Here is a 140,679-nt window from a genome sequence, read left to right as displayed (position 1 = left end):
CTTCACGGACATCCGCAATGCTGCTATTTTCCAGCAGATGCTGTAATTATGATATCACCAAGTGATTCAATGCCATGCCCTTTAGATGCAACACAGCACAATGATAAAACGAGCTTCACATGAGCATGTTTAGAGACTTTCCATTTTGATATTGGCATGCATGAGACATATCTCATATAATGGAAAAGATGTTCTTTTGGATACCCGCCTCCATCCCCCCTTCTCATCTGTTTTCACACTGAGTGCACTGGATAGTTTTTAATTTGAAATGCTAATCATTTAGAAGTATAGGAATTGAATGTTAAATCTTAAGGGAACAGTACATAAATGAGATCATAGCATGAAAAAGTAATCTGCATTATGGTCTATTGACTAAGGTACTTTTGTATCCTGGTATATTTAATGCATGACATCAGTATACAGCTTGTTGCAATTCAGGCACTTTGCAGTGCCCTATTGTCAGGGAAACTAAGGAACTCAAATTCTGGATGTTTCTGAAATGTGACAAAATATATCCAAACCCACCTCGGGGATGCAGAGTTTCTAATTTAAAAAGTAGTCAAAGAAGCTGAAGAAATATTATCAAAAATGCATATAATCATAATAAGCACCAATTACAGTATTACGTCAATAGCGCAGTGCATGGACCTTCTTTGAACAAGAAAAGTTAACATATTATTAGTCATGCTTCCATTTCAACTCAAAATTTTAGTACGTGTTGGTTCTGAAACCACCGAAAAGAATCTATACCAAAATTCTCTTCATATTGCAAAGAATTGTTTTGACATTAGTTGCTAGTGCCTTTACCCCTCTCACCAACAGGACCAGTGAAAGTGCCTCTGTGTACAATGGATTTCATGGAGTTGAGCAGAGCTGGTATAGTTCCTGTTTTCTTACTGTTATGCTGTCGATGATGATGTTAATGATGATGATGGCGAGCCTGATGATCAAGGTTGAAACAGCGAGAGAATGTGATAGAAAAAGCGGTGATCCATGGCTGTCACGCATAACCCAACTTTCATGCTGTCACGCACTTACTTATGCCCTTAAGCAACGACGTATTGTACTTTGCATTTCCACCAGTCCAAATCAGAAGGGAATATGCATTGTTTTAAGTCTATTTCGCTTCTGTTTAGTTTTGTTTTGTTGTGCACCATGCATCCTTTCAGGGTCTCTACCTCAGTGAGGTCATTGCAAACTTGCTGCAGAGCTGCAAGCTTCAATGCAGGGCTTCCTTTACCATAATGCAAAATGGAACCTTAGGTGTAAACTGCAGTCGTGCAATACTGAACATGAGAGTAGTCCCATAGCATAGCCTTTACACGAGCACTTAGGACAAATAGTGTACCGCAACCCCACTCCTAAGCCTTTCCCCCTCGAAGCTACGCACAATCAAAACATGCATTTGTAGAGCATAGTTTATAGAGATTGCCTGACTCTCCTAACAGGATGGGATTGACTGTTTCGTGTGTTAGTTTCTTTGAAGCAATGGCCTCTAAAAGTTACCGCTGTGTCATAGAAACAGGCCTGAATGTGTTGTTAATATACATCTTTCTAGAAAAGACGGTGGAAAAGTTTGATATAGTTTATAAATCTGTCATATTGCAATCCTTGGGCATTATGATGCACACCAAGTGCAGTCACTCTTTTTGCACAGTTATTTTGTTCAGTTACTTAAACCATTTTGCTAGTTAGATATTTTGTTTATCACTATGCTTGCTTATACATTCTGAGTAGTGGATGGTTACTCAGCATGTTGGTCCAGATAGACCAACTGCAGATAGGAGAGAAAGCATAATGACACTACTTGAAAATCTCCAGCTACTGTACATCACTTTACACTCAGTACTGAGATGAATTCATCCAAATGATAGTAAGATGTTAGAAAAGTACTGTACGCTCTTTTTTTCTTATTTAGAGCTCTGCTTACAAAGCCCTGTAAAAAAGCTCCAATGCAGCGCTACTTGAATGTCATATTTGTTTCTGTTGGTGCAGTGGCTATACCCTTTGTGGTGCTAGTACAGGACCACCATTGTTGTCCTGTTACCATCACACATTATCTAGTGAAGCAAGCCTGCGTAAATAGTTTGGACAAGACCTTTTTGATTCTATGAATCTAGTTCCTAATTGTTTTGTTATTGCTAGCTGGTTGGTTGGTGTAGGGTACCATGTGTCCTTTTTATTTGGTACTGATCTTTGTACTGTATTGCTGAAGACTTAGAGTGTCTGCCTCAGGCTAGGTGAATATTCAAGAGCCTTCCTAGATGTCAGTGACTTATTATGAGTGCAAAAAAGATACACTTCTGTGTCAGGGATCCTCAACTTCTATAGGGTTTCTCATAAAGAGGGGCATCAAATCTACAGACACCAAGAACACCCCAATACCACATATTATAATAGTATATGTATAAAGATCAAAGGAAAGTATAGCAAACGGTCGCATACATGCAGCTAACTATCAGGTAATTGATATGTTTGCAATCACAAGTTTCTCTTTTGACTGATGCTTATAAGACGAGTGGTGATGTGTGTCCTGCACGAAACAGTTCAAAGTGAGGCTTAGGGAATACATACGATACCCCTCACATTACCAGTGCTGTCGCTACTCTTGCTGTGAGGGCATCTATGTACGGTGCTATGCATTCAAATACCCAACAGAACATGCATTCTTACAGCAATAGAATAACAGATACCTGTTTCTTAGATGCTTTTTGTAAAATAGGAAAAACAAATCTATTTTGAATGACACAGAAACTGCGATCACTTGACAGATATTCACAACAGAGGGCTGTTTATGTACCAACCTCTTACCTTCTATTCTGTGATTTTGTAAGGTCAGTGGGGTCAAAGGTAGAGAGGTCAACATCTACCCTCACAGTGTGCTGAGAGAAACCCATGAAAAAGCCAAATATAGGCACAGTAATAGTGGCAGCCCCCATTAACTTCCCTGGTCTAACTAGAGTTGTTTTCCAGTCAGGAACAAAGGTTGATGAAGGGGCTAGGCGAACCTATAGCACAGTCCCAAAGGAATAGCCCATAATGCACTTAGAGGATGCTATCATCAACCCACTGGACTGAACGGTTGTGTGCTGCTAGAATAGCGAGGGAGAGTCAGAGAAGGTGCCTATATTGTTTTTACATATTTTTGCATTTGTTTAGCCTAATGTTTCAGACGTTGCGCTTCTCTAAACGAAAACATGAGTGAGAAGGTCTAAAAAATGAAGACATTAACCTAATTAAACTATAAGAAAAACTATTCTATAAATGTATTAAGAACACAATGCCATTTTAGCTACAGTAAAATAGAAAAAAAGCAACTACTATATATTGCAATTATGAAAACCAATGAATCAATTTTAATGTGCTCCTTGTGTGTCCTATTTTTTTTTCTGTGGCACTGTAATATGACTGATTGTTTTAGGAAGAACATGCCATATACTGAAGTATCAAAGACTCAATGTGTTCCTTTGGCAAGCCATGATAATGAAACTATTATGATCAATTACTATACACTAAATGATATGGACAACAAGTGTATTATCATAAAGATGTATGGTTTGTCTTTTTTGTTTCAAGAAAAAAGATGATTCATTCAAACACCATGTTAACATTTTCCAAAACTCCACTGCTGAACCTAACGCTAATGTATAGATACATATCTCTACAGCAACCTACTGATCGCAAAAACTGCATGGTCAATGGAAGACTGCATGAGCTTTGCCTTTCAAACTGTGGATCAACTATAATATGGTTGCATCATTTAAAAACCCTTGCTTTCATCTGCACCAAGGCTTTTACAAGGCCCTGTTCAGAACTTGTTGTAAAATGTGTCCTCTGCTGGATTCCCAAAAGCACCGTAGCGCCGATCTCAGCGCTAAGATGGCGTTGGGAATCCGAGCCATATTCAACGTCTGTATGTGATGTACAGGTTCTGCTCGCTAGGCTCTGAATGTGAACAAGGACATTAAGGGCTAGTTTCTCATAAGTTATCCCTATCCTAGGACTGAAATGCTCTTTCGGAGGAGATTGTCCATTCGTAGGAGTCTCTTGTCTCAGTCTAGACTGTGGTGATACTGTATTGTGGGAAACATGCTTATGATGTCTAAACAGGGCCTGTGCCACACACCCTCCTCTATACTATATTGGTTTTAAGGCATTCTTGTTTGCTAAAGGTCTTGACAAGAGTTTGCAATTCAGACGGACTGATTTCTGCCTGTTGTGGCGGCACTGAACAGAATCAGATATTGGGATATTGTGTACCTCACTCACCACAAGCCTCCCTACAGTCAGCCTAATGATGAAAGGCGACCATTGATGAGAAGATCTTGTTTGAGCTAGTAATATAATGACAAAAGTGTGATTGATATGAGTTTGTCTTTCTGTCAAGAATGCACATTTGACCAAGTGCACTAGTAGGGAAGCTGGCCCATTTCGGAGCAGCTCAGAAACACAAAAGGACTGTTGAACTCCTGCTCTTCTTTTCATCCACAAGCATACCAAACTCTCTGATGTGTTATCCAGTCATCATCCTCATGTTGTGTTTACCAAGGATTATGCTACAATGTGTTCAGTTTGTCAGATGATGACAAAGGCATGGTCTGTGATCTATGCAAGGGTATTTATTTTTTCTTATATCACTTATGATTTCATCTTACATTAACTTCAATAAATTTTTAAGGATCTGCTGGTGTATGTTCATTTGGGTTTGGGTTGGGGGTGTCAGAACATGGTGTCTGCATGCCCGACGGCATTATGGGGTTCAAGTTTCAGACTGGGCTTCCATCCAACCGTGACCTTTCAATGTCGCAGTCATTTGGTAATCTGAAGACCCCTGTTCCAGACTTGTCGGTGTTATCGCTTTAGTTTCTCAAGCTGTTGCAAACATTTTGTTACACCCCCTAACAATTTGCACATCTCTAACACCTTGCACTGTTCTGCTCCTATATGTCGACATAACATGCAGCATTGCAGAATTCCCTCTTAAAAGCCATTTATGAACGAAAAGTGGATGCACATAAAAAACTGAAAGCTACATAAATCAAAGCATTTTGCACAGTAACAGGTCAGGTAAAGTCAAACAGTCTGCTTATCAGGTGGCTCTGTCGCAGAATGCTGTACTGTACTAACAGTAGTAATGTGCTGCAATGCATGGCGTTACAGAACTCAAGGTCTCAATCTAAATGTGTCTTATACTCTCTCTGAAGCCATTAGCAGTGATTCACAGAGCTAAGGTAATGGTTCCACACTAATCCCCTGTCCCAGGAGAGTCGCTCTTATCTCTGTCATTCCCTGGGAGTTGTTACACACCTCTGAGGCCTGAATTCATCACTCTCCGCTTCTTCCAGCAGTCACACGTGCAAACGCATAAAACCGGACTATCTCTCATTCTGCGGTGTAATGCGATCGCCGAGCTTCGAATTATAAAAGTTATGTCTGCGTTCGGAGTAGTTTTGAGATACCGAGCAAGTTTTCACATTCCAAATAACAAAACTATCATGTCCTTTTTATATTTTACCCACTTAAAATGACATGTTCAAAAACCAATCCATTTATCTTGCTTGTGCAGCTTTGTAATTTAATTAACTCATTTTGACCGACGTGTCAGAGGGAACCTCGCTATCCCAAGGTCATGTAATGCTAACTCCAGTTCTCGCCTCCCCTAACATGAGGACAGTAACCCTTGAAACGCCCCGGTCATCAACAAAGACACCTAATCTTAGAAATGTCCAAGGGAAATCCGGTGATGATGGAATCCAAATAAGTGGCGGGCAAGTTTTTTTTGGGGGGGGATCAGAAAACGTCTCGTTCCCGCTCCCGTCCTCTGATGCTGTGGAGCTGTAATAGCCGAGGGCTGTGGAGGACATTGGGCAGCAGAGGCTTCACGGTGAATGCTGCAGCTGATCTGTCTCTCTCTCTCTCTCTCTGCCTGTCTGTCTGCCTGTCTCTCTCTCTCCATCTCTCTCTCTCTCTCTCTCTCTCTCTCTCTGTCCGCCCTGGGCTCTCTGGGTCTGTATCCCTGCCCTGTGTTTGGGATATGGCGACCTTAACAGAAGTGAGCCTCCTCTTCCTTGTCCTCTGCATTGCCCTCAGGAAATGCAGCACTCCTCACTCTGCAGGCAGCGGCAAGGGTGGGGTGAGCTGGCGCTGGTCCCACTGCTCTTGCTCTCTCTCTCCTCTCTCTCTCTCTCTCTCTTTGTCTCTCTCTCCTCTCGCCTTCCCTCTTTCCTACCCACCTCTTTTTCTCCCTCTTTCTCTCTCCCTGTCTCCTTCCTGGACTCTCACTTTCTCCCTTTCTCTCTCTCTCTCTCTCTCTCTCTCTCTCTCTATCTCTCTCTCTCTATCTCTCTCTCTCTCGCCTCCTCTCTCCATCTCTCTCGCCTCTCTCCCTCTCTCTCTGACTGACTACAAAGCTCCACTGTACTGTAATAGCACACAGCACCATACAGAATAGCACCTCGCTCATATCACTGCCTTAGTAGAGGCTGTCACGCCTGCTTTCGTCAGCTCTCTCTCTCTCTCTTTGTCATCTCTCTGTCTCTCTCTCTCACTCATCTAAGTGCAGACCCACCCACACACACACATAGAGTAGATCAACAATGACTTGAGGAAGATCTGTCTCTCTCGGATACTTGCTTGTGTTTGCTTTTTCCACCTACTCCAACACCATTTGTGAAGGTTAAGCTAGGGGGCAGTCTAAATACTGGCCTTTGGATTTTTACATCTTGTTACACTCAGTGGTTGATGTGTACTGGAAGGCCCCTGTCAACACATGCCAACACCCAGCTGTCTGCCTTCCCATGCACAAGGGGGAACATTTAATTGAAACTGTGGTTGAAGCCACTGCCTTGGTAATCCCCGATCCGTCTGTTGGACTAATTGAGGGACTGTCGGTCAGTGGTGCAGCGGGCCTCCGGCGAGTTCATCACCTCTCCTTCCTCTTCCCTCTCTCCTCTCTATCCCTCCACTGCCTGAACACGTCTCCTTGGATGAGGAGGCGTCCGACAGCTGTTAGGCAAATGTGTTTTTTATCAAGGAGTGACTGCTGACAGCCATGCTCGACTGCAAGCGTGCTGTGGCTGCATGTGCTCGCTCCCTCTCTCTTTCTCTCCGTCTTTCTCTCTCTTTCTCATACACAAACACATACGCTCTTTCTCATACACACACACGCGCCCGCACACGCACAGACACACACACACACACACACACACAGGATGGCTGTTTTGCCTGAGTCAGGCCTCTGGCTCACTTGATATTCCCGATCGATTTCTTTGAAGACAGACACTCACCCCATATCCCTTTTGTACAAAAATGCCATGCCATTCCTGTTGACGTCATCCAAAAACTTTCTCAAGGGCCTTTTCATTGTGGCCCAATCAGCTGCGCATGCACAGTATCATATAATTACTCTATATCAAATCACAAGTGTCCTCTGGAGTATGCTCTTCTCAAAACAGCAACTGGGTGGTTCTTTACAGCTTTATTGCTGTGCACCAAATCATTGAGACCCCTGCATGTCTGTGCACAGTCCACCTCTAACAACATCAGGGTCTGAATGTTAACAATGTACAAAATAGCTTTGACAGCAATATTGGATCTCCCATGCTTGAGCCATAGCCCTTGGGTGTAACGCCACCCCGCCCCCAGGCCCAGGCCCAGGCCCAGGCCCACCAACCTCCCTTATCCCCCCATCCCAGAGGCCCTCTCTCTGGCCCACTTCCTCTTTGCATTACCTCCATCAGGCCAGGCTGCTGACACACTTGTTTAATAATTAAGGGCACGTCCATAATTTCCTCATCCTTGTGGAAGTCCACAAATGGTCTTTGTGAAACTCAGGCCAGTTAAATGTACCTCTTTACCTCAGGCCACTGACAGCCCTACATCACTGTAGTGATACAGCAAAGAAAATATGAGCCAAGGATGGAAAGCGGGGGGTGAGGGGGTCTGGAGGAGTAAGATGTGGGCAGGATCGCAAAGGAACGGAGTTCATTATGAACGACCGATTCATCTTTCTGTGTCAGTTTGTCCGCTGTCCATCGGAATTGACACATGCTGTTGCAGTGCACACGTCAGTTATGTAACACAGTGTCAGTCATCACTCTGTATTTGTGGAGTAATGCATTAATGAGATGGCAGAGTACATTGACAGAACAGGCATCCATGTGTCTGTTTATCCACCATCCATCCATCTGCCCATAGATCGATCCATTCATCCATCCACCCATAAATCGAGTGATCCATTCATCCACCCATCCACCCAATGCCAACAAACTTGTTTCAAGAATTTCTTTGAATCGAGTGTCATTTTCTTGATGCTAGTGGAGGGATCTGCCTGACACTGGTTTCTAGAAAAGTGAAGTGAAATTGCACTTGTGGTATTATATCACCCCACTGGCATTTTCACTTATTTTAAGATTTTAAGACTGAATATGAGACTAAATGACTTCTTAGTATAGACATTTTTCCCACCCATCCCTCCCTCCATCCCTCCCTCCAGGTTGTGAGATCTGCATCGGTGTTCCAGTCTGGATGCGTCCTTGTGGCATCAAGCAATGTGAATCTCAGCTTACACACTCCTCCTGTCCAGCATGCAGTGTCAGCGTGCTTGTCTGGGGAGAAAATTCAAAACTTTACATCAACGAACCCAGCGATGTGACCTTCCCGCTTCAATTACATCACCGCGCAGTACTCAAGGAGTCTGGCTAAATACAAAACCACAAAGGATAACGTCACGTGCATGGGGGGGGGGGTTTGCTGAGATATACATCCTTTGTACTTGCTGGCCGATACAGTGAGGAGTCTAAACCACCAGCAAAGGTCACTATAATGCTGTAAAGGGTGTGTGAGGACTGTAAAGGGTGTGTAGCACTTGGTATCAGGGCTTTAAATAACAGATAACTCACTGGTGGGAAAGGCAATAATCCTTTAAATGTTATAGATCCAGTCAGTGGACCAAGCATCCTCCGCTACCATCTCCACCCTCATAGCTCAGTCTCATCAGCTCAGCTCGCTGTCTCACCCACAGCGTGAAAGTCATTCATCTAAGGTCTCTCCTCCACCCCGCCACTCTATTGATTTGGTATCGGCTCTCATACTTCTGTTGGAAAACCTCTGCATTGGGCCGCTTTCGGAGAGAGATATTGGTCTAAACCTTGCTAAGAATACCTCTTGTTGCGGCACGGAGGATGTAGCTGTACGCATCAATCTCACTTCCATTTTGATGTTCAGGTTAAATATTGATGACTCAGAAGGATAGTATGACTCATGAACAGCAGTCGTCATGAGTATCAGGGAAACAGCTGAAAGAGTAAAACAAAACAATATTCAGCTCAAGCTGTCTCTCTCCCAGAGGTTACAGGAGAGGACAGAGGCCATAAACAAGCGTCCATGCTGCGCTACATACAGACCCTATAGAGCCATTACATATTGTATGTTGATGGAGCAGCATGCCAGTTTTCCTGGCCAGGGCACATTAACTGGACTGCTGGTGGGATTTACAGTAAAGGCTTGTGTGGGTCAGTTGAGAGTTGTGCACACTGCAAAAAATATCCATCTTAACAAGTCATTTAATCTAGTATGTAGCCTCATCTAAATATGTTTTTTGTAAAACAAAAGAGAAAAATGTGCCAGTGAGATAAAATGATTTCACATGTATCCGATGACAATTAAATTTTCTTGAATCAAGTGTCTTTTTTTTATACTACTGGAGGGATCTGCTATTTGCATCAAGGAGGACAAAACTGAAATGAAACTGCACTGGAGACAAGTTGTATTATCCCGCCCCTCTGGCAGAAATTTTAACTTATTTTAAGATTTTAAGGCTGAATATGAGACTACATGATTTGTTAATATGGGCATTTTTTGCAGTGCAGGCAGCTAGGCAGACAGGACCAATGTCTCCACTGGTGATAGAGGCTGTCAAAGGCTGACAAATGGAGAGAGTGCTTTTTGCTGAGAGCAATCCCAACAGGTTTCCCATGCAGGCAGCCAGACCAGGACCAGGTAATTATATATATGTCATGGACCATCATATGGTAAAAAATGTTTACGTAAAAAGTAAAATGTTATTGTTTTTGGAATGAAGAAAAGAATGCCTATTTTCTCACTGACATCCATGTAGGTTTGAAATCATACACTGGGAATTTTAACAGATTTCAAGACCCCAGGAGCCGCGAAACGTACTCCACACACAAATAACCAGGTAAACATTCAGTTCAAGTGAGATAAAGCAAAACACCAAAATAGATTATGGAGCTCCCCACAGTGAAGGACAGCCGGCTCAGGCAGCCACTGCAGCTTGTGTGCCCTCTCCACATGCCTCTCTGTAGCTGCAGTCCTTGAGGAAAGCAAGATTTCAGCAGTTTAAGAGCCTGCTCCTCAACTCCCCGAGAAGACAGCTGTGTGATGCAGCAAAAAATCTGAGCTTTTCTGCTTGTCCTGATGTTACATCAGACCTGGGTCAAATAGTTTTTATGTTTTGTTTTAGCTTGCCTAAATACCAAATAGTTGGGTTTTCAAAGCATTTAAAAGCCAATTTGGTTTGCTCTTCTGTGATTGGAAACTTACTTGACACTATCTAAATTCTGATGCAGTAAACCTTGTAGTCCAATTAAGTTATAAAAGAATCATTTATAATTACAGTTTGACCCAGGTCTGTGTAACATACCGCACCTACTACCACTAAAGGTGATTAATCACTATAAACATTACCCTCTCTTGCGCCATCATTCATTCTCATTCCCCTGTCTTACCTCCCTTTTCACACAGCATGAGCCCATATGGTAATGAGCATGAATATGCAGTTTCAGCAAAGCAAGCAAATCAATAAACTAATCGTTCGTTTTAGGCAACACTGTCTGTCACAGAGCACTTAACAATTAAGTCCAGCATGCTTTTAGGCAAATTCTTTGCCAGTGTTTTCCATAAAATCATCCACTAAAGCAAAAAAAAATAAAAATAAAAATAAAAACTAAGCATCTCCAGCTCAAACATTGGAGCTGTTTATATTTCTCATTACAGGGGCTATATGCTTGTTTCTATACAGCTGTGTAAAAACAGCTTATCCTTAAATATGTCAGGCATATACTGTCAGAAAGAGCTCTCCAGCATCTGTTTAAGTGTTACACTGCACAGTGTGTGTGCGTGCATATGTATGCAGTGTGGGAGTGTGTGTTGGTCCGGGAACACTCTCAGCAGAGCTTTCCCCCCTCTATGTTGCTGCTGACTCATTGTCACTGCCCCAGAATCTGCTGCCTGTCTGCATTATTCACACACTCACCTTCCTCTGCTACTGCCTCCTCAGCACCTGAGCATGGCACTGGGAGCTGGAAGCAGAGAGCAGCTCCAGCCCAACTCCAGTCACCCGGGCTGGGTTCCTCCCTAATGGCACCCTGGGGGGTAGGGGGTCGGTGGGGGTGTTACTCCCAGACGACCAGTGACAGTAGGCGTAACACTGGATTGCTTTCCAATCATGGTTTATGTATTGTATGTACAAAAAATGACATTCTAAATTCTATATGTATCAGTGCAAAGTTGTCAGTCCTGCACAAACCAAACCGATGTGGAAAAATATGGAAAAGATGATTCCCGACTCAGATGTGACCAGTTTATTTCGAGCCCTAAAGTAGTGATGCCACTGTATGAGCATCGACTCTGCTCCTCCCTGTGTCTGTCAGAAGTCCAACAGGACAAAAAGCGTCTCTCCCGCTGCAGGTACCGACTGCTGCATTGGCCTGGAACAGAGTGCAGCGCTGCAAGCTGGAGGGTTACGTTATGCACGCATGCTGCACTCACATAATCCAGTACCAGCAAACACTCTACTGATACTGATAAGACTAATCTACTATAGACATGTGGCATAAAAAATTTGATATTTCAATCTTATCTGAATCAGCATTTGATATTTGAGCCTACCTGACAAATACTTACAACTAAGGCAATTGCTGTTGAAGGGCAAAAACAAGCAAGATACTGTATAGCTGAAACACTGTAGCAGCAGGGTATCATTCTCTGTAACCTTGTGTGTACTATACAGGAGTTTGACTGCAGAGCTTCATCACTGACAGGGAGGTTATCTGACCCCTAGTGGAAGAAATTCAAATGACAACCTGAGCATTAGAGAACTTGGAGTGACCTACTGAAATAGTGTGATTTGTACAATAAGCTTACTTTGGTGTTATTTATGGTGCAAGTAGCCTATATAAAAGTACAAATATTTATAATGGCACAAGTTATAATAAGGGTGATGGAAACACAAGAGGAGACAAAAGAGCCTAACACAAGCACTGAGTTTTCAGTTTTATTTAAGGTTCATTTTTCCAGACCTGCAGAGGACAGTTCATTTCCTTTAAGCGCCTCAATTTGTTTTTCTCAACATCACGTTAAAACCCATTTGTATGACTTTGTGTTGGTTTCTCCTGGATGAGTTCGTTCATCTTGTGAATACTGTTTAATAGGGGACAGCGGGGGGTAAGAGAGAGAAAGAGAGACAGAGAGAACACGGATCAGAATTAAGACTTCAAAAAGAAAAGGCTGTGGTCGGAGAGGTCGTTTCTCAAATCCCAAAGGCTGAGAGCTCCTTGAATCACTACTACAGTACTTTGTATTGTCTTGCAGCACCTTCCTTTGTGACACACACTCACATACAGTTGCCGAAGTCACATACATCATTTGTTTTTCTCAATAGGTGCATATTTTTCAGCAATCATGACGCTAGATCCCCCTTCCAATCACTCAAGCTCCTTTCTCTCATCTGTTCATTTTAAGGCCTCGTTTAAGCCCTCGTGGGTTGAGCAAAGGGAAACTTATTAACCCTGTTGCTACCCTCATTAGTACTGTCTCCAGTATATTTGTCACATCCTCATCCGTCATCAGTCATTTTTCTATCTACTGGTGGCTGTCCATGTTAGGGCTAGCTACTGTAGGTACCACACAGTGGCACTGTGAGTATGAGTCTAACCCTAGTGCTCAGGATGTGTGCCACAATCTCCCAAAGCCCTGGCTCCCCTCAGTTAGGCAGTGCTCTATCCTCTGATACAGAGGTTCAGCAAAATTTCCCCTCCAGCAGGACGGGCCACTGGGAGCCCTCCACTTAAGGGAACGTGGGCCAAGTGGCCTCTCAGGCAGGCCATTTGTGTCCCTGCCTAACAGGGAGCCCATGCATAGCCTGTGCCCTCAACTCCCCTATGTCATCTGCATTCACTCTCTAACCAATTCTCAGCTTTTTTTTTTCTTTTTTAAAACCCGAAAAGCTAAGTGCCAACTCTTTCTCTCTCTCACCTCGCCTGCTTCACAACTGCGAGGGTTAACCGTTTCACAGTCTCCTGTTAAAGTGGGGAGGATGAGGGTCTTTGGGGCAAAGCTTCAAGAGCGGATTCACAGCTTGCTTCATTCCTCAAAAGTAATCGTGACTTCAACTTTCAAACATACATTTTGTTCATGCTTAATCATTAGTTATTTAAAAAGACCTCACTTCAGCTAATTTGTTTCTTCGCAGTTTGTGGAGTTAACTCTTGTGTCACCACTGGGCACTCCTGCCGCTATACTGTTTTTGTGCTCTTCATAACAGTAAGCTATACGATCCCAAACATTTCAACCTTACGCCCAGAACTAGGTCTAAGGAGTGGTGATGGTAGCAGACAAAGGGTACCGATAACTCATGTGCCACAAACAAAAACAAAAACAAATAGGCCTTTCAGAGTAGACAAAAAGGAAGGAGGAAGAGAAAAAAGAAGAAAGCATGTTTGTTATTTTGTTAATAATTCTCATATTCTGCAGATTGGTGTGTATTGCGTCGGGGAGGGGTGGGTGGGTATAGGATGAGTGGGTATAAGATGGTAGTGGGAATGGATGGGTGTCTGCTGTAGTCTGTGTTCAGTGGCGGTCCACAGCGGCACTCTGTAGCAGCTCTGTGGCGGGCTGGCCCGGGGGTCTGAAGGCTGTCTGGAAGCCTGGGGGAGGGGAGTGGAACTGGCTGGCGGGGTTGGCTGTGGGGGGGGGCAGGTAGGGAGCCCAGCCGCCGGCGGCTCTGTGGTGGAGGGGGAGGTGGCCGTCGAGGAGGCCACTGTGGAGGGGCTGGGGAGTGGGCACCACGGAGCTGGCTGGACCGTCCATCTCTGTGAGCGCCTGCAGGGACTTGAGCCAGTGTGGCGGGTTATCATCCTGGAGACAGTCTAAACTGCTGCCCGCCGAGGCAGGGATGCCTGAGGGGGGGGGGGGGGGGTGAGGAGAGATCAAGAATGGGTGAGTGGTCAACAAAATACTGCATCATCTACAACACTTTATACAGTTTTTACCAGTCATAAGCTTGGACACATAAGTTTCCACATTTTAGAATAATAATAGTGACATCAAAACTATGAAATAACACAAATGGGATTACGCAGTGACCAAAAAGTGTTAATCAAATCAAAACTATCTTATATTTTAGCTTTTTTGCCTTGATGGAAAGGCAAAGGCTTTTGAAAGAAATTCATACGTAGGCATCTACTTCACTATTTATATTTGTCTAAGAAACAAATTTCAAGCATTTAAGCATAAGCCTTGAGATCAAAATGGCTTTAAGATAATGAAAAAGATAATACATTCAATCGGGTGTGTCCAAACTTTTGATTGTATAATTCCCATGTTCTTGTCACCATTTTCCCGGCACCTACTGCATGCTCAGTTGTCACGGTGGGGGATGCCTCTGTGACTCACCCCTTCCATTTTTTTCTCCTAACAAGGTTTTTTTCATGGGAGTTTTCCCTTGTATGCACTGAGGGTCTAAGGCTGGTGGTACCGGCTGTTATGTCTTGCTAAAATCTGTTTTTGTGTGTCTTGTGCTTTTCCTGATGTATGTCCTATATCATTCTTTTCTATGGTTGATTGTTGATCAGTTATATCTAGTTAGGCTCATTCTGGGTAAAGTCCTTTGGGACATGCTTGTGATAAAGAGCTATATAAACAAACTTGAACCTGAACTTGAAACTTGTACTTTCCCTATGTCCTATGATGAAAGCATCACCTCAATTGTTCATGACCAAGCCGTTTTGTAGGGTATAGATAAGCTCCATGGCGGCGGTCTACCTGTGATGATAGCAGGGTCCATCCAACTGGCCGTGCCGTCCCAGCTGAGGCTGTGTGAGATGCCCGCTGGCCCTGCCGGCCCGCCGATGTGGTTAACACTGTTGGAGGATGAGGAGGATGAAGAGGAAGAGGAGTTTGGGAGGCCCCCGAAGTTGATATTAATATTGGGCAGGAGAGCTCTCAGGCCATCCTGCCACTCTTTCACATTTAAGCCGTCTATAGAGCCACTGTTTTCTGCAGGGAAAGAAAGGACAACAGAGATATGTCAGTTTCTCAGGGGTTTTGTTCGCCCACTTGTGGCCAGGCGCAGAATTGCATCTCCTAGTCATTTGTTGTTCCCTGCAAGGTCAATAAAAGCTAATCAAAACAAGTATCACTATGCTAACTGGCAAGGCACATGTATGTTTTGACATTCAACACTTTGTCATGTCATTACAAAATACATCTGATCTCTGCTTTAACATGTATTGCTGCCACAGGACACAGGATGTTGACAGAGTGACCCAGGACGCTGGTACCTGAGATGGGGATCCCTCCCAGTCCTGTGTTGTGCTGAGGGGGCAGATTCAGGTCCAGAAAATTACTGTGTGAGGCAGCACTGGCTGAGTGGTTCAAGTGTGTGAGGTTATTGCGTGTGGGGACGCCCATCCAGGGGTGTCTGGCGGCTGGCTGCTGCTGACTGGCCTGGCTGTTGTGACTGCCGGGGAAGCTGAAGGAGCTGTAGATGGCTCTGTGGTGGAGCTGGGAGAGGCGAGGAGGGCCGCTGGGGAAATGGTGAGAGGCGCCGGGGTTTGGGTTGGGGGGCAGCAGGCTGGGGCCGTGGTGGGACCCATGGGAGAGGGGCCCTGGGGACAAGGGGCTCTGATCCTGCACCGACAGCTCCTTCTCTATCAGGTCGGCCAAGGCCTTACGGGTGACGTCGAACGGGTCAAAGCCCAGGTCGTCGTCCTGCTGTTTGGTGGATGAGCCGAAACCAAAGGCTGCCTGCCAGTCTGTGGACGAAGACACTGGTATTGTGTCTGGGAGGAGAGAGGAGGAAAGACAAGTTACATTTATGTTTTAAGCATTTTGCTGCGATTGCCTTATCAAGAGTAATTTACAATGACTGCAACAGTAGAATAAGCTTAAATCCACAGATCATCACCATTACAAAACAATCAATAGTGTAATAGAGTGCAAGGATAATGGCCACAGTACCCAGAAAATATATGTAACAAATATCCCTGTGTAGCCAGAATAAAGGAGCTACAATCTAGCCTGTTGTTTGAGAACTAGAGAAAGAAAGCCTCTGTTGCAGTGCTGTGATTTGTTGACTGCACAGTTTCCCAAGCACAAACAATTGGGCAATTAGGACATAAAACAGGCTTAAAAACAAATCCCCAGTGTGAATGGGCACTGGCATGGACGCACCTGATGTGAAGAGGCTCTGTGGTTCAGGGGTCATGGGCCAGTCAGAGCCGCCGCGGGGGGAGCTGGGGAAGGGGGGCAGGCCAGCGGGGAGAGGGTTAGGATGTCGGAAGTTACTGTTGTCTGAAAAGAGGGACTGGGACTCTGCTGCCGCGCCCTCAAAGGGCGAACGGGCTGTGAGGTCTGACACACTGATGGGCACCACCAGGCTGGGCTTGGTTAAGCCCGGGGGAGGGGAGGGGGAGTCACTGTTGGGTATCTAGGGTGAGAGAGGAGAGGAAGAGACAGTTTTTAGAATGTCCGGCTCAGAACCAATCCATGCATGCTTTAATTTAGATTTGATCAAAAGAACAAGTGAGTTAAGGTTTTTTTTACCTGTTGTAAAGTCTCTCCATTTACCATACTGATCGATTCTGGAGGCTTGTCACTGGGACTACAGAGAGACAAAACAGAATTTAGAAATGTAGCTCTTACCCTTCAAGAGAGAAGACAGGAAAGGCTAATATGGCTTGAATGTTTCTAACATAAAAAATGCTCATTGCAGAAGAAAGGACAAGAAAAACAAATACTGTCAGATATTACATCTTCAAAAATATTTCTTTGATGATACTTTGGCACTATTGCCGAGGTGCGGTCCACATTACCTGTTACTGTCACAGTTAGAGGAGAAGGGGGACAGGGCAGTACCCTGGCCAGGACCCAGCTCTGTATCTAGCCCATCTGAAGTAATAACTTCTTGGTCTAGATAGCAGTCTAGCAGCGGAGGGGACTTGCGGTCCTCTGAGAGCCCATTGGCCAGTTTGCTATGCCCCGACAGCGTCGGCCACCCGTCTTTACCATTGCCGTTGTTGGTTCTGTTACATAACAGGGAAAAAAATCAAACATCATCTAATAGCACTGTAATTAAATTGCATTGTGGAAGTAATGCGGAACAACATAAGAAAAAGCCTACCTCTGTGTCGAGTTGGATTTACTCTTTGACTTTTCTGTTCCACATGCTGGAGGTTGTAGAAAGCTAGGGTTCATTTTATAGAGGTCTTGGAGAAGTTTCTGCTCATACTCTTGGTGTTTCCCCGCCTAAATACAAATGGCACGACATGAGACAACATCAAGTCATTTGAATACTGACTAATACACACACCATAGAGCAAATATTCATTCAGATTTTAAGAAGAGGACCCGAATATAATATTACCTGCATCTCCTCTTTAGTAAAGCTAGCCGCTTCGTCCCCCAACTCATGTAGATACATACAATCTGGTTTGGGACACTGCATACTTTTGAGGAAGTAACTGCAGTATTTTGTTGTGCCTAAAGAAGCCTGCATTGCAAAGAAAGAGATAAAAGCTAAGTGAAAAAGCTCTAATAGCATTTGCAAATACACTTCAAGGTTAATTTCCAAGGATTTGTTGTTCTCCAGTTAAGTCCGACTCTTTTACATTGCAGTTTGTTCAATTAAGGATGTGATATTGTTTATCTTACAAACCGCAGGAAACAGAAAAGGGGATGTGATAGAGAAGCGTGTTATCAGTTGGTTTTTACACAGATAAAAAGTAAAATCATAGCAATAACAGGCACTGATAGCAAAATATAAATGGGAATTATGAAGCTGTGTCACTGTGGGTTAATGCTCACCTTGAGTGTTCTACCATCAACAACCACATTGTTCACACACTGTATTGCTCTTAGAGCATCTTCAGAGCGGATGTAAGTGACATATGCGCTGGCACTTGGCCCCTGTAGAACCAGAGAACCACAGTAAATATATAAGTCACTTGGAACCAGCAGCTAAATGTTAAAAAAAGATCTAATGTAGCTCTTTAATTTTTGTCACAGTGTCTTCCTACAGATTCGAGACAAGAGAGCATACCGTCATCTCCTCTCACCTGTGAACCTGCATAAGATGTGCTGTTGTTGATGACCACTTTATGGATTTTCCCAAACTTCCCAAAGTACTCTGGCCTTTTTAGGACCTGTGGGCACAGTGCAGAAAAAAAACTTAGATATGGATTCTGATCACAAAGTTTGGATATAAAGTGTGCCCTTTCACATACAATATACTCAACACAAGCTTTACACTAGAGGCTCCAGTGGCACTGCGAGACTTTTACATATGCATTCAAATAATTTCCTATCAAAGGATCCTTACTGTATCGGTGGATGTCAGTCAAGTCCAACATAAATCTAACAGCTAGCACATTTAGCTTGCCACAGACAACAAAATGACAGATGTAATAAGCATCCCATTTCAAAACAGCAACGGGTTCTCGCAGCCTAATGTCAAAGGAGCATAAATGATTGTTAGTGATGACAGCATGCTCACCTCGGGGTCGGCGAGCCGTTGTGACAGCCCCACCACAAACACCAGGTTTCTCTGGACCACTCTGACACTAGCCAGATGCTTTCGGTTTTCCGTCACCTTCTGCTTCTTCTCGTTCTGCTTCTGCTTCTTCTCATTTTTTATCCTTTGGATCTCCTCCTGTGACAGGGGCTTGTACACAGCAGGGTCCTCCGGGTACGGCTGCACACAGAACAAACACAAGAAGAACTTAGTTTCAAAATGAGATATCCACCATTTGACAAAAAAGACACACCTACTCGTATAAAATGACTGACAATGTATTATCAATAAGGATAGTGTGTAACTTAGGTCTTTTGTTGACAAAATACTAACACTATTACAGACAGAATCCTCTATATTTAAGAGATATTGAAAGACGAATTTCAGGTAGTAATTTTCCCCCAAAATTGACAGTATTTTGAAGTATAACTCTTCATTTGTGAGTATCATGTTAAGAAATTCAACAGGCATCAATAGTCAAACCCGCAGAAGCTGTCAAGTTGGCCTATTCTATAGGGCAGTTTACCAGATTAGTAACCGTTGCATGTGTGAATCAACCAGCCACTGTGGAACGGGGAGGAAACGGTTAATTTCTCAACATGATCATCGTTGCTTTCCTTACCATGTCCCTTCTGCTGTCATGACAGAATCTCCCTCCAGAACCTACAGTTCTGACGGGCTTCTCTGGTGTCATGTTCAACTATCCCATCCTCACCTTTCTGCAGGCGGGGCAGAGGCCGTTCTCGTCTGTGCGGATGCGGTGCCAGCAGAAGCGGCATATCTGGTAGCCGCAGGTGCAGGGGAAGAAGTTGACGTCATCAATCTCCAGCGGCTCCATGCACAGGGGGCACTCCATGGGGTCGTCCTTCATCTCAGGGCTGTGGGACATCCTATGGCACGGCAAGGGTGGGTGTTGTAGCTGGTCACAGAGCACAGAGCTGAGTAGACATAACAGTTACATATGTTCAGCGTGAGAGCTCCATCATAATTACAATTACAAATGATTCAGCTTGTTAAAAATATTTTCTTCAGGCAGGATGGTACAGCCTCTGAAACTGAATTTAGACCATCAAGGTCACCATACAAAACCATATGACACTGACCAACCATTGAAACCAATATAAACAAATGTCTTTAATGTAGAGTTTTACCTATTCAGTGGTAAGGGAAACACTTCAGCCAAAAAAACAAATCACTGGTGCAATCATCAGTCAGGTATGATGGCTAACCAGTAATGAGGATGTTGTGGTTAATCACTCAAAGGTTATGCTACATTACTTGAAGTAAAGCTATCATTGAGGTTAAAGGATGAGCTGGCAAACGGCAGACAACAAACAAGCCGTGTTGACTCACAGGGGAAACATTTGCTGTTGGCAGCTAGGTGCCAGCCTGATTTCTATAAGATAACCATCCAGTCTGTGATCATCCAGAAAGCAAACTACACGACAGTTCGAGTTTGTCACAAGCTAACACTATAACGTTGATATAAACAAAAACGACGAGCTGTCAATATTTCAAATACCTGCCATCATTTGCTAATAAATTAACGCGAACAGGACGAGAGCTTCGCACCTCCACCAATGCTTTCCTGCCAAATGTCAGCTGACTGGTAAAGTCGTGTACGAAGCCAAATACCTAGTTAGCCAGGCTGGTAACTTTAGCTGCTCTGTCTTTTGGATCGTACATTATGACAGATGTTAGTTGACTAAGCTAAGTTAACATTAGCTGCGAGCTGATGAAAGAAGCCGGCCAAGTATCCAGGACCAACTGTACATCCATCACAAAAATAATATATTGAGCGGAACATTCATGTTAGATAGCCAATACCACTGCAAGTTCGTATGTCAGACGCTTTCTCCTAAATACTAAGTGACAGCTTGCCTGTGCTAAGCGCTAGCATTAGCACAGCTAACAAGCTACATTATTATCAAAATGTACGAGGTTTTTGGAGCCAAGCTTACGATGCGGCCTGCACAAGCTAACGCTAACCTGAAAGCAAGTTGTTAGCATGCTAGCTATTGGACATCACAGTAAAGCACTGACATTGGTCTCACGACATAAGGTTAACTGGACAGTAATGTAAAAAGCTTGATGATACTATTGTGTCAGTCTGTAACATCGTCATAGACAGCGCTCTGTTTTATTTACTGCGATAGATTAAAAGCTAGCTAGCCCAGCTAGCAATCTGGCTAACGTTACTTACCCTGTCCGTATTTAGCTAAGGATTCCACTCCAAGGGAGTCACACCAAATTGGGCGGGGACTGCGAGCCAATGTATCTGAAATGTCAAAATTTCTATAAATAGATACTTAAGGTAACCGTAGGTGTATTGTTCTGCTATAATTAAAAAGGCTATAGTGATGTTTTGCCCCTTTCTTGTCTTGGTATTGTGGAGACAGTTTACGCTCAAACCACCATCTTAGCTAGCATTAAAATAGGGAGGAGGGAATGGGGCAAGTATTCACTACATCTGAGCCTGCGCAAATGCACCGATGATTTGTGGGAGTTGAAGTTTTCAGTGATTCTATGACGAGGGAAATACAGTATATACATATATATATATGTGTGTTTATGTGTAGCCTAATATAACATTCAAAAATGAAAATATCGAAAACACTGTAAAATAGATACATATCCTTCCTGTAACATGAAAACACCAGAACAGCTTACTATACTGTTTCACAATTTATTTACAGGGATTTACAATAATGAGTTCAAATGATGTTTTGGAAAAAGTGATTAATTCACTTCTAGCCTTATTTGGCATAGTCATTATTTTACTTCATGGAGGAGTTGGTTTGTCTGATATCTTTGTCACATATATGTGAACAATGCCAAATCTTATTGTATTAATACTATGGAAAATGTGTTGTCATCCTACATAATTCACTCACTGTATTACACACTGGTTTCGCAAGAAACAAATTACAGACATGAGGGTTGATATTCAAAACATTTGAAATGCTGAAAATATATTCCAAGGACCAACGCATAATAAACCAAATCTCCACATATTTCTTGAAGAATGTTTCATAATGGAAAGTATTTTTAATCCATCCACATGAATCTAGGCTTAGGCCAGGATTGAGCCTGGACCTTATTGGGGTCCACAGAGTCCGAGGTAAGAACAGGGGCAATGGGGTGCGGTGATGCCAGGGACAATCGTGCAGCCAGGAGCCCCATCTGGACACAGCTGTCCGTATCTCGACCCTGGGCTATCCCGGCCATCATCCCACCTGCAAGACTGAGGACAGAGTGTAGGGATGAGTGCCTTGTGTTTGACTGTTTAGGTATATGCTTGTGTGTGAGAGAGAGGGAGAGAGAAAGAAAGAGACAGAGAGAGAGAGAGAAAGAAAGAGACAGAGAGAGAGAGAGAGAGAATGGAGGGCACAGGCAATGAAAAGGAGGAGACTGAAGTAGAGTAAATTTAGAAAAGCAAGTTCAAATAATAGGAATAGGAAGGAAAGGGCGGGGCAATTAGGAAAATTTTAGCACCTATCCCCTGCTCCTGAGACATTCACTGTCTCTTCTGAGGTCACAGCAAGCGCTGGGTAGTGGAGAGCACACAGCTGACCTCTCTGCAAATACAGGTGCAGTAAACATCATCATCATCATCATCATCATCATCATCATCACTGTCATCGTCATCAAAGTCATCGTGAGCAGAGGACAATCCTTCCTTACCCTCTTTTGTTTCCTCGGCTGCAGGTTGACCGAGCCGGCGTCATGCTCCCCGCACACCAGCACTCCCTCAGCACCCAGGGTCACCACCAGGCAGTGAAGGTGCTCCAGCAGGGGGCGCGAGAGAGCCAGAGCGCAGCGCAGCACCTCGTCCACAGAGCCCGGCGGCACTGACACCCCACAGCGCAAAACCACATCCTCGTTAATGCAGACATGCTCAACTGCAATCGCACTAATCTAGGCTACGTTTCTCACAGGAATCATACGTCTGCATCGGTCTGACTGTGAGGGAGTCCGAGTGTGTGAGGGAGCAAGTGAGTGAGGGAACAGAGTCTACCTTAGAACAGTGGTTCTCAACCTGGGGGCCGGGACCCCCTAGGGGGTCACAGGGTAATTTTGGGGGGTCGTGAGTTTATTCATGAAAAAGGAAAAAACATGACATTCTACTATGAATATGTATTACCATGTCTATTTTTAAATACCCCATGAAATTACATCTTTACTTCCTGGATTTGATGCATTTCCTGTTGAAACAGGATGTTGGGGTGGGACTTAACGCAGTGAGGAATCATGCAAATGTCTAAACCAATGGGATATGAGTCAAGGAAAGAAAGGCGATTTTATTTGATGGGAGGGGTGTGGAGGGGCGGGATTGTTAAAAAAAATCTGATGGTTTTATTGGTTAGAAATTTATATTTATGCCTACTAGTGCAGCATGAGGTCACCATTAAAGAGTGAAAGTAAGTGAAGGTAAAGGGAGTTCATTTAATTTTTCTTGTTAAATACTGAATAGTTTTCAGCCTCTAGGCCTCTGATAATTAATCAAATGAAACAGCCTGATAAGGGAAAATCATTCTTTGGTTGAACTGTTCAACACTGCATATGGACACCTGTAACGGGGGGTTGGGACTAGGCATCGCTTTGTTTTCAGGCATCACAAGCCAAAAAAGTTGAGAACCACTGCCTCAGAAAGCTGAACCATAAACACTCTGTCTGATACTGAACTACTGTTTACCTTCAGGTGTTGGGATACCCAGGGTTTTGTTCATGGTGCGCAGCTCTGCCAGGTTCGGGGATGAATAGGACAGGGACTTCCAGGCCTCCGACAAGAAAGGCTTGCAAGCCTTGTCAGAATCAGTCGGCTCGTACCAAACTGTGACACACATTGATGACACTGCATCAGGGGAATCAGTGGAAGCTGCTGTTCAATGGTCATTCAGTGACCAGCTCTCTATGCTTACCATTGATTGCGTGCTTCTTGGCAATGGAACAAACATAGTCGATGGTGGAGACTGGGATGTTTCCATCAAGACACACAAGAGAGGCGGACGAAAGCTGCTGCTCAAACTGGGACACCTGCAGGAAGATATGTGAAGATATAGAATAGAGAAGTAGTGAATATAGTGAGAACTATTGAAACAAAACCAAGTTCAAGCTTGTTTATTTAGCCCTTTATCACATGCGTGTCTCAAGGACATTACAGAGGATGAGTCTAACTAGACCTAACTGATCAACAATCAACCATAGAACCGAATGATATAGGACAAACATAAAGAAGCAGGACTAGCCTGGCTTAAAAGTGGATGCCTTGGCAGTAATATTACGTACATAGTGCTCTGTGATTTGCTGATGGATGTCCATGTCGCCCAATCCCAGACTCAGTTCCCCACTCTCAGTGATAACAGCACAGTAAGTAGCTGTCCTTTGCTCCTCAAGCCTGGCCACACCTCTAGTGTTCTTACAGAAATAAGAAAAACAGGCAACAGTTTAACATCTAAATATGTAAGTAAAAGGGATTTTAATTATGCTTAGTGATAGTGAACATTTGTTGCTGCTCACATACCATGTGTTTACAGTAGTGCAACACTGCATCACTGTGAGAGTCAGTTCCAATGGCAGAGATGAACAGAGGTCTGTGGCCTAATCGACTCAGAGAGTCTTGGAGGAAAACATAACCGAGGGCATTGACGTAAAAATAATCAGATTCAGATCACTGACAGGAAACTTTTCACATGTATAATCAGATGAAAACCAACCAGCAATGTTCCGTCCTACGCCCCCAAATGACTGGCAGACACTTCCTGGGTTAGTCTGTCCAAACTGAAAAAAGATGAAAAGCGTTCTCAGAATTCGTCATAACTTGGCTTACACAACCTACAGGACTGTGGGTAAATGCTTGCTGCAGATGAAAACTTACTAGAAGCTTGTCCGTTTTTCCTTTAGCAATAAAATCCACATTTATTCCTCCGATGACGACCTGTGACAGAACAGCATTATAGGTACTGTGTTGTGCCATATGTGCAGTAAACATTCAACATAAATGTCTTCGCTCTTGGAAACAAGTCCATCATACTGTAAGTCTTATTAATACTCACAATATTTGACTGTGAGTCTGAAGGGTGCTTTCCAAGATGGTGAGTGGTGCATCTCAACTTTCTCCCATTCATTTGTTTTGACAGTGCGCAGGCTATCTGACTGCCCACCTTAGCGTTGTTATGAATCAGTGCGATGTCTTTGAACATAGCAGGTTAAGGATAATCAGTTTAGCTGTAACACAGGTCAAAGGTCATCAATAGTGGGTCTAATGGGCCATCCGGTTTCAACATTCTTCTCATAATATGTTGACTTTTTTCTGATTCTGAGAAGTTGATATGATCACTTTCTCTGGCACGGCTTCTCATTAATTCCGACTTTAGAAGGATACTAGCCTGAAGGGACTTTCCCTCAGTCAGCTCATTGACTTTTTGAAGAATGAAGGGTGTCACATCTCTGCCTTTGATACCTTTAGCACTGAGTCAATCAGAAAGAGAAGAGGAAGTGATATTTTTTTCTCTGGGAGACGTAAACACAGAAGGTCTGATAGGAATCGTCTGAGCTGTGCTATCAAAGACAGCAAATGGCTGTTGAGAAGAAAACATGACAGCAGATTACAGGGCCTCAAAGCCAGTGCCACATGTTGTGTCTAATTTACCTGGCCTCTGCCACAGCAGTCTGTATTGCTTCCTCTATCTGCTGGCCTGCTGCTGCATGCTGCTCTGGGACGGGCACAGCTAACAGGACGCCACTCTGGAGACCCAGCGACAGAACGCCCGCTGAAAGACACAAAACACAGACATAAACATACTGTGTGCCGACTGCATTACTTGTAAAGATCTGAGCTCTGCAAAATTAAGTTGTATTAGGTGCTGCATCTTGACATGGGTGTGTTAAGTCTGAAGGAAACTAACAGTGTCTGAAGGTGTTGATATACCAATGAGTTCTGCTGCCTCCTCAGGGTTGCAGACGTGGTACGGGGAAGTGAATCCACTTTGTGTAGAGAAGAATGCTGGGAAATTCTTTGACGTCCCATAGGTGGCTACACACACACCCTGTGTCTCCTGAGAAAGAATAAAAGGCAGAAAAAAATACTGTTGCTACTGGAATTGTAATGAAAGTCACACATAAAAATTGATTACAAATATTTGGCTGGCTAAAGTACACAGTCAAACCAAATAAAGGAGAAATCTCTGCCATTGTAGCTACACTATTCTCAAAAATAATCTCATTATTCTTACAAGGAACTCCAGGGTGCGGCCGATGTCCAGAATAGACTTGACCCCAGCGGAGACGACAGCAATGGGAGTCCTGCCCAGCTCTGTCAGATCTGCACTGACATCCAGACCTGGAGGAATAATCATTTACTTGATAGGAATGACATGGCCTCATATAATCATTATGGTACTCAAAGTAAGATGTTAAAGTGCCGGTCAACTTACTGTTCTCCCCATCCCTGTGCACTCCTCCAACACCACCTGTGACAAAGACGGGGATGCCGGCTCTGTGCGCCGCTATCATGGTACCGGACACAGTGGTTCCCCCAGAGAGACCCTGAGAAAACAAAATTGATGCCAAATTGATGCTAAATGGGTAACAGACTCAATCGAAGAGGACGAGACTACTCTTAGTACCAAGCCAGTTTTCATGTATTTTAGGTAGAGATTAATTTGAGATTTGGATTTTAGATTGAAGTATTGACGTCTCACTTTGCTAATGGCATAGGGCAGATCACGGCGGGACACTTTGAGAGATGTCTTGCTGCGGGCGAGGTGGTCCAGCTCCTCTGATGACATACCAACATGGACTTTGCCCTGAATCACTCCGACCGTGGCTGGAGTGGCTCCCTCTGCCCGAACTATAGCCTCCACCTCCTTTGCTGTGCTGGATGAAGCAGTGGTAGGTAAACATCTCATTATAAATGATTGAAACAAACATCAGCTCAGCTGTTGTTATCAGAGATTGCAGACACTTGAAGGCCGGTTACAGTGAAGTAAGGTGACTCAGGCTACCTCAGGTTGTGTGGATAGGGCATGCCATGTGTGATGATAGTGCTCTCCAGAGCGACCACTGGTCTGTTTTCTGCCAGTGCCTCTGATACTGATGGATGAACTCTGAAGAGTCTGTCTAAGAAAAGACGCCATGGTGAATTTTGAGAGCCATTGGTATATATTCACAAAGCATGAACAATATGTTTATGACATTATGATTGTATGTATGATGTATACTTCATATAAGTTAGCTTGAATGGATGCATTTACCATTTTTGCACAATCTGCTTTCAAATGTTGAAATCCCATGTCTCAAAAGATGTGCAGAGACTCTTTTCAGCATTCTCAGTTCAGATTTTCCCAGGGAAACCCTGAAAACAACATAAACACATTTCAAAATGTACCCTGAAAAACAGGGTCAGCTGCTCCTTATTTTCCAATCAACTTTGCAAATCAATTGTGTTTCACTGAAGCAGCCTGACACTGCTATGCCAGATAAAGGCCTACCACAGCCTACGGTTTCCTCTCCAGTAGCCTCCTCATCAGGCGCCATAGCTTCCTCTCTTCGCTTCTATCTCTAACCGTTTCCACCTATATTTCTAACTTAAACTCTGTGTAGACCAAGCTGGATGTGCATGTCAAAATTAAAACAAGGTAAGAATGTTACCTCAATTTCATGTTGTAAAAATCAAATTAGTCAGCCTTGGCTCCCCGGTTGCATCAAACCCTGCAGTGTGTTTTCCGTCACTGCAAGGCAGCAATCCAATTCAGCCATTGTGAGGATTTTCTCTGCTCCAGTTAGTTGGGACAAATCCCCACCACCCCCCTTTTGGGGCCACTCTCAGAATCTGACACCCACATTCCAGAGCTGTTAGCACCATGATGAAACACTGCTAAGAGAGGTGAGGGGGTCTACGCTCTTATCTTTTCCCTACTTCACTGTATTTATGCACCAAATACACCAATGCATTACGAGGTCAGTGACTTATTTGCAGAGACAAACAGAGAAAAGCCAAATAATTCACTTAAAATAACTTATTCAGTGCCAAAAATGCAACTTTAACACAGTCTTCAATCTTAAGTCACATCACAGAGGAACAGAAACTCATAACCAAACTTTTCATAAATAAAAGCACCCATAAAATTTCACATAAAATCCTATCTGAAAATCTATATCAATCTAAAGACAAATATAAATAGTATTAAAAGTTTGTTATAATATATAAACACTAACACATTTCTAAAAAACAAAAAAAAACAAAAAAAAAACACACACATGCTATCCAATAGGGAGATCATTCAACTGTTGACAGATAACTTCCATTACACCAAAATGCCCAAAGTGCACAAAGTGAATGTCACACTGAATTTGATCTGCTCATTTAAAAAGAAAAGTGTATTTCCACAAACACAGTTTAGTGCTTACCTTCTGCTGTGCAACACAAATGCTAGAAACTTTGCCCAGAAGGCTGAACTTTGACCTGAACATTGTGTTTACACAGCTTTCAAGCATCAACCACAGATCTCCATGGTCTCTAAACCTATTGGGGTACTCTCTTCTGAGTGAAAGAAAGTGATATTCAACATTATGGCAATTTACAAAAATACTGCAAAGCAGCTATGAGGAAAAGCAAACGTATGGCACAACACAAACAAACAGAACCATTAAAGAATCACATCATAAACAATTACATCACATGGGTACAAAATGTCCACATATATATTCCTTTTTAAGCTGTACATTGAAGTCTGTATTCCATGGTTACCATTCAATATCTTTCTGTATCCAGTGGGAAGCTGAATACATAAATTACCAGCTGTGTCTTTGATAGGTAAATCTGTGGTTTCACATGGATTTCTCTCAGCAGATTTCTGTTGTTCTGATGACATTGTGCCACTCATCAAACTGCATGAGTCAAGGACAGCACTTAACATTTTCCTCAAGCAATGGAGAGCTTCCACTTCTCAAGACACTAAGGCCATTGTACCAAACTGGATGATGGACTTTTTCTTGAGTCTCCTCAACATTAAGGGGGTTGAACTCATTTCACATACGCATTCAGAGTTATTTGTCCATCTGAAGGGTTGTGTTGTTCACACTGTAATCACTCTGCTGTGTTTTCACATGATTGATGACTTGGGTGTGGTCGGGCACACGATGAGTAATGAGGTTCTTGGTTGCTTTTGCATTGTCATTGTGGATCTCGGCTGAGGTCTCACCGATCTCCGACTCGGAGTGCTTCACTAGTTCATCTTCAAACCAGCTCGGATGCTCCAGCTGGTAGTCATGGAAAGCCTTGATGGCATCCCGCAAGGCTCTACCTGAGGGACACCGATAATACTCATCATCTGCTAGCCCTTCGATGTAATTCACTCTGCCTGGTTCATGCTTTTCAATGTCGAGGATTCGAAAAAAGAGCTCCTCGAACTGTTTCATCAGCTTGTATCGCACTGTGATGTTGAATGGCATAGGGACATCCTCCTCTGAACAAACATCGTCAAAGTAAGCCACTATGTACTTCCGAAAGGATGCAGATCGGACAAAATGGGGGACCATGAGGCTGAGGGCTGGGGTGAGCATGTCGCCCACTGGTGACTGGTCATCCTCTCTCAAAAAAACTGGTTGGTCGCCGCACATGGCTCTCCATTTGGCTTGTACTCCCTTTGAGCACAGGATTAATATCTTGTCTGAAGAGCTTTCTATTTGCTCTCTGTGCCAGTCTAGCCACTGGACACTGCCCAACACTCCCAGCCTGGCAGAGTCCAGCAGATCCAGGACCACCTCAGTGCCACATTTAGTCGCTAGGAAGGCACAAAGCTTGAGAACAATGTTTTTGTACAAAGCATGGTCGAGGGAGTAGATGATGAGGACTCTTTTTCTCCCTTGCACTTGGATTCCCTCGGGTTTGTCTTTGGCAGCAGCTGAGGATGTGTTGGCAGGATCTAAGAGAAAGATGCTTTGCTTAATTTTCTATTCAAGCTGTGTTTTTAGTTCAATATGGTGCATTTATAAGAAGGCAAACCTTTATGAGATGCTCTCCACAGCAAATAAGCAAGACAACTGCCAATTACGACCAGTCCCAAAGTTGCCTTTATGAGCAAAGTGCGTGGTGGTGGCTTGGAATAATCTAAAATAAAACATGACATAAAATCAGCTGAATACCTGTGTGTGTGAAGTGAATATTAATATTAAATGAAAGATTATTTACATTTGTGCACAATATGTTCATTAAATGTGACAAATATCTTACTTACAGGGGCAGTAATTAAACATTTTCTTGGGACGGAAACAGTCATTCTTGCACCGTATAAAAAATGGCTGAATCTTTGGGGTAAGCGAAATATTACCATGGTAAGTTTCATGGTACAGGTTTCTATTTGGACTTTTGATAACATGCATCAGCTCTTAAGATCGACATTATAAAGTGTAATGATGGAACATTAAATCAAAATGAAACTCACCACAAACAGCATTTCACATTGCAAGAGCTGCAATACGGCCAACTCAAAGGTCACATTCAGTGACGTCCTGTTCTCCTAGTTGTAGAATCGTATAAAAAAGGTAAGAAAATAAATTCTGACAGCCTACCTGCACTCTGTCTACAGTGAGCTATACAGGCAGCAAACCATATGGTGGCAGTGTACACCACCTCTCACAACATGATTACTTTTGTGATCAACAAGTAGCCAACTGACAGATGGAGGACAATACCTTTGAGACATTCTTTGAGTAGAGGAAGCCATGGCTCTGAATGGAGACTTGATATCTCTCCGAATACTTTGCTGCATCAAAAACCACAGTGATGGACATAATTTTATGTCTCTTATCGACTGACACAGCTCCAGTCATGTGAGGCTCCCAGAGGCTGCCTGAAATAACAAAACATACAGAGCACAATGCCCAGATGGTTCTGGATCCCTTACAGCGCCCCATTAAAATACATGTCAGATGCGAGTCAAACTTTACCGTTCTCCAAACACATCTGGGCCTCTCGGATCCTCCAGTCATCACATCCTGGCCGTGATAGTAGATACAACATGCGGATTAGAATGATTCAGGTGGATTTTACAAGAAGCATCAAGCATCAACATAAATCGCTGATAAACTATGCCATATGGTTTTCCAATCAGTGAAACTGTAGATCAAAGTAGTGCAAGCATCAATGCATTATGGTGACGATACCTCATCAATTACATTTCTAATATACTGTAAGCACAAAATATATTATTACCTGAACACAATAAGAAGATAGAATCAATAAAATTAGCGTCTTGCATCATCTGGCACACATCTCTCTGTTGTTTCCAGTACCATGCTCCATCCAGGGCTCCAGAAAAATAGTTTGATGACACCAGAAAAACAGTTAAACACCAGTTTCTATCTCACCTGGGATTGTAATTGGTTTGCTAATCCTGTAATGTCCATTGTCAGGTTCTGGCAAATTAAAGAGTGACACCAAATATGTATTCCCAGGGTCCACCACAAGTCCATCCAATGAGAATGTCCACTAAAAAAGAAAAAGTCTCAGGTGTCTAACATAGATACTATGTAAATATACTGTGTACTGATATTTCTGTAACAAAGTTTTTTTGCAGTCTTACCCTGGTATTGGCAAGATTCAGCTGGCGGTTCATCTTGAAATGATATTGCACACACATACTTTGGTTTGTAGTTTCATCCAGAATATTTATCTGTGATCCAATTAGCTTGAATATCCCTCCTGTGGATAGAAGAGAGTTTGCATTTTCTGCGAATTCAAAATGCAATGTCTGTCTTCTATCTACCCACCTTTCATTTGATTCATTTTAAAGTGTAAACTACAATAAACAATAATAACAAAGTATTATGTTTTAACACGGTGGATAACAAAATGAACTGTACACCATTTGGTCACAGAATTGCAGATTATAGTACTTGTTACCATTTGACAGTATTTTCCATGTCACATTCAAAACAGGAAGAGGCCCGTGTTCGTCCGTCCCGACTCCCACATGCTCTGCACCCCACTCTGGGCCAGTAGGAGCGCGGTGTCTGGGCACAGCCATGCCTTTGTCTGAGCAGTTATCTGGCATTTGGTGAAATATTAGGTTGTGAATACTTTTGACTGATGTGTAAGTCTGTGTGTGGCCAGATTAATCACATAAACTTAAAATTAGAATTACATTTTCACATGAAAAGAAAAATAATAAGTACATATGTGCACAAGGGTTAGACCAATATATCGATTTGCTGAAATATCGGTCAGTCATGTTGTCCACCACTGGTACGATGGAGGTTCCTCCCTGACAACAGCTACATAAAAACAGCCTGTAAAACCTACAATGAAATATTATTTTTGGACATTTTATTTATTAATTTAATTGCCCTTCATTTAATTGTCATGTTTTTTGTAAATTAGTTCTTCATTTATGGAGACTTTTAGTGTCACATGATGGTCTAAATGTTGTTTCAGAGACTTTTCCGCCTTGTAAAGAATAAAGTTCTGGGGGAAACATTGAATCTTTGTAATGTTTTGGCATGGAAGTAATCAAATTTTAAGATTTGGCACAAAATGTTGGCAGACAAATATTATCTGTATGTGAATATGTGGATTTTATGTGCCTGCTCTTTCAGTGTAAAGAGAAATAATCAGCAGATAGTGTAATAAAAAACATAAATAGTACTTACTAATTTGAGCACTGCATTGAATACCCTGGAAAAAATGTCACAGTTAAGCTTTTGGGGCACAGAGACATAGTGACATAGTGAAGCCAAGACTATAAACTTTCTTCAATTTACTTTAATAACTAATGTAGCCTTATAGTTTATATAGTTATATAGTTTTGTATTGACATACAAAAGCATCTAATCACCACCTGTTGATTGCAGTCCAGACGCGTGTCCAGAATCCTGAGAGGAGATGACACAGTCAGTCCAGCAGTCAAACAAAAATAGAAAAAAGGAACACAGATCATTCTGTAGGTGGAAAATATTTACAGTGCTGTAACTACACAGAGATCAAGATAAAATGATATAATTCAACTCCACTTGAAAATGTTGTGCATCGAGAGAGAGGGAGAGAGAGAGAGAGAAGCCTCAGTGAAACCTAATTTCAAGCCAATGTGAATTCATTAGAGTTTATCAAGCATTGGTATCTGAATTCACAGGAAGGAAGCTCTTACCAACTGTGAGTTTCAGTTTCCATTCTCCATGAGAAGCATCGCCTAAAACTAATACATTGCTCTGTAAGCTGCAGCTATTTTGCAGATAATTCTTTGATAATTATGTAGCATTTATTTTTCCCTCTTGTAGCATTTTGTTGAAAATCAAATTGGTGCCAATTGCAAACCAATGTGTCATAACATCTAACAATCACTGGAGGGCAGCAGTGACCAAATTTACTGGTAGCAAATTTCCTGTTCATGTAAATTGCACTTCTGTGTTTGGACATGAGCTTATATTGAGATGCTGCCCAAGACAAAATGTTATTTTATAAGTACCTAACCCTTTATGATGTTTATACAAAGTTCTATGTTTGGTCAAACTCAGACATTTTAGAATTGTGCATGAAGCCTTATTCAAAATGCTTAATTATCATTTTGCACAACTTGCTTGAAGTACATATTAACCTGCAGCCTAACCTCAGTTAGAGTCCCAGATAATATTTACAAAGACAGATAACAGAAGCACTGCCTCAATATCCCCAAAGAATAAGAGAGCGGTTAAGACTTTGCTGAGAGGATCAACGCATAAAGGCAACAGAGAGACCAGGAGCATCAAACCTTCAGCTATTCACTGTTTGATTATCACGGCTTAGTTTGTAAGGAGAAAACTGCAGCCGTGGCTACGCGTTAATTCCTGTCGCGTTGCTCCGGTGTTACTGTCTCCTATGGCCGTGTCAGTTTACATAACACCGAGACAGACTGACATCTGCCACTGAAATCTGACCAGAACAGAGGAGGCTGTGTTTGATCCCTCCTCTGTGTGAGCATTGTGTCACAGCACATTCCAGTCCAGGAGTCTATGCTCTACCTTGATCCAAATCGTTAAGGTAAAAATACACTTCCATTTAGTTACAGTTACTGTTGTAAAGTGACGTGCAGTGCTCAGGTTTTTGCCAAGAGGATTATCTGTGCTGAAGGGCACTGACGCACTAGATGTACACTGGTCAATTTGTATATTCTTGTACCAATTTGCCCTGTGGAGAACACAGAATTTACCAAAAACACTATAAGCCTTTTGTCTCAGCAACTTATTAAATTTACATTAACATACAAACTTGAAACAGGTGGTCTCTAATGTTAGCTTTTGCCATATAGTGCTCCATAACATCCATTCATCCAACACCCCAAGACACAAAGTAAAAAAAAAATTACTGACAAACATGTTCTGAGTCATGGATATCTGCAGAGTTATTTGAAGAACTCAGCTGTCATGGAGTATAATGGTACACAATGTGATTTGTAAAGCCCGTCTCAGGTGGTTTGGCTATGTATTGCATGTGTGTGTGTTGGCGATGTGTGAGGTGAGCCCTCGTGCATCACAGCCACATGAAATAGATGTGTCACGGGATGGGGACAAATCAAAAAGTGTTGCAATGTGGTGTAGCAAATGTCAGGAGGAGAGGCGTAGCAGGCAGTCTATTTTAGTGAGCCATTCACATGAGGCTTTAATACATAAATCTTTCACTAAAAATTATAAAGTGCTTTTTCCTTTCCTCCCTTACCACTGCCGTTACCCTCTCTGGTTGCCCTCTCCTTTAAGGTAAGTTTGATACAATAATCAAGCTATGCCAGTCAGCGCACGGCTATACTGAGAAGTTATTTATCACAAGAAAATAAAAGTCAATCAGATTTATAATAGACATTAACCTGGGAAACTTTAGGGTGTGATTTTACAAGACTAAGAGACTAACAGATCCCTCTCCTGGTGGAAGACATCAGTCCAGTTACCTAAGTGTGTCTCAGCTATATGTTAGTCTGCGGCAGGTGGAGCCTGGCTTTAATGCAGGGATTAGTGAAGATTGCATATCAGCGTGGCCCTGACACAGATTGTGGCTGGTATTTCTGTGAGGGAATCCCTGCTATGCAACTGCTTTTGTCGTGGTCTTAAAGCAACTCCTCGAGCACGGCTCTGTGGCTTCGACTCGTACGCCACCTCTGGCCCCCTGCTGATCTCTTGATCCCTAAGTGAGGAAATGTAACTTGAGGCTTACACCCCTCCTGGTAACAACACACTTGACCCACCAGGGTGGCCAAAAAGCCAGGGTGATAGGTGATGATGGCTTGCTCATATGAACTGGCAACCTTCTAGATGAGGAGCAAGGCTGTAAGCTTCCTAAAATCATCTGCTGCTTTGCTAGTTTACCTTGACTTTCGCACCTTGTCACACTGGCTTAGTTTAACTTGGATATATTACTGTGCTGTGTCAGCAGCATGGGCCTGCTTTTTCTAACAGCTCCATCTGTTATGTCGTTATATTGTCCAGGTTTAAATGTATAAGATACATTAACTAATGTAATGTGTGAGAGAGAGACAGAGAGGAGAATGCAAGACAGCGCAATGAAGGTGGAGTGATAGAGAAAGAAAGAGAGACAATGAAGTAGGGATAGGACGATATATCGAAATTCAATATTGCAATACAAAAATGTGACAATAGGTATCATAGCACAGAAAAACAAATCGTGATGCATTATATTCTGCCTTAGTAATCACAATTGAGATAGCTTTTCCATCAAAATTTCACAAGCTCTCCACCCAAATTATATTATTTGCACATTGTAATGGCATTTTAAATTGTTGTTTACATTCTAGCGAGCCAATGCCATTGCTAGAAAGATTTGTGGCTCAGAAATAAACATAATAGTCATACTTTGTTGTCACTGAACTTTTATTTATTACATCGTATCGTGGTTGTATCGAATTGTGAACTCCATATCGCGTATCAAATCTTATCGTGAGATAATGTCCCATCCCTACAGGGAAGGAGAGATAAACAAACAGATACTCTACATCGGTGCTTCCCAATCCTGGTCCGCGGACCCACAGTCCTGCTGGTTTTCATTCTAGCCATCTAATCAGGGACTGACTTACGCCTGGCATTCAAGGTGAAAGTAATTTAATTCCTGGTAAGATAGTACAGCAGTGCTGTGGGACTGAGATCCGCTGCTTTAGATCATTCTCACAGTCTGCACTGGTTCTTTGTTGTTCCTCTCATGGCTGCCAAACTACTAGGCTTTCTCTGGCATCATCAAGGCCACAGCTGCTGGGACATAGGAAAGCATGGGGGCAATGTGGACAAATATAGCTGCACAACAATCTCCACTTAGGCCTTTGATAACAATAGGGAGCATTATCCAGTGCTGGAGGCATACTGAAATGAGCCCTAACCCTTGGGAATAATTAAACCTAAATAAATCTATTAAAGTTGTTGATTACATTGATTACCCAACAGCATAAACTGCCAAGAGAGATTATTGAGTTTGATAAGTACTCATAATTATTTAAGCTGGTTAAAACTCAGTGGGATTTGTGTTAAAAATCACTGTAATGTGTTGTAACAATTTCTCAAAATTAAGAATGATTCAAAAAGTTGTGATGTTTCCGCTCCGCAGGCACTGTAAGCTGCAGGCATGTCTGAGGGGTGAGTATTGATTGACTTAAGCCGAGCCAAAGTTCAGTCATTATGTATGGGATTTTTATATTAAATCAACTAATGTTTTATCCTTTTTGTCTCCTTGTTCTGTCATGTGTTGTTGATAAAGACCGGTGAGTGAAAATAATTATTCTTTCAAAGCATAAGAAACTCTCATAATACATTTCATTATTAATTAAAACATTTAATAATTTTTTGTAATTTCATGGTTAAAAAGATGTTAAAAGCTAAGTGTGAATAGCCCAGTGAATGATGTATAAGGTGTTATTATCTTTTTATCACAGAAAAAGTCAAAATATTCAGCCACACGGCGACTGCATTTGAAGGTAGGCCTTATACCTACTGGCCTTATCAAGATTTAACATATTCCACACGATCCAAGACTTGGGTTTGTCCACCAAGGGCTTCAATGAGGCTTTTCTACCTTTCAGACCAAACTGCTGAAGAAGGCGGCGTCTATGCTGGTGGCTGAAAATGAGCGGAAGAAACATGAGAAAGAAAACGCTCTGTCTGAGGGTTTCCCTCCGCTCAAGCTGTCCGGTCTGTCTGTCCAGGAGCTGCAGGTGCCGACTCAACAAGTCGTAACGATTTGATTATTATTATTTTACATTATTTTTTATTCCTATTTGGTTTTGCTTTGCAGGAACTTTGCAGAGACCTACATCAGAAGATTGATGTTGTAGATGAAGCACGTTATGATCTGGAAGCTAAGATAGACAAAAATGACAAAGAGGTACAGCAAACTGAAACAAGGAAGGAGATTATGAATTAAAGTTCATACGTTTATTGTCCTTTGTGGGTATTGCAAAATTCTCTTTTTTTTTATTGGTTGCTCTGGATCTGTGATGTCTGATGCACAGATCCAGTCGCTGACGCAGAAGGTCAATGAGTTGAAGGGTGCAAAGAGGCCCAACTTGAGGCGAGTGAAGAAGTCTGCAGACTCCGTGCTCGACGCGCTCACCGACAACTCCAAACTCATGAAGTCTGACTTCAAGGCCAACCTGAAGACAGTGAAGAAGGAGGAGGAGAAGGTGAAGCTGTGGGCTGAGACAAAAGTGCACAATGTATCAGAAACTAGATCAAAACATAGACCTTTCCTTTAAATAATCATCCTTGGCCCCTTGTTGTCAGTATGGAGTCAATCAATCAAATCAATCAAAACTTTATTTACAGAGCACTTTTCGTACAAATGAATGCAATTCAAAGTGCTTTCCAGCGCAGTAGGACATGGACAGTTTACAGTAAAAGAGACCAATGCACAGGACAGTTAGAGGTAAAACTAAACTAAACTAAAATAAGACACAATATAAAATAATCCAGATAAGAAAATTAAGATGAGCTAAAACACTACAAACACCTAGTAAAAAGCCAGAGTAAAAATTCCAACTCCAACAAATATTAACTTTGAGGACCTTCTCGTTGGACCATTTGAGTGACTGTTCTTCTTTACTAACAACCAAGACATAACAGATTCAATCTATGACGATGCTTAGAGATCATAAACACTGACACAATCTATCTCTCCTCTCCACAGAAGGAGGAGGTGACTGACTGGCGTAAGAACGTGGAGGCCATGTCTGGTATGGAGGGCAGGAAGAAGCTGTTCAACGCTAATCAATAGGAAGGTACTGATGTTAAACAAGGCTGCGTATAAATCAGCAAAATAATATCCTCACGCTGTCTCCCAGCAGGCCTTATGTTTGCCATGTTTAAATTCAGGCTGGGTCTGTTTCAGTTATTGACTTTAGTTTTAAGTCTGCACCTGAGATTAAGTTGTATTTGGGATGTCCTTTAACTGTTTTCTGTGTCTCCATATCTATTGGTGCCCTATAGTGTTTTAATGTTGTTTTGTTAATCACATCCTCTTGTTTGTCTTTATTTCAGATTCATGGTCCAAATTCAAGGAGAGAAGATCGAATAAAACTGGTTTTGTAAAGAATCATGTCAATTATATGTACTTGTCTGTGTTTATCGAAGGATAAATAAATGTAATGTTCGGACTACAGTGTACCAAAATTATTTCAATCTCTATGTACTTGTATGTAAGAACTACATTGTAGGCCAGAGATGTAATAACAAACTGTACAGTATATTTGCATGTTGAAGTTGATTTTGCAAAAAAATATGCATGCTCTAAAGAAAATGTTGATTTGTTTTATGAACTTTAGTTTTAAGTGTGGTGTCTTTCAAAGTGCATTATCTGTATTATACAGACGATGGCGCTCCGCTATCAACTGCAATACATGTGATGCTGCTTCTAGTCCATCTTTAGTAGTACACTAGTACTACATTAGCCATCCAAAACAGGTTTTCTGCAGACTCATTATTATGAAAATGAAATGGGTTCTACCGTGATTTTACCATGTATTTGATATTTAAAACCAGATTAAACAACCACAAACCTTTTTCTTCTTGGTTTTCTTTTGTTTTTGTCCAGTTTTAATGATTGTTTAAAGATGGTCTCATTTCAACAATGTGTTTTCTAGATTCTACAATAATATTGTTATGTACAATGATGCTATTGTGTACTATAATCGCATTGCTGGACTCCTCTGTGGAGCAGCTGATGGTCAGGGCTTAATTCAGTGGAAAAAAGGCTTCACCAGGCTTTTGGCTCACCTGCTCTAACATCCTATACCCCCATCTAGGGCTGAGCAATGGGAGTATAGTGGTAAAGCTGGTGTTGGAGGACACCATGTTTTGATGCTATATACTGGCTGTCAGGACGGAGGGATCTATTTTAGTGAGCCACTCACAGAAGGCCATAGGAGCCATAAAATTTGACGTGAGTTTCCCTGTTCTCCAGTGAAGCCGGGCGCTGCTCACCTCACCAGCTTTCTGCAGAGAAAACACAGGTATGTTTGTTTTTTTGGTCATAGGTTCATGGCTTGGGATACTCAAGAAGTTTTATGCTGTTGCATTTAGGTGGAATAACTGTTCATTACTATCAGATGCTCCTTTATGCCAGAGCCAGCAGCAGAAAACAAAAGCTCCAGTTTATAGTTGGCAAAATGTAAGATTTCATTACACTTTGACCTATGAGACACTACATATGGACATTACATGGACAAAATAAGACAATTATGTCTACTTACTTTGTAATGAAGTCTATGCTTTTATATTAAGAACAAATTCATGTTTTCCATAATATGCCTAACTAAAATGCAGAGTAAGAGTCAAATTACCTTTAACAATGTCCATGTTTAGTCATTTTCCTTAGTAAACATCCTCATTTTCAATTATTTCATTAAATGGTGTTGGAAATATGACAAAAAATATGTTTGTATTAAGACAATCAACTTCAAAAACAAATTCTTCTACATTTATTGTACTTGGCAATTAAAGTGATTCTGATTTTGATTCTGAATCGGGTGAGCTGGAAGTGGATTGACTCCCATCCTGATTAAACTTTTATTTCATTCAAACTATCTGTAGCACTCAAGCACGCGCTGTTGCTAATTTAAAGGCTTAATGCTGGCATGCTTCCATGCCAAGGTTTGGATAACTTGAATCCTTTACTTGGCTCAGTCAACAAGAGGCATTCAGATGTATGTACCTGCAGGAAAATGTCAATGCAATATTAGTTTATTTATCAAACTTATGATGAATTGTACATTGATTTTAAACAAGAAAAATATTGAGTGACATGTATGTATCTGGAAGATGTATTTTTTTCTGACTGAAGTGTTTCATTTTTTCAGACAAAGGACTGTCAAACATGTCTGAGGCGTAAGTTATGGGTTTCAGAAATGACTGTAAATCAACATCTGTAAAATTCAGAAACTTTAATTCTTCAGCTGTATCATGTCACTACTAACTCTTTCCTTACTGCTTCTACTTTTCCATTTTTGAACTTCCACCACAGACCGGTAAGTTATTTGTGGTTAGTCCAACTTATCGAGGGAAAAAAGTGTTATTTTGTGAAACTGTTGCTTCATAAAATCTTTGTCTGCTAATTATTTGTGTAGAAAAAGTCGAAGATCTCTGCATCTCGCAGACTGGCTCTGAAGGTATTGTCTTTTTCGTCTTTGCTGCAATGCCCTAATCACAGCTGACAGTTTATCACCAAATCAGTTTCATTACACTATCTTAACTGTACAAAACAGCAGAGGACAGTGCTAGAAAGTCAACCATTCTGCTTTTACCTCTTACTTTTAGACCAAACTGTTGAAAAGGGCAGCGGTGCTCTTGGAGACGGAGAAGGAGGAGAAGAAGCTGGAGAGAGAGGCCACTTTGAGTGAGAGAGTCCCTCCGCTCCAGCTGTCTGGTTTGTCTATGCAGGACCTCCAGGTATGTGCAGGTCACCCGGACTAATGAGCCACCCATCATGCTGCACAGACATATAAGTGTCCCTACTGTGTGTGGATGGCATGGTATCTATCAAGAGAATCTGTGCTGGGCTCCTGGTCTTCTACATTTTATATTTTAGGGATTTTTCTGACACTATTATTTAGAACAGCTTACAAGTGAGCAATTCATGTATTACAAACATTACAATCAACCAATAATAGTGAGTGTAAGAGTCAAAACAACAGCACCTAAACAGTAGTACAAATAAAAAACTTTGCAGTGCCCCTAGAATATTAATGTATGTAATATTCATGTATAATAAGTAAGAAGTGCTGCAATAGATATGTAAATAAGAGCCAAACGTTCATCTTTGCTTGATGTATTTCAATCCACCATGCAGGAAATTCTCACCTTTGAAATGAGTTACCTTCGAACTAAAGGAAAAAGTCAAAGGCCGGGGGTTTGAAGGCTTCTCGTTAGAAAGCCTTGCAGCTCTACTCTACTCTAGCCTCTACTGAAAAGTCTACTCCGCTGTGTGAATATGATGCGGCTCTCTCTCTGTCCTCCCATCTCACCCTGTCCCAGGCTCTGTGCAGAGATCTGCACCACAAGATCGATGTGGTGGATGAGGAGCGCTACGACATCGAGGTCAAGGTGGTCAAGAACGACAAGGAGGTACATGTTCATTCATCTGATCATCAGTATATCATGTCTGCACAGCGACTGTGTTGAATAGGTTCATGGTAAAAACCTATGTGTGGATTTTCTATTTTTATTTTCTTTAGTTTCTATTGTTATGTTAATTGAACCTTGTTTAAATACTCAAAAAATCAATCTTCATGCATTTATTGCAAAAAGCAGCAGAAGGGAACATTCGATCTGTCTTCTTTTAAATCCCTAAAAAACTTTTTTTTAATTATTTTATTTCACTCACTTTTTGTGGTTTTTACTGCCCTTTTTCTGCTGTTATTCAGCTTTGTTCTAATTATTTTTGGCTTTTATTTTTAGTCTGTTTATTCTGAAAGAAAAAAAAATCAGGCAAAAATTATTTTTGCCTTATTTTATTACCTCTGTTTTACTTCCTTCCCAAACCTTTTGTACCTTTGTTTTTAAAAGTGCTATGTTATTATTATTATTATTATTATTATTAATAATAATAAATATTACACAATTGAATAACACAAACATTTAGGACTAAAGCCTTCCTCAGTGTGTTTCTTCAGTGTCATTACTTTTACAATTAATATTTGATTACAATCCCCTTATTTTTTCATTGCTGGATTCAAAACCAAGTTAAACTGGTTGTGCTCCAGGGCTTTGACGCTTTTTAAAAAAAAAATCACACCTTGTTTCCTGCAGATTGAGAATCTGTCTCAGAAGATCTTTGAGCTGAAGGGCAAGATGAAGCGACCCGCTCTCAAGAGGGTGAAGATCTCAGCTGACGCCATGCTGGGCGCTCTGCTGGGAGCCAAGGTCAAGGAGTCTGTGGACTTCAAGGCAAACCTCAAGACTGTGAAGAAGGAGGAGGAGAAGGTAAGAGTTGTAGACCTTCAACTTAAATTTACCACAACAGATTGATTTCATTTACATTTTTCTACGGTGGCTTTTACAGTTCAGTTTTTCTGTGGTGGCATTTAAAGTTAGAGGCTTGGTTGATATCTTTGTATTCAGCTCAAGTTACGTCGAATCATGGCTTTTTGTGAAACCAGAATATTACTAAGAATTACTTTCTTCTCATGAACAGAAAGAGGAGGTGACTGACTGGCGTAAGAACGTGGAGGCCATGTCTGGTATGGAGGGCAGGAAGAAGCTGTTTGATGCCGGACAGTAGATTTGTATTCATGGACATGTTGGAATATGAATATTGTTGTTATGGATAGTTCCCTTCTTAGTGAGCAGAGCCTTAATCATGATAGTGGAGGAGAGAGGAGAAGGAGCGAGTGTTATTGCACAAAGCTAACAAGCCCACATAGTGTGTAGTGCAGGCTATACTTTTGCTCTATACAGTATCTCATATTTAGAGGGTTGGTATTGCATATATTTTGCATATAGATGAGTTGTGTTGTGCTTTTGTGGTAGATTGATGTTTGGCACTTGGAATACTTTATAAATGTACTGTATAACTTATAAAGGAATCCTTGTCTACATTTTCACCACAAAGAAGTGTATGTGTAATATTGAGAGATTTGCTTTGTTCTTTTGTTCTTGAAATGCCTGGAAAAGAAGACTTTAAGTCCTGAAAATAAATACCTCTGATCAACATAGAAACTGATGCTGTGCTTTATTTTAAATCTCTGCTTTATCACTGAAGTTATTTTTTTTTAATTAGACTGGGCTGCATCATCAGCCAGGTGATAATTGTTGTTCCATGACTTGTCAGTTGTCAACAGTAGCAGCTGAGAACAAACTTGTTAAACGATGATTGTAAATCAAGGAAGACATAACATTTACATTAAGAACTGTGAACTTTCCAAAAATAATGCACGTTGCAGGGTCAGGGCTGCAGCAGCCTGGGAGCAGCCAGAACACACAGCCTGCCATACCATCACTGGCATTACTGAGGGGATCGGAGGAGTAAATAATCTACTTAAGTTTCACATAATAATCGTCTAATGGCAGCAATCCCAGATCTGCATCACCACCAAGATCTGATCAGATTGTTTCTAACCAATCTCCCCTTCGTTTTCTATTACCTATCCTTATGAAGGCACGAGTCTCTCAGTCTTGTGAGTGTCTGACCTCACAACAGCGACCCAGAATGAACTCCGACTGGCTCGGTTTACAAAGCGTCAGGGTTGACGAGCACCTGTCCTTGTTCTTGTTCCCTAAATAAAGCCTGACCAACATTTATGTGGCTTTGTTCTCACCTCCAAAGTGGAGCTGTGATGTGTTATCGGATTAGGACATTTTGTCGTCACACTCAAACGTAGTGGAATGGGATTTTTCTGTAGTGGTTCATATAAGGTGGCAGTCCTGGGACCTGTGATGGATCATACAATGCCACTTTTAACATTTTATGATGATCCAGACAGTATGAAAATGGCTCCATTCAAATGAGGCAAGTAGACAATAAAGCAAATCTCATTAAAAGCCCCAATCCTGAATCCTGAAGAAGACCTCCACAGGTATTGTCACAGTCAGTTATTTTGTTGTATGGAAGACATGTTTACACTCTCAAAACAAGTCACATGGTTTCAAATTCAAACACTGGAGGAAAGATGGACCTGCAATTCACAATGACAAACACAATATTTTCCATTACAAGACCCACTAGAAACCCAGACTGGGATCGAGTCTTTAAACCCCCCCAGATTGTTTCATTGGTGCTAATTTTAGATGCCTTATATGGATCTCTTGTGATAGACCATATTCAGACATGGACTGTGTTGTTTATTCTATAAATAAAGGAACACAGAGTGAATACAGAAATACAAGTACTGCAGTTTTCTCCAAGAATTTGCAATCTCTTGAATGAGTGTCAGCAGTTTTTGTTTTTGGCCACCCAAGTCTAGTTTATTCATATAAACTCAAAGACACAAAGATTGAATACAGAAATGCAGGCAGTTCAACAGTTTTCTCTTGAGTGAGCGTCAGTAGTTGTAGCTTTTTGTTTTTGGCCACCCTCCATCTGACTCCTTAAGAACTTAAACTAAACTTGTTTTCCTAAAGGAGCCTTCAAGCCCTGGCCCAATGTGAATGTGTGCCACTGACCTACAGGCTAAGTGTGGTCAACTCTTTAAACGCTCTCTGTCACTTCCACTAACAGGTGTTGCCAAAACCACGCAAGATGCCCAAATGTCTGACTCCATAAATGTAGTTTTATTGCCTCCTTTCCTGCCTGAATATTGCGGCGATGCTATGTGCAACAGCAAATGTCACTGTTGGTGGATGGAGAGTGGCACAGACAGGAGTCTATTTTAGTTAGCCATTCACATGAGGCACAGAAACTATAAATCTGATTGATTTTTCCCTATCCTCTCTCAGCAAGTCGATGCTCCTTCACACACACACACTTTTCTTCACTTTTAAGGTACGTCTCATTCAGCTGTTTGGCTTCATTAAGGTACAGAGTTGCTGATATTCTTACACTCTTGTGGGTTAGAGTAAATTTGGTATGGTGGGAATGTAGGTGTGTTGATCCTGTAAATAAGGTGTAACTTCTCACTAGGTTATGATTTCAAAATTACTAACAACTGCCGGCTTACTGTAAAAACTGCATTTCAAAGAGTAGTGTTTTGTCTTTGCTTAATTGTGTTTTATTGCAATACTGTTCTGCCTATGATTAACAGCAAGTTGAACCTCGTCAACTTACATGCCTGTGGATTATTCGGCCGTTCACCTTTTCCGTCACCTATGCAGAGACTCAGTCAGTTATGTTGAGAAATTTATTGACTCAGCACTGGGAAACTTTATATATAACACGATACAAGTCTATTACATTTGCTTTAACTACTTAGTATTTCAGAAAGATTTATCCTGTGTAAATGCTTGTTTATAATTTGTGTAAAATGGCAAAGCACAGACTATAGTACTTGACCTATTTTTTAATTTTGTTATAACAAAAAATGCTTTTGAATTTGCAATTCAGTTTTATCTATTTTATCTTATTTACATGAATTGTCATTGTCATTTGAAATCCTAGATGATTACAAAGACAGATACAAAAGAATAAAAAATAAAATCACATATCTTGAGATGATGATGATATATAATTGATAAGGATAATCACAACAAAGTTTAAATTTGTATTTGAAGTTAAAGCTATTCATTTGGCCCATATCACATGCTTCTTAGAGGAAATAACTTTATTCTTCATTTATGAGCAGCGGCTTCTTTTGAATCTGCTGGACGAGGGGAACAGCAGGAGGGAACAATAAATCACTTTGTGTAGCGAGCTTTAATGGGCCAATGAATGTTCTGAGTGGGTGAAATACTTTGGCCAGTGAGGCTAAAACGAGTCATCAATCTTCAGCACACAGCTCAATTGAACAGGTGTTAAGGGTGAAGGAAACGCACCGTATCTGCAGTGAGGTGCATGATGGTTACGTTTACTAATGATTCTACTGCACAGACGTTTGGTTTCTGCCTGAAAAATGGCTGACAGTTTAGCTTCATGTTTTTTTTTCCCACATTTCAGAGCGTGAATTGCAAAGACAATCATGGCAGATGCGTGAGTAGCATAATCACTTTTGGTTTAACTTCATGTGTTCATTGAAAAATATGTATTGCAGAACTATGATAAACATTAAATGTTAAATATTTTCTAATCTACTTTCTTCCTCTTGTTAATGCTCCAACAGACCGGTGAGTATCTACTATGTGATTTATTTGATAAGCCTTCTGTTTAGGTTTCCAGTTGTCATTTAAGACTATAAAAATCATGTATTCATTTTTTTCCTATATTTTAAATTCCAGAAAAAATCAAAGATCTCCTCCTCTCGAAAGCTGGGGTTAAAGGTAGGTACAGCCACTTAAATATTGTCAATGTAGTTCTGGACTTAACTTCATGTGACATGTTAGAGTGCATGTTGTATATTGTTCAAAACACAAAAGACAAAGATGAGTAGACAAAGAGCATGAACAGGTGTTTACTTATTAGTTTAGCATCTTGTTATGTTATGTGAGAAATGGATGATATGTGTGTGTTGTTTTATGTATTACACCGTATTATACATAATGTAAATATAGAATTTTATGTACATTTTTTTTTTAGAATAATGTGTCATGCTGATGGTCTAATTTGAACTGAATTAGACTAATATGATCTGACATTACTGTGGACTTTTGGCAGAATTGCCCTGGTCTAACTGGTGTAAAGGGGATTCCAATAAAAGTCATGCACTTTTCAACAACATTACATCCCTATAATGTTAGTCTGACCGTTTCCTCAGATCAGACTCCTGACAGTCGCTGCTCAGATGCTGCAGGAGGAGACGGAGGATAAGGAGAAGGAGAGAGAAGCCACTCTGGCTGAGAGAGTTCCTCCTCTCAGTCTGTCTGGTCTGTCTGTGCAGGAGCTGCAGGTGCTTCATTCACATCCCTAAACACCTTCTCTCACACACAGTGTGTTTAATTTGAGTTTAGACCATATTCTCTCACCACTAGAGTGCGTCTTTTACTCTTTCTACAGGATCTGTGCAAAGACTTACACCACAAGATTGATGTTGTAGATGAGGAGCGGTATGATATCGGCGTCAAGGTGTCCAAAAATGAAAAGGAGGTAAGCTGCTCCAGAATTAATCAAGACAACATGAGTATACACGTTTCCAAAAATATTGTACTCATTAATGATGAATAATTATACAGTCAAGACAGGATCACAGTGCAAACCCCAGAGCTAAAAGTGAACAAACACTGCCTCCAAGTGGCTGCAGGGGCAAAACACAGAATCACTCATATCTACAGTACAGTATACACAGATCTGGAAAAAATTAAGAGACAACCCCATATTTTTGGAATATCTGTATTTTTCTATGGCAGTGGTTCTCAAACCTCTCTTTGAGGCACAACTGCCATTCCATGTATTTGTTAAATCTACCACCAGCACACCTGATTCAACTCAATGAGGTAATGATTAGGTATTGATTGAGCAAAGACATTGTTATTTATTGTTGTTTATTTATGGCTAAAAACTTGTTTAGTTTGCATTATTCAGTGTAGAAATGAGATTGGGTATTTTTGGTATTTTGACCAGTTGTCCTTTTCTGGAAATAAATGTTCTGAATGAGAAAAAAATTACAGTCAGATGTGGTCAATAGTTCATAAAAGAATATCAAAAGTTAGATTTTATACAGACACATACCCATAAACCGTGACACTGGAATTTTGATGTGGTCTCTTAATGTTTTCCAGAGCTGTCGATGCAGCCTGTTCGTTTTCCATAAATTCAGCCTGAAGCCACTTTTTATCACTTCCTCCATGTTCTCACAGCCATTCTGCTGCAGCCCGTTCCTGCCAAACCCACATGGCATTTTGGATATGAGAGTTAAGAGCCAGTATTCAGCTCCATCTATCAGAAATAACACCAGAGTCAGTCCCAGATCATCTGGTTTGGTCCAACATGGCAGTGTGGCAGTGAATTATGGGCTGCTACTTGATTATATTAACCACTGAATTATTAAAGAGACACAATGAAAAGTAAAACCCCAGACAGAATCAAATTTACATATTAGGGTTAGACCAATATATCACTTTGTAGAAATATCGAGCCAATATTGACTTTTTATTAAATACTGGATATCAGCCAGTCCTGTGGTTCCTTCCTGATCACAGCTACAAACAGATTGTAAAACAATGCAATGAATTTTTATTTTCTTTGTTCATTTTATTTATCCAATTAATTGTTCAATAATGTTTTTCTTTATTTAAGGGTAGTAATCTATCCCAAAATTTCCCTGCCCTTAAACAGGTAAGGTGGGTCACTTTGCCTTAAAGAGCTGCCAAGGCCAACCCTAAAAGAAATTATATTATTCTGGGTTTCAGTGGAGAGTTTTAGTGTCACATGATGGTCTAAATGCTGTTTCACAGGCTTTTCCACCCTGACAAGAATACAAATCTGGATACTTGTAATTTCCTGGCGTGAAAATGAAAACAAAATTTAGACATAAATCAGCACAAAATATCGGCTATTGGAAGCTTCAAAACAAAAATATTGGTATCAGTATCGGCCTTTAGAAACCCGGTTGAACCCTACCTCATATTATAGCTGAATTTTAAAAATGACAACCATTTTAACTCACCAATTCCCAGTTTTACCAGCAGTGGATTTGCAATAATGTCTGTTATATCTGGCTGCTACTGCAACACTCCCCTTCTGCCTCAAAACCTGCCTTCAAAGACATGCTTCCTTTTCGAGCTCCTTGAAAACAGTGGGATGCACCATGTACTGAGTTGCAGTACTCTGTGCTTTCTCCTGAATCACTGTATCTTTCCTGTTCAAGTATTCATTTGCCCCACTGCATGGACCTAAACATTTTAGAATAGATATGCAGTTTACAGTTGTCCACTATGGAAATCTAAACAATTTAGGATAGGATTGGTGTAAGAACACATAAAAAATCCCATGGTTTATAAATCCATAGAAGTGGACAAGTGGACACTTTAGGAAAAAAAGAAATTGAAATATTGTGAATGCTCAATTCCTTTATGTAATAATGTAATACTCTGATTCTTATTGCATCCATTTTTAACCATGTTTCTCACAGTTGCAACACTTCTATTCATGTAATTTCCTGCAAAAAAAATAATGGCAATAGCGCGGTCCTTTCCATCAAATCCCCTGTCCAGATTAACGACATGATGCTGAAGATCACGGAGCTGCAGAGTAAGTTCAAGAAGCCGACCCTGAAGAGAGTGAAGATCTCTGCCGAAGCGATGCTGAGCGTGCTGCTGGGCTCCAGGCACAAGGAGTCCATCGACTTCAAGGCCAACCTGAAGACGGTGAAGAAGGAGGAAGAGAAGGTAAGCCTGGCTGTGCTTCTGCTTACCTTGTCGAAATGGCTCCTTAGGGAATCTGAAACCTTAGAGAAAACGCTGAATCCTGAATTTTATTTTTTGTCTTGGCTGCATGTGAGTGATATTTTCTGCTGTTTCCAATAGAAAGAGGAGGTGACCGACTGGCGTAAGAATGTGGAGGCCATGTCTGGTATGGAGGGCAGGAAGAAGCTGTTTGACGCCTCTGGCAACTGAAACAGTAACAGTCATTTTAGTTTAAGCTGCATCTATACTGTGTCTATAATATTTAACATCACTACAGTCAGTAGCCTATTTTATGTGAAGAGGGACTGAAGGCATCAAGTGTTTTTTTTATTTTATTTATATAAAATAAAATAATTTATATAAAATAAAGATTTTTAATAATTTACAGCTTTTGCACAGTATGTTGATAGAACATTGACTTGAACATTTGTTTTTTTTAGAAACTGCTCCATTTTGCTGTGTATTAGTGAAGTATTGTCAGGAACAAAGCAATGATTAAAGGCTTGACTTTAAAGACATTGTCCCAGTGTTTCCAGTGAAGCCTCTTGTCTCACTCACACTTCTCTTTACTAGCCTTGTGATGGCAGCATAAGCTTTCAAACAAAGTCTACTCAGACAGTCTTGGACCTACAAGTTGATTGTGTAGAAACTGTGTTTGTCCATCATAAACAACTACTAACTACTACGTGTTATTTGATGTAAGAAACTGTCTCATAATTTGTCAGGTAAATATATTGGATATTCAAAAGATATTCAATAAGCTAAAATCTAAAGACAATGATATAACATATTGCAGTGTTTGTTGAAGTTGCAATGGGACGGTGCTATCTATATTCATAATTACTTTGTGTAATATTCAACGTTGAAACACAGTAAATTGTGATATCTCAATAAAACGAAAATTCTGGCATTGTTTTTCTCCACTGTGTAAAATTGACTACATTGACTGTGTGTGATCAACTCTTTAATTTCACACACACACACACACACACACACACACACACACACACACACACACACACACACACACACACACACACACACACACACACACACAGACACACTATATTGGACACTTACAGACTTAGCCCTGTCCTCCTTGGTGAGGAGGCCGAGGCGTTAAGAAAGCATCACAGGTGGACAGTCACACGGCAAGAACTTTCACACATCAGACAGAGCAAGAATGGTGCGGACAGAGGATCTATTTTAGTGAGCCACTCACATGAGCGCTGGAATCTATATATCCACCCTGTTTCTGCCCTTCTGCTCTCAGAAAGACTGCCTGTGACTATTTGTCACCTATAAGGTAAGGATTTTTATTTTGAAATAATGCAGGGGGGATGCAGAAGAGGATGAAACAACAAATTAAGGGTTTCACTCCAAACTTCTTGATATCCATTTTGGAAAAATGTTGGAAAGATGATTCTGTCCTCAAAAGCAAAGCTATTGTGTAAGCATTAGCAGAAAGTAGATAAGAAGATTACTCATAACTCTAAGAGTAACCCATAATGCGCTTTACTTTTGTAAAAGCAGTGATTTCATAAGCTTAATGTCTTTTTCTTTTTTTTGGTCCAAATGGTGGATATCTCATTTTGGATTGAACCTTCAAATGTGATTCAGGGAGGGGATTTATTTTTTTTTCTGTTTCAAGAGCAGCTGGCTGCCTCTGATCTTGTACAGAAGTCCAAGTTGAAGTTATAAATAACATGGCACATTGTGTGTTTGATTTATGTGTTTTACTTTGCAAACTATCCTCATAGGAATCAATTGGATGGAATTTTCATTGCTTATCATTTCTCAGTGCCATATACTATATGTAATGATCTGGCATAATGTTAAAGCATTCCCTGCTGGTTACTTTTGAAATCCATAAAAAGGCATTATAAACTATATGAATCCTGTTCTCTTTGCTCTATAGTTCTTAATTACTTGTTAAATAAGTTCTTAAGTAATTGTTACTATTTGTGCCTTTGTTTTAGAGGTTTTATTTTTCAGTCCTATGTTTGACCTTAAGATAATGTCATCCATATTGTCCCCTGCTATGGATCTACAGGCAATGTTGTGTGGGGTTTCTAAATCCCAAAAGAAATGATCAAAAACAAACTGACGAGTAATTTTATGAGTGCTTATATAGTTAAACATTTTCTTCTTCATAGTAAACGGACAGGGAAAAGTATTCTCCAATCAAATAATCAGTATTTTTTACATTGATAGACTTGACAGGAGACACACAGAACTGCAACCATGTCTGAAGCGTAAGTATCCATGTCTCATTCCTTTCATCACAGCATAACTCTTGTATTGCCACATGCTAACCTACCAAAATGTCAAATTCATGTGTAGAACAAAAACATAACAAAATGCACTTTTTCTCTCTTTATGACTTGTGGATGCGTCTTTCCTGACTGGACAGGGCTTCGGTAAGTTGATTCTCCTATCAAAGCTAGAATAAATCCCTTAAATCTAAAATTGATTTAATAATTTATGACATCTGTTGTGAGACTTAAAACTCTAATTATGTTGAATTATGAGGATTATATATATATTCTATACTCTAGGTCCAAAGAACATGAAGTGTCTTGGCTCTGTGGAATTGATTGACATTATAATTAATATAGACCAAAGAATAGAATAATATATGTCATGTCTACATCTCTTACTGGTTGAATTGGAAGTGAACTTTGGTGGTTGAGTTGGTTGGAGTTGAATCAGTGTGAGAGATGACCTGGCTTGGCACAAATTAAATAAATTCAATATCTTATTAGTATGGACAATGACAACAGAAACAACTGTTGTCACTTAATTAAACTGTGAGGGTGTAAAAATCAACACTATGCCAGTGTGCATGCTCACATCCATCAGAGTTAATTTAACTCCGCCCCAGAGCCAAATCAGAGTGGACACACAACTTTCCACTCAACACTTGTCAACTCCACACTGAAAAGTCAATACTTGTTAACTCGGGAAAATTTGCTGTGTATTGTTCTATGTTTGAAATTCCTCACCAGAAAAATGAGTGCATATACTGTATATGCCATCTTCTTTTCCAGAAACCAAAGCCAAAAATCTCTGCATCTCGCAGACTGTACTTGAAGGTATTTTGTGTGTATCTGTGTGTGTGTGTGTGTGTGTTGGGGAGGGGATGCAAAGAAAGTACAGGGAACTAAATACTATTGCTGTACATTTTTGTATAAGAATGATTACTAAATCAGTCATCTGGAGTTAATTTTACACTTTCTAAGCACTGTAAACCATACAATGTCCAGCCGGCTGTCCAAGTCTGACTTTGCATAATGTGCCGTGTGCCAGACCAAACTGCTGAAGAAGGCCATGACTATGCTGGAGAATGACAAGGAGGAGAAAAAAGCAGAACGAGAGAGAACCCTTTCTGAGAGAGTCCCACCACTCCAGCTGTCCGGCCTGTCTGTGCAGGATCTACAGGTACAGTTTTCACATCGACGACCCCCAAATACACCAAGCATCTAACCCCATCTGAAGATTTTTGTTGTTGTCAACTCATTGTATCTAGACAGTAATGCAATTCTACACTAAATCACAACTGTTGAGATACTGCAGGTGTTATAACAACAGCAGGGACAGTAAAACCTAAATAGTCAACCTTATACATCCTGTAATAGTGCAAACCTCTAGTGAGTGAAATAATAGTGAAATTAATGCATTTCTTATTCTCTTCGGGACCACCGGGAAGCCCCTGAAGGACCCTTGGTGGTCCCCGGACCCCAGTTTGGGAACCATTGCTCTAAATCAGCTGATAACCTCCATATATTATACAGTATCTATACAGTAGGCCTATCTGAATCCAAACCTGGGCCCTTCAAGAAATTACATTTTTAAATGTAAAACATATGTTTTACCCCTATACCTTGACCACACAACAGTTAGGCCTTTATCTAGACTATCTTACTTATTCTGGGTTAAAGAGAGAAGAGTAAACTGATCCTAGTTTGGCGTGTCATGATGTAGACTGTAAATCTAACCCCAGGTCAAGTTTACAGTAAATTAACGTTAAGACTAGAGTTTTACTGAGCAGGTCCCAGGTGTGAATATGTGCAAATGTATGAATGTGAACCAGGGTGTTAATGAAAAATGCTGGATCCCTGGATAAATGAAGGTTTAAAAAAGTAGTTGACAGAAAACATGGAAACACAAATAAATGCCACATTCACTGAACATTCAGCACCTAGGTAGGTTTAAGCTACAGAAATTCACCACCACAGAGCAAAAACTGTTATTCTAGTTATTCAGACAATGTTGCATGTATTTACATAGAGTGATATTTATGGAATATTCTACAAAGAACATCTGTCCATATGTCTTGCACTGTCTCTTTGCACTGTATCTAAAGTGCTGTTGTCCTTGCCTCATGTGTGTCAGTCTGTCCTGTGAAACACTGTAAGTTACCGATATGTTTCTAGACCAGTAAAACAAATACCTGCACTTGGAAATTAAAGTTTTCTTTTCCCACAGAATCTTTGCAAAGAGCTACACCAGAAAATTGATGTCGTTGATGAAGTGCGGTATGACATTGCTTCAAAAGTATCCAAATGCGACAGGGAGGTAACTAATATCCGTTAATCATTTAAGATATGTCACTTTTTACATAAAACTGAGCATCTTAAACATCCGGGATGCCTATATTGTGTCGCAAAATAGATTCAGGACCTGTCCCAGAAGATCTTTGAGCTGAAGGGCAAGATGAAGCGACCAAACCTGAGGAGGGTGAGGGTGTCTGCTGACGCCATGCTGGGCGCTCTGCTGGGATGCAAGGTCAAGGAGTCTGTGGACTTCAAGGCAAACCTCAAGACTGTGAAGAAGGAGGAGGAGAAGGTAAGGGCCGTAGACTTCAACCTACATTTATCACTGTATATCCACTGTAACTTCATTTCAGCTTTGGTAAGGTGGTTTTGAAAGTGTTTAATACATCTGAATTGCTACATCTTTGTTGCAGTGTACTAAATGATTACAAGTAGACGTTTTCTTAGCAGAATGAGCTGATTTGCATTTTTGCCCTACAGAAAGAGGAGGTGACCGACTGGCGTAAAAACGTGGACGCCATGTCCGGTATGGAGGGCAGGAAGAAGCTGTTTGACGCCGGACAGTAGATTCGTGGTGAATATACAGTATCTGTGAAGATGTTTGCTGCTCGATACTGGGTGTAACCACTGGATCATGAGACTTAATTACACTTACATAATTACAGTCTAAACCAAGACCAGTTTAACAAGACGCTTGAATTGTTTCATGTTACATAATAACTCGAAACTTGACATATCATCTTAATTAAACTTCTCTGGGAATACATATAGGTTTTTACATAATGTGTTATGAAAAGCTTATGTATTTGATGTATTAGAGAGAGCAATGTAGTTTTTAGCACCCACATGGGTTCATGAACGCAGCAGCATTATTGGCTGTGCAGCTCACCTGTAGTGTTGTTACTCACTTGCTTTCATTTTACTTTGCTTAAATAGCATGAAAAATAGATGACATTTGAATGAAATGCAAATGGACAACTTTGACAACAGTGAATTTGAATTTGTTCCATTTGTGATAAAGAAAATTCTGCCTTTCCTCATCGCATTCAAATTCTGCCTCTACATCATGGCCTTTGAGAACAAGATAACATTCTGTGTGTTTTCAATAAGTAATTTTGCCTGTTTGCTGTTACTGATAAAGAGAGTGAATACACATTCCAGTTGCAGCTATTGTTGGAGTTTGACTGTTCATGGAGTCATGTCAAGGTGAGCATGCTGGAAAATGAATGTTGTACAAAAGGGAAACATCACACCGAGAAGACGCAATGTTGAATAAGAAATGTTATCTGTTGTATCTGATAATAAAATCTAATTGACAATGATCAGATGAAATGGTTTGACGTGGCTTGCACTGAAATGTTATGTCACCTGGACCTGAGGGTAGGTGTGGGTGTGCATGTGTGCGTGCGTGCATGCGTGCGTGTGTGTGTGTGTGTGTGTGTGTTTGTGTGATCCAACAATCAAATGAATCAGGATTTAATGCAGCCCTCTGGTCCACTTTGCAAACCCCACCTGCCTGTGACATCATTATCACATTATTTGTACGTACAGTACCAATATTTAAACATGGATAATTTTGAATATTTTTGACTGGAGTGGCCCTAGGCTACCCCCAGCCCTAAGGCTACATCATATGATTATTTAATTGACTGGAAGCATTTTAATTACAGATTTCCATTTTGCTTTCCACCCACACCTGCATTTTAGGCGTGTATGCAAATTAAACAAAATCTTACAAAAACTATCTTCTCAGCTCACGTCCCTGGGGCAAAGTCGGCTCAAACTGGAATCCGTGGCTTAATGCTCTCTTTCTGAAAAAAAAAATGGTAATCCAAATAAACTAAAAGCTACACTTAAACCTGATAAAAACAAAACATCACCAGATACTTCTCTGCGCTATGCCACGCCCCCTTCATCTTCCACAGTGAGATTACGAGGCGGTCACCGCTCCTAATAAGGGCATAACATTTGACAAGGGTACCGCCCTTGTGTGATTATCGCCGTTTTGATTGGACGAGCAGAACGTCAATCGTCAACGGTTATGGGAGCACTGTCGATGGCAATCCAAGAAACTGTCAACAGTCACGATTGAACTAGCTACATTTAGGCCGGGACTTAAAACGGTAAGAGAATATTTTCACATTATTCTGATTTTTTTGGTTGCAAGTATGCCTGTAGTTCTGTGCCTTATATGTTGGTGTCAGTGTTTGTCTCGCATCGACCATAACTGCCAATACTGTCAATACGACGACTTGTAACGTTGATTTACATTGCAATACATCCATTCATCCTTTCAGTCAGTTCGCTGGCTAGCTAACAAGCTATTCATCAGTATCCATGAATTGTTTATACACCATAACGTTAGGTATCATTATTTAGTGTTAAGCCTTATTCATCAGGATAGTGAAAGGCCGAGTGCTGTGGTTATCTGCTTCTAGCCTGTCATTTAAACTGCTTAACATTTACAGACAACCCCTAACCTTTTGCTCCTGAACTTAGATCAGATAGACAGACTTGCTACTGAGGCTAACACATAGACGACTGATAATTATATCCCATATGATGTTAAGATTAGTGATTTTGTTTCATTTTGTTTCAATTTGTGTTAAATATATGTTACTGATATATCACTAGCACTCAGTGTTTATCAAGCTGATTTCTGTCACTGAATGTGTGCAGGCTTCTGCCGCTGGTGCTTCGGATGTCCAAATACAAACTCTTTCTGCTGAGGCATGGGGAGGGAGCCTGGAACAAGGAGAACCGCTTCTGCAGCTGGGTGGACCAGAAGCTGAGTGAGGCTGGGGTGAAGGAGGCCCAGGAGTGCGGCAGGCTCCTGAAGGAACAGGGCTACAAGTTCGACATGGTGTTCACCTCCATCCTCAGCCGCTCCATCCAGACAGCATGGCTGGTCCTGGAGGCTATGGGCCAGGAGTGGGTCCCAGTGATCAAGTCCTGGAGACTGAACGAGCGCCACTACGGCGCCCTCATCGGCCTCAACCGGGCAGAGATGGCTCTCAACCACGGAGAGGAGCAGGTGAAAATCTGGAGACGGAGCTATGACGTCACCCCACCGCCAATTGACGAATCCCACCCTTACTTCCTGGAGATCTACAACGACCGCAGATACACCACCTGTGACGTGCCAAAGGAAAACCTTCCCCGAGCGGAGAGCCTGAAGGAGGTGTTGGACAGACTGCTGCCATATTGGGACAGCACTGTGGTGCCAGAGATAACGAGTGGTAGGACTGTGCTCATTTCTGCCCACGGAAACAGCTGCAGAGCCCTGCTGAAGCACCTGGAAGGTATGCTCCTGAACTGCCCCAGACCTTTTATCAACACTCTCTATGGGATTGTTCTCTCAGCTTTTGTCTGTGGGTGTCATACTGTATGGCTTGCATGCATTCAGTTTCATAAGCGTTTGAATTAGCAACAGTTTCTGGACCCTGTTCACGGATTTAGAGGCTGCTGTTTCTAGTCATCGGTTTCATTTAGTGTGGAAGGACATATTTCAGCTCCAGAAATGGAACATTGAACCTGTGCAAAAAGGCCAATGAGTTTATGTTACATTTGGCTGTGGCCACATTGACCTTTCAGCACACTCAGAGGCTTTGGGGACTCCATGCGTCACTCAATGACTTTATATATATATAGGCTGTTACATAATATTATGCAGCACAGGATATACACAGGCTGGGAATGTATTGGGCATTGTCATACATTTATTAATAGGCTTATAGGCTATCATTACATCTTTCATGCATGTGAAAGCAGTACTACACCTTGTAGTACTGCAAAGCAAAATTTTTACTTCTTTCTTCTGCAAACTGTCATCAAGAATGGTTGCTGTGAGTTTGTCTAGTGTAGTTTTAATACTATTATGATTATTTCAACAGGTATATCGGATGCGGACATAGCCGGTGTGACTTTGCCCACGGGGATTCCTGTTTTGCTTGAGCTGGATGAAAACCTTCGGCCTGTGAAACCTCGGCAGCTGTTGGGAGACCAGGTGAAGATTCAGGCAGCCATTAAAAAGGTGGAGGACCAGGGAAAGGCCCTGCCATCGACCTGAATGCAGTCAGGTGGCTGTAAGACTTACATAGCTCTTTTCTGGTTGCCTGCGCACAGTTTTTATTAGGTACAGCGAAACCAGACTCTTCAAGAGACTTACAAAAACATTAATTGATAACAACGACGGGTTGTTTTAGTGAGATTCAAAGGAAAGGTCCGAGTCCTACAGTGAAGTTACTGTATGTGTTATAAATAGTGGAGTGACCTGGATTCAGGATGTGGGTGACACAGGCCCGACTGGTGAAACAGGTGAAAGAAGAAGACAAGAGTCTCGTACTGTAATTGTCTCAGCACTGTGTGGAATTGTGTTATATGTAAGCACTGAGGGAGTGTTTGGTTTTAATCAGATATTGAAGCTAATCTTCCTAAATTATGCCTGTACGATAACCTACAGAAGTTACCTATGTAGATGACTCATCTATGTAGATAACATGTAGATAAAATGGTAACATGATGAAGCTGATGAATATGCTGTGTTTCCTTACGGAAGGAAAAATTAAAAATATTTAAAAATATTTAAAGTTTAGCTCACTGTTACATTGATGCACTTTGGGAATATTCATGCATTAAAACATGTGCCTTCAGTATTAATTGGGTTAGTGCTCAAATTCAGCTTCTCAGTTTTTAAAAGCTTCTTACAAGTGGAGTACCAAACAGGTTTTATGGCTATTTTATTTGAGAGTAAAAAGCACTTCGCTAACAGATCTTACCTCATGGAAATTGGTTGCCAGGTCATTCATTCCAGGAACAGGAGCTAATTGTAAGCCACAGAAATGCTGTAAATATACTCTACCACTGAAATCCTGTCCTTTGTGAGTTCCCCATACTCCTAAATGTCCTATTTGGTGAGAGAATGTTTCATTATGAGATAAACAACAATCTATAAGACAACTTAAGTTGTGCTACAAAATCGGCTTAGTTTAAACAGACTTCGTTTACAACCATGACTACAAACATTGATATGATAATTGGCTCAGGCTTTGCACTTCTTGGGGATGCAATGTGGATTTTTGTGGCATTTTTAATCATCCCCTTGCTAATTAAATGCAACTATGAATGGTAAATGAAAACTATTTTGGATAAACAAAATTAGAGTTTTAAAGTTGAAAAGCCAAGAACTATGTTGATTTTCATCTTCAATTATAGACCATAACCATCCATGTGTAGTTATTATGTGATGTTGCTTTACTGTTGCTTATGCACTGTTAATAACATGAGTGAAAATGTTACTAAACACTCCTCACTTTATGTCTTACTTGTAATTTTGTGTTACCATTTGTCGCAGGCTACTTTACTGTATGTTGTATTGTGTCTCTTGTTTGTAGCCAAGCACTGTGCACTATTTGTGTTTACCTATTTGTTGATTGTCTCTGGTCTGTTTTTTTGTACACTGGTCTTTTAGGTCAAAATGGGAATAAAAATAAGTTAAGAACATTAATTTATAGAGAAAGGGTAGAGAACACTTATATTGTGTAAGATGATTGAGTGTCATTTCACTGTCTTCGCCTCACCATAAGATAGTTTGCATGATGAAATAAAAGGGAATTCAAATCTCAAATTCTTTCCTTTGTCTTGTGGTCATTGCTGAACTTAGATCAGATGGCTCATCATTACTCACCGGTATGTTATGCTAGATTGATAGAGAGTTGGCTGTAAAATCCTTGACCGAGCAATAGCAACAAAAAGGAAAGTAAACATAAGATGCTGTTTGGGAGGGTCAGACATGACTCTAATTTGGAAACTGGTTGACTTGAGCCCACTGGAAGCAATACACAATTGAGTGCTTGGTTACCACAGATGGATCCAGGGGAGTGGCTCCTTCATTTCTCAGCTATTTCTGTAATTTGCCCAAACCAATGGGACTCCAGGCTGCCAGAAACAAACCCTCCGGCTGGATGGAAAGGCTCTTAAATAAAGGAACATGGTGATCAACATGATTCTTATTTGCTCAAAGAGAGGACTGACTGTGACTCTTGTTGCAAAGAACCATTCATAGCTGCAAGCATATAGGCCTACTGGCTTTATGTCAGCACATCTGATATATAATAATCAGTTAATGACCACATCAGACCTCCACACGGGTATCAAAACCAAGCATCACAGTATGATACAATACGGCCAACTAAAGCAGGGCACAGTATACTCTGCAGAGTGATGTACTATAGGCCTATTCTATAGTTTATCGGCACAAATAAGACACGGATAGGTCAAATAGCAAAACAGCCTATAAACATACAAACGTATGAGCATTAAATCAAAAACAGAGCACGCCAGGCTGCCTACAAGGGATCGAGTCCTCATCTTTTTGACATGTCTGTAGTATGCTGACTACAAAACAGAGAAATGAATAATGGCGATTTGGCGAGCAGACAGCTCCTGCTGGATTTCTTTATCAGTTATTCATGAATCTGACTCATGAATCTTGAATATAGATATAGTTCAATTTATAATCCAATGTTACTGAAGATGAAATTGAGGACTTTAGTTGTTGGCTGTGTGGGTTTGTTTGTGAGATTTTGGGATGTTAGTTAGCAACCTGCCAATTGCATTGATATGGAATAATGTCTCTTGTCTTGATTTGACACTAGTATTACAGCATTATGCTGTTAGTCATGTGCAGAGCCAGAAGAGAGTGGCATGTGGAAAAGAGCAGAGCAAAGTCCAGAGCAATATTCTTTCAGGGGGCCCAGAGTTCCTAGCTACGTCCCTGCAGGTGCTTTAACTATGGTATTGCATCTAAAAAGAGATGGATATGTATAGAAGAGATCTTTAGTGATTATTGTAAACATCTTACTTTTCAAAAATGTCAACTCTCCTGTTAATGTAGTAAAAACTCAATAATGTCATAATTATTACATTCACAGAAAAAAGGTTATTACATTAATGGTATGTAACCATTATTACATTAAATAAACTGCAACTTGATATTACTTTAATTAATGAATTGATTACGTTAACAGGACTATCATACTAGTAAGTGCAAATTGTGATGTTAACAACTAAAACTTCCCCAGATAATTGAATAAATTCCCTGACTTCCCTTGTCTGGAATACTCCTCTCTAAATTCCAAGATATTCCAGGACTTTCAGCAGCTTTTCACTGTTTGTTCCCTCTTTCCAGTGCATCATGTGACTGTGGGAACTCAGGGCTTGAAGTTACATTTGTGTGAACTCATATTTCTCTGAGAAGGCTCGATACTCCTCAGTTGAATGCCATTAGCAGATAACTCTGTCTTATGCATACCATGTCTGGATAATCAGTTTTGTGAATTTGATCACCTGCTTTGTTCTTATGTCTGATAAGATGGTGAACTCTGTAGTTTGAATGCTGGTCCAATACCAGTAGATAGTCTTTTCCATTCAGGTGGAATATATTTTCTCCCTTCTGGCTTGCTGTGTGGTCAGTGGGCCTCTCCTCTGTTGTATCTATGAAGCCGATGTGTTTCTCATCTCTATCTCTCAGACTGCCTTAGTTTCTTTCAGCAAGACCAGTTTACCACACCTGGTTCCTCCTGTGGTTCACTCACCCTCACCTGTCTTGGCATCTGGATCTTTTCCATCGCATCTCATAGTATCTCATCCTTCTCAGTCTCAGTTTCAATCAGTCTCTGACTTTAATGTTGGTTTAATGAACTTTATACAGGCTGAAAATATGCTATCACTTGGTTGGCAGGGTGGCGCCTCCTGGACCTGAACCTTGATTTTTTTGATGTTAATAATAATGGAATAATGGGAAACAGTGGCTACGATTGGTTGGAAATTTAGAAAACATTGGAAATGGCTCGACATGATGGGCTTCTCAAAGTGCCACATGGGAGGAAAACTTTGCATTACAAGCATAGGTAAAAGTCAGTTTCTGCTTTAAAGTGTTTCCCAATGTTGTCATCCCTTCACCTAAGTGAGAGTTTGATCAAATCTGTTTGATCAGAAGAATAGTATTTTTTAACACCACTTCTATTTTGTAATAGATGTATCCTAAATGTGGGTGTGCTTGTTAGTATTTGTTGCAGTGAATCTGAAGCAAAGATACAAGATCTACATATACAAGAATGAAAACAGCACAAAAAAACAGCACAATTAAACCATTTGTTAGGGGCAAAGACTTATTTTTTTATGATTATTATTTTGCCCTCATGAAGGCTGCTACATTCACACTGCAGGTCTTAGTGCTGAGTTCTGATTTTTTGCTCACATGTGATGGTTTGGTGGGGAAAATCTGGAACTTTCACCAGCAGTGTAAATGGAGCCTGTTACTCCTCAGCATGGGGAAAGAAACGATGGAGGGCCTTCCTCAGTCTGGAGAGGAATCTCTGCATCTTTTTAACTGGTCTGAACTCTGCAAGTTAAGCAAAATTTGAAGTTTAGTAAAATGATCACCCTTCTCTCAACAGTAGGAAATATAATATGAATCAGAAATAGAACACCTGTACAGATCAAATTTAGACTTCCTTTGTATCTTACTTTTTTTCTTGACCTCAGTGGGGATAGTGATCGAAGCCTCAGCAGCCGGGTCAGAGGGAGTGGAAGCCCCGCCAGCCGGGTCAAAGAGAGTGGAAACCCCGTCAGCCAGGACAGTGGCGGTCATCATAGTAGTCATAGTAGTAGTCGGGACAGAGGTAGTAGATGCCTTGTCAACCGGATCAGTGTTCGTGGAAGTCATATCAACCGGGACAGAGGAGGTAGACGCCTTGTCAACCGGGTCAGTGTTTGTGGAAGTCATATCAACCGGGACAGAGGAGGCAGACCCCTTGTCAACCGGGCCAATAGTGACTGATTCAGTAGTGGCTGATGTGCTGCCATGGGGGAAAGCCTTCATGGCCAGGAAGGAGGCTTGGACACTGCAAGAAGTATGACAATCAATCAATGAATCCATCAATCAAAACATCAATCGATCAATCCTATCATCCTTCCCTCTATCCATCAATCAAACACCTGTTGAAACATTTTCTTTGTCTGTTAACATCGTTAACACCTACACACACAGACACACACACTTACTGAGAGCTGGTGGCGTAGGAGTCCTCCAGGTTGCTCATGGCGAGGAAGGGATGCTGCAGAGCGTCGCCGGGCATGGCTCTCTGCTCAGCATCAACCTCCATCATCCATTCCATGAGGCCTATGAACGCGCACACATCCTGACTCTCAACTGCCCCGTTTGGATAGAGCTGGATTTAGAAACAGAGTCAATGACAGTTCAGTCAAATTCACTTCACAGCTCATCGAAACAGAGCAAATAAACACTATTAATTAGTGCTATTATCTATCTATCTATTGATCTATCTCATTGGTAATCATAGCAAATGTTACAAGACTTGTCAAGTGCCAAATGAAAGGAAGGAAGGAAGGAAATCTTTTTTATACAAGAAAACAGGGACCACCTACGCGTAGCAATTCATTCATGTGAGACCTGCTCTCTATGGACTCAATTCCCGTCTCACAGGTGAACTCCTCTGGTGTCTAAAGAAACACAGAATATACATGGGATACTTCTTCACACATTTTTTAACAATTTTAAAAGGATTGTTGGATCTTCTGGAAAAAACAAACACCCTGTCCAGACAGAGCCAAAGCAGGAGGGTGTTACAATACCTTCAGCCTCCAGACGTCTGGGTCACGTGTGAAGAACCAGTTGGTGCAGAGACCAGCATCCAACAGGTGGTTTTCTGGGAGTCCCTGTGCCTCTACAATGAATCTGATCTGGAAAGACAATACAGCATCACATTAGCCTACATTCTACATCAAATCTCCACATGGGTGTGGAGACTTGTCTGTGGTGGAAACCACCTTAGAGTAACTGTAGACTAGTAAATCAAATATAGGTATATTATGTTACTTACTGCATCATATTCATTGGCAGAAATATACAGATGTTGACCCAGGAACACGTAGGCCATGATGCACCCTAGGGCCCACATTAATAGCCTCGGTGGCTGGCAGGCCCAAGAGAACCTCTGGAGCTCTGAGGGTGGAAGACAAGAGCCAAACATAAGAAATGTTACTGAGATTTGAAGACCAAGAATACAACATCTGACTTGCTACCAATCCAGACACAGGACTACACTATATCAGCACTAAACGTTGACACCAACTGTGAATTACAGTCAAATTCAACATTTTTCCTAGAAGCTACAGAGGAATGACAGAACCTCAACTATTCATTTACAGTAGTGCGACAAAACTCTCAATAGAACATACCTGTACCACAGAGCGTGGAAGATGTCTCCAGGCCTCACTGTGGAGGCAGGAGTGGCCAGACCAAAGTCAATGAGTTTTACTCTGAAGGGCTGATCCACACAGTTCACCAGCATGATGTTGTCTGGCTTGAGGTCTGCGTGGATCAGCCCTATTGACTTTAAGCCTGCAAAAGCCTGGGCCAGCTGCTTCAGGACCGGTCTTATTTCTATGAGAGACAGGGGCTGGTTTCTCTCCTCCATGAAGTCCTGGAGGCTCTTGTCCAGCATCTTGAACACTAGACAGGGATGTCCTCGGTGCAGGAAACACTCGTGCCATTGCACCAAGTGACACTTGTCTGTGTCCAAGATGCAGATTGTTTCCAGCATGGCCCGCTGGGGGGAGAAGATGAGAGGTTAGCCAGGTTCATTGGCTAGGTATAAACACTTCATGATACACATTTTAATAGACCAAGCAAATTTCGTTTACATGTTACCCAAAACTTTCATGAGCATTATCATCAAAAAGAATAAAATGATCTACCTCTCTGTTGAAGTCCTGCAGGGCATCGGCCCCCTTCCTGAGGACCTTCACAGCCACTGTTGTGGCCGTGTCCATCTTCAGGCACTGGGCCACTTTGCCGAGACACCCCTCTCCCCTGAACACCTGAACCAGGTAGTCACATGAAATGCTAGACAGCACTTCACCCTGGACTACCTGGAATTCTGCAGGTGCCGGGAGGAGAGGGGGGGTCTGGAAGTTCCCAGGAGCCAGAGAGGAAGGTGGAGTCAGGAGTGTGTCCCGTGGGAGAACTGGTGAACCCGGGGGGAATATTTGTAAAAAGCAATCGTTACATTCAGTCATGCAGTCAATACAACACATACAAACACACAACTAAACCATTAATTATGGCCTTGAATTTAAATACTTGCTTATCAGTCTAAGAATATATGAAGTAGATACATGTATCAAATGCAGAAGATATTCTGAGCATTTTAATGAGTAGCATTCCCAAAGAATAATACAAGAGGCAATGGAAGCTGAACAAGAAAATACAGTCTTGGTACTTCTGTACACCATCAAACAATTGTAATGTATATATATAGGCCGTGGTGTGTGTGTGTGTGTGTGTGTGTGTGTGTGTCTCTATGTGTTTATGAACATGTCTATGTGTATGTTAAGTCTCACTCACCTGTCCTGCTCCGGTCTTCCGAGTCCTGCTGGATTCCACGTGGATTCCACATGGTCCATGTGTTGTTGTCAACAATGTTTGTACCTACATCTATACGTGAAGCTTCCATGTTTGTTGGTCTTCATGTGTTGGTGGAATAACGGGTTTCCAACTCAGTATCCACTTGTCCAGGAGTCTGTTGCTGTGACTTCATAGTGAGATATATAACCTTACCAGCTCCATCCTCAAAGGGCCTACCTACTGAATGATTCTTGTCCTCAGTGATGTCATCATCTTTGGTGTGAGCCTTGCCCTTCAATATCTAAAGTTAATAATTTCTCAATGGGGAAAATGAATGGGGTTTTCATATAATCGTCCTTGTCACAGTCTGATTTTTAAACTTGGACGTTTTCACCAACATACATTTATGTCTCTAATGGCACTGGATCCATTGAATTGTGTAACTGTTTTTAAGTGTGTGTGTGTGTGCGTTTGTGTCTGTGTGTGAAGGAATAAACAAATAAATAAAAACATAGATTTCTTGTATAGTCAAAATATTGTAGTTGTTTGTTGCAGTAGTTTAGGCTACTACAGAGTCTTAGAGTCCTACCTCAGTCTCAAGTGAGATTTTGAACAGTTGAAGACTAAAACATTTTATTAAGGAACAATCAGTAATATTTCACTGGCTTATTGTACAAATTGAACATAATACATCAGCAGGGGTTCACAAGTGTTGTTGATCAGTGCCGGTCACTCCACTGTTACCTCAATGGCTGCTGAGATTTCAAGCTTTCTAAACAAGCAGTTAGGTCCGTTCTCTCTGTTTCGGTGGAAATTCTCCACACACACCCTTGAGTTCAGAACTTCTTTCAGGTTCATGCACAACCATGGAAGAACAAACCGCAGTGAAGCCTAGAAAGGCCAACAAAGTCCACAATGACAAAGCCCGCTCCAGAACCAGAGTGAACATTGCTGCAGCATTTCAAAGGTGGAGGAGCTGAGGACTCTGAAAACTTCAAGAGCGATGCAGAGTCGGCCTGAGAGCCAGCGCCATCACTTGTGGGGTGAAAGGTGACGATTCAAGGGGCCACAGCTGGAGAGGGCCACAGCAACTCCGGCAGGATGCATGAATTAATGTATTCTATAGATCCTGCAAAGGCACTTGATACTTCAGAGAAAAAATAATAAACCCACAAATTATGCAATATGCGATTAAAGTAGTTTTAATTTTCCAATCTCTCTCTCTCCTCTGTGTGTGACAGAGTTGCAAATGTATTGCCTATGATAGTATTGGAATTTTCGTTTCCATAACTATTTTGTTTTGTGTATCTTGTAATTTTGCAAAATAAAATGGATCCACTGTAGAATGTGAAAAAGTCAAATACTCTGAAGCCTTTTCTGTAGTGTTTGCAGTATTTCTATTGTGTAGAACCCGTTCTTCCACAATAGTACATAGTAAAACAAGAGGTCCCATGCTGTTTTACAAGCAGAAGTAAAATATGCATATTATCTACAGTATACATATTATATACTATCAACCACAGATCCATATAACACAAAGGCTCACTACAGTATTGAACGTTGCTGTCAGTGTTTTCTTTGCTCAGTGTGACAGTATCTACTGTTCTGGTCGACTTATTCAGTTTTGGGACGTGTCTTCATTGTGTTGAGAGCTTGATTGCTCTCAAAGCTGTGGCCTTTTCCAACTATCTGCCAGCTGTGGCATTGATAAGGCAATCTGGGCTACCTTGACACTTGCTGTTATGTCAGTAACAATAGCCAGTTGTAGATCAATTACTCTTTAAAACATGCATTTGAGTTTTGAGCCCACATGCAAAAGCAAGATACAAGTGAGGGGGGGGGGGGGGGGACGCTTGCGCCTATATAATAATCAGTTAATGACCACATCAAACCTCCACACGGGTACCAAAACCAAACATCACAGTATGATACAATACGGCCAACTAAAGCAGGGCACAGTATACTCTGCAGAGTGATGTACTATAGGCCTATTCTATAGTTTATCGGCACAAATAAGACACGGATAGGTCAAATAGCAAAAGAGCCTATAAACACACAAATGTTTGAGCATTAAATCAAAAACAGAACACGCCAGGCTGCCTACAAGGGATCGAGTCCTCATCTTTTTGACATGTCTGTAGTATGCTGACTACAAAACAGAGAAATGAATAATGACGATTTGGCGTGCAGACTGAGTGGGACTAAGAACATTTTTTTTTTTCTGATCTTTGGGTTAAAGTGAGTGAAGTTTGATATTGCACCGCCACGCTTCAATGGTGATGGCAAGAATAGCATGCATGCCGGTATCTTTATTAAAGTGAATTAGTGATGAATCACCCTCATGCATGAATCATACATCAATAATAGCCTAATTTTATGCATGATCCATGATGATTAAGATACAGAAAAATCCCCCCCTGGCTCCCCTGTAGTTCACATCCTGATTTTTTTTAATACATTTTATATGTATACAGTGTGCCAGCATTTGTTTGGATAAGAGTCATAATGTAAAATGCCACACTTCTATTGTGAGAGCATGATCATGGATAGTTTACTGTGTCAAAGGTCAAAACACACTATGGAGCATAATTTCCACTTGAGCTAGTCAATTTTTACTCAGAAAAAAGCTCTTGTTTTGCATAATCCAGGCATGTGCTTTCACCAAGCCACATTTGTGAACATCACTTCTGAGCATAATTTTTTAGTGCAACTGACATTTTACATCTGTCATGAAACCTGCATTAGTACCAGCAAGAGGATGACTGCCAAGGGACTTCAGCTTGCTCTTGAGTGTTTGCTGAGAAAAGGACCAAAACAGTCTTTTTGTCACTGTTTTGATTCAATAGCCAGAAACCGCTCGTGCAATATATACAGTGATGTAGTGGTGAGTAAACTATGACCTCAGGCTGGTGATCATCATGAGACAAAAAAAGAAAAGCAAAACAAAACACCAGTATAAACAACAATGAATCATAGCCTACTTTCAGAAAAGCATTAATTTATGCTTTTTGTCCCCTTAAAAGACCCAGCCTTATATAACCTGCACCAGTTTGGTACTTCTTGCTTAATGAATGTCAGAGAGGACAATCAGCATCAGTCCAATGTAAACACCAGTGAGTTGCAGGCTGGCCGGTGGACAGGAGGGGCTCCGCATGCTGCTTATAAACCTCCAGCCTCCCTCTCTCTGCTGACTTCCAGCAAGAAGCCAGTCACCTTGGTCTGCCGGACTGGTAAGTTTTTATGGTCCTTGATGCTTTAATGCTATAGACCTTAGCCAGTTAATGCAAATTAAACGTGGGCTAAGATGTTTGTTTTTTTCAATGCCTTTGTTTTACTGTGTGGAAAGCCTTGTAGTTTGAATCGGTAGATTAAGACTGGCATTAATGAGTGCTGAGCATGTGTTGGTGCCATGCATCATTTTAGATCCCGCCATGCCACGATGGCATGACGAGGTAGGTGTGTTAATGAGATTAACAATTTAAATTCCTAATCCGCTTTGTGAAAGCATGCCAAAATGAATGAGCGAAATAAAGAGCTTTCATACTGAATTGTTCCTCACTATTCCTATCAGTAACACTGTATGCAGCTCTGCAAAAGACTATTAGTTTAATTAGACCTTACAGGGTGAAACTAGGTGTGTTAGGAACCAATTTACAACTGATTGAATCTTGTGACCTGTGTCAAATTTGACATAGCCTTTAAGACTTCATTTGAGATAGAAATCAGCATTTGACTGCAGCCACAAACTCACAGGCACCTGAGCTTCCATAATGTTTGTTTTATTGGCTTATGAAGATAAGGGCCAACAAAGTAATTCTGCACAGTGGTGTTAACATGACTCTGTACAGCATGTTGAGAAGTGTCACACTGGTTAGAGGGGGTGAAGGGGAAGTGTAGGGCTGATGTGAAGGCAGAACAGCTGGGCAAACTGACAGCTGGTTCTCCTTGAGATGTGAAGGGAATCTTTGGTTTTCACACTGAACAAGAGCAATGAATTAATTAATGCTAGACTTTTTGTTCACTGTGGATAGACTCCACCCATCCATTCAAATACTGTCCCTGTGAAACTGCGAAATTTGGTCAGTAAGGGACATTTAGTTGTACTTTGAATACAAATTTTGTCTACTTTTGATTTAATGCAGTAAAATCTAACACTTTATAAGGTTCTTGCTATCATGTTGAGTTACTTAGTGAACTCCTTCAGAGATAACTGGAAAGGTGAATATGAAAAACTCGTCTGGGTTCAGATATAGATGAAGTATAAGGTCGTCTGTGTTTCAGCATGTTTCTGTTCATAGAGACTTAATTGGAAGCTGCTGCATCCAACACCACACCAAGCTGCATAAATATTACATGAAGGACATCAGAAAGACAGGACCTGCTCAGCTCTAACAGGGGAATGACAGAAAAATGGCAAATTTCTCCCTCCCTAATCATGAAGCAATTGTAAACTGAAATGCATGGATTTTGTTGATGTAGGCTTTTGCAAATAAGTGGCTTCAAACTCCAGAATTCCTCTTTTTCCTTTCCTTGAGGCTTAATGCTCACATCTGTTCTGCCCAAGGCAGGAGTGAATACTATAATTTGACTTTAGTTTCTGTTACTCATACATTAAGCAGGCGTCTGGCTGTGGAGAGCTGTGTGCCGTGGAGGACATGCCAAGTCAGACTCCTATTCCTTAGATGGTATTGAAGATACAGGCTCCAACCACATTGGGTTGGAGTGTGAGAGCTGATGAACAATATGGGTTCGTCTCCCGGGGGACGGGAAATGTGTTTGGGTCTGCTGTTGGGGCTCCAGAGCATCTTCTCCACTTCTTCATTACTGAAATCAGAATAATTTAGCATCATGAGACTGAAAACAGCTGTGTCTTTCCCAAATGGGCAGCAAGACTATGAAATAGCTTGTGCACACTTTGCAGGGAGGTGTGAAAGTGATTTATAATAGATTTGACTCCAGACCATCAACAAACTTCCAGCATGTATCCTCTGACGCTGTGTGAACACTCTGCCTCACTGCTATAGTATAAAGCTTACAAATCCGCGTTTAATGATGTGTTTTAGCTCTGAATGAGTTCTGTCTCCCATATTAAAGCTGCATCAAATTAGTTAGATCCAAACAGTGCTGTCTGCATGGTGCCGACGACTGTTTTATGACAAGAGTGTTTGGGATACAGGCCGTCTGGTGAAGAGCGGCATGCGCACAGAAGACTTTTAAACAGTTTGGGACTCTTGGTGAGTCAAATTTGCCAAATGAGAAACTGATATGTGCGTGATTCAGCTGCTAATGTTTTAGTCTAAGTACAAATAAGCCTCTGTAGCTGTAAAGCGGTGCGATTTCAGAGAGGAGACTGTCTGCACTGTGGTTGTACAGGTGTGACACTCTAAATGGGAGAGGAAATGGTTTTCCACATGAGCAAATTGCAGGAGGGGTAGAGGTGAGTGTTAGTGGCTCTGGCATTAATGGAGTCATTCATCAGCAATCAGTCTGCCATCAGTCCACTTAGATTTATGGAGAAATAACATGCCTTATATCACTAATAGAATGAAGGGGAGGGGATTTTGATCGTTTTGTTTCAGTGATGCACATCTCCTGACATTAGTTCTAATGTACCAGCTATTCCTATTCCACTGACTAGAGACTCATTTTTCTATGTCAAAACTATGTTTGACATAGTTTGTTATAAAATCAGCTTCTGACAACTATAATCAGTATTTCAGTTATGGCAAAATCACATGATGATCATCCTATTTTCCGCCTTCCAGCAGCATTATGGAAAATCGATTCATAGCAATCACAATGGAAATAAGTTATTCTTGGATTGCCACTTTGGACAGCAGCAGGTATTTCCTAGAGTAAACCATGCTTTCTGCGCATGGCCTTGCACCTTGCCAAGCTGGGACACTACAACTAACATTGCCTGTGTACTTCCTTAAAAGGAGGTCGAGTACACCAACTCAGCTGATGGGATGCGGAACAGGGAGTGCACATAGCTGCATCTATTTCCATTAAGTCCCCACTTGAAGAGGAAATTGTAACTCAGCTTCTGAATTTGAATCTGTGTAATTTTAGCATCAGTGTCACAAGAAATTCATGGCAATTTACAGATTTACAGATCACCCAGACTCTCCAGTAAGCAAAACAACTATTCCACACTGAGCCTCAGTTAGTGTCTTGTAGTTAGATATCATTTTGCTGTGAGGTCAGCTGGTGACCACAGCTTGTATCTTTTTGCTCACCAAAACAAACCTTAGCTGTGAAGCGCCGAGTGCAGAGCTGAAGAGACTCCTGATGAGCTTGTTACTCCCACAAGATTTGGACCGAGATGACCAGAGCTCCCTGTGAGCACATTTTCCTCACAAAGGCACCCAAACCTTTTACTGTATCAGTAGATAGTTGTCAGCCACAAAACAACACACACTCCTTTTCAGCCAAACTGTACACAAACATCTCAATGAGCGGCAGAAAAGGTCACTGCTACACTGCGGCTTGTAAACCTTGTGGAATTTGTGTCCTGGTCAAGGAGTTTTTCCATATGTGACCATGTTTGGTCATGTGGAGCAGGCAGCTGCGGCTTCTTGATTGATTGCAAACGCCTCTTTGACATCTGTTTATCTATAAGTGTGTTGAGGCACTGTCTTTATCTTTTGATGACAACCGTGTCTGATTTTAGGATATAGAATCATGCTTGTCTGAACTATCTGAGGACTTTTATTTACGGTTACAGTTTTGGCATTTAGCTGATGCCGTTATTCAGAGCAAATTACAGTGAGTGCAACAGCAGAATAACCGTAAATTCCTCGATTACCAACTTTACAAGCAACCGATATCATAAACTGCAAGGTTGTTAGATTAAACAAACATTCAAGTGTCCCTAAATGATGATATTAGATAGAGAAGTGCTAGGTAAAGAAATAGGACACAAGGAGGAAAGGAAATGTTTGTGTTTCCCTTCCATTTTCTTGTATCCGTCCATGCATTGTACTGGAAAGATGGATGGGACTGAACATCTACTAACATCCAGCTGCCTACATGGACATTTCCTGATGTAATTTGTGAGGTCGTACTTGCCAAGGCGAATGCAAATCATGCATCAGAAACAGACTTTAAAAGAACATAACGCTTTGCTCTGCCTCCCTTTGATGTCTGATTAATAAACTGGCAGCCACTCTGTAAAGACGCCATCATCGAGCCAGTCATTACAGAGCCAGACTGTATACAAATAGCACATGGTGTGTACACTGTGCTGGAATGAATAGAGACACAAGGGAGGACTATGCATTGATGTAATTATGGGGCTTTTAGCGGAAGGCTTTAAACTTGCATTGCATACTGTCGGCTAATGTCTAGTAAGACTTATTATAACATTCAGTGGACCATTCTCAGGCTAAATCCTAGTTGGCGTAAGAAACAAAGGGCTCAAGTTAATGTGACTCGACTCCTTTTGATGGGCAATACTGGCATCAGAGACTTCCAAAAGCAAACCAGTTTTTCAGAACTGTGTCCATTAATCACACTTAGGTCACTCAGGTAATCAGCAGTTTATTAAGAGTATGATTCATAAAGAAAGATTCCCGAAAGATTAGCAATTGCCTGAGAATGAACTCTATTTCTTCTATTAAATTATAGAGATCTTGTCATGAAAACTCTATTAACACATAATATATTTAATAACCTTTACCTAAATATGTCAGAAACCTGCATGCTCTCAGTAGACTCCTTGCATGAACTTGCTCAAGGTTCAGGAAACTTTTTTTTGCGGCTGTGGCCAGCTGTATTATTGCTGCTGAATGTTTTCCAAATGTAATTTTCATGTGAGATGACTGAAGAGTTTGTAAATAAATTACACAGGGCCCAGGTAAGATGTCAGGTTCAGAATAGATGTTTTCATAATTGGTTCGGCTCCAGTTGATTTTGGCTGAGGTCATTTCCTGATGTGAGATAATGTGCGTCCTTGCTGGCTCTGAATCTTCTCCTCATGTTGACATTATACTGTAGTTATTAGGTATCATGTCTGGTATTGTCTAGAAATGTTCTGCTTCTGTTTGTATTTGAACTATTAAGATTACAGGGTGGCCTAGAAGTGGCTTGAGAGGCCGTCCTGTAACAGAAAAGTCATCCGTTCAATCCCAGCAAACAGCAAATCATTGTCCATCAAAAGCCATTTGTCCTGTCAAAGTGTCCTTGAGCAAGACATTGAACCCTCGACGTTTTGCTTATTGTAAGTCTCTCCAGACAGGAGGACCAGCTAAATGCCTAAAATATAAATGTAGTATTTAGACAGTATTTGACAGAATGCATGCTAGACTATATTCTTTTGCGTTTACAAGCCAGCCCATTGCACACTACCAACAAACCAACACCATTGTTTCAATCTGCAATATTTACTTCAGACCAGCAACAAACCAAACTGTTTCCTTGTCACTTTTGTTTTCCACTTCTGACAGTTATAGTTTATTTTACCTGTTTATATGAATATTCATGAGCAGTGTCTGGTGAGTGTTAGGGGCTGCAAGTGATGAATTGCCAGTGGCATGAGAGCAGACTGACCAGGGAGAGGGAGAGAGGGGGAGGGAGGGCATACTGGAGGTCCCGCACCAGCTTTCTATCCCATGAGTCTGAGCAGGCCACAGAAGGGAGAGCGGAGGCGCGGCGAGGCCAGGGCGACATGCCCGGAGAGTCAAATCAGTTGCAGATGTATGAATTTGAATCTGTCCTGGGCGCCCGTCATGTGGGAATGATTTGTGGACTTGATTCTACCTTATGACAGGAAGACTGGTTAGAGCAGGGGAAGTCTATAACACGCTGTCCACGTATAAATGGGGAGATTACAAGAATGTCTTACAGTTAATGTAGAGGGAGCTTAGATGGGCTGTTTCCCTGTCAAGGGTAGGGAGAAGCAGACACTGGTATTTGGGCAGATTTAGAAAGTAAATTGCACCCTTTGTATAAGTTATAAAAGTAAAAAAGAACAATATGATCAATGGGCTGTGATTTATTCCATTTCTCTGCCTAACTCCATAGAGACTGTGTTTTTGCCATACGATTGTGTCAATGGATAGAAGTGTGAGAGCAGCAACCGCCAACACACCTCTACTCCAAACAAATCACCTGTCTGATGACTGATGGGACAGCTGTTATGGGGGATTCTGAAGTGTGTATATCTATCCTCTGTGTGAGTGTGTGTGTGTGTGTGTGTGCGCATCCACATTTGTGCATGTTAGTGCGAGGGGCGACAGCACAAGGTGGGGGGTGGGAAGGCAGTCGCCTCTGGCTGCCAAATTGGGAGTTTTTCAACTTTACACATGTGGAGCTTCGGCGGCCTGGCTGGATGCGGGCCAACCCAAACAGGACTGCAGCACGACTCTGACATGTCTGTGAGCTGTTAGCCTGCAGGTCAGCCTTTGTCTGCTGCTCCATACCATCCAAACTGCCCCACCTCCAGTCTCCGAAACACAGACCAGCCTTTGTCATGCCCCGACCCTAATTGGTCCCATATAAGAACAGCTGTAAGGGAATGATGGATAGCAGTTTGTCACACGTGTGAGAGGAATTGTGTCAGGAAAGCTGTCCTCTATAGATTATAAATGGAACACTGAATTTCCATCGTGGGACATAATGCTTTGAAATTACATAAGAAATGTAAGTGGTTATGAAAAGAAAATCTTATGGTGATGATGGCGACAAAAGTGATGATAATGATGACAATGACAACATTAACAGTGGCGGTTATTATGATATGGTAACCATGTGTGTATTGGCAGGACACAAGGTGCCCTTGACAGGATATTGACTGATGTTGTCACTGTTCCAAAATGCAGGAGGTCAGAGAGCACATAGCTGAAATACTTTCTATATCACCGCTGAGAAGGACACTTTGTGTGATGATGAGGGATGCAAGGATTGGGCTGGGGGGGGGGGGGGGGGGTAAGTCAGTAAGTCAGGACACCTGCACCTGGTGGTAACCCAGCAAAAACATTTTGAAGCTGAATAGATGTTGATCCCACAGTCTGCACCAACGTTGGAAACCAACATTGAAATACAGCGCCAAAATGAAAGTTGAGACATCTGTAGTCGTCCATAGCTGCTACCTGCATTGTTTTGTGAAATTGGGACCTAAATGCACTCTATGCATTACCTCATAGCACTGCCTTGTAGCACTCCCTCGTAGCACCTATGTCCTGTTGGACCAGAACTTAGCTTGTTGCACTGTCTCGTAGCACCTTTGTCCTGTTGGACCAGAACTTAGCTCTATAGCACTTACTCTCGTTGTTCTCTCCTATCTAGAAACTTGCTTGTGTTGTATGCAAATCTCATGTGTAAGTCGCTTTGGATAAAAGCGTCTGCCAAATGTGAAATTGTAAATTGTAAATTGTAAATATCTTTCTGATATCTGTTCAAAACAGTTTCCAAAGCTGTTTGAATATGACTTTTTACTGTGCCATAATATCATTCTGTCCAAAAAAAACAAAAATAACACTATGACTATAACATTTCTCAAGATTGAATTAGGTGCGTATCACCAAATGTAACACTAAACAGAAAAAAGGCTTTGTACACTAGAAGATATGTAATTACACTGTAATTACAACTTTTTTCAATGTATAATATCATTGGTTACTGCACATCTTTGTCCATCAATGGCTTGCTGGGAAGTCCCTGAACCTCTCACCTTGTCAATCTGTAGTCTGACACCTGTAAAGCCAAACAAGCATATTGGCCATTCTGAGCCTTCTTTTCCTTGCAAAGGAAACGGTTTCTTATGCAAACATATTTCATTTTTATTGTGACAGGAATACCCTGTACAGATAGATGATGAAAGCTGCCAAGGCTTGATTTCAATATGTCTTAATCTATTTTAAGTGCTTTTTTGAATTATGCCAAAAAAACATTATCACTATGATGTTAAATGATTCTTTATTCATCCCTTTTCTGAGAATGTTCACCTACCAGAGTTGAAAAATAACAAGACCCCTCACAGGTTCTGGCAGTTTTTCAAACTTCTCATCCCTACACTCTACACATCATCATGGTTTAGACGTTAGCAACAACCACCTCTCCAAACCTCTCAAAGTTTTGTCCAAAACTAAGAGCTACAGCTTGCAATAAATCTCCAACATTTTCCTATTTTCCAGGGAAGCGATGTACACAAGAGTGTCACCCTTTTTCCCGGAAAGTACTCAGTACTGTGTATACTGTCTCGTTATGCATGTAGTTGATGTTTAAAAGTAGAAAAAAAAGGCCTCTTCTGGCCCATTCTGTTTCTGAGCCTTTGTGACTGTATATGGTCTTGGCCATTGTGAAAATTAAACTGTTATACGCTTGTGTCCCATTATGATCCATTGTTCGCTGTTGGTGGGCTCCCCTTCAGATCTGATCTCACAGATAACAAACTAAGGCATGACACTGAATTGGCCCATTTATAACTCTGCATACAGTCACGTACAACCTGCATAGCCTCATATGGACGAGTATGGTCGTAACACTAGCCGTACTGCGCTGCCTTTGGACTGGTTGAGACATTAAGGTTTGTCGCTCCTCGTTTTTTTCTCGCGTTTGAGGTCAGGGACTTTCCTCTGTTGTCACAAAAAAGTTATCTCTGGAATTTGCAGTCGTGCCTCATCAACGTGAGGAGAGAAAACACACAATGTGGCACGGCACAAACAAGATGAAGTACGATGGCAGCTTGACCCAGTGAGCTCACGTCTCACATCTCCATCCCCAGTGTAATGGAGTATGCTGTTACAGAAGAAGATAGATGCATGGTTTGGTCATGAAGCAGGCCAGAAATTTTCCCCATATCATCTTCGCTCTGCATGTCCTCGAATGCCAGCAGTCTCATACGGCTGTTTGCGTGCGTTAGTGTGTGTGTGTGTGTGTGTGTGTGTGTGTGTGGACTGTCAGGGCATCCCAGAGAATGTGGCTTTCAGCAAAATTCCCAATCCTGGACCGAGTTGGACTGGAGGTCTTTTCCTTCACCGCTTTCTTTAGCCTCATCTTCAGAATAAGAACAGGACCACCAACAGAAAACATTGCAGTCTGACCAAAAGCTCGTATTTGCTGTATCAACATGATCCTACCATTAGTTAACTTTTACTGTGCTGCCTTTGCTGTAGAATCACCCTTTAACTCGCTGTGTTGCAGCACACACACTAGTACAAGTACAAGTATTAAAGAGATGCCATCGTCGGGCATCAGCCATATTAGTGTAAATCTAGGCGTAGAAAATCAATTTGGGTGTTTCTTCAAGTAGAAAAGGCTGATGAAGTGCTGCAGAAATTAAATGCTACGTATTTTTCATAAACCATCAAAAATGATCATCTTCTTCCAAACGATAATCATCTTGGATGTTCAAACATGCACAGGAAATTCGGGCTGTAAACAAAAGTACACACAAGCACTTTTGATTTATTTTCACTAGATTTGCTAAGCCAAAATGTCTGGAAGTGGACTGTTTTTGTTGGGGTTTCATTTTCCTTCCTCCTCGGAGTGGGACAGAATTTCAAGCCTTTCTGAAAATCACACTTTAGAGTTGCTCTGTCTTCTCACACTGTGGCGCACTGTATCTGTTGGCTGAGGTTACTGGCAGAGTCGTGGTCTTGCAGACTCAGACAAGATGGGCAAAAGATGGTTGATGGCAGCTGCTTAATGTACAACTGGCAAGCATGCCACGCACAAAAATGGATCATTTGATAAAGGGTTTCTCATTGGCAGCTGTTTGGACTTGGCGCACAAAACTGAAGGTTTTTACATATCAGTGCTACTCAAAACTTTTTTAAGGGGTAGTGATGAATTCTCTTGTTTATTCTTATCCTTATGTTTATTCTTCAGAAGTCTAAGAAATTGCTGTCTGATATTGCATCTGGCTCTGTACACTGACAACATATTTGCTGATTATATCCATGAACACTCAGTTCATCCATCTCAGTCCAGAGTGTCCTCCATCAGCCAGAAAGAGGTTTGCAGCTAGTGACTTGGCACAGGATGTTATGGGCTTACTGTATTACATAACTGACTAGGCTTTGGTAAATTACCCCCTGCCAGTGCAAACCCAAATACAGATTTATTATTACTGTATTAGAGACTTTGGGCTGTAGATTGATTGCTGTAGATGTATACTGGATTGTAGATTATATACTTTGGCAGCATTATACTAGAATTATCCTTTTATCTATAAGGCAGAATCTGTAACGAATTTTGCATGCGCACTTCTTCATCTCTGATGCCAGAGAGACACTATAGAGATTTTAAATGGACCTGAACTAAACAAGAGTAGAGGGATCATTGATTATTGTGATGAATGAGTAGTGTTTTGTTAGTGGCATATTTCATCTCTTTGTTTCCAGTCCAGGCTTATCTGTGCCTGTCCACCCAGTGGATCTATGGGCCTCCATCTCCACTCAGGGAGTAACTGAGGTGACTACATTTGGTGGCAGATTACACCCATTGCCCAGTTAAACTAACAAGCGCCAGCTCTGTAAACAAAGCAGCCTAAAAGAGAACAGGTAGAGGAGGAGGGAGAGAAAGTTGGAGGAGGACAGGAGGGTGCTAGGTAGAGTCTGAAGGAGAGGGAAACTTGAATTTTGAAGAGAGGAAAAACAGAAAAAAAAAACAGGCATGTTTGACAAGAGTAGATGGAAAGAGCGAATGAAGAGCATGTGAAAAAGGGATAAGACAAAGCAAGCGAGTTTGAGAGTGTCTGAAGCAAGATATCAGGGAGGGAAAAGTATGAGAGAGGGAGAGAGAAGGAGTTGGGCTGAGGAGGAGGAGGGAGACTGAGTGAGAGAGAGAGAGAGAGAGAGAGAGAGAGAGAGAGAGCAGAGGCAGGCTTTGCCTTTTCTGGTAGTTAAAGCTGCTGAAAGAGCAAGCAGGAATTCTTTGTGCTGCAGAAGGGCTGAGATATAAACCAGACTGTAGAAGTTGATATAGGGAGAGAGGAGGGATTGCTGTCCATGGACTAAACTCCAGCTACTGCAAAGGTATTGTAAACCAACAGGCAGTCTTTTTTTTATGCTTTTTTTTACCCATCATGTCATGAAGCTGTCTTGGGTGGTCCCCTACCTTGATGTGTTTCTACTGAGTTACAGCTTCACTTATGACTTGATTGTTTATTGACTTTTGTACAGTTTCCCACTCACATAAGTTTGTCATTCTGCAATTAAACAGAGTCTCAGAGCTGTGAAATTTACATGATGATGAAATGAGATTTATCCCATGGTAGTGAGATCTTGCTGTACTCAGACTGTAAAATTACACCGGTGTTAAGATAATCCAAGCATGTGTGAATGTTAAAATATTCTTGATCAAGTATGCAGCATGATACCAAGATGGATGGATGGATTGATTCATTGATTGACTGACTGATGCGGTAACTTGTGGTACTGACTTTACACTATCTGATATCCTATTTGTGTGTTTCAGTGAGAACGTGAGGAGAACCTTTTGGGCATCATGGACGATGACTTTGACCGCCGCATGGAGCAGAGGAGGCAGAGGAGAGAGCAGATGCGCCTCGATGCTGATAAGTGAGTGACTCATCCATAATGCCCCAGTCCAGGAGCACATACGCATACTGTATGTGCAATGCACACATGCATACACACACACTCAATCAGCAGTGAAATTCAGTGGAATGAGATAAAAAGGTCAATAGAGTCGATGGGGTCTTGTGTAGTGGTCATGTTCATATTATTCTCCTGTCGGATGTACAGTGGGTGCACACATGTACACATACACACACAATTACGCACACACACACACACACACACACACGCACACGCACACACACACACACACACACACACACACACACACAGACACACACACACACACACACACACACACCATAAAAGGACTGGGGACATCCTCTTAATTCAAAGCCTCATTACTTTGACTGACTGACTCACCACTCAGAAACAAACTGGATAAATATTCAGCTTCAGTACGGCATGTTGGATCAGCTGAAGCTTACATTCCTCCATCTTTACAAACTAAATCTCCTTTGTCATAGTTATTAGGCACAAAGCACTTGAGTTATTGCTAGGACAGTCCATCTTTCACTATTTACTGTTGTTGTTCAATGTGAAGTAGTTGTGGCTTACTCATGTGGAAAATGATATGCAAAGCAGTGAATTGTCACAATTTAAATCGATTCATAAACATATATTTTTTGTCAAGCCCCTACATCTAGGAGTAAAATATTGTTTCATAACTATTGTGCAGCGAACCATTTGAAAGATGTTTTGGAAAGAGACCGGCGAGTCCTGGTTACTGAGAGATTATGGACTCATGCTCAAGGCTTTTCTCCTCACCTGTTTCCTCTTCCTCTTGTGATCCATTAGCCATGTAAGGGCTTGGAGGCAGATGCTCCGTGATCAAGGCCTATTGTGTGTATTTGTGTGTGTGTGTGTGTGTGTGTCTGCCTGTCTCTCTTTGTTTCTGTTCGGTTCATGCATTTTTACATGAGGGAGTTTTAATAGGGATTGTGTGTGTGTGTGTGTGTGTGTGTGTGTGTGTGTGTGTGTGTTTGTCTGAGCACATCCACATGTAGCAGAGTGGAGCAGACAGCACTTGGATGGCGGTCAGGCGATGACGGCTGAATAAGCTCCATCGCCTTTTAGACTCATTAGGGAGGCGATTGTCTGTGCTGCTGTTTGGATCTCTCTCTCTCTCCCTCTATCTCTCTCTCTCCCTCTCTCTCTCTACACCCCTGTAGATCTCTTTTTCAGAAGAGTCATTGCTATGTCCACTCCAGTAGTAGATTGTGCAGTTATGAGTTGGAAAGTTGCAGGTTCTAATCCTTCGACCATCTGGGAAAATCTCCTTTAAAAACGACCTTGTTTGAAGTGCTTTTGGGCAAGGCATTGAATTCCCAGCTGCTTCAGTGGAGCTGCCTTGTGGTTAGCAGTAAAACAGACTTAACAGACTGTGGTTATGCTGGGCAGCTCCGAGGTGTGAATGTGTTTACATGCATGAATTTGAAGATAAGATGAAACTTTATTGATCCCCGTGGGGAAATTAGGGCGTTCAGCAGGATTCAGCAGGGAAAAAGAAAATAGAATATAAACACCCCAATAGAATATAAAAATTGTGGGGTTATGTAAACATATATTGTTGACAGTTTCAACATGTTTGGTTGACTGTGAGCATTGGAAGTTATGGGAAAGAGTATGGATGGAAGCAGAGCGTCGGTGAAAAAGAGCAAGAAAATAAAAAAACAGAAACAGCAAGAAACAAAAACAAATAAACCAAAGAAAACTCCTGACTTCCCGTTGACAACCAAGTCAACTCGCTCCTGCAGAGCCATTAAAGCTGTCTACATAACTCATTGTCAATATAAACAAGGCTCGAAAATAACTCAGACTTCATAATTTCTCAGTAAAACAATACGAGCTGACAGACAAACATCTAATTGTTTTACTGTTTTAATCAGCAGTGTTGTTGCCACCTGTAGCGCTCAGCTGCGGCGTAATTACTCAACCAATTAAAGCGTAGATCAAACAGCTGGATGATTAGACAGTGAAATGTGCTCAGAAGAGCTGGAAGTTTATATTTGACGAGTTTTTGATGTTAGACGTTGGATTCTCCATATTGCGGTGAAATGCCCTCATCCCAAATGTGTGAAAACATCTGCTGGCCTCAAGACTGATCAAAGAGAAACTTTAATTGGAATCGATGGTCTCAGATCCAAACCTCTCAGCGGGCGAGGAGAACCAATTTGTCCGTCTTTAGAGTTCAGAAAAGAAAGATGATTGAAAACATGTGAAAATATGTACAGTTGGAACATGTTGATATGAAAGTGTCATTTCCATCCCAACCCTCATTCATTAATTTGTTCTTGTGACTTTTTTTTTTTTACCACATGGGCATTAGTTACAGCGCTATTGACGTAGCGTATTACATCTGACATGCCTTATACGTTTAATTCAACTTCACCACAGTGGAATATGATGCAGGATTTTAGAAGTGAGGGAGAGTTTTAAAAGTCCAGTGCTGTGTGCTGCCGTATCCTATCAGATGTCCTATCAGCCTTTCCTCTGGCTTCAGTCAGAAGGGCGTTCCTAGCAATTTTCTCACAGTCTTGCAGCCGGTCCTGCCAGCCATGCCAACCCCTCCTGCCCTGCCTTTCCTGCTCTGCCTCTCCCAGCCTCTCCGGCCCTCCAGCCTCCCTGCTCCACTCTGCAGCCTGAGGAAATGCTGCAGACACTGGAATGTTTTGACTGCAGTTTTTATTTCAGAGCTAGATATGTTTAGCTTTAGTTTGAGTGGAGTATTTAGTGATTTAGTGGAGTCTCTCTCTCTCTGTCTCTCTCTCTCTCTCTCTCTCTCTCTCTCTCTGTGTCTCTCTCTCTCACTCTCCCTGTTAAGCCAAGTAGCCCTCATCATCTTTCCATCCATTTGATATTTGATATTGTTTCATCTCATTGTTTTAGGCCATCCGCAATTGCAACAGTCCGTAACGTTTTGACAGGAGTCTTACAGTAGGCCTCTAACTCTGGGTGGAGTAATATCTAATTGAATTACTTCCTCAATGATTTCTCCGGGCGACCTGTGCCATTTGGAGAAGCCTTGCCTGAGGATTTGTTGGATTTCCGCCTCGTTTGGGTCTTTGTTTCTGTTTCAGAGACAGAGAGGATTCTTGTGGTTCCCATCCACCTCTTCCTCTTGCAACATCTGTAAATCATTGTGTTGAGGATTCAGGAAGAACAGGGGGAAATAATACCCGCGCTCTATCAATGGGCCATTTCAAGCTCTCTCCCCGCCTCATAAAGCCTGGTAATGCTTGGAGAGATGCAGCCTGGCATGCTTCGCAGTCTGGCTGTGGATGTGCTCATACTGGGACGAAGGTCAGTGGCAGGATGTGAGGGAGATGGGGAAGATGGGAGGGGAAGGGCAGGAGGAGGGCAAAGGAAAAGAAGTGGATGATTTTAGAAGTGTTTCTGAAATCTGGCATCTCTGTCATGATGTAAATTCTGTCATTTGTGCTGTAGAATGATTTTTATTGTCCTGTTGGCCCTGAGGTTCCAGCCTCTCCTGCATGCTTTATATGTTGCCTTTCTTTTACTCCCTGCTATTTTATGTCAGTTTCTCATTTGTGCAGATAAAATTGAATATCTTCTAATCTCCATCTCTTCCTCTTGCTCTTCTGTTTTCACTCTTTTTCTTGCCCCCCGCTCCATCTCTCCCGATGTTTGCTCACTATTCCTGGCCTCAGAAATATGCTTGTTAGCATAATGAATGCCGAGGGGGACGTTCTTTTGGAGTGCTCTCTCTGTTTCTTCAATGTGACATTTGGATCTCAGACACATGTAGCGTGTGTGTGTGCTATTAAGCTGTTTTCTCTCTGTTGTGGCATCTCCCATCCCCATCGTGTCTCTGGAGGTCAGCTTGAGACGGTGTGGCTCATGTGGATCAGGATATTGGATTGGGGCCCTGGCCATGCGGATCAGCACAGGGTCAAGTTTGACTGACAAGAATGTTAATTTACAGTATCTTTTAATAGCTTTCTGAGAGCGTAGCCTTTCCTATTTTCTTGTACACTCTCTCTACCCTGAGTCAGAGCGGCTGTTGTTGCTAAACATTCAGAAAATGTTTGCCTTCACTTCCCTGGCATATGCAGTCGAGATGGGGTTCAAAATGTGCCCTTCAATCCAGATAGACCTTGCATTTGCTAATACCCAAACAAACACTTTATAATACTACATATATGATATTGGCACATGGTTTTCATAGTGACAGTTGTATTGGGAATGCATGACCATGATCGCAAAACATTGGAATTATAATTGAAACCTTTGTGGCATGATGTATGAGCTGAAATGAGTCTAATTGGGCAGGTTCAATATGTTTGTCTGTTTGACAATAATGAATCATCTCTGAGAAGCAACAGTGCTGCTGAGCTTTTCTTCCTCCATGTTTGATGATTAGGTCTTATTCCTCATGAACTTTGAACCTCAGACCCCAACAGATTCCCCTTTGTACAACATTCAATGAAAACATATAGAAAACAATGAAGCAGAAAGGATTTTCAGTGGTAGAGGACATTTCAAAGCACGTCTACCACTCACTGGAAATATGAATTGAAGAGTTTCAATTGCCATTTATGTCCATTTGGGAAACATTTTGCTACCTGAAATTCAGTCAATATTTTAAATAAACACAGGTGATTATATCCTCAAAACCATAACTCTTTTGTAGGTGAAGGTCTTATGACTTAACTTTAATATCAAACCATAATGTGATTTCAATTTTGTTTGAGTTGTAGTAAACTGAAATGATCTCATTTTGGAGTGAAACATCAATTTTGTTATGGCCCTTTAACTGGCATCATGCATTTTAATATGTGTGCCTGCGTCAATGTTTCAGAATGGGTGGAGTCGCCAACGATGATGATGAGGAGGCGGCTCGGGAGCAGAGGAGACGTGCCAGGGAGGAGAGAAAGAAGATGAGGGAGCAAGAGGAGTCTGGTGGCTCTGATGTCATCAACACTAACAGGTACAACGTGGATCAAGGGACAAAAATCCCATAATGCCACAATTGTGTAGTGTGGCAAAACATGGGGGACTTGGAGGCAAGAATCACAATAAAATAAGGCAACATGGAGTCAGTTAATGGGGATACAGAAAGTATCTTTGATTAAAGTTATGGGGAAAGGGGAAGTGGAGCAAATCTAAGCAGAAACCTCCCATCTGAAGCTTTTGTTGGTATTTCTCTCCTCAGAGTAAAGCTGACCCAGAAACCGCCTGTAGAGCAAAGCAGAGAGAGTAGTGAGTGGTTTTGTTTGCAGAGGTGGTTGGTTTGGGTTTCCCAGCTTCTTGGTGGACATTGGAGAGGTATTGACTGGTCAAATATAAATTCCAAACTGACCACACTTCTGCCAGCGGTGAATTTATGCTGTACTGACTATGTGATTGGCCTCAGGTGTATGTTTAGGTCCAAGTGCCCATTGGCTGTAGCATTTGGACTGGAAAGTACCTCCCCTCTATTCCCTCACCCAACATCTTTCTCAATATGTATTCTTGTCCATTCTTGTGTCCTCCATGACCCATTTGACATAATATCGACTGAAGTACAGTTTCAAAACAAAAGAACGTCTAGGATGGAGGGCTGATAAAGACCCCAGAAGTTTGGCCAACAAGAACGAATGGGAAGTGCCTAGATTCACTGCGTAATCACGTCCAAACTAGCTTGTACAAATAAACAGCATTATAGTCTATAGCACAGAGCAGGTTGAAACAGCTAGGAAAATCAATGGCAAAAAATCAGGTAGACAGCCCATCTCAAACTGAAAGATGTATTCTCTGTGGGAAGAACTTTCTCTACAAGGACAACTAAAAGTATAAACTTGAAATTCTTGGTAATCTTGATAATCACCACCAGCCTCAGCTTTGGAAACTGCCTCCAGTGGTTAAGTGGTTCTGTGATTGATCTTTCCCCTGGTTAGCCACAGTAGAAACATCCAATGACAGACCTAGATGTGGTTTCACCACATTTGATTGGACAAGAGATTTGATTGGAATTGGGATTTGGAGATTAGACTGGGATTGGACGCAAATTTAGTGCTCCATTGCTATCGTGACCGAGTGGATTGTTTGTGCATACAGTGTGACGGAGACAGAGTCGTCCGCCACCAGCGCTGGAGGTGGAGATGACGACCAGGCCCTGCTGGATCGCCTGGCCAAGAGGGAGGAGCGCAGGCAGAAGAGGATGCAGGAGGCCGTGGAGAGACAGAAGGAGTTCGACCCCACCGTCACCACCACCAACGGCACGGACGCCGCCCTGGAAGAGCAGTCGTCCAGCCGAGTGAGCAGACACCAAGACGCAGAGGAGGAAGGAGAGGAGGAGAAGAAGGAAGAGAAACCGGCCGAAGAGGAGGCGACAACCGCCGAGAAGGTAGAGGAGGAGTCTGCAACTGTTCCTGAACCGGAGGCTGTTAAGACGGAGGTAAGATGTTATACATTCAGAGATGTGAACGTAGGAAGTTAAATTATTCTGGTCCTGACTGATGGCATTTCTTTTCTTTAAACAGGAATCTGTTGAGGAGCAATCAAGAACATTGACCACAAGAAATGAGGTATGGAATTCTGATCTGAGCATTTGTTCCAACTCTGTATTTAGTTGATATATTATTACTGACGTTGACAGAAAATGAATGCAACTTATCTTATAGGAGGAGATTCAGGAGAAGGCTGTAGAAGTAGAGCAGTCAGATTTAGTAAAGAAAGATGTTGAAGAGGAAGCTGTTCCTGACAAAGAAGAAGAGGAAAGGAAGAGGAAAGAAGAAGAGGGAAAGCAGCAAAAGGAGATGGAAGAAAAGCTGAGGAGAGAGGAGGAGGAGAGGCAAAAAAGGGAAACGGAAGAAAAGATCAAGAGGGAGGAAGAGGAGAGGCAGCAAAGGGAAGAAGATGAAAGAAAGAAGAGAGAAGAAGATGAGGAAAAACAACAAAAGGAAAGGCTGAGGAAAGAGGAAGAGGAAAAACAGAAAAAGGAGATGGAGGAAAAGAAGAAGAAAGAAGAGGAAGAGAAACAGAGGAAGGAGACGGACGAGAAGAAGAAGAAAGAGGAGGAGGAAAAGCAGAAGAAGAAAGAGCTGGAGGAAAAGAAGAAGAAGGACGAGGAAGAAAAACGGAAAAAGGAGATGGAAGACAAGAAGAAGAAAGAGGAGGAGGAAAAGCGAAAAAAGGAGACAGACGACAAGAAGAAGAAAGAGGAAGAGGATAAACGGAAAAAGAGAGAGGTGGAAGAAAAGAAGAAGAAAGAGGAGGTATCAGTGTGACTTATAGGGGCTTCATTCACCAAAAGCCACTTCAAAAATCCTGGACAAGTCAAATGCAGGCACTGGCACCAATGTCCCCATTTGTAAAATAACAGAATACAGACATAATGTAACAGAAGTGCAGAAGTCCTTAATCCATAACATTAAGTGACATTGACGGGGCCACATTTGATTTATCCAGGCTTTGTTCTTGTCTCGCAGATATTTGCGCTGCCATTATGCTTTGCGGTGCGGTCACAGATCACAGCGCAGTCACAGTGTCTTTGCTTGCCACATGGATAAAGGAGGTGGCCGTACCGAGGATGTCACTGAGCTCTCACAGTGTGATGCGTCTTCAGCTTACATCTGCATTGCATTCACTGCCAGGCCTTAGACTGCACCAGCGTATTATGGCTTTTTTTTGTGGGTTTTCGACATAATGTGTTTCCACTGGGACTTGCTGTTTTCACTGTTTGATTAATCTCCTTCAATTTCCCTGTCTTCTGTGCAAAGGAGGAGAAGCCAAAGAAACTTGGTTTGAGGGAAAAGGTAAAATAAAAGTTGAATGTCATTTAAAATACAGGATATTCTTGATGTCAAAGACTTGAATGGGCACAGTGTTTTGATATCTAACTTCTCTTTTTTTTCCTTTGCAAGAATGAACCAGCCAAACAGAATGGAGCTCTCATTGAGAACAAACATAAGAAACCAGAGAGGACCTTGAGGTAAAGCTTGCCAGACCCCTCATTCCAGTATGACACAGTGTTTAAAGTTTTGAACTTGCACCTTTCAAACACTACTCTCTTATTCTTCTCTGCATGTGCCTGTATTTGTCAGTAGTTAAAGGAAAATTCCACTGTACTCACAGTAGGAACACGTATTGCATTTCTTTGGCCGGGGACAGTCTAATTCATATTTGTTAACATGAACAGCTCTCTCCTCACTGTAATCTGTCTTGTCATCAAGTTGAATAAACTTGTTGAGTTGTTCCACTGATGATGAATGAGAGGTGGACTTTGTGGGTTCAAATGTTTTTGCTAAACTTTTACACTGGAATGAGCCTCATTCTATAGCATCATTATTCCCAGAAAATCCCTCTGGGTGCTCTCAGTCAACTTTTACATAATTTTCAATTAATTCTCAATGGATCTATATGTATCTAACCAGTAAATATGATTAACATGTAAGTGTGTCTATGTGTGTATTATACACATTCTTCCATGTTTGGTTTTTCGCTCCCCCAGCGCGGAAGACGTGGAGCGACAGGAGGCAGAGCGGAAGCTGCAGGAGCTGAAGCGCCGGCGAAACGACGCGGAAAGCCAGGAGTTTGAGAAGATGAAGCAGAAGCAGCAGGACGCTGAGGCCGAGCTGGAGGAGCTGAAGAAGAAGAGGGAGGACAGGAAGAAGATCCTGGAGGAGGAGGAGAAGCAGAAGAAACAGGAGATCGCAGACAAGAAAGCCAAAGAGCAGGTGAGGTTGGAGCAAACCAGAAGCAAACACAGTTTTCACCTCGACTTTACATGAAGGAATTAATCTTGTCAATAAAATATACTGTACTGCACAAAATTCATTTCTCTTCAAAAATGGCATCTTACTGTAGAAGGATTGCAGTGTAGAATATAATTTTGATTTGGCTGAACTGGTTGTATGCCATGGGTCATGGGTCAGGCACAGAATTCATTTGCATGAGTGTCATCTACAACAAAAGTGTAACAACAAATTACGATGTTTGTAACAGGAGGAGAGGAAGAAGATGAGGGATGAGATAGAGAAGAGGAGGGCAGAGGCCGCAGAGAAGAAGAAACAGAAGGAGGATGAGTCTGCCGAGGCAAAGGCTGCCTTCACTGTCAGTCCCAAAGGCTCCTCAAAGGTGAGTGAGTGGAGCGGTGGTTCTCAAAGTGGGGTCCAGAGACCCCCAGGGGTCTTCGAGGGTGTTCCAGGGGGTCCGTAGCAGAATGAAGAATAGTTAAATTTAACTATAATTTCACTGACTACAAATTATCCCAATTAGACAGTGTGTAAGACAGTAATGTAGACAGTTATACAGTTTTCCATTTAGTGTACAGTTTAGACAGTTATATATAGTTATATACAGTTGAATACTAAATCATCAACACCAGAAATCTTTCCATATGGGTCAGAATCTTATTAAATGGGATTCCATGGCCCTATGTGCATCTATTTGGGGGTGAAAAAGAAAATGAAAATGCTTGAAAACCCCTGATGTAGAGGACTGCTCCAGTATAATTCAGTTCTCTTCAATACTGGAGTTTGAAATACTCCTGTAGATACACAGGGGGGCTTCCAGGTACCAGTCTCTCTTTTTGCTTGATAGCATTATAAAGGTCGTCATTTTTTACCACGTTACAGCAGCTGTTAACAGCAGAGGCAGCCAGACTTCTAGAAGTCAGTATGTTTAACATCATGACAGGCTAACAACAATCCAAAATATATGGTTCACTTTGTCTCTCTGGCTATCTCAAAATATGTGTCTTGGAAGCATGTGTGCCCCACCAGCATGATTTTTCCTGTTTTTTAAACCTCGCCTATCCATTAGTATCTATTGTCTCCATGTTATTGAAGTTTAACAAATTGCAAGAGCAGCACAGCTATTCCCCTTTTCCCCTCTATGGTCAGTATGTTCTATGGCCTAATGTGGTGGTTTGTTTTTCTGTTCCCATTTGATTTTCTGTTTTTAATTCCTCTGATACGAGCCGTATATTGTTAGATGACAAGGATTTAAAAAAAAAAAAATGTTAATGTGATGTTGCTGGCATCTAAGCCGTACTCAAATATGGCTGTTTTTGAGCAAGACTGGGTAATTTTCTTGCTGGGGTATTTTTGGAGGAATGCTGAGAATTGCGTGTATGTGCGCATGCATGTGTGTGTGTGTGTGCCCTCTCTGTGCCTGTGTGTGTGCTTGGGAGGTATAATTCATTGTGAACAGCAGCCTGGGTTCCCAGCCCCGGAGCTCAGGAGCTGTGTGTGTGTATCCTGGCTCACTGACAGCCAGAGTCTCCAGCACCAACCAACACAACGTCCAGTACAGACAGACCTTCCCAGGGACAGACCGCTCTGCCTCTCAATGAGGTTGTCATGGAGACAGGAAGGAAGGAAAAGCCAGGACAACTTGACCGTTTGAGAATTTATTTGTGCATGTCAGTGACACGAGTGGGTTTTATAACTTCAAACCATGCTGTTTTGCACAGATCGGGGAGAAGGCAGAATTCTTGAACAAGTCAGCCCAGAAAAGGTGAGCTGTCAATGTGTTTTACAGCCTAGCACTTCACATCCAAACAGTTCAAGCAGGGCATGTGCTCAGCCAACTTTCCGTGGATGAATAATAAAAAACATAAATAAACGAGACACCCTTATGTTGTTGAACCATACTAAGGTCCTGTGTGTTATTCATCCATACAGCAGTACAGTCAGAACATCACACACTCCGATTGTCTCCAAGATTGGCAACAGACTGGAACAGTACACTTCAGCCTTACAGGTGAGACACAACAGCTCCGTTCACAATCCTCAGTCCGTATTCCATATGATAGCGCTGCTTATCTCCACATAAAACTAGCTGGATCCATGCAATAGATTATCCACGAAAGCCCTGTCCTTCACAATGCAGCAATCTCTATTTCCACAGGGAGCCAAAGAAGTCAAGTCCCCCAAGGCTACTGTGGCAGATATTCCTACAGGAGGCACGCGCAACATCAAGAACATGTGGGAGAAGGGCAACATCGGCAGCTCCTCCGAAAGCCCAGCCCCCGCAAATAAGGTGAGAGAGACAGGGACAGAGAGAGAGAGAGAGAGAGATTTATTGATGTATGAATTGCTATTTGACATGTCTCTTTTCCCAGGATGCTGCTGGCATCAAAGTGGGCGTGGCCGGACGGGTCAACAGTTGGATGGCAAAGCCCGCAGAGGCGGACAAGGCAGCACCAGCACCAGCAGCAGCACCAGCAAAACCAGCAGTAAGGCCTGATAAAATGAGCTGACACACACACACACACACACACACTATTGTACAGTAGACACCGGTGTGACTTCAATAGAGTAATCCGTTGATATTCTGTACACGCTAATGTGCTCATTTACACATCAACATCCCAGTCTTTTGTTGGCTGCAAAGTTACTGTTTCATCAGAGTCTGTAGTCTAGTGACACCACATGGACAATTTCTGTACCTGCATTTCAAAACACACTGCTATCCTTCTACCAAAGCCTGGCCAAACCTCTCTGCGTGTAACTCCATACCTGAAATGAAATACAGTGTGTATGAATATATTTATTGAGGCCCCAAAACCCCTGGGAAATCATCTGATAGAAGTACGATATTGTTGCCCACTGCAGTCCAGCCAACAAGCCAGGTGCAGCAGTAACGTGTCAGGTGGCCGCATGCCAACATGCCTCCGTTTCTACGCCCCTCTACAGGGGCAATCACTCACTTTGACCTCAGTGGTTATTTCAAGATTATCTTACAGCTCATACATTAAGCATACAGTGTATTCAAGCCCTAAAACAGTAGTCTCATTGTTGGTAAGCTCATTTGACTCTCTCCATGCCCCAAAAGGAGATAGATTTCAGTCTCACTGTGACTCCATACCTGACCATTAGAGCACAATTTCTTTTTTGAGGTCTCCTTCAGCCAAGGATAAAAGGTTATGTCTCTTCAATATTTGTCACAAGCACCGCCCACAACATGGACAAAACAACCAACAAATATGGAAATGCTGAATTAGAAATTGGGTTAGTTAAATATCATGAGGTATGTAGCTACTGGATACACAAGGTCACTTCTGATGGTGCACATGGTGGACATTGTGTCCTTTTCTTTAAGTAGGACACCAGCTGCTAATCTTACCATGTCTTCTAGCAGACTTTATGTCCACACATGCAGAGGCATTGCTGCATGACGTGTGACATTGTTTTAACGCAAAATTTATGAGCGAGATATCTTTAGTGTCAAACGTCTTGGACAGAGGAGCCGTTATAACCTTGCCGTTAACTTATGCAGCAACACTTCCCCCCTATGGGAAGAAGCTGCACAGCAGGAAGGTAATGTCTGTAACTTGTCTGAATGTGACTGAACTTCTGTATTGATGTATATTCTCTGTCTTTTGTATGTTTACTGTTTTGTTTAATTCTGCTTTTTTCTAGCTTTGCAATTTTCCTTTTCTCAGCATTCCTCTTCAGCTTTCCTTCTTCTGGAACTTTCCCTCCTCTCCTTTGCTTACTCCTCACGTTGGAAAAGGTACCGCAAATAGTACACTTTCCATACACTCTGGTGTCAAGTATTCAGTAGCGTAACCAGTATGTATGGTAATTAATTGTAATTGCACGAAACTATTTGGGTTATGGGGTGTGACTTCAGATGCAGATCAGGCTCTTTTATTTGTGACAGGATGTGAAACCGGGTGACGTTGGCAACAAGCGCGGCCTGTGGGAAACCAAGAAGAGCTCTGCGCCTGCCAAGGTAACACACACACACACACACACACCCCGACTGGATCTGGGGAGGAGGGGCGGTGTAATGTTTTGAAGATTAATAGTTGACATGGGATGTGTCTTGTTTGTTTGTTTCATTCAGTCGACCTAATGGATGCATGAGAGAGGTAATTTGTGGATGTGTGGATAAACTCAATGCACGCTCCACCAGGCACCGTGTGATCTTTGTGGTGGTGATTTACACTGTTTTTATCAATCGTGCACTCTCTCACCACACACACTGTGTATTGTGGCTGTGATTGGGGTTGTTTCTCTTTCAGGTCGGTCCATTCAAAAGATGACTTAAGATTGAATCAAACATTTAGCTGAAAACTTACATTTTCAGTAGTTTGTCAACCGTCTGAATATGATAATCATCTTTTGTCGAATGTGGGTTGTATTTTGAATTGTAAGTAAAAACTTCTTCCTGAGCTGCCTGAATTGAAGTGGAATTTTACCCACACACACACACACACCATACTGGACACCCACTTACGAAACCGACCTTGTTCTGGATTTCAAATCACTCCCCATCGCCCCTCCTCTCACACACATACTGTATTGTACATTATGTGTATGTTATCATCAGTTCCCACAGTGGCCTCGATGACATGAATAGCATTCTGGGATCTGGAGTTTTACAGTAGTGACTCTGATGTGGTTGTTCAATTTGGACCGAGGACGTTCCCCTGTCATACATGGAAATGATCTATATGTTGTTGCAGGACGTTTTGGCTGCACTGCACGCCGTTTTTGCCGCCAAGATTATATGACAGATAGTTGTATTACAGTGAGGATATTATAGTCAGACATAGAATACAGTGCATGTGGTTATGCTTAGATGCTGTATATGATGCAGTTTTAAAGACAGGAGTGCTCTAAAAGGTCTCTTTGATGTAGGATTTCACTCCATTCTTGTATGTATGTGTGTGTGTGTGTGTGTGTGTGTGTTTGTGTGTGTGTGATTCTGACTTTTTGTGGGACAGCCTCTATATAAATACATCTGGTGGGAATGTTGTAGTATGCATTCATCTTGAAGGGAATAAGCGGAGGCATTTTCCTGGCATGCGGTATAGAGTATGTTACACCTCCCCACACTACACCTCCCCCCTCTCTCCCACCCCTCTATTGACTGTGACAGGTCCGTAGATTAAAATACTGGAACAAAGTGCAAAATTGGTCCCACAATAAGGTGAACAATGGGTGTTGACGAAGCAGGGTTTTCATTGTTGGCTAAAAGACTTTCACTTTTCCTTCTCCCTTCTCTTTATTCCTTCCTCCGTCCCTCTTTCCTCCCTGCTTACAGGTGACAGTCGGAGGCAAAAGCAAGTTTGTCACAAATGGTAAGTTTGTTCATTGAATGTGAATCTGCACATTCTACATGCTAAACCAGCGTTATCCTGATCAGTCCTGGAAGAAGGAGAAGTTAAGAGAAGAGTCTGTGTCCTTCAGACCAGTTTCTGACTGAGGGAGTGGACCTGATTGATTTATAACCCCCCACGGAGTCGTAACTGCTACGCCCCACCGGCCCTCCCTTTGTACCAGACTAGCTGCTCACTGTAAATCAAATCTGCTGCTTGAGATTTTTGGGCATGGGCTCAGCCCTGTGGCATTGTGGTCTATATTTAAAAAAAACCCTCGCCATGACCTTGTTTCCCGGTATAAAGAACCTTCCAGACTCCTGGGATGGCTGTCATGTCTTTGCACTGCGTAGTTCACCCTGTGCCACCTGGGCTGTCCATGGCTGCGCAGAGTGTCGGCGAGCTGTTAGGCATACCAGAGTGCAGCTGCTTGATTTTCACATTACGACAGACTGCTGGGGAGGATTACGAACCATTTAAGCAGCAAAGCGGCCTCGCTCACCAGGCTTATTCACTCAATGCTAATGATAAAGGCCTACGACGTTCCCCCAAAGCCTGTCACAAGAGTTTGGCAACCGTGTGGCGTTGCATCAGTGATGACGATAGACAGTTAACTCTAACTTTGCCGGTGTTGCCGAAATAAAACGGTGGACAATACCTTTCTTCCCTAAACGTCCATTCAAAAGTTGCATTTCTTCTGACATCAAGCCCCCGCAGCTTGAGCCAGAGCTTGAACAATAGGAATGGAAAAGCGTTTGTCGGGTGTCAGCTTCAACCCTAAATAGTGATCCTCATTTGTAACCTCCTCAATTCTTCATCAGAAATAGACCCCTGAGGAATGAAGTAAAGGGCAAATTACAAAGTTACAGCTTTCAATCACTCCAACTAGTATCATGGCTCTGACTGCAGGGTATGTGTCAACAGAGGTAGCACTAGGTCTGATGTACACACACACAAACACACACAAACACACATGTATGAATGTTAAAGGTTTGATTAACAGCCCTGAGATTAATCGTCATTAACACCTAATAAACTTTAACAAGCCATGTATTGTTAAAAGCAACATTAACTGATTGACTTCTGTATCTGTAATGTTTCTCTTCCTCTCTCTCAGCAGGCATGAGACCCTAACCAGTGAGATTCCCCTTTAAAAAAAAAAGCCGTACCTGACCAAATACAAGACTCCGCCACAGTGTGTGTATTCATTCCCCCAGAGTGCACCTGCATTTCGCACAATGTTCACGCCAGAATGAGGAAACGACGAGGGACCAGGAGGAGTGACATAAAAAGGCTACATTCTGCCTGTTTTGTGCTGAAAGCCTTCCTGCTATATTTTTTAACTTTGGCAGAGTCCTATAATTTAGCTCTATCAATGCTGCGAGAGTTTTCATTTCGATCCATCATATTTTATCTTCAACAATATAAAAAATGTTGAAGTGTTTCCATCAGATTTGACTTGATTTTTTTCACAAAGAAAGAAATTGAAAAAGAGCATGACATACCGAAAGGTTTTTCAGGGCAAAGTGTACTCACCATTTGGGGCAAATATTAAATGCTTAATGGATAATGGAGTAGATTATGGAATAGAAATCTTTTGAAACAAGGTTAGTGCTGTAGTTTCCCATTCTGAAAATGTATACAAAGTTGAAATAAGAATTACAGCAAATTTCAGACAGCCATCATGATTCTGTTGGGTTTTAACTTGCTTTCAGGCCGCATACTAATTATTTTAGCATAGATTTATGTCATTAATTACATTTATTACATTGACTTGTCTATGTATTGGGGCTTTGATGTTGTTGTCATATAGCTCATACTCAGTAATGTGCATCTGTGTTTGATTCCCACACACTATCACAGCTTTTTGTGATGATATTCACTGTTTTTATTCAATGTGAGCGGGCTATTTATTTGCCATGTCACAGCTAGCCTTTTATTTGTTGCAGTATATTGCCACTGAGCTGGATATTGGGTGATTTGCCTGTACATACTTGACTCATTTCTTGTTGAATAGCTCCACTTAAGAAATGACAGAGACCATGACTAGAACATAATATCAGTGGCACATTCTGCCCAGGACTGCAGCCAGATACAGGTCAGTGTTTCTGTGTACAACATGGAGGTTTATCACCTTTTTAAATGTTGACAATCATATTTGACAATCATAATGTATTGTAAGCACAGACAAAGTCTTTAAATACAGATGTGACTATTCATAGACTGTAATATCCATTAAGATGGTGGCACAAATCAAATGATGAAATGCTTCTCCACATGGCCAAATGCAATTCTATCAAATCGGGAGGCATCATTTCAACTTCTTGTTTACAATTGTCAATTTAGATGCCACTTTGCAATTTTATTTGCATTGCAACAGCAAAGAAGGTTGATAAGACAAAGGAAATGTACACTCAAGGCCTGTAATTAACATATACTGTACCCTGGTGTTTCTCTGGAACATTCTGAGTCAGTAATATGCCTTATTGATCTCTGTGAGTGGTCCATATGTGCTTGAAAGCTGCCTTAATGGTGTTGTGAGTCTTTCAGAACTGTTGTGGTGGATTGCTTTGTTTGAATGTTTCGAACTTCTACTTTGTATTTGCTTCAGCAATAAAAAAATGAAAAAAAAAAAAAGTGTTATTTTTGCATAGCTTTATGTCCACACGTTGGCAAGAAAGGCTGTCCTAGTTAACCATTGACGAAATTATGATGTGTTGAAACCTGAGTGGTTGGTGAAAGGTTTGAATGGATATATGAGGTTTTACCTGGGCAAGAATGTACCTAAAGAATGCTTGTGTGCGTGTGTGTGCGTGCATGTGTGTATGATGGAGCCCTTGTGTACAGGAGTCTAACAATAGACAAGTTCTCTCCCATGCTGAGCAGCCATAGGGTGCTGCAGTCACATGAGTAAGAAGGGCTGGACTATGTATCCTTGATGCCCAAAGCTGAACCTGTTTGAATTGTGAACCTCAAGGAATTGAAGTCTGTCTCTCTGTCCCCCGTCTCTCTCCCTCTGTCTGGGTCACAGGTAAGGACTCTCTTGTGTGAAGTACTGCTACTTTGAAATAAAGCCTTGCTAAGTCATGCATATTTAACTGCCTAAATGATTTGTTTACTGATTTTTTTTGTTTACTAATTGTTTGAGATTACAGATTAAAAGGTGCTTGAATTGTGTCCATTGGCTGCTTAGATTTCTGCCTAGATTTCTAAAGACAAATTCAACATGTTAGCATAAATCTCTTCATATCACTGGTTTGAAACTTTTCTCACTGGCAAAAACGTTTCCCGCTGTTTCTGTCTCACAAAACATGATTGAATTGTATTTTGACCAGCCTGTCAGTCACTGCCTGGTGGACAGGTGGGGCGTTCTGTCTGAAACAGTAGCTCTGTCTATGTAGAGCCTTCAGTCTATGGACTCTGACATGTGTCAAGGCTTTGGTCTAATTCTAACCTTCCACCTGTGAAACACTAAATGGTTTGTTCTTCCACTGAATACAAAGATTGTGATTAATTGCTCTTCATTAGTGACACTAGTATTCATGAATAGATTTGCATTTACAATGACTAAAAGGTGCCCTGCTCTGAGACAATAGAAATGAAATATTTTATAAAACAAACACTACTAATGACCTGAGATGTTTGTGCTAATACTGACAGTTGTTGCAGACTGTACAAATGCTTGCTATCCCATGCTATACTTGCTATATTTTTTAATGATAAGATATATTTTTACCTAACTTCTAAAAATAGGTTAATAGGGATCCATTTTCCAGGGCACATTCAAAACAAAATGTCTGACACAGAAGAAGTCATGGAGGAGGAAGTTCAGTATGTAACCATTCTTACACTTATATTTTAAAATTATGATACAATTTTTGATTCCTCAGTTAATGCAGAACACTAAAATTCTATTTTATCTCTTTTTTAATGCTGCTGTTCTGGTGAAGGGAGGAAGAAGGTAAGAGGGTTGTATGTGTCCAAATTTCCATATTTTGTATTTTGTTTTCAAGCACTTTGCTAATAATTTATTTATCTTATTGATCATCAGTGCAAGAGGAGGTGACAGGTAAGAAAAATATCCTTTCATGTTTCAGCTTTTTTCTTTTTACCTTGCTCTTTTCATAATATAACAACTTGTTTCTTTCTTAAATGTTAGATTACTTTCACACACTTTCTCATCAATTTATTTCTGATGGATTTTGTTTTCTGTTCCTCTTCCCAGATGAGTCAAAGCCCAAGCCTAAGTAAGTTTCTCAGTGTTTTTATATAAGCTATTAGAACACCACCCAGGGTGGATTATACAATAATTCATTATCACACCCACAGGTTTATGACAAATATTACGGCCCCAAAGATCCCTGACGGCGATAAAGTGGATTTTGATGTGAGTTCACCTTAACCTTATTAAATGGCCCCTTCCAACTACCCACACACACACACACACACACACACAAAACTACATGACCCAGTGACCCTGATTTGTTTTTCTGGTGGCAGGACATCCACAGGAAGCGTCAGGAGAAGGATCTGTCTGAGCTGCAGTCTCTGATCGAGGCTCACTTCATCCAGAGGAAGAAAGAGGAGGAGGAGCTTATCGCCCTCGTCAACAGAATTGTGAGTGTCAATCATATACAGATTCCTATGCTTCTGTTTGGTCAAAAGCACCATGACAATGTGTGTGTGTGTGTGTGTGTCTATGCATGCTTGCAGGAGAAGCGTCGTGCTGAGAGAGCAGACCAGCAGAGGATCCGGTCGGAGAGAGAGAAGGAGAGGCAGGCCAGACTTGCTGTAAGTTCTCACTTGTATCATCCTACAGCACATACAAACTACAACAAGACAGCATGAAGCATGCACTGTAGTTCCTCTCCTAAATCATTTACATCTGTCGGTGTACAGGAGGAGAAGGAGAGGAAGGAGCTGGAGGAGCAGCGTAAGAAGCATGATGAAGATGCCAAGAAGAAGAAGGCCCTCACAAACATGACCCACCAGTATGGCGGCATTCAGCAGAAGGTCATTCAACTTATTATGGCCTAAAACTGTGAAAGTGAAATTCCACAGTTTACAGTTCTAAGAAATTAAGCCATTAATTCATTAATTCGTTCATATTGGTAAAAGTAGCGGATGTATTCAAAAAGCACAAATATCCAGTTTATACTTTCACTCACACTGACTTTTGTTTCTTCTTCGTTTGATTACCACAGAATGAGACCAGAAAGGGAGCCAAGAAACAAACTGAGAGGGAGAAGAAGAAGAAGATCCTGGCTGAACGCAGGAAACCCCTCAATATTGATCATCTAAATGAGGATAAACTCAAGTATGACACCGCTGTTAGATACACTGACACCTGCAGCATGTCTCATGAAAGATTGCATACTGTATTATAATAAATGGAGTTGTTTTTTTTTTGTTAATACATAAATGCACCAAAGATGAATAGGATTGTGGTATTACATTTTGTTGCATCACTGGATGTGAAACAAACGCTCTTAACATGACATTTGATTGGTTGTTTTTGTTCAGGGAGAAGGCCAGTGAGCTGTGGCAGTGGATGATGGAGCTAGAGGCGGAGAAGTTTGACCTCACCGAGAAACTCAAAAGACAGAAATATGATGTGAGTCATCCAACACACATCAAAACAAAAATAATCGCTTTGACAGATTATATACGATGATCATGTCTTCCAGAACAAAACAAGAAGAGGAAGATCTTCCTGAATCATGATGGAAATCAGACAACCAGAGCACCGACATCTTTGAAATTATTTACTTTTCACAAACACTAGCATTTAATGTTCTTCAAATCACTTAATGGAAATCACAGAGGTTAGTTCAGGAATTACCTAAACATGCGACTGACTATCGTATTTCTGTTCTCCAGTTTAGAGTCAGTGATCAATGGAAGCAGTAATTCTTTGTTGTCAGGAGGACGTCTCCTCAAATGTCTCGTCTTGTCTGTGGTGTAGTCTTGTCTCAGGTTTAGTCCAGCCTGATGACAGTTGCCACTCTATGAGGTCATGGTTCAAGTTGGTCTTCTAAGGTCAAAGGTGAGCCACAGCCTGCAGGTGACATGTTGGGTCAATAGAGGGCCATCCAGGTCCTGGGTTCCTGTTGGTTTCCTCCTCTGCTGGACTTCTCAGGTGTCTTCTCTGTGACTAAAGGTGTTCTTTAAAATGCTTAGCCAGGCTTATGTGTGTCCTTACAGATTAACCAGCTTCTTGCTCGGGTCCAGGACCACCAGAGGTAAGTGCAGCAAGGGGTCTGGGTAGCTAGACCGCCTGGGTCTAGCTACTCTGTTTTCCCAGAGAGACTGGATGCTGGACTCTTCTCTACTTTGATTATTTTGCTAAGATTGTACAACATCTTGTCTAAATCTGTGCAAGGTGTCCAATCCCTTTTCAGGTTCATGTTTTTTTTGCCATGCAAGTTTTGGACTTTGACAAAAGAGAGAATTAACAGTAGTTGTTCACCTTCATTGAAAAAAACTAATGGTTACTTCTTTCCATCATCGTCATCTTCATTTTCTTACCGCATTACCTCTTCACATCTCCCCATGGTCACATTCATGAATGAATCTGAGATCAAAGGATCCAATCTTTTATTTGCATACATTCTTTGAATGCTAAAACACAGGTACTGTCAAACTATAGAATAGCCACAACCTTGAGGCTAATCATTCTCCAAACATCTCCATCATTGGCATCACATCTTTATGAATCTTGTTACTTTGTTACATCTGTTTGTATGTCTGTGTACTGTATGTTTGCATTGTATGCTGCATCTAGCCAACTCTGCATGGTAACCTATTGCATTTTAAACGGAGACCAGACAGAAATGTAAGTGGTCACAATACAAATGGTGGTATGGTCTGAAATTGCAGCAAAAACCTGTTCCAAAGAAGTTACATAATTATTATGATTGTGAACTCTTTAAAATCTATAAATGAGATAAAGTGGCCTCTTATCTGTAATGTCATTGGGAAATGAATCCTGGAGCTGCTCCACTGATGATGAATTAGAGTTTAACTTTGTGTATTTATACAATTTTGGTTGAGCATTAAGACCAGAATTAACTTTATTTGAGAAGAGTGGTGGAGCCAGGAAAAATGCCTGAATCTCAAGAAACTCATTATGGGTACCGTCATAGTGCCAAAGTCAGTCTCCCACTATTTTGTAATGGTAAAGCTAAAAAAGTTGGCTCTAATGGACATCATATATTTGGGTATTTCTGCTTGCATTTTTATCTTTTGGGAATAATATAGGCTACAAGTTGTGGTTTGGGGTGGATTTTAACATTTTACAATCAATACTGTACATGCCAAAATAAATGAAACCCTGTTCACCGATTTGCACTGACAGATCGACATAAGAAACGTTACACACATTCACAACCGAACCATGTGTGTACTAAGTGCTGCAATTGAATGACCTCCACTTGTGCTAAAGTCGCTGACTGCTGAGCTTGGCTGCAGCCTGTCGCTACATTAACCATTTCCTGCACCCTTTCAGCGCCAAAGGCCGTGGCAAGGGCAAGATGGGCGGCCGGCTGAGGTAAAGGAGTTACCAGACAGGGAGAGGGCAGACCATGACACCAGAAATTGGCCCATGTGTCTGTTGTGTGTGTTTGTTCATTGTTCTATTATGTTGAGCTACATGTCAATCATCAGTGTATCAAGTCAATAAATTAGTCATTACATTCACTCTGTTGCCTTTCTGTAAACTATGCTGATTGTCTATTTTAGTTACTATGTAATTTTGTCTTACACACCCCAACAGTGAAATTTATTTAAAAGATATATTAATACAAAAACCCAGGCTGAACAGCAGCCAAAATAATTCAGTCACAGCTTGTTGAATGAACGTACTGAGACCTCTAAAAATCATTTGATGAGGGCGCTTGTTGAACAAGGAGGACATGTAAACAAAAGGAAAAAAAAATGGGTCTGGGTAATTAACCTTTGTAACATATCAAGAAAAAAGAAATGTTTCAGTCATTCACAGGAAACAGAAGAGTGTGTAAAAATGGTATTTTCACCAGTACTCATATTGGAAAACCAATACAAATATCTAAGAGAAATGCATTTCTTTGAGAAAATTAGCAGTAGACACATTTTGCTAACGTAATAAAATAATCTACAGCTGACAGGAAAAGCAGCATGATAAAGACAGCATGTATGTGCTGCAGCATCCAATGATCCAGAGTGTTGATCTGGTGGGTTTGTCATTTCTAGCTTTAATTTAAATCTACATCAGGAACAGACATTCCTCAGCAAGGCTCCACATAGTAGTGAAGCATAACAATATTTACGTATTTACTGTACTTAATTACATATGAAAGATATAATCATGTAGGAGAGGAGCATGTGAGGTGCTGATGGTGGAAGAGACCGATATGTACTGCCCTTCATGTAATACAAGTCCGTACTGTACATAAAACTATATTTCGATACACACATATTGACACCAGTGCATTTTCAAGTTGTCCGTCTCTTCATTCTGGGGCTGGGGGTCTGGGAGACGGAGCAGGGAATTGGGGGTTTTGGGATAGTATGGAGGTCCATGAGGGAGGAACACAGCCTGCTGGTAGAGAGACCGCCTCACCATAGGTGGGTTTCTCTGATCTCTGCTATCACCTGGCTGGCTTTCTGCAAGGCCTGGGGACAGGAATGGAAACAGTGCATAAATACACAAACACTGGCAAGTTCTACAGTCACCTAAACAAAACCCTGTATTCATTTCATGTCCCAAACTCAAGCTTTTTAGGTACCAATTTGGGTACAGAGTTTCTACGTCAACTATTAGAGTAAAACACTGAATGTACAAAGTATTAGGGACATCTTTCTGATATCGAGTTGCACAATCCACATCGCAATTGTCTTTAAAATCTTTAAAATCCTTCTGTCTGCTTCTCTTAATCTACATCTCATCCTTTGTGATTGGTATAGATTTAATAAGGGAAATCAATATGGGATAATGGCTTTTACCTGGATTCACCTCATCAGTACAATTCATGAAAAGAGTCCCTACTATTCTGTATATTCTGTGTATCCTTGACACTGGCTCATGTTCTTGCCATCTATAGCTGAACTTGGTGATGAAATCTGTTACCTTGAGCATGTCTGCGGCCTCATTGCGTCTCTGGGCCATGTCCTCGGACTCTGTGAGCAGGTCGTCCAGCAGGCCCGTCTTGTACAGCTGCCCCACCAGCTCACTCTGCAGGCAGTCCTTCACATGGTTCACCAGGAAGTGCATCACTGCCTTAGGTACACTGGACCGAAGAAGAACAGACAAGGTGGGAGGAGAGTAGAGAGGAGAAGAGGATAAAAAATGAAAGGGTCAACTGAATATCTTTTTAGAATGGTGGACGCATAAAATGGCAAGTCTGAGTAGATGTGTACCTGTCCTGGATGTTTTTCCGTACGATGAGGAAATAGGACTTGATGAGTCTCTCGATGACCTCGCAGTCCCGCTGCTCCCGAGCAGAAAGCTTCCTGGATACTGGGACAGGCTGGCAATAAAGGGCAATAAATCTGCTTGTTACTGAACTACTCAAAGAGCTGACAGGGATGTGACCAGGAGCACAAAAAAGCAGTAAAAAATAGTCACACATTTGAAATGAATAAGAGTCCAGAACAACTGAAATTCAGCTGATTGACTGAAACGCTCTTCAGCTTAACAAAGATAAGAATGAGGTATATTTAATCTCTGCTTACATAGACTCCATGTCTCTGAATTTAAGTGAGCAGATCAGAAACACTGGTCTGACTATGGATGCTGATGTGACCTTCCAAAGTCACATAAACAGCATCACTAAAAGAGGTATCCATCAACAATATTTCTTAAGTCAGAGGTTTTCTGTCACAGTCACACTCTTGCGCATGCCTTAATTGCAAGTAGATTACACTACTGTAATGCTCTCCACAGTCTTCTGAAAAAAAAAAAAATGTGGGTTGGCTGCAGCTTATTCAGAGTACTGCAGTAAGGACAAGAAAAACTACACACATTTCACCTGTTCTTAGATCTCTGCTCTGGCTTTTAGTAGGCATTAGAGTTTACTTTAAGGTGTCAAAACTTGTCAAAGTTTGTCTACAAAGCTCTAAATGGTCCAGATACACAATACATTTCTGGCTTGACTGTTATACAGTATATGAGCCAACCAGGTCTCTGAGGTCTGCAGACCATGGCCTCTAACCTTAATTCTTTTTTCAAGGATGAAATCCAATTCTGGCAAAACTGTTTTTAGCGATTACGCTTTCAGTTGTTGGAATAGTCTACCAGAGGACCTGAGGTTAACTCCAACTCTAATCTCTTAAAAACATGCTAAAAACCTTTCTCTAAAGCCTTTGACGAGGTCTTATCCCTATGCGTGTGTGTGTGTGTGTGTGTGTGTGTGTGTGTGTGTGTGTGTGTGTGTGCATGTTTGTGTTCTATATGATATTTTTTAACAATACACAGGATTTGGTGTTGCAATCCTTTGTGCCATAATTCAAGGGGAGCATTCACACAGAAGCCCAATTCAGATAACAAAAGAATGATGCACTAACCCACAAATGGTGACTATAGAGGACATCAGGTGTATATGTGTTTTCTCCATGTGATATGCATTTTTAAAGCGGGTTTACACTACTTTTTTGGATTGTGTATGAAATGTGCTATACATACTGTATAAAACTTGACTTGAGCATGTTTATCTGCTGGGCATGATGTAGCTGTGTGCTTCAAACTGTTAGTGTAAATATTATGTATGGTGCCATATTCCGAGGCCCTGGGACTGTCTCTGAAGCCCATCAATGTACACAAATGCCCAGTACCCACCACATCTAGCAGGTTGACAGCGTGGCCCTTCTGTGGGCTTGCAGGGATGGGAGGCTGGAGCACGGCCCTGTCTGCAGGCACACCGTCCTCTCCCCTCTTCAGCATGCCCCTCCAGTTCCCTGTCCCGCTGTCTACCTGCTCACTGACAGAGGCACCCTGGGAGCTGCCGGCTGCTGCCTGGAGGGGGGAGGAGGGAGGGAGAGAGGGGGGAGGACGGAGGGAGAGAGGGGGGAGGAGGGAGGGAGAGAGGGGGGAGAAGGTCTGTCAGGTGTCCTGCTCAGGTTATGCACTTACAAGGGCTGGACAGGCAGTCAGGAGAAGAGGTTAAATCACCAAGGTTAATGAAATAGTACAAAAATAGTGCACTGTGATAAGATAATTCACACAATTTTCAAAATGCATTCAAATAGCCATGTGCCACAGGCCTTCTTTGACGTCACTGCAAAGAAGTTATTCTGGATTGTTGTTTTTTCTCCTGATTTAGAACTGAGTGAGCAGGGGGGTTGGCGGGACATATCGACAGGCAGTGTGGACAAGTTACATCACCAAGGCTAATGAAATAGGTTTTGCCCTGTGCACAGAAACCACATAAATTTGTTAAAGTTAAAGTTAATTGCACAGCAAGAGGCCTCAGTCCAGTATTTCTTCAATAGTCCATATTTCTTACAATACAAGTGCAAAAACATGTAGCGAACTGCACGCTCCGCCAACAGGCTTTCGTCAGGTTCGCCATTCAATGAAAGTGGTGCATTAAATAGGCTACATTCAGTTAGTGTTGGTATCAGGTATCACTCCCTAAACCATGACAATCAAAGGAGACAACATACAATCACAAGACACCAGCACTCTGCATTATACATAAACAATCCATCACTTAAAAAACAGTCTGATGTATAATGTATAATGCATAGAGGAATCCACTAGAGAAAGTGGAGAAAAAAATATTGGCTTCCAAAACGGCCGCAGCAAACTAAACGAAAAGGTTGAAAGCAACTTCAATGCAGAGGGTGAAAGTTTAATTGCTTTGTAGGCTCAAAACAATAAGCCGCTTAAAGAGCAAAATACAACGCAGTGACTGGCTTCTATACTACATGCAGAATAAGCAATGCGTTTCAAGCTTAGCACACTTCCTCAGGCAGGATTTTGCTCTTTAAGAACCTTATTGTTTTGTGCCTACAAAGCAATTAATAAACTTCCACCCTCTGCATTGAAGTGGCTTCCAACCTTTTCATTTTGAGTTTGAAGGAATACAGTCTTTTCAAAGGGGACTTCAAGTGTATGGTTTAAGCTTGGGTAATAAGGAGGACAGGAACGGCGCAGGGTGGGTAGACTGTTAGGTGTGGGCAAGACCATGCCACCAGCAGGCAGTGAGTGAGCGGCACACACCTTGGCGGTCTCGCCCTCGGGGGCAGGAGGCTCAGTGGGGGAGAGAGACTGCCCACCTGGGCCCTTAAGGGACTAGAGAAAGACAAAAGGAGGAAGAGTAGAGTGGACAGAAAACTAATAGGACCTATGAGAGCAGAGGTGTGCATGAGCTTTACATTGGGAGCTTGACATTGCTTTACATTGGGTGGAGAAAACAAATAGAAGTACAACAAATAAAAGTTTGTTAAAGCTACCCACCCGATTGGGTGGAGGGAATCCATACCTGTAGGATTGGTAGAAAAGGAAACCAGAAAACCAGAGAAGAGAAAGATAGTGAAGCTCATAAAGACTGACTATACCTTATCTCTGGGGACAGCAGAGGGCAAATCTCTCATTCTGTTGCGTCTCTGCTCCTGCAAGAAAGAAACAGATTAAACATTGTTAAATACAGGCAAGAACAATTAACAAATAGTTTCCCCCTCTGTCTCAACAACTACTATTCATATGTCCTTGAGCAAGGCACTTTTGTAAACTTTCTTTCTTTGTTTGACTATTTTCATTCAGCACTGCCCTCCCTCACATTCATACTGTTACACACATTCATACCTGGGAGCTGTCCAGTACAACCACAGTTTTCCAGTGTTGGCCACTTTGCATCTCCCATGGAGCATTAAAGCAGAAACTACTTCAGTGGAGCTGCTCAGGAACCAACAACAGAGCAGAAGACTGTGGTTGTACTACACTGCTCCCAATGAATGTCAGTAAATGTTACTGCAATGATCATTGCTGAGAAAGGACAAATGTGCACAGTTACCATAATCTGATTATGATCCCTACATACAGGGATCACAAAAAAGTGATTAAATCCTAATGATATATGCACTAATCAGCTTCCATTCAAAACATACTGTATGTAGTAAGAGCAGAGGCTCATATCTTACTTCTATGTTATTGTTCATGAGACCACAGGCATCAGCAAAGTCGGGGTGCTTGGTGTTGATGTAGGCTAGCTCAATGGCAACCAGGTTGTGAACCTGAAAAAAAAAAAAGATAGAATCAATTTCAGACTAGCATGCCCAGAGCAGTCCATCATAAATACCCAGGGGTCTTAAGGGTGAACAGAGATTTAATAGCGAACAGCGACTGACCATTTCATTGGTGACTGGTAGTCTTTTTCTGAGGAGGGAGGTGACCACTTCTACTATGGCATCATGGAGTTTTGGAAACCTCAGCAACTCCTGCAGAGATGGGCAATAAACATGATACATTTAGTGGGCAGAACAATGCTGTGCTTAGTGCAGTGTCGTGTGCAGAGTGTGTGAAAATAGCATTAGCTGATACTGCAAGGTGTATCTACCTGTGTGCTGTAGTTGCTGCAGTGCTGGATAATCCTCTGCATCTCCTCGTGAACCAGCTCCACACAGCGCAGACTGGGCTCCTCCAGACGCTTCACCTGCCTCTTCACCAGCAACTCAAACGAAACCTCAGGCACAAACAAAGCAGGCCTCGGGCCCTGCACACACAAACTACATTACCCAACAGTCTCTCTGACTTAACTGCAAAAGCCAAAAAGCTTATATGTTTAGACAGCGATTATAACTTGGAGAGACAGCAGAAACCCACCGTTGCATTTCTGATTGCTGTGAGCACATCGATGGTTGTCAGACCACCCAAAGGATCTACTGACTCCAGTGTGCGACCAAACGTCTCATGGAAGATGTAACAGATTCTTGCTCCACCACATCTGAAAAAGGAGAGGAAAACTACATTCCACATACGGGCAGAATTTGTTTTTAATTTGACCATTGTGGAAACAAATGGCGCTAGCACCCCTTAGTGGTGTATGAAGGTACATGCATTTATGAGAGTTGCGTAACTCACAGTTCAGCTGTCTCAATGTACTTGGCCGTGCCCTCTATAGTGTGGCAGTACTCTGCAGCAAACTTGGTGATGAGCTGCAGCAACGTGGCACTCTTATCTTCTACAGGTTCTCCATAACTGCTGAGCAGGGACTGGTACTGGGCTGCCAACACATTAATCCTAGTCTTCAGCTCAGGAAGACAATCTCGGATGTGGTGCATGAGTAACCTACCACAAGGAAAAAGAAAACAGTTGATTCAGAGGCCCACAACCAGGAAGTGAGCAAACCTCAAATATACAAGGTTAATAAATGACTGTTATTTTGTTGAATTGAAAACTGGCTCATAATACATTTCAACCCCACACCTGTTCAATGTTCTGGCCAGGTATTTGGTTCCGTTTCTGTTTGCGAGGGAGGGGTACTTCTTTTGTAGGAAGGCGTATTCGTCACGGATGGCATCTGCCACCGTCTTCTTATTGTTGATATCCAGCTGGCTCCTAAGAAGATGCATCAACACAAAATGGGTCATGGAGGTGTACAGGTCTTACAAGTGGTTTTTGTCCCCCTTCATTTTTATTTTATTTTTTTTATTTAACCTTTATTTAACCAGGCAGGTCAATTAAGAACAAATTCTTATTTACAATGACAGCCATTCATCTCTGTGTGACTGTATTTGAGTTTCACTGATACCAACTCTCAATTCAGGGTGCTATGGAGGCGAATATCGGCAAAACAGTGCAGTAGTACCTGTTGACTACGCCGATAAGGCCCAATTTGACAGGGATGACCCTGCCCATCAATACATCCATGGCATCTGTACCAGCATCCATCAGATCCAGTTTGGTCACCACCGCTAGCGTCCTCCTGCCTGAACACACAGACGTACACACATGGCTATAAGACAACAAAACACAGTACCTGCATGCTCCAAGTAATCAAGTGCTTTGGCAGGCAAGGCCAAGAGTATCTGGTTAAAGGTTTTAAAAGTGATCAAACACTCTTGCTGAGGAGTACCTGAGGATAGAGGAGAGAGAAACAGTGAGGAAAAAAAAGACAAAAGGTAGGGGGATAGGTTGATGAGGCATAAAAAGAAGAAAACAGAAGAAAAGACAGAAAGAACAGAAAACAGAGGAGCAGAAAAGGAGGCTATTTACCATCGGGGTCAACCTCACGGGCCACCTTGAGGGCCTCTGATGTGGCCATGTCTGTGTTGGCAGCAGTCACAGCCAGGATGATGGAGTTGGGGTTGGAGATGTACTTCAGGATCAACTCTCTGATCTGGATCTCTATGTCTTTGGGTTGGTCTCCCACTGGGACCTGTTTGAAAAAACACCCTTTGACTTCAAACCATGAAATTAGTCTGAAGTGTGGTTTTCAGCTCATATATCCTGCTGGTTTTGACAACGGGAAACAAAAGGAAAACCTTTTGTACCTTTGTAATGCCAGGAAGATCCACCAATGTAAGATTCACAACGTGCGGTGAGAAGATTTTCAGGTGAATGGGCTCATCACTAATGCCCTAGAGGAAAGACAGAAAAAGTCAATTATTTTCATAAAATTAGAGTCCAGTACTACATAAGGGGTTGATTTAAAAACCTCAAGTTGATGTTGAAATTCAAAGCTCCTCCCATTTCCATATTCACAATTTCTTGTTTGGCAACATTTGATGTTCCCTCTTTATGGGCCTAATTAGCATACCTTGTTATTGCCAGAAACTCTTTCAGTTTCAGCTTCAATTTCTTGTCTGATTTCCTCAAAGTCTGTGTAGATCTAAAAAGACAATCAAAACAACCACATACAAACATTAAAGACTTGGCATTTAGCTACTGTGTATGAAACCACAGAGAGTGGAACAAATGATTCAATTAGGCATGAAGGGTACAGCATGTTGGCCAAATATATTTCAGTGTGATTAACTGTTAATGAGCTACTTTTTTCTGAAGCTCACCTGCAGTAAATCATTGATAATCAAACAATGCAAAACCCATAAATTGACATTGGAAAATGATAGGGTGACACAAAATAGGATCAGACAAGAGGATCCTGTTCACAGAATAATACACTATCATGAGGATATATCAATGCTATTAGGAGCACATCACAAGGGCTTCCTTGTGCAGACATGAGGATCCATTTGGAGCACAAGAGACACTGCGCACTTTCCCTGTGGATATTATGCAATTTACCAATTTCCCCCCAAGAGGACATTAACCCTAGGCTACAGCCATGTAAATATTTTTAGCAACTGAAAGGGCGTGTGCCTGATGTGATTACAGATTGTAGTCGTTCCTGTTGAACACATTCCACAAAACCACAAAATCATCTATTCCATAGATGTCAAGGAATCAATACAGAACACGTAGCACTGCAGTTTCATTATCTGACCCACCATATCAAATATTCAGATGTTTCTATTTACAGCAGTGATGGGAAATTCCTTTGAGAATACTGTTTTCTGGCAAACAAACAAGGCCATGAAGACCAGGGACTGAGAATACAGTGGCATACCTTGCTTTTGGTGTGTAGAAATTTGCCCCATTCCTCTCCGTCGATGCCTGTAAAAATGGAAAGTCGAGGACAGATGGTGTCAGTCCCTGCTTGTTTGACAGATGTGGCCTTGAGATCAGTGTTGTCATTATTACTGTCACCATGTTAAATGTCTCAAGGGAAGCTCAGCTGGGATGGGAATACTCTTCAGACCAAAAATCCACAGCAGAAGACCAGAGATTTGAACAAAAAACATACTGAGAAACTTTGTTTTTTAACAGTAATGGAAGCAAAGTATAGCCTAAAGCAAAACAAGCACGGCACATTATGGGAAGCAGAGACCTACAGGGTCTATCAGTCTTGCAAAACAAAGTAATTATTTCAGCTTAAATAATTAACCCCGCTACAAAACTAAGGAAACAACATCAAAAGGGTGGAGTCTGTTAGTTATGTCAGAGGCAGCAAGTATTTAAGGATACTCTAAGTGGTGTTTGTTTGAGCAAGTTGGAATCAGTGTGGAATACTTATTTGCCCTTAAGGGCTATACTTACCATGACTTTTAAAATATAAAACTCATTACAAACTTAAGATAAATTATTCCACAGGGTTCTGTTAAATTCTTTGTCTAACTTCAACTGAAACAGAGACCAGCCTTAATGGGGATGTGTGAACTGAATAATACCAAGCCACATGATTTGGCAGCTTAAGTGAGGCTACACAAATAATACAAGGCGGGATGGGGCAGAGTGGGCAAAAGAGAGGAGGTTGCGAAATACAGACAAAAGGCAAAGAACAAGGAAAAGGAGACCTCTGTAAAGGCGTCCATTTTTCCTGGAATTGGATTCTGTGGTTAAAGAGAGATGACAGGAGAAAAAAAGGTTAGCCTGGCTAACTGCAGCTCCTGCATGAGACTCTGCAGCAATGCAGAGTCACCCTGAGGCCATTCCCAGAGCACACGATTTAAAGGAGTGCAGTACCATTTTCTTTTCACTGAGAAGTGGATGATATCAGAGCTCATTTTGAGTTAAAATACCATTCCTTTCACAATGGAATGATATTCCACACTGTTGTGAATTAAAAATTGTTTTGCTACAGCACAAAGCAGGGAAATCTCAGAACTAAGCAAAGCGGCTGTTTATAGTGAGTCTTATGAAGTGCTGTGTACTTGGCCAGTGGAGGTGGAGGATACTGCAGAACTCAGCATCAGCTTAATTAATATGACTTGTCCCAGCTGCCCATCTGAATCACACAGACTGTGACATCCTTGTGCATTCGCTTCACTGGATTCATTGAATACACTATATTCAGTTTGCTTGATCCAACATTTCCTGATATGGTTTCACCTAAAACCAAAACCAAAACCTGGCTATCCCAAAAAAAGAAATACTGTTTCACAAACAATTCAGCTTGTCTTGTCATACACAAACACAAACAGGGAAAGTCACCGTCAAGCAAACACTCTCTAATGGAGAATTAATGTAACGTCTGGAGAGGTGAGAGAGAATTAGCCTAACATATAACAACCCCCTATTATAACCAAAACAACACCAGAGCAGTCAGCAATAGGCAGAAGCTGCAGGGAGGGGTGAAGGTTTGAAGTTACCGTTCTCTTCGCTTGTTTTCCTGCGGTCCTCTGGGTCGATGTGCACCAGCTGCAGGATGAGGGGCCGGCGTGTGACGATGCCCGTGCCACGTGGCAGGAGGTCCCGGCCAACCAGGCTCTCCAGCACAGAACTCTTCCCGCTACTCTGTAAACACAACAACAACAATACTTACAAAACAAAACCAAATGTGAGAAATACAGTCTGCATGACTCATTCACCACAGAAGTCGGTCCTCCCATCGTCAGCCTACACAACATAGAGCTTGACTGCATGTGACACTCTGCTGGGTGTTATTTCAAAGCTGTGTGTAGTACAGTAGCCCTTCTTGAGACCTGGTGAGCCCAAATATCTCACATGGCCAGGCTAGATTCCCCTTTAATAGACTAGTAATTAAGCTATTTCCTCCATAGGAGATGAGGGTTCAAAATGTAATCTGTTGCTTCCTCTGCAGTAGTCACCTAATGGTGTTTCTGACTGATTTAAGCAGGCCTAATTATAGACCTGACAGGGACAACCAAGTAATCAATAAGACTTGGGATCTAGACTAAGTTACAGCTGTCCTTAACTGAAGGTCCTTGTGTATCTGAATCTAAAGGAGCACTGACAAGGACACACATAAGAGACCAGGCGTTGAAAGCGTCCTGTGGCTGGCCCCATGTTACTGTAACACCCGTAGACGTCTGCCAAAAGGTCTGAGACGGTGACATCCTATTAGCTGACCAGTGAAAGTAAACGTGTCAGGCAAAAGATATCACACTAAACCAATTAGGCTATACAGTGTACACAAGGTAGCGGGATGAACAGCGTGACTATAAAGGTTTTTGTCCTGCCTGGTTTGTGTGAATGGAAAATAAAGTTTAGGACACTGCTGATTTAGCTACTGTATGCCTATAGCTACATCAGCAGTGTCCTAAACTTTATTTAGCACACTGCTGTCCTAAATAACAGTGTTCATACACATCATGTTTTCTAGAAAGACGGTGGCTAGGTTCTGTGTGGAGAATGGGGGGTAAGCTGTGTTGAAATTCAGCAATCTGACCAAGTTAAAGCAAAGTCGAAGTGGATTTTATTTTGAGGAAATAAAGTCACTGTAACGCGCTGTGGAAATTTGCTTGTTCCTTGGCTGTCAGGCACAATATTGTTACAACGGACTGGGTTTGTAAGTGAAACTAGATGTAACTTAGCTTTAAACTGCTACGTTGGTTAAGTGCTTGTAAAAAACGGCAACTAAACTAACTTTAACAGCTACATCTGCTACACTTGTATATGAAAGTGAAAGATAATTGACGTCAACGCAACAGAACTAGCCACAACAGTAAGTTAGCGTTAGCTAACTAACTAGTTAGCTTGCTAGCATTATCACTAGCAGACTGGCGTTTCTTACCTGAGTTCCAACAACAGCTATCTGCGGCAGCTGGATTATGTCTGCGCCTACCGTATTAAATACATCTTGCAGTTTGTTTATGACAGGTATGAGGGCCTCCATAGTTATGATCCTAATCGCTACCTGTCAAACGGACAACTACCCTGCAACACACGGGTACAAAGTCATTCAATGTCCCTCAGCTAGTACTACTAGCGTCTCGCTGGTGCTGCGAACAACTGCGCACACAATAATTCAATGTTGCATCATGGGAGTTTGAGTTTTACAACGACCACCTCAACGATCTCGCGATTGGGCTTTGTCATTTGCAAAACTACATTTCCTACAGTTGACACCGTGATTCATGTTGCACCAATGTAAGGAATATTATTTTCCATGACAACTGTAACTAAGGTGTGGGTACCAAAATAAGCGCGAGCCTTGTGTGATGTCTGTATTTAAGGTAAAGTATTTTATTGGTTGGGTCTCGAATCAAAATCAAAACTTTCATACAAGTTTGGACACATGCTACCAATGTGCCTCGTGTTCCCGTTGTCCTGAGCAATACCAGTGCCGTGAAAGTGGAAAATATACATGAAAAAAATAGGAGGAAGGTCCATTTGGTCTCTATTTTTTATTTCACAAAAGCACATTCTTTCAGAGTATAACACACATATCCAGAATATTACACAAAAGTGAAAGTGCTATGGGATGTTTTCACAACAATAATTGACTATCAACATAGGAAACAAAGACAGGGCTTTAAATATTGCACATCACAACTCTATAGAACATGTCACTGTAACTAGTTTACAGGAATGAGGTAACAGATGATATGGTAGGAAAAATGCTACTAAGTTGTGCCCCGTCTTGTGTGTACTGCAGTCAGATTGTAGCTCAAGTGGTCCACTGCAAGTTAGGTTACACACTTAACATTCTTTGTATTCTGTCTGACATACATCAATATTTCAACAAGTAGTGGTGAGAATTCAAACACACCAGTGAAACGGGTCAACGTGTGCAGAGTCACAGATTTGTGTTGACATTGTTCCGCATTTCACAACCATAAGCAAAACTAGACTGGTTGCTATTGTTTTCTGCCTTTCGTTCTGTTTCGAGACTCACAATGGCAAAACGTATGCAATAGCAACGACAAACTGTACAAAGAAAGAGAGTAGTAGAGTTGATGAACTCAAACATGGATGTTTTTGGCAAAATTAGGCTAGCCTATTTTTTTCAAAACAGTAAAATTAACAATGTTTTCAAATGCCACTATCAAAAGAAGGTGCTTGCAAAAATACTGACAAAATATTCCCAATCAGCCTTCTTCAACAATTAGAGAAAAGCAAAAACAATCATTTAAAAGAGCCCATGAGCGCTCACAGGGAATAGCTTGAACAGTGAAAACACAATACCAGACCACAAAGCATAGCTTATTTGAAGTTAGACCTAAGCTACGTAAACTGAGTATTCACTGCTTGTTATTCTGAGCTTGAAAGTCATTCAGCTCTCAGTTTGAATGTTCAAAATCCACAGCATTTGAACTTAGCATTTTCCATCTGATCAATGCAATAGTATTGTATCCACCTAAGGCAATTTCGAGTCTGAAGTCATTTCATAGACCATCTCAGGACCCGGTGCAGTCTGTGTATGTGGTCACCATATTTCCTCTGCGTTGCGTCACTGTTCTGCAGTGCTGTTTTGATGCACCCTGAAACCTGTTTTCAGTCTGCTTATTGTGTCTGTCAAAAGTGAACATCCTCTCCATGTCGTCAAACATGTCATCAAAGATACCTGCTCCAAAACCCCCATGATAGTGTCTCTTATGTCTGCTGTGGGCCTCCTGGTGGGACCTGGAGTGCTCCTCGAAGTGCCTCCTGTGACGGGCGTGCCTGTTCTGGCTGTAGATGTCAAAGTCCTTGAATATGTCGTCGAAGTTGAAGTTGAAAGGTTGGTGGACATTCTGCCTGTGTCTGCCTTGTGTCTGTCCGTTGAAGTATGCTGTGTGACCAAACTGGTCATACTCTCCTCTTCTCTTCTCATCTGATAAGTTTTCATAAGCTGCATGTGAAAAAGAAGGACAAGTTTCAGATGAGCCTGTCTGGACAAGATTAGTGCCTCATCAACATTCAGAGAAGTTGTGGCAACAGTTACATAGTGTTATGTCATGATGAGTAGCTGCACATAAAGAATAAATTATACTGTAACAGGACACTTTGCTTCATGTGGTCAAAACTTCTACTACAACTCTTCTACTTTTAGTAGAAGAGTTGTATTCTAGTGTGTGAAAAACTGATATTTATGTACCCAAACAAATCCCATAAAAGAAAAGAATCAACCCTACCTTCAGCAATTTCCCTAAATTTCATTTCAGCGTCTGGGCTCTTGTTCTTGTCAGGGTGATATTTCATTGCAAGCTTGTGGAAAGCCTTTTTTATCTGACGCTCAGTAGCATCTTTGGACACTCCCAGTATATCATAGTAGTCCTTCTTGGCAAGTATCAGCTCTGTAATCATCAAGATGCACACTGCAAACGTTATAGCTGACTGCGCAGCTGCCATGGCTTTAGTGTCCCCTGCATTAAAAAGAGAAAGAGGTTATCTTCACATACCATGTAAACACTGCAAACCAATTGTACCACGAAAAGTTAGTTAGCTACATGGCTCTGCATGCAAGAGCTTTGTAATATTAAGTTAGGTAGCTAGGTATAGTTAGTTAATACAAGCTGGCAGAATGATCTCAGCTGACGTTATTATAGTTTTTATCAACTAACCTTGATATAATTGGAAGAACAATTCAATGACTGATTGTGGTTAAGTTGATTGTATTTGTTATGTTCTTCAGCAATGTTAGCTTTGACCAAAGTTGACAAGGAGCAATGTTTAAATCATTGAACACTATTAGTAAATTTGACCTCTACTCTTAATTATCTATTCAAAGGTCACTTCAGTAGAAACATTTTACCTCTCGGCCAACGTTTGTACAGATAACCGTTACATGAGGCTAACTGGCTCGTTTGACTCTTTCGTTGCTAGCGATGTCATCATCGTCGACAACCAACACTCCTAGCTAACACCAGCTAATGCCCACTGCCTCCTCCTGTCTCTTACACCCAGATCACCTTACCTTGCTCGGGGGACAGGCGTGTTGGCTATTTTATCGCACGTTTGCTTATTACTAAACCAACGTTAAACAAGACAGCGTTAGCTTAGGTTGTAAGCATTATAAAGAAGCCTAGTTAGGAGTAGCATCGTTACTATTTCTTCTTCGTTTTCCTTCCTTCTGGACCTGGGCAACCAAAGCGTACTGCTGCCCTCTACTGGTCAACACAAAATATGTCTTCAGTTGTGTTTTTTTTGTTGTTGTTTTTTGTTTTTTCATTTAGTATGATCAATATTCCTGCTGTGTTTTGTGTAATTACTTGAACTTTACTTTTGGACCACATCGTTCAATGTAGATTGGAAATATTATCACAAAGTAGGAAGGATGCTGAGTTTGAGGCCATAATTGTATTTCTGCATGATATGATGCAATACAAATGGAAAGTATGAAATGTGTTATTCTTTTAAAAGGAGGACAGGCTGCTTCACCATTCAGAGCACCATACTGTCAATTTTATTTCCCTTCCTCCCACTATAGAAACTATTTAGCTCTACTTTTACATAAATGTCAAGCCCATACCCTGACGCAAAATCAATATAATTTCCATAGTGTGTCTGTGTGGTAGGCTTTCTCAATAGCGAGTTTATAGTCACCTTATCGCCATACTTTTAAGTTGTGGTATTATGGTGTATAGTATCACTCTACCCTACTATCCTTTTATTATAGCATTTTTTTTATTTCATTATTTATTATAGGATTACAACAGGTTTTTGTACGGATAACAGTCAGCATCATGATTTACAAGTAAAAGTTATGTAAAGGAGCCATGGAAAAGAGCCTCATTTGTGTAATAGCCAGGTCTGACGAACATGTCCTCACACCACAACAACGCAGAGGGATTTGGAGAGGATTTGACAGAGCCATTTCCATTATCCATACATCTATATACAATATATCATTCGAATTATTGATCGCTGTATCTCATTCAGAAACTCATCACAGTTGGGAGAGTGGCGAGAATTTCTTAACCAATCAACATATTCCGTCTTGGGGGCCAAGTGATGAACAGCCAATTGCTGAGCAGAGCAAAGATCACATGACCATTGTTTTTCTCTCGGCTGACCTCATCACGTCATTCCGGAGAGCAAGTGTCAAGTAAACGACCCGTTACCAGTTGGCTTGCTAGCTAGTACGTGAATGTTATATATTTGTCTTCATATCAATGCAGGATGGCGTTTTAATGAGTGGAAAGGGGATTCGTCACTTCTCTGAAACGACTATATAAAACGACTGGTATGGTTTATCATGTTTTTTGCGGCTCAATAGAAGGCTAGCTAGGTTAGCTAGCTGGCCAACTCTGTGTTAGCTTGCTGTTGATGTTGAAGTATACTCTCCGCAGCAGAAGTTACATACATAGTAAATGTTTATTTTCCTCTTAGTTGGGATCAGTTAGAGAAAGCTTCCATGTAAAAGTAATTGAACAGTGCCCAGTGACCAGTTTTACCAATTTTAGAAGCAGCTAGCTTTGCCATTTTTCATCTGTTTTCGTTATTTTCTTTCTTTCATTCATGCATGAATCACTTTTTTGTTGTTCACCACCAGCTTTATGAAAGAAAGAGCATTAACCTAATGTTCCTTGGATGGAATAAGCCCTTGAGACCTCACCTTAAAGACCCAAAAGAATGACTTATAGATGGGCGCCAGATACCTGGGTGTTGAAAGTGAGCAGAGCAATTGCCTTGTGGCGAACACAAGCTCAGAGGCCAGCAGCATCAATTCCCTTGTCTCCTTTACGCACCTCTCATTATAGGCTTCATGTACAACAACCCGTCACCCACAAGATTGGCTATCTCAGCTGGAAGCACATCCAAAACCCAAGGAGCCGGGGACGTAAGGGATGGCTCTGTAGAGCTAGCCAGGTGAGACAAAGGCTTGGACTCCACACCAGCACCCTGTGTTTGAACACTTCAGCCTCACGCTGGTCTGCTGGGCTGAGCCAACACATGTCGCGTATCAGGAACACGCTGGACACGGTCTCTAAAGCTGTGAGTGGGACTCATACAGAACTTCTCTCCAAATTTGCTCGACTCAAACCCAATGCTTTCCAGGCAGGGAAAGAGGTTGAGGCCACCTCTGAAGTAACGGCAAAGGCTGAGGAGAGCACAATCACGCCTACTCCTGCTCCTGCCCATGTCGCTCCCCCTTCCACAGCTACTACACCCAACTCTGTACTTACCCCTCCTACTGTAACAGTTTCTGACACTCCTTCCACTCCTACACCTGCTGCTACAGTTGGTGTAAGTGCCACTACCTCCACACCTCCCCATAACCTTGCCCAAGCAACTGACACTGCCACAATTCAACGTGTGCATGAACCTAGGGAGAAGAAGCTGCGGCGTGTTGCTTCCACTGTCAAACCATTGTCCAATGTTGTCAGGAGATCAGAGGAGCCAAAACCATCAGCGAGTGTTACTGAAAGCACCACAATTTCCAAATCCACCACTCCACTCTTCCACCCCAGCACCTTCTCAGTCAGCCTGGATGAGACTTACAACTACCTGGCCCATCACATCAACTCATACTTTGGTAGTAGTACAAAGACTGAGGAGAAGAAAGTTGACAATGGTGCCAATTCCTCTCAGGGTCAACAAACTAGAGACCTCATGCCATTGTCTGATAAAGTAGCAGCAGACTCTGCTGCTACAATTGCCCCGACCTCACCTAAGAAGGGCTTAGGACACTACCTGTCCTACTCTGCTCCCACTGTGCAGGCCTTCGTAGGGAGCTATATTGCACCCTTGGTCCCTAGGTTCAGGGCAGCAGAGTCCAAAATTGCTACAGTGGAGGAGAAGAAGCCTGAGGATGCACCAGCAAAACAGGCTGAGGCCACAATCAGTAAGGAGCAAAAGGCTGCGGAGGAGAAAGCCAAAAGACTTCTGCTCCAAAGGGAAAAGGTATGTCTGCATTGATGCATTAATTTGTGTGTAAATTTGGCCGTAATGTTAAATAGGAAAGGTTAGTTCTATGTTTAAGAGACTGATGTCAACGCCATGGTAAGGTTAGGTTAGGTTGTATTGTCCCGCAGTCCAGATTGATGCATCCACAGTTTATTTGAATGTATGTTTGTTTGTATGTTTGGTTCTGTAATACAAACCAAGAAAAATGGATACAGTTATCATTAAACACCATCAACCTCAATCAAATTCAATACTCAATTCAAATATTCACAAATATTTTACAAGTGCACACTACTACAGATACCTGAGAAATAGACTACAAAAAATGACTACAAAACTATAGAGTTTAGACTGAGACTATAAACTAAAATAATACAAACTATAAATATTAGCTGCCAAAGCTGAATGATTAAGCTGATTACAGTTGACAGTTGGAATCAGATTCATGTTAAAGATATGTACATGAAAAAAAATCAAAAATCTTTCACAACAATTAACAGAATTCAAACTAATTATCTAATTCAAAAAATTACTTACATTTGTCATAAACTTGTGAACAGTGTATTTGAATAATACACTGTTCTTTAGACAAAGGCAGAAACTGAGTACATCAGTTTTAATCATACACAGCTGGGGCATTAATCATGTATTGAATGAAGTGGTCCTAGAATATTGCCTACAGAAGGGAAGCCTAAACTGTGAAATTAATAAAGGTTTTGCCTAAATATTATATATGAGGTTTTGATCAATAATGACTATTCTTATGCCTTAACGTGGTTTCTCCTAGCTTTATGTTGTTACTGTTTTGTCTCTGTAGTTCAGACACAGATGCCAGCAAGGTGTGATATGGACTGTGCCTATGTTTAAGTGAAACACGATGCTCACACAGCATGGTTGTGGGTATGGGTATATCATGGCAGGGTGCCTGCTGGCCAAACAGCCACCTGAGCCCTTGCTATTCTATATGACTTATGATAGCATGCTGACGTGCTCGCTGCCTAGTTCCTGGAATCTTCCCTCAAAAATAGCCCCCTGTGTGGAACTGGTGGCCTAGATAAAATGTGTACTTTGTCTAGGCTAAGCCAGGCCTTTATGTTGTGGAGATATGAAACCAATTGATGACATTAGTTAGCATTATTACAGTGTCATAATGCACATGGAAAGGAAGAGTTATTGATTTTTATTGACATGAGCCAAACAACATGTCAGTTTTTAGCTAGGATTCCAGCTAATGCTTAACAACAGGACCTAACTGGGTTGCGGCTCCTTGGTATTTTTTTCTCATAGATCATTGCCAGAGTGAGTGTGGACAATCGAACTCGGGCCCTGGTCCAGGCTCTCCACAGGGCGTCAGATGTAAGGGTCTACATCAACAGGGTGGAGGACCTCAGCTACCACCTTCTGGAGTTCCCAGAGACCCGCGGTGTAGCAGTCAAGGTGAGCAGTCTGAACAGGCTAGCAATTTTATGTCCTGATGTTTGTTTGTTTTTCACAGAATGCTAGCAGGCGAAAGCTTTGTCAGCATTGTGTCTGATGTTGTTGATTTTAGCTCAGCATGCCAAAAAAGATCAACCCTTCAGTTTGGCTCTAGCACACGGTGTCAAGACACTGTTTATGGCAGCATTGTTTTTTTTCGCATACATAATCATGTTATATGTGGCATGAATTGTCAAACAGCTGTTCTGCTTGTGTTTGGAAATTTTCCCATGCCAGCCAAAATGTCAGTTTGCTGTAGCAACAGGTAACATGCTGGTACAGGTCTGTGTCTGTTTAACGTCGGAGCCAGCCAACTACATGCAGACTATTCTTTCATCATTTATTTACATTTACACCCTTATCTGTGCTTATCTGTGGTAGCTGGAGGGCCTTATTGAACACTAATCTATTTCAAACCAAGGCTACTTTTACTAGGATGAGGAAGTTTACATTAATCCTCTATGAAAGCTCAGGGAGAATTTAAAAGTAGCACGTTTTATTCACAACCAAAGCACCAGGCCTTTTTAGAGGTGGTTTGACAATGGTTTTCTCATTTCTACTGCTGACTGCCAGTGTGTGTACGTATGTATTCCTCAGGAGAAAGCTATCCCGTGCCTGCTGCGTCTGAGACAGGCCAGGGACCCGGGCCTGAGGGCAGCAGTTAGAGAAGCCCTCACTCTGGTGGGCTACCATAACCCTGTCAAAGGCCGCGGCATACGGGTCCTGTCCATAGATGGAGGAGGGTTAAGGTAGGGCCTCACTCAGCTCTCAGCTCTGTTTGTTTTTTTGTAAGACACGCATCACTGGTAACGAGTCTTAGCCACTTTTCTACAGTGAAGCTAAATGGGGTTTACTGTAGCCAAGGCCAGATCAAAATGTTTAGAAAATCGTTTCAAAGGTAATATTTGATTCTTCTGTTGGCAGTGTCATTCTAAACAAATCATGTAAATGTTGTTTTGAGAGGAAATTCTGTGACATGGATAAGGAGTAATCTCTATCTGTCTTTGATCTTGTAGTCGTCTTCAGAATGTAAAGTCCATGGAGTCATGACTCTTTATGTGTGTGTCTGTGTGTGTGTTTGCATGTGTGTCTGTCTATCTGTCTCTGTCTTTGTTCTTTCAGGGGACTCGTTGCCCTTCAGACTCTACACAAACTGGAAGCCCTGACAGGCAAACCCATTTACCAACTGTTTGATTATATTTGTGGTGTCAGCACAGGTACGTTGTCCTCCTGCCCTAGTTCTGTGTGTGTGTGTGTGTGTGCGTGTGTGTGTGTGTATATGTGTGTATATATGTATGTATGTGTGCGTGCAGCCATGCAGATGTGTGTAGAGTGTGGTTTATCAGAGCAGAGTGTAACACCCGACACCGCAGGGTGGGCTGGCAGTACCGATCGCACACTGACCCATTTGCTGCTCCGCTCTTATCTGGCCTCAATGGCTCCACCACACTAATCTGAATCCTGTTGCTATGCAGCCAAGACCATTAATCTGTGTTACATTTTTGGTCTTGGACAAAACCTTCATTCAACCTATTTTTTTTTCAGTGATTCAATTTTATATTATATTAGCAAGATTTGGTTTGGAGTGTACAATAGTTGGAGTAAAAAAAATGTTTTTCCCTGTATGCAAAACCACCACAAGGGGGTACTGTGGACCATACTCAAACTCTGTCTTCTCTATCTATCATTTTACCATTTAGGCTATTACCATAATTTTACAACAGATTGGAAAAGAATGCATTTTCTATGCAAAACACATTGTCCTTTAATCACCACCAGAAGTTTCTATTTGTTCCAAGCTCCTAGCAGTTCTCTCTAACGTAATCCCCTCCAGTTGGAGGTACCTCGTTCACAGATTTAGGGAGTGTGTGTGTGTGTGTCACAGCATCATGGTAATCCCCCTGCTGGATAGAATGATGTTCGCACATTTAAAATACATCTGGGCCACATCTGGCCAGATTGGTCACCCAAAGGTACACCTCATCTCTGCCCTCAAACTAGTGTTGTGCCTTGTCAACCCAGTAGGGGCTCCCTTAGCTATGGAGAAAAAAAGATGTAAAAATGCAGATTATTCTTTCCTATCAGTGAACACACCGCCACCTCAAACAGAGCAGCAGTGATGTGCCTGTCGTGTGATAGCCACGTTAATCCCTTCCACTGGCTATGAATGGATCATCCCAGGGTAATGATACCCATAAAAGATAATCCATCAGGCAATTAGCCTCGCATCAACTCTCTGTCACTTAGGTCATGACTAGCCTAGAGAGGAATAGAGGAATGAGCTTTACATTACCGGTATGCTCTTTTGTCAGCAGCTCTGATTTCTGTTTGCATTCCCCTGGGAGAGACTGAAGCTCTTAAACTTCCTGTTTACAAAGGTCTGTTTCTGTATGAATGGGTTACCGGTACCTCTCAATCCCTTTCTGTGTGTGTTTTGTGTTTTCTTCTCAGGTGCTATTCTAGGCTTCATGCTGGGCCTGTTCCAAATCCCACTGAACGAGTGTGATGATCTGTACAGGAAGTTGGGCTCAGATGTTTTCAAGCAGAACGTCATCGTCGGCACGGTGAAGATGGGCTGGAGCCACGCCTTCTACGACAGCGAAACCTGGGAGAACATCCTCAAGTCAGTTCAGTAGTGATGGTAGAGCAGTGGTACTGTGTAGCTCAATGGGTGGAGCATGGCACTTACACTGCCAGGGTTAAGGATTCAACTGCTTATTACTGTTCTTCATGAATACAAGAACAGGATTGTTAATTGAGTTGAGTAATGTGAAAATCTGCAGCTAGATTGTGAAAATTCATAGCTAAAACATTATAATAAAAGAACTATTTTCTCCTTTTATTTACTAGATACTGCTCAGTAAAGGACAGTCATGATTTGTAGAAATGTTTTTTCTGAATTGCTGTAAGCGATGACGAAGTTTAGCGCACAGATATAGAGGAATGAAATGTTTCACCCATGACTGACCTGAATTTGCCTCTTGATACCCACGGCACTGTAGCATAAATACATACAGTATATGTACTCATGCTTCCATAAGTCATTATTGGTAAAAACGTCCATCAAATGGCATATTGCTGTTGTTGTAACTCCAATTTCTCTAACCTCTTTCAAAACCAATTTGTTAAACAAATGCATTGTCATCAAGCTAAAAACAAGGCACTTTTTCTTATTTTCTGTTGACATTTTGAAGATTTCACCTGACAGTGCCGATATGTTAATATTTGAAATCTTTGATGCACTGTTATGCCACAGTGTACTGCAAGAAAATAGTTCAATTTTATGCTTTCTTGGTTATGCTGATCACATTGACAAAATGATAGCACGTTTCATTAGTTGATGCATATGCAGCAGGATTGGGTATAGCTTGCAGACAGAGATCAGTGATTATAAACCATGATACTATCCAAAATTCACCAAGCTGCAAAATAACATCATTCTATCATGTCTTCCACAGAGAGAAAATGGGTTCTGATCTCCTGGTGGAGACTTCAAGAAACCCCAAATGCCCCAAGGTGAGCTTTAGAAGATGGTCTGACTCATTCCTGCCTGTTGTTCTGTTCTGGTACCGGCCAGTGAGCCTTTCCCCCACTTTGTTTACAATGAGGTTATAGAGAAAGCCTCTGGCTCTGTCACAGTCTCACCGTCTGGAATAACCTCATACACCCGGCTTTAAAGTATTACACTGCTAGGCAAGTGTAAGGAAAATGCACTCTAATGCCACATAAGACAGCGTGGCCAGGGAAGGAAATAAGCTGTTGTGTTGGTACAATTCCATATCAGTGGTGTCCTCTGAGGCCTGCGGAACAGAGATATTAAAATTGATTTGTGCGAATGTTGGTTCTGATATTGTACTGCCGTCAAAGTTGGAGTGTGAAGACTCAATTTCCATAGAAAATCTGCATCCAAGTTTGTATTGCATGTCAGTAATGTTTGTTATAGTACATATTATATGCCACAGTGGATGTTACATCAATGGAGGATATAGCCTAAGTCTAGGTTCATAATCTGATTAATATTTCCCAGCTCATCCCACTGTAGATTTGCATAACCTGCATTTTAGATCTTAATGTGCTTGTAAAATGCTCCCTCATATGAAAAATAAAGTCAAGTTATATGTCGTTTCCTGTAGGTGGCAGCGGTGAGCACCATCGTGAACCGGGGCACTCCTCTGAAGGCCTATGTGTTCAGGAACTACAACCTGCTACCTGGGGTGCGCTCCCACTACCTGGGGGGCTGCCAGCACCAGCTGTGGCAGGCCATCCGCGCCTCCTCAGCTGCTCCAGGGTACTTCCAGGAGTTCCCCTTGGGGAACGATCTCCACCAGGTTAGTCCCATTCACTTCACAAAAGATTAAGACAGTTTACATAAACAGGGTAAAGGAAAGGGTTATGATGATATGATTAGACATTTTTGAGGAGGATATCTCTGGAATGTCTCCTTTCAGTATTCTATATTAGAATAGGCAGAGTTTCATGGCCGATGGCAATGTATTTACATTTTGCATTTACATTTTCTGCTTTTAGCCAATGCTTTATCGAGAATGATTTACATGAGTCCAACAGCAGGGTGAGCTTAAATTCCTAGATCAGCATTATTACAGGCAACTAATCGCAAAGACTGCATGGGTCAGAGCCACAGTGCCCTGATAATAAATGTAACAAATATTCCTGTGTCCCTAGAGTAATAGATAGAAAAGTGCTTGGTAAGATAATGAGCTAAAGAGAAAGCTGAGTCTAGCCAGGCTTCTGCAGTGTGAAGCGGTCCAAGACTCACCTGAATCCAGCCAGGCTTCTGCAGTGTGAAGCGGTCCAAAACTCACCAATACTGAAATCTGAGATTGACAGTGGGAGTTTGGATACAGGGTGAAGAAAAAGAAAATGAACGTTTAAAACAACATCACCCACTCATGTAAATAGTTTATATCAGCAAGATTCCCAACTCCACTTTCTGCACTTCCAACTCCACTCTTGATAAATTGCTATACAATTTCATTTGGAGGAGTAAATGGCATATAAAATAGTATAAAATGACAATGTGCCTGGATCAGCCCACTTAAGTATGCACTTACAAATTAAGTGAAAGAAGTCTCATACAAAATTCCTCATCAGCATTATTCTTGTAATGGCATCACTTCAAAATACATTTGTAATGTAAATGTTTCTTTTGTACCATGGAACAAGAAACGTTTGAGCACCTATTTTGTAATTATATTTACATTGAACTGTTGTGGATGAATGAGAGTAAACGTTTTTGAATGACAGAATCGGGTAGTGTGTGATCCCTCATCTTCGTGTGTGACGCCCATCTTTGTTCTGTCGGCAAGTGTGAACAGCTTCCCGACCAGACTAGTCTGAACAATCCTAGTTGAGCAAGACCGGGACAGTCTTCTAGTCTGTCCACAAACACAGGGCAAAGGGGAAAGATGGTGGCAGCCATAATTGCATGATCATTAATTTCTGATGGTAGATCTCCTTCTCTGTATCAGGAGTTTTTAGGGATAGTGTATCTTTCCTCTTACTCTGCTTTTTTGAACATTTATTATTCCTGTGAAGGCTTGTTTAAAACTCACTCTCTCTTTTAGTACCACCCTGCTTCACATTCATACAATATACAGTATTTAAACACCTAGTGGCTGTCTAGTCTAACTGCAATCTTCTGCTGTTGACCGTTGGGTGGCTGTTGGCAACTGGGGTTTGTTGAGGGGGGATATTTTTGGGTAGCCTAAAGAGAAAAATCATCTGTGCAGCAAGCAGGGAGGAAGGAATCCATTTCCTTCCTGTCAGTGTTTGTTTCCAGTCAGGTACATTTTGACAGGAGAGTGAGTGATGGAGTCAGAGTGAGACACACTTAACTCCATCTCCACTAAACAGGTATGCATTAGCCACCAGCAAAACAACAAACACCCCATCCACTCTCCTGCATTTTACTGATCAATAGATATGGCCCTTCAGTTCGCCTTTACCTTACGGCCTTGTCCTTAAGGGCTTAGTCATTAGAAAACACAGGAGTAATTAGAACGCACATGAGTAGAGGCATACTAGAGTCTTGGGGTTCAAGGCATCATGTTTCAGTATTCAGCTGATGTAGCCTGGGTTTGACCTCCCACGTCAAGTTGTCAATATCTCCTTGAATTGACATGTGAGCACAGATGCAGTGTACAAACACTGATGAAATCCACGTACACACTGCATGGCGCACACACAGATGAATGAGCATGTGTTTGCATCAAAGGCGGTATCCCATGTCAGTACGCTCCCACACTCTTAATTGGAAGCGGTGTTAGTTGTGTAGGTGAATGGGGATGTGCGGGGGGAGAGAATGAAAGAGACTGGTTGATGAAAACCCACCTGCGGTGGGAGATTTCCCCAGTCTGCCGTCTTGCAGGTCTCACCCTATTCTGAGACGCATAAATTATCCCAATGCAGCGCTTCTCTCATCACACAGCACTGTTTGAGTGCTATGTCTGCCTCGTTAGAATGAAACGACAGACAATCTAATTATGGAACTGCTATTCCAAACTCTGCTAGTTAGCCACTAGCAGGGAAATCTCACACTGGGGGGATACAAGACACTATCAGTAGTTTAATGTGTTTTAACATGTTTGATGTGAAACCTCAGTTACAAGTGCTTTATTTTTGTTTCATTTCTGTCGAAAGTAATGAAATACTGAATGAATTTATGAAATATAGAACTTGGGTACTGAGTTTGTAACAAGTACATTTTATGCCATGCTCATGCTCTGCTCAGTTCATTCAGGCTAATGTGAATCATGAGAGTATATTTTTCATAATTAATTTCATAATCGAGTTTTGGTGCCTTTGAAAAAAAGCAGACATAAACACATATTTTATGCTTATGAGCAAATCCAATTTATGAACAATTCATGACCGATTTATGAAAAGGTTATGTTGATGTCAAAATAAGGAGTTTGACTTTCTTCAATTTTCTGTGATAAGTCAAAAGTTAAAACTAATTTCACCCGAGATAAAAATGCTTCAGATGTCATTTTATTTGTTTTGTCAACATGTCTTTGTTACATGTATTTTGTTAGTGAATTCTTTAACATGACATGTACAATGGAATCTAAAAGTTATAGTCATAAAGTTAAAGAACATTTTTACAAATGAGTCCTTGGTAATTTATATCTTTTTCATACAGCTTTCAAACCACTTTCATGTCCAAGTGAAGCAGTGGCCAGCGTCAGAATGCCCACCAGCCTGATGCCTTATTTATTGGCTGCTTGTGCTACTGAAACAGGTCCTAGAGCATAACGTGCGGTCTGTGTGATGTCAGGATTCCCTAGAGAGGGAGTCATCTTGCTCTTTTTCATGGGCGCCCACAGAGTTTTCCACTTACTCCAAGCCCCAAACAATCACCCTTTTGTATGGTGAGCGCAAGAGAGAGCGGCTACGCCATGTGCTGAACGAATGCCGGAATTCTCAAACAGTGTTTCAAGAAAGTTATGATTGTTCGTTAACGTCTCTGGGATTCTGCGGGTTGGAATGGAAACCTGAGCGTGCCAGAACTTTAGATTCAGACTATGGTAACTAACATAGGGGAAATTGTAACTGGGAGCAAGACCTTTGAAGCAGAGCAGTCATGGCATTATCACAGCCCAGCACTTGCCACCATAACCATGGAGAGGGTGCCATGGTGAGAGGGAGAAAGGGGAAAAAGGGAGAAAAAATAGAGGAGATGATGGGGGGGAGGAGGCGCGTGTTCCACATTAAAGCCCTCTCAGTTATCTCTGCTCTAAAGACCACAGAAATAGGAGACTTCAGACGTTTGACAAAGGATGTCAGGGCATGCGTGGAATGGTGAGGAGGGCCTGATTTTTTCCGCCTAGTTGCCATGGCATCTCCCGGGGTGATGGGGAGGAATGGGACCGTGTTTGTGCCCAACTCTGCCAGCTTTTGATGGGAGGCATGGGATCAGTGTGTTGCCACCCCCAGTGCCAGCTCCGAGAGCCCCAACATGGCACCATCCTCAGCAGAAAGACTTCACACAGCCAGGAACGGAGTAGGTCACCTCAGCACTTCCAGACCGCACTCTTGTGAGAGTGTGTCTGAAACGTTATTAAGAGTAGGACTTCATGAGCTACTTTGACTGAAATGCTGAGTCTCTGTGTGAGAAAAGGAGAGAAAGGAGGTAGAGGGCCTCACATAACTAAGTGCCATTCCAATAGCAAAGTTGAGGAAACTGCATCTTTCTGGATCATCTATTTCTTCTTCTATTTCTCCTTTCTTTCTTCTTTTTCCTTCCAATGGCCACTGGAGGTGAAGTTATTGGCCATAAATCACACACACTGCAGTGCTACACAGGTGAGGCAGGGAGCAGAGAGGAGGGTAGATTCGGGGAGAGGAGAGAGGGAGGATAAATCAGAGTTTTTAGCCACCTCCTCATCACGACCAGCTCCTCCTGTGTTAAGCCCTGAGAGCTTGGCCTCGAGGCTGTTGGAGGATGGAGCTCAGACTTCTCAGCCCCGCTGCAGACAGCTTCCTATCCCCAGACAGACTCGGGATCTCACTGTCCCTTGAGTATGAACAGATATACACACACACACACACAGACAGACATGCACATCATTATCATGCTATCTCCTTTTCTTTCGCTCACTCCTCTCTTCTCTTACACACATATTATGTTCTCACATACACACACACACACTTGATTGCACTGGCACACTTCTTTAGGGATTAGGCCAGTCCACTGATTACATTGACTGACTGGCTGCGGTGTGAAAGCCTCCCCGACTCTCCCTCTATCTCTAACCCCCTTACCTTCTCACATAGCACACACCACACTTAACAGGCTTCTCTCTGCATTGGCTCCAGATGAGATTTCTTGGAATAAATCTCTGCATGAGACCTGTGGTTTCAAAGGCGCCCCATCACTTACTTGCATTATAATGTATTGATATGCGAGTGTGCGTTCAGCCACTTCTCCTGGGCTCACCGGGGGAAATTAACTTTTCTTTGGCCAATAGATTGCTTATTATGATGGACAGCAAAATTATGCTTTCTGAAATGAGGTAGCCAAATATGTCCATAAAGCCTTAAGGGAGTCTAGACCAAGTAAATATGAGGGAGGGATGCCACACCCATTTGTATCATTTCAAGCACTGTCACACAGTCCAGTCTCAATGGTCACAGCAAGCAGTGATGATTCACTGTTTCAATATTGGGTGTCTATGTGTGCTCATGCATTTGCCCAGTGTTTGGGGAAAGGTAGCTGCCCACAATAGATCTCAATTACTTTCACTGCCTGGGGCAAAGTTGGCACTCTGTCCCACACAGATGGGTCCCTCCTCTATTGACAGCCTGGGAAGATGACGTGAACCTCACTGTGACCTTTGGGTCCTGCAAAGCGAAAGGCCAGAGTGGAGAACTGGTTGGCGTAATTACATAATGTGGCATGAAGGCCTCTGACTTGACCTGGCCACTCCTCAAGATTGGCACTCACTACACTAATACCGTTGTCATTCTCATCCATGCTGATGACAATGGTGGCCTTTATATGGATTGGATGTTGGGGATGTCTAGGCAGTTGATTTAATTCAACAAGCAGATTTGTATTTCCGGAGACATGGACAGTGACCGAGGAAGGTAGCCTTTATGTGCAAACAGCATGGATTGATTTTGAAGATTTATGGTAAACATCGTTGGTACACGTAAGAGTATGTTTATGGCAGCTGAATTATCTAGTTTATCGATTGGATGATCATCGCAGGAAAACAGACTGGTCATTGTGGCAGGCAGAATCAGTCCATGCCCATGACTTATGTAACACTTCCCTAATTAAACATTTGAGGGAAGGAAGCCTCATTGCCAAAGGCTCATAATAAATCATGACAGAGCTCAGGGCCTCTCAGTCCAGTCCTGTCAAAGAAGTCAAAGACGAAATCGTAATGACTACAGCTGCTCTTTGGAGCTCTTTGGAGCTGATGTGAATGTCCCATCAGTTGTATGTAGGAGGCTCATTTCATTTAGACTAGAGCAAGTGCTCTGTTCTCTGCATTGTGGCTGCTCATCATGACCCTCACACAAGACAGCATTGAGGCATAGCCATGGGGCAGAGGGAGGAAGATACAGAGGCACACACACAGAAGGAAGAGGAAGAAGTTTGCTCTCCCAGCTAATGGGAGCTGACATACACTGAGGCGTGAAATGACTTTTACTGATCCTGGCGATAGCACCTCTTTCCTATTCAAATCAGCGCTCCCCCTCTAAGACGGCTTAAACTGGAACAATGAAGATAAGCTCCCAAAACTTAATGACAGCAGAGAAATTTAAAGTAGCAACATAAGGGACCTATAAATCGTGCATGTCTTAATTTTATCTCTTTATCGTGTCTCATATCATCTCAGTAGTTTTATTTCAGACTGTGCAGTAAGAACGATTTCTTTCTAAATCTATAATTCAGTTTAATTGCCCAGCTGAAGAAATGAAACGTGTTCCCATAGGTTTAGGAGCCCTAATTAGTTGAAAACTTGTTTTATTCAGGCTACAGAAAAATGAGGGACTGATTTGTGAATCAGACATTAGTCTCTGGAGGGCAGAGCCAAGGCCATAGGAGCTCTGAGCCTCTGGAGTATCAACGACTGAGCTGTACCAGAATCAAGAAACACTGGCACAGGAAACCATTAAGCCTTTCAGAAGACCCATTAGCACCATTACACAAGGAGGAATTCAAACTTACGTTTTAAAAATTCAGTTTCCCTTCAGGCTCTGGGGTAAAAATCCTGTCAGATGGTTACAATTGACAGGGGTGTACCCCTCTGAGGACATTTTGACCCTTGAGACATGGCACTTTTTGACTATGGGATTGAGGCATTTAAATGTGAGCTGCCTTACAGCTCTAAATCCCCATGCAGGGAAATGACCTTTGCCTTGCATCACGCTGAGTGTTTGACAGGCAGCTTGAGTTGGTCCGTTTTGTATGCGAAGCTCATTTGCAGTTTGCCCTAAGTAGATCATTGTTTCTAACTTAACTCCTTGTCCAAATATGCCCTGGCCTCAAGAAACCCTTGTGCGACAATGTGGCAGTGGGCCAAGTATGAATTTCACCAAAAAGTGCCCTAAAAGTGCCCAGGCACGGCCACTGGAGCTTCAATGTCTGCCAAACTGCTCTGTGTGGGATGAGCCTGGTGCCATCTCCCTCAAGGAGGCTTGTTTGTTCCTGACAGCTGTGGAAGGAGATGAAGGATGCAAATGATCTTCTGAATAATTGATCCTTCCATAAGTACAACTGTGTATGCCACACAAAAAACCTACCAGTCTTCCAATGGCACCATGGAGCTTTTTCACTGCCAAAAAACAGACTTTCCATCAAGGGCCCAACTCTGTTCATTAGTTCTAAACAACCCAAGCAGGTGCACTGAAATGGAGACAAGTTATAGCATTCAACTCTCAACTCACAAGAGAATTGTGTGGCTGGCGGCTAATGTTACATGCCTTGGTTCTGTGTGCAAGGCCAGGCACTGTGCTTGTGAAAATTGCCCCCAGCTATGAATAGAAAGAACCCACAACTGGACCCAGGCTGGTGCCATAATTGCCACTGAGTTTATAAAATGGAGACTCTCACAGTGGTGTGAGTGATAAGAAAACTGCTTAGCTGTTTTGTTTCCAGCTGGGGTCGTCTGGTGCTTGCTGCAGCATTAGTCCCTCTAATTCTCTATTAGGAGCAACTCCAATCCAGGCGCTTTTTCCCTTTTCTGTGATTCATTCCTTGGTCTGCCAGACACCCTGCTGGCGCATAATGACGTGCTTCAGACTTGAATGGCTACCTCAGCAGTTCTTCCAGGCACTGTGGCAGGGTGAGACATTTTTTTGTATGACTCCCATCTCTGTCAGTGAGATGAGTACTCTCTAAGGCTTTGACTCTGACAGGGGACTCGTTTATAACTAGCTAGAAAAAGGCTCTAAATGATTCATACATTATCCTAAGAGATCATTTCTTCCAACCTGAAGAGAAGTTCTTCTCATCAGACGATGTGACTCAGACAGACTGGAAAAGTTTGCCTTTGCCATGATCAGAGGTGACTTTTGATGACTTTTTGTTCACACTTTTAATTTTGAGCTAATATCTCATGCTAAAATAATTTTCTTTAGTGGCCTGCTTTGTCACATGTCCCGCAATTCCTCAGTAGTTTTCTTCTATTTAAGAGCTATCTATACTAAGAGCTAACACAACACATTCAGTGACCACCGCCTATGTGGGTTCTATCTGTGGGGGCTGTTGCTTAGTGCAATGCCCCCAATCTAACTATCATATCCAATTCCCTTTTTCATTTTTTTTCTTTTTCTGGGTCCTTGAGGCGATGACACAATTTCTCAGTCCAGCTCCCCAGATGATTAACAGACCTGCGCCTTGGTAGGCAGGCCTCATATTCCCCATCACACTGTGTGCTCTCACTGATTTGTACTGGGAGAAATGTCATTATATGACAACGCTGCTGGAGTGGGCTGGAGAGATGGTACCCCTGCCCCCCCCCACACCTCCCTCCTCCACCCTCCCGACAGGCTCAACTGCTTTTGCCACACACTTAACACACAGTCACAAACACATACACAGTATTATATGCATTGATACGTAGGTAGACATATGAGCTCTCACTCTAACATCCACATACGCGCAGTCACACAAACCAGCACTCTTCCCCCTCGTGTCCCCAGACACTCGGGGCCCTGCAGCTCCCACCCCCCAGCCTGGCCTCTTTAATGAGGACTGGCCCCTGTGTGTTTGATCCTGCTGCCAGCCCCCAGCCCCCCGGCCCCTCAGCCTCATGCCTATTCAACACTCCCCACAGCCTCTCCACTTACTCCCCCATTGCCTTGGGTAGACTATGGATCCAAAGCAAAAGCACTCCTGGGCGGCCGTTCGATATCAAAGCCAGTCAGACTGAAGCGACGAAGGAAGGGGAAAAAAACAACAATCTAGCTCTGTTCTTTGTAGACCTCCAAGCAGCTCTGAAACTCCACATTGATCTGTTTCTTTTGTTTCGTCAGATGTTCTTCAATAATTCAGTTTATTGACTGTTAAAATCCATGAAAAGCAGTGATGTTGTTTCAAATGACAATTAATTGGTTTCGCTGACTGTGGTCTTGGCTTAAAACACCATACAAATTGTGCAAGGCTTTAAATGGAGTCTCTAACATGAAACTCTTTCTTTCTGTTTTGTGCGCAGGATGGTGGTTTGCTGATCAACAACCCCACGGCACTGGCCATTCATGAGTGTAAGTGTTTGTGGCCCAACACGCCCTTGGAGTGTGTGGTCTCACTTGGTACGGGCCGTTTCGAAACCCCTGGCAAGCACAGCACCACCTACACCAGCCTCAAGACCAAGCTCACCAATGTCATCAGCAGCGCCACCAACACTGAGGGTAAGTGACATCTTTCAATCTCTAAAAACAATAATTTAATTAAATGAATATGGTAGGTCTTCCTAGATGCAATTGTAGCTCACTTCAATTAGAATATATTGTGCTGCCTGCTTCTGTCATTTTTGAAGGAACGAATGGATTTTTGATGTCATCAGTGCACAAAATACTGCAGTGCAGGTTGACTTTGTTCTGGATATGTCCCTCTGTAGTAGCAACCTCTTCTGTCTCCTTATCACCTCTGGACATGGGCACCTCTGCTGTTCCTAAATTTGGCTCGGTCCCCTCCCTGTTGCTGCTGTGGTGCAGTGTGTGACCCAGATGCTGCTCTGCGCTTGCTCCTCCTGTATTTGGGATTAAGCTCTCTCCAGCTCTCCATTCGGGCTCTGTTATTTAGAAACAGCAGATTAGTAAGAGTGTACATCACAGATTTTCTCTTTTCAAAAGCCTCCCTCCTGCTCCAGTGTTCATCAGCCTCCTGCTTTCTCTCGGGTGTATCAGTAGAGCTCAGTTTGTTGTTTTTGTGGACCGAGATAAGGACGATTTACTGGGTTTGTTTAAATGGGAATACCACATGAAGTAGCCCCTGTGTCCACTGGGCACCTCTTTTTGATCTAGTAGCGCTAAAGAGAAGCTTGTGGGAAGCGCTAGTCGTGGATCTTGTTATTGCTCAGCAATGGATGAAAACATGTTTGATGTACGCCGCTCTTTTGCTAAAAGTAGAAATATTTTTAATGTCTAGCTCTGAGTGCTAAAAATATGCTAAGCTTTCAGGGCTGTCGGGATGTGCAACAACATGTCTTGTTCGTTAAAAGTAACAAAGAAAAGAAGCTGGTACTGTGAAGAGAAGTTCCTGGTCAACATGTAAATACATTTTCTCTCAGGCTAGAAAGAAGAGAACCAAGACTCAAATCTGTGATCTGAGTGAATGGGACTGGTTTAGACTGATTTTTTTTTTTTACTTCACATCCAAATGACCTCAATATTATGGTAGTCCTTTCTGTTCTGAACCAAAAAATTAGCATTGAAAACACCCAGAAAATGACCCATTTTGACAGTTAACTTCCAGCTTATCCAACTCATTATCTGTGGAGCTGTACATTGGTATTTGATAGGGCCAGGATAAACTGGCTATGATTGACAGTAGTAACAGACTGAATTGTATTAGGATGTGAGAACATATTTCATCTCTGGAATTGGTAACAGCATCCTTTATCTACAAAAATGACTGAGCCGCCAGTCTCATCTCAGGGATTTGTGTACTTGCGCTTATCTTACTCTCTGGTGGATACATTTTCAAACTGTAATCATGTAATACAGTGATTAGCTATGTAAACACAGAAAATAGTAAATGTCTCCAAATAACCTCCAGATAAGTTACTGTTGGAGAGCTTTGCTTCACAGCCTCAAATTACAGCTAGTTTTAATACAATCTATGTCTGGGTGCCTGAACTATAACTCACCTCAGCCAAAGTACTGTGGGAACACTGACACAAACAGCTGCTGTCGCCTGTTGGATCCTTCAGGCATATCTACCCTGTTATTATTACCCTGTGCCTGTTTGCATGCATTTGTATGTTTTGTTTTTTTTTCCCCTCCAAACCTCTCAGACGTGGCAGTTGAAAACACCCATGACAGAGTTTCTTCACCGAAACAGCCCAGACATTTTCACTTGGAATAACCTTGATTCAGGCGCTCACACTCTCATGCCCTAAACGTTTACTCTCTAAACACATGTAGAGCTGTCACAGAGCTGACAGAAAGGTTTTGACTAGCACGCCCTACTGACTCTTACTACAATCTTTGAATGTTTGCACATATTGGGACTATTAGGAAGTTATTTGTGTGTTTATAGTTGTAGTCTGTATGTGAACGTCATGTGTTTTCCTTCCGTGTCCTTACTCTCACCTCCCTTCCCCAACTCCCTCTCCCCCTCCAGAGGTTCACACCATGCTCGACGCCCTCCTCCCTCCCGACACCTATTTCCGCTTCAACCCCTACATGAACGAGGAGATCTCCTTGGACGAGAGCCGGCAGGAGAAGCTCAACTTGCTGCAGGCCGAGGGCATGCGCTACCTGGAGAGGAACGAGGAGAAGCTCAAGAAGGCCGCTCGCATCCTCACCCGGGAGAAAAGCTCCGTCCAGAGGATGGCCGAGTGGGTCAGACTCAGGGCCGACATGTATAACGGTCTGCCCTCCTTCTCCTCCAAGCTCTAGATCCAACACAATCCACTCATGCCTCACCTGGAGACTTTTCCCTCACTCTAAATCCACTAGGATATAACGTTACTATGGCTAGTGTGTCGTAGCTGTGTGACTCCTGGATCTGTAGGTGTGTAGATCTGAAAAATGTTGTCATATGTAAAGGTAGGTACTGTGTCTAACACGCCAAACACTGCCCTCCTCCTCACTCAGCCTAAAGACTTTAATGGTGAAGTTAGTATTGCTGTATCTCTATCTCACCTCTTTGGCAGTTAAAATGCACGTGGGTGCCACTGTGGTTGGCAGCACTTTGACATAGGAGGACTCTGCTGGGTTCAAAGGAAGAAATGAGAGGTGATGTGGGGAGTTGGGAACTCCCTGAATGGCGACACACTGTCAGCATCCCTTACAAATGCTCCTTGCACACTTAAAAAAGCAGAATACTGTAGATAATATACAGTAGGCCTGCTGAAGCTGTTCATCCTGAGACTTTTTTGCCAAGGAAGCACTTGTTTAACGGTTTTAACTGTTCGTTCTCCTTTTAAAAGATGTGTTACGACAACCAGTATATCCTCACAAAACTGCATTTATTTATACTTTCACAGAAAAATACAGAGATTGGATATGTTTAACTGGAATGCAGTTTTCGTTATTTTACTTAAACTAAGATGCCAACAAATAAACAGGAGTGTAAAAATAACAGAAACATGTTCACCTCATGTAAGTGATTGCCAGCTCTCAGTTCTAATGACTGGTGATATTTCTGAGACTTGCACATTTTACACAAATGCAGCTACTGGTCAGTCGTATAATGTTATTGGTGGTGCTAACACTGGTAAATGAGGGCCTATTTCAAGCATTACAATATTGTATCTATTGTTTGTAAATGGATAGTATATTTGTGGAAATTACCCACCAACGTGGCTATCACACACCTAGAGCTGATTATATTCACCAAATGGAAATCTAGTGAAAAGCTATAAGTTATAAGCTACATAGATTCACTCTTATGTTTCATGCTAAAATACTTAGAATGATTAATAATAAATAATGGTTCAAATATGTATATCAGATATAGAATTTTAATATGTATCCAGATGGGAATCTTACTGTAATAAGGATGACAATTGCTGTGCTGTATTATTTTAGCCTCAGAGAATTTTAGTTCACTTGCTCCAAATGCTTTTATCATTGTGTGCATGATTGTTGGTTTTATGGATTCACCACTGGCAATGCGCACTTTCTGCTCCTCAATGTGGCCTGTTTCCCTTTGATGCCTCTTTTCCATTGCCTCTTCATCCATTCTACCTTGAAGTGCTGTTTTCCAGTCCCCACTCTGCCATACTACGATGTTTGTTCAAATCATGTTGAGCTGAAGGACTGTCTTAAAACAAATTGCTGCTTATTGCTTTGCTACGGCTGCACATTCTCTGGTGTTTCTAGTGCTGATGCTAAAAATTGCACTGCATACATTCATTTCCATCTGGCCAAGTACTGTATAGCTGACATGACAATGTCTTGATCACTCCAGAGGGACCCAAGGTAAAATGGATACAGGTATTGACTCCGATTAATTTAATCCAACTGTTCTCCCGTTGTTCCTGTGTAAGGACTGTTTGAGAGTGTATGTAATTAAAATCCGTCACTGAACTTCACTGTCTCTTGCCTCCTAAGTATGTGAAGATTAAATGATTGTGATCTCAGGAAAGCTGCTGTTTTTCACAGCTTGTGGATCATCTCAGGAAGGAGGGACGTGCGAATATTTGGCTGTTAACTTGTACTCATAACTGCTTAATTATTCCATGGCAATAGATCTGTGCCGATATGAACCCTCACCTTGGCTGCTCAATTTCCAAGGCGCTTCACTTGATTGGCAGCAAATTCTGTTGCATACGATTACTACTGCTGGCACACATCTAGACCTGCCAGTGGTTGAGTGTGTGTGTGCCTTATCTAACTCAAATATATGTTGTTTTTCTTGTGTTTGTCTATGTGTGTGTGTGTGTAAACGTGGGGTTGCAGGTTTGAGAGAAGGTAATTTGAAGGCACTTTCCTGAGCCAGCTGTCATGTAAGTGAGGAAGGGGGGGAAGGTGAGATGAGATGACTGTGCAAGGCTGTGCTCAGACACCTGGGTAACAGCCCCGGCCAGTGATGGATCACATTCCCCTCCAGCATAAACACCAAGCACTGACACAGCTCTCCGCCAACTGCTTACACGCATGGAAACACAGCGGCGGCCACAGAAGGCACAGGACACAACAAACATCATCAACAGGGTGCTGAGGCAGTAATAACGTAGGATGAATTTGGCCATTCTCATGAAAGGCTTCTTATGGAATTGCACTGCTGGTGCAAAATCGCAAAATCATCCTTTGGAAGAAGCAACACACACAAAGGGGTGTTATGAGTGTTGAATAATAATAAAGGGTGTATTGTAATCCTTTTTCAGTATAAACAGAGCTAATGAAATTATAGAGGGGACCAAGATATGTCATGAATTAATTTATCTCTAGCTCTGCAGATTGATAGAAGATTACTCAATATTACATTAGATTTCTACCTTTATTCTTGAAGAGAACCTGTGTGTCACATACATGATCTTACCCTGAAATCTTATCTGAAGAATTCAGTTTGATCTTTTCATAGCTCACACTCAGCAAAACATCTGACCTTATGAGATCCCGACCTGGCTCACTCAGATATTGGGCTTTACAGAGAGGAATGCCAGATGAAGGAGAACAACAAAACCCTTATGTATTATGCTATGCGGTGGATGGACAACAGCCCTGCTCTCTGCTTGAAAGCTATTACTGTCTGGACAACAGTAGCAGTAAACCTGTAAGAGAACATAATAAACTGTAGTGTATACTCATCACTCAGTCAAAGAGGAAGCTGCTCTTCCCTGTTTCAATACTGATGTATATGATCCACCAACATATTGGGAGAGAGATGGTGGGATAATCCAGATAAGAAGGGATACTCTTCCTCCAAATCCATATTTTACTAATTCAGTAAGTTCAAAACTTGGTGTTTCATAAAGGCTTTCATCAGAAAGATTTTAGTGGAAACTATGTTAACTTTCAGTATTGGCTTTCAAGATATATTTTGCGGGTTTTCACCTTGGCAACTCCTTCACATTGTTTGGTTCAGTGCAAATTCATACTCTTCACGTTGGAATGAAGATGACCATGCTGTTTCATTCAGACTGACTGATCACCAGGATGTTGCTTTCATCAAACAGGTTCTCAGGGTCATGAAGTATTGAAATAGAGTGAATGAGGCCGTATTAACATGGTTACGGTTCTAGTGGCAGGACTCGTGTTTGTCAACAGACAAGACAAACTTAATTAGGACTCTTTCATTGACTCCACATTTTATGCAGTATGATCTTTAGTAATGAGTGGTGTACTAAGACCTGGAGGAGGGATGCCTGCCAGTGCTGAGTGATTTGTCAATCATTAAAAACGTATAATTGCCAATTGATTTGTACCATCAACAATAACCAGCAATAACCAAAAGCACCTGCAAATCGATTTGACTAGTTAGAAAAATAAAATAAAAAAATGTATATCAAAACCAAAGAAATGCATGTTAAATCAAATATTTAACCCTTTGAAAGCTAGCAAAAAGTTTTAATTTTGCCATGGATTCACATGAACAGTGTTTATGTCCAATGTATTACCTACTGACTGAAACTCAGTGTTGACATAGTAGGAGTGCTTCTATATGTAGTCGCTGTGCTGTATTTAGTGGATTCATGTCATGCTTTTGCCCCCTGTGTGCTAACATGGTTAGCAGCCTGTAAAGGCTGTTCCCACTCAATATAGAAAAGTCATAATGCAATTATGCTGTAGCCTGAGAGAGGAAATGCATCCTCCCCTGATGTAAACAGAATTGACTCATGAACCTGTCCCCCAGCAATAATCACATTAGTAATTTGATTTCTTTTGCACCTTTGGCCAAGCCTGAGTTTGCATATTAATGCCTCTCCAGTCCATTTTGAGAATGCATCTTGAGTAGATTTTGACAGGTGCTGTGTTCTCCCGTCTTAGCTGTTATGTAAGAACTGTTTATGCTTAGGGGGACTGGTACTCAATTACGCCTCACATATAGCTGCAGCGAATATCCCTGCTCATTAGTGCTTAATTGGTTTTGCAGTGAGTGGCTGATAGTGAGATGAGATATGAAGCGTTTCATTCCAAAATATGATTACTACCATTTAAGAAAAATGACATCTTACAAAAAAATCAATAGCCCAAAAATGAACAAATTCAGCTA

At 41.8% G+C, this 140,679-nt stretch overlaps 12 protein-coding genes across 30 annotated transcripts; 7 read left to right on the top strand and 5 right to left on the bottom strand.

The window, feature by feature from the left end:
* Positions 1-13,791: 13,791 nt before the first annotated feature.
* cnot4a (CCR4-NOT transcription complex, subunit 4a) lies at positions 13,792-21,189 on the bottom strand. Of its 2 annotated transcripts, none has more exons than XM_071518041.1 (13): positions 21,015-21,189; positions 19,527-19,749; positions 18,794-18,991; positions 18,357-18,443; positions 18,106-18,207; positions 17,666-17,791; positions 17,423-17,547; positions 17,115-17,324; positions 16,846-16,903; positions 16,474-16,729; positions 15,582-16,082; positions 15,064-15,297; positions 13,792-14,198 (listed from the first exon to the last, which is right to left on the bottom strand). In XM_071518041.1, exons 2-13 carry the CDS (start codon positions 19,698-19,700, stop codon positions 13,870-13,872), a joined length of 2,400 nt encoding a protein of 799 aa, XP_071374142.1. In that variant the 5' UTR covers positions 19,701-19,749; positions 21,015-21,189; the 3' UTR covers positions 13,792-13,869. The 2 variants fall into 2 exon arrangements, with proteins under 2 accessions (XP_071374142.1, XP_071374143.1); XM_071518042.1 differs by having other exon boundaries at positions 19,527-19,701.
* A 323-nt stretch (positions 21,190-21,512) lies between these two features.
* LOC139642976 (uncharacterized) lies at positions 21,513-27,649 on the bottom strand. Of its 2 annotated transcripts, none has more exons than XM_071518079.1 (18): positions 27,067-27,649; positions 26,818-26,932; positions 26,515-26,689; positions 26,248-26,359; positions 26,047-26,153; positions 25,743-25,869; positions 25,464-25,584; positions 25,197-25,282; positions 24,868-25,004; positions 24,690-24,749; positions 24,529-24,592; positions 24,336-24,430; positions 24,101-24,229; positions 23,734-23,848; positions 23,508-23,645; positions 22,496-22,662; positions 22,307-22,389; positions 21,513-22,055 (listed from the first exon to the last, which is right to left on the bottom strand). In XM_071518079.1, exons 1-18 carry the CDS (start codon positions 27,137-27,139, stop codon positions 21,860-21,862), a joined length of 2,100 nt encoding a protein of 699 aa, XP_071374180.1. In that variant the 5' UTR covers positions 27,140-27,649; the 3' UTR covers positions 21,513-21,859. The 2 variants fall into 2 exon arrangements, with proteins under 2 accessions (XP_071374180.1, XP_071374181.1); XM_071518080.1 differs by having other exon boundaries at positions 26,818-26,928.
* Positions 27,650-27,751: 102 nt separating this feature from the next.
* On the bottom strand, positions 27,752-32,837 carry LOC139642942 (interleukin-17 receptor A). The gene is made up of 11 exons (XM_071518007.1): positions 32,653-32,837; positions 32,465-32,489; positions 31,719-31,862; positions 31,399-31,517; positions 31,184-31,304; positions 30,764-30,811; positions 30,509-30,666; positions 30,259-30,333; positions 30,052-30,121; positions 29,820-29,924; positions 27,752-29,739 (listed from the first exon to the last, which is right to left on the bottom strand). The coding sequence occupies exons 1-11, from the start codon at positions 32,749-32,751 to the stop codon at positions 28,862-28,864; spliced, it is 1,842 nt and encodes a 613-aa protein (XP_071374108.1). The 5' UTR covers positions 32,752-32,837; the 3' UTR covers positions 27,752-28,861.
* Positions 32,838-34,387: 1,550 nt separating this feature from the next.
* On the top strand, positions 34,388-38,446 carry LOC139642958 (troponin I, slow skeletal muscle-like). Its single transcript, XM_071518043.1, has 7 exons — positions 34,388-34,402; positions 36,715-36,756; positions 36,862-36,993; positions 37,074-37,163; positions 37,291-37,461; positions 37,965-38,055; positions 38,315-38,446. Exons 1-6 carry the CDS (start codon positions 34,388-34,390, stop codon positions 38,049-38,051), a joined length of 537 nt encoding a protein of 178 aa, XP_071374144.1. The 3' UTR covers positions 38,052-38,055; positions 38,315-38,446.
* Positions 38,447-40,148: 1,702 nt separating this feature from the next.
* Positions 40,149-42,916, top strand: LOC139642947 (troponin I, slow skeletal muscle-like). The gene is given in 6 exon segments (XM_071518013.1): positions 40,149-40,163; positions 40,399-40,440; positions 40,589-40,720; positions 41,306-41,395; positions 42,080-42,253; positions 42,465-42,916. Coding segments are annotated over 6 exon segments (540 nt in total). The 3' UTR covers positions 42,552-42,916.
* A 3,707-nt stretch (positions 42,917-46,623) lies between these two features.
* LOC139642948 (troponin I, slow skeletal muscle-like) lies at positions 46,624-49,455 on the top strand. The gene is made up of 4 exons (XM_071518014.1): positions 46,624-46,743; positions 46,851-46,940; positions 49,007-49,180; positions 49,319-49,455. The coding sequence occupies exons 1-4, from the start codon at positions 46,639-46,641 to the stop codon at positions 49,406-49,408; spliced, it is 459 nt and encodes a 152-aa protein (XP_071374115.1). The 5' UTR covers positions 46,624-46,638; the 3' UTR covers positions 49,409-49,455.
* A 2,774-nt stretch (positions 49,456-52,229) lies between these two features.
* Positions 52,230-54,367, top strand: LOC139642945 (troponin I, slow skeletal muscle-like). The gene is given in 6 exon segments (XM_071518012.1): positions 52,230-52,259; positions 52,261-52,293; positions 52,508-52,639; positions 53,687-53,776; positions 53,873-54,046; positions 54,235-54,367. Coding segments are annotated over 6 exon segments (546 nt in total). The 3' UTR covers positions 54,322-54,367.
* A 1,429-nt stretch (positions 54,368-55,796) lies between these two features.
* Positions 55,797-59,323, top strand: bpgm (2,3-bisphosphoglycerate mutase). The gene is made up of 3 exons (XM_071518072.1): positions 55,797-55,877; positions 56,434-57,056; positions 57,648-59,323. Exons 2-3 carry the CDS (start codon positions 56,456-56,458, stop codon positions 57,821-57,823), a joined length of 777 nt encoding a protein of 258 aa, XP_071374173.1. The 5' UTR covers positions 55,797-55,877; positions 56,434-56,455; the 3' UTR covers positions 57,824-59,323.
* Positions 59,324-79,043: 19,720 nt separating this feature from the next.
* LOC139642962 (troponin T, cardiac muscle isoforms-like) lies at positions 79,044-101,380 on the top strand. 8 transcript variants are annotated; one of them, XM_071518055.1, is made up of 16 exons: positions 79,044-79,164; positions 79,607-79,710; positions 84,551-84,679; positions 85,789-86,128; positions 86,214-86,258; positions 87,453-87,488; positions 87,597-87,664; positions 88,184-88,437; positions 98,131-98,174; positions 98,288-98,404; positions 98,501-98,578; positions 98,687-98,800; positions 98,992-99,104; positions 99,311-99,401; positions 99,992-100,029; positions 101,295-101,380. In XM_071518055.1, the coding sequence occupies exons 2-16, from the start codon at positions 79,637-79,639 to the stop codon at positions 101,338-101,340; spliced, it is 1,587 nt and encodes a 528-aa protein (XP_071374156.1). In that variant the 5' UTR covers positions 79,044-79,164; positions 79,607-79,636; the 3' UTR covers positions 101,341-101,380. The 8 variants fall into 8 exon arrangements, with proteins under 8 accessions (XP_071374156.1, XP_071374158.1, XP_071374157.1 ...); XM_071518057.1 differs by lacking the exons at positions 98,131-98,174; positions 98,288-98,404; positions 98,501-98,578; ... (3 more) ...; positions 99,992-100,029; positions 101,295-101,380 and adding exons at positions 88,678-88,809; positions 90,149-90,192; positions 90,360-90,438; ... (3 more) ...; positions 93,733-93,769; positions 94,908-96,390 and having other exon boundaries at positions 88,184-88,409; XM_071518056.1 differs by lacking the exons at positions 98,131-98,174; positions 98,288-98,404; positions 98,501-98,578; ... (3 more) ...; positions 99,992-100,029; positions 101,295-101,380 and adding exons at positions 88,678-88,809; positions 90,149-90,192; positions 90,360-90,438; ... (3 more) ...; positions 93,733-93,769; positions 94,905-96,390 and having other exon boundaries at positions 88,184-88,409.
* Positions 100,382-113,475, bottom strand: dnm1l (dynamin 1-like). 9 transcript variants are annotated; one of them, XM_071518048.1, is made up of 20 exons: positions 113,302-113,475; positions 111,917-112,061; positions 111,122-111,157; positions 110,335-110,381; positions 109,525-109,596; positions 109,259-109,345; positions 108,981-109,143; positions 108,574-108,694; positions 108,192-108,323; positions 107,847-108,053; positions 107,589-107,709; positions 107,323-107,478; positions 107,114-107,203; positions 106,907-106,999; positions 106,325-106,378; positions 105,981-106,058; positions 104,601-104,756; positions 103,184-103,293; positions 102,894-103,053; positions 100,382-102,439 (listed from the first exon to the last, which is right to left on the bottom strand). In XM_071518048.1, the coding sequence occupies exons 1-20, from the start codon at positions 113,401-113,403 to the stop codon at positions 102,383-102,385; spliced, it is 2,187 nt and encodes a 728-aa protein (XP_071374149.1). In that variant the 5' UTR covers positions 113,404-113,475; the 3' UTR covers positions 100,382-102,382. The 9 variants fall into 9 exon arrangements, with proteins under 9 accessions (XP_071374149.1, XP_071374147.1, XP_071374150.1 ...); XM_071518046.1 differs by having other exon boundaries at positions 104,601-104,777; positions 105,987-106,058; XM_071518049.1 differs by having other exon boundaries at positions 105,987-106,058.
* A 433-nt stretch (positions 113,476-113,908) lies between these two features.
* Positions 113,909-116,552, bottom strand: dnajb9a (DnaJ heat shock protein family (Hsp40) member B9a). The gene is made up of 3 exons (XM_071518076.1): positions 116,407-116,552; positions 115,625-115,855; positions 113,909-115,341 (listed from the first exon to the last, which is right to left on the bottom strand). Exons 2-3 carry the CDS (start codon positions 115,839-115,841, stop codon positions 114,908-114,910), a joined length of 651 nt encoding a protein of 216 aa, XP_071374177.1. The 5' UTR covers positions 115,842-115,855; positions 116,407-116,552; the 3' UTR covers positions 113,909-114,907.
* Positions 116,553-117,533: 981 nt separating this feature from the next.
* On the top strand, positions 117,534-138,040 carry LOC139642968 (calcium-independent phospholipase A2-gamma-like). Of its 2 annotated transcripts, none has more exons than XM_071518068.1 (10): positions 117,534-117,675; positions 118,193-119,336; positions 120,627-120,776; positions 121,413-121,564; positions 121,938-122,032; positions 123,267-123,438; positions 124,274-124,331; positions 124,949-125,143; positions 134,006-134,201; positions 136,138-138,040. In XM_071518068.1, exons 2-10 carry the CDS (start codon positions 118,386-118,388, stop codon positions 136,413-136,415), a joined length of 2,247 nt encoding a protein of 748 aa, XP_071374169.1. In that variant the 5' UTR covers positions 117,534-117,675; positions 118,193-118,385; the 3' UTR covers positions 136,416-138,040. The 2 variants fall into 2 exon arrangements, with proteins under 2 accessions (XP_071374169.1, XP_071374168.1); XM_071518067.1 differs by having other exon boundaries at positions 117,985-119,336.
* Positions 138,041-140,679: the final 2,639 nt, after the last annotated feature.

Source organism: Centroberyx affinis, unplaced genomic scaffold, assembly GCF_046629955.1.
Source record: "Centroberyx affinis isolate AG114_WGS23_722 - 3 ecotype Tasmania unplaced genomic scaffold, CSIRO-AGI_Caff_v1 ptg000549l_1, whole genome shotgun sequence".
Lineage (NCBI taxonomy): Eukaryota > Metazoa > Chordata > Actinopteri > Beryciformes > Berycidae > Centroberyx > Centroberyx affinis.
The sequence above is the reverse complement of the archived record's forward strand: the minus strand, read 5'-3'. Positions and strand labels throughout refer to the sequence as shown.

Excerpts from the sequence above, each read along its gene's own strand:
- bpgm (XM_071518072.1), top strand. The coding sequence starts at position 56,456 with ATGTCCAAATACAAACTCTTTCTGCTGAGGCATGGGGAGGGAGCCTGG. Across the intron at positions 57,057-57,647 it reads CCTGCTGAAGCACCTGGAAG|GTATATCGGATGCGGACATA; the intron begins GTATGCTCCTGA and ends TTATTTCAACAG.
- cnot4a (XM_071518041.1), bottom strand. The coding sequence starts at position 19,700 with ATGTCCCACAGCCCTGAGATGAAGGACGACCCCATGGAGTGCCCCCTG. Across the intron at positions 16,904-17,114 it reads TCTAACTGTGACAGTAACAG|TCCCAGTGACAAGCCTCCAG; the intron begins GTAATGTGGACC and ends GTCTCTCTGTAG. Across the intron at positions 14,199-15,063 it reads GGACCCTGCTATCATCACAG|GCATCCCTGCCTCGGCGGGC; the intron begins GTAGACCGCCGC and ends CCCCCCCCTCAG.
- dnajb9a (XM_071518076.1), bottom strand. The coding sequence starts at position 115,841 with ATGGCAGCTGCGCAGTCAGCTATAACGTTTGCAGTGTGCATCTTGATG. Across the intron at positions 115,342-115,624 it reads ATTTAGGGAAATTGCTGAAG|CTTATGAAAACTTATCAGAT; the intron begins GTAGGGTTGATT and ends TTTCACATGCAG.
- LOC139642948 (XM_071518014.1), top strand. The coding sequence starts at position 46,639 with ATGCTGCAGGAGGAGACGGAGGATAAGGAGAAGGAGAGAGAAGCCACT. Across the intron at positions 46,744-46,850 it reads TGTCTGTGCAGGAGCTGCAG|GATCTGTGCAAAGACTTACA; the intron begins GTGCTTCATTCA and ends CTCTTTCTACAG. Across the intron at positions 46,941-49,006 it reads TGTCCAAAAATGAAAAGGAG|ATTAACGACATGATGCTGAA; the intron begins GTAAGCTGCTCC and ends TCCCCTGTCCAG.
- LOC139642976 (XM_071518079.1), bottom strand. The coding sequence starts at position 27,139 with ATGCTGAAAAGAGTCTCTGCACATCTTTTGAGACATGGGATTTCAACA. Across the intron at positions 23,646-23,733 it reads CAAGAAGCACGCAATCAATG|TTTGGTACGAGCCGACTGAT; the intron begins GTAAGCATAGAG and ends TGTGTGTCACAG. Across the intron at positions 22,390-22,495 it reads AGCCGAGGAAACAAAAGAGG|AGAGGTCAGCTGTGTGCTCT; the intron begins GTAAGGAAGGAT and ends CTGTATTTGCAG.
- LOC139642958 (XM_071518043.1), top strand. Across the intron at positions 36,994-37,073 it reads TGTCTGTCCAGGAGCTGCAG|GAACTTTGCAGAGACCTACA; the intron begins GTGCCGACTCAA and ends TTTGCTTTGCAG. Across the intron at positions 37,462-37,964 it reads TGAAGAAGGAGGAGGAGAAG|AAGGAGGAGGTGACTGACTG; the intron begins GTGAAGCTGTGG and ends TCCTCTCCACAG.
- dnm1l (XM_071518046.1), bottom strand. The coding sequence starts at position 113,403 with ATGGAGGCCCTCATACCTGTCATAAACAAACTGCAAGATGTATTTAAT. Across the intron at positions 109,144-109,258 it reads ATCTTCCTGGCATTACAAAG|GTCCCAGTGGGAGACCAACC; the intron begins GTACAAAAGGTT and ends TTTTTCAAACAG. Across the intron at positions 106,379-106,906 it reads TCATGAACAATAACATAGAA|GAGCAGAGACGCAACAGAAT; the intron begins GTAAGATATGAG and ends TCTTTCTTGCAG.
- LOC139642962 (XM_071518055.1), top strand. The coding sequence starts at position 79,637 with ATGGACGATGACTTTGACCGCCGCATGGAGCAGAGGAGGCAGAGGAGA. Across the intron at positions 84,680-85,788 it reads GATGTCATCAACACTAACAG|TGTGACGGAGACAGAGTCGT; the intron begins GTACAACGTGGA and ends TTGTGCATACAG. Across the intron at positions 86,129-86,213 it reads CGGAGGCTGTTAAGACGGAG|GAATCTGTTGAGGAGCAATC; the intron begins GTAAGATGTTAT and ends TTCTTTAAACAG.
- LOC139642942 (XM_071518007.1), bottom strand. The coding sequence starts at position 32,751 with ATGATCTGTGTTCCTTTTTTCTATTTTTGTTTGACTGCTGGACTGACT. Across the intron at positions 31,863-32,464 it reads TCAATGCAGTGCTCAAATTA|ATAACTGCTCAGACAAAGGC; the intron begins GTAAGTACTATT and ends ACCAAATGCCAG. Across the intron at positions 31,518-31,718 it reads ATGGAAAATACTGTCAAATG|GAGGGATATTCAAGCTAATT; the intron begins GTAACAAGTACT and ends TTCTATCCACAG.
- LOC139642968 (XM_071518067.1), top strand. The coding sequence starts at position 118,065 with ATGACTTATAGATGGGCGCCAGATACCTGGGTGTTGAAAGTGAGCAGA. Across the intron at positions 122,033-123,266 it reads TATTTGTGGTGTCAGCACAG|GTGCTATTCTAGGCTTCATG; the intron begins GTACGTTGTCCT and ends TTTTCTTCTCAG. Across the intron at positions 124,332-124,948 it reads GAAACCCCAAATGCCCCAAG|GTGGCAGCGGTGAGCACCAT; the intron begins GTGAGCTTTAGA and ends CGTTTCCTGTAG.